This window comes from Alosa alosa, chromosome 10, assembly GCF_017589495.1.
Source record: "Alosa alosa isolate M-15738 ecotype Scorff River chromosome 10, AALO_Geno_1.1, whole genome shotgun sequence".
Lineage (NCBI taxonomy): Eukaryota > Metazoa > Chordata > Actinopteri > Clupeiformes > Clupeidae > Alosa > Alosa alosa.
In genome coordinates, this window is record NC_063198.1 from 6,883,318 (window position 1) to 7,027,496 (window position 144,179).

The window sequence follows — 144,179 nt, forward strand, 5'->3', positions numbered from 1 at the left end:
GCACGTCATTAACATCCATTGCCACCACGATCTCAAAACCTGTACAAACTAGCCAGCGGTCTGTTTACTACTGAAAGCGGAAGTAGTAGCCTGAACTCCGGCGCACAGCATACGTCATTACCAAACGTTGCTGATTGGTTAAGGGAACTCCAATGATTTCAAACCTCAAAATAAGCATCCGCCCATTACGGAGACAGATTCCTATTACTTTGTTCCAGACTGTATGACGAAGAGAAACATAGTCACAGGCGGTAAGGGCCAGGCTAGCCTGCGGTAACACTGTTACAAAAATATTTCGATAAAATTCGGGTGAAATGCAAACATATTAGGCACATATCTCTGGATGGCTCCAATAAAAGTAGGCTAATAGGGCCTAGCCTAGGCTACTTTATAGTAGCTTTGCCTGAGTTCTTGTTACATTGCTCCAGAACTGTTCATCGCAGCGAGATGAAACCTTAATTGCGTGACTGAGCAGAAGTGGGGCTTTGAACGAGACTAAACACTTGTCTGTGCGATCAAGTATGAAAATACAAAATCATGAAATTAAATCAAATCGTTTACTTTCTACTCTCGTTTGAATTACTCGCGAACCCTGCGTCTCCTCTTTCTTCTGATATGGCAAGCATATCAGAAGAAAGAGGAGACACAGGGCTATTTATTGGTACCAAGTATATCGATGCTTCTGGGCTATAAAAACAGACGTGACTGCAAAATAACATCATGTACAAAAACCAACACCCATTACTCTCGTTTGAATTAGGCCCTACTCACGAACCCGTGATCGGATAGATGTGCCACGCATGTCAGATGAAAGAGGAGACACAGAGCTATCATTTGATACCACGTACATCCTCCGGACCTAGGTTATAAAACAGACGAAATGACATCAAAATAATAACTTCATATAGCTCAACTTACCCCACGTTTTTGTGTGTTGTGGTGGCAAAGCCTGTTCATAATCCAACGCTATGTGTTTCTCTATGGCAAAGCATGTTCATAATCAGGTTTTGAGATCCTAGCAAATTCCTGCATGGCATCCAATTCGAAACTCACATTGCATCCCAATTTATCTGAATAGAAACACCTTTTTGCCTTCACTTTGTTCATGACAATGCAGTAAAAAGTTGTTCTAGAATCTTCATAAGTGTACACACAGAACACGCAAACTCAGGTTCAGTCAGGTCAGATCAGTTTGTGTCACAGAGCGCAGAAAGGTCATTTTTCATTACTAAATTCAAAAAATGGCATTTATTTCTGTAAGGCGCACACCACGTGTCTGTAAATTGCTCAGCCCCAAAGCCCCCCTCCACCATGGTTCTTATATTGCCAGATTCAGGACAGTCTGCCATACATACATGAAAGTCATGTCCAGCTGACAGAGATACATTTCAAAATAAGAATGGTATAATACGCTTTTCAAAGTCAAAGTCAAAGTCAGCTTTATTGTCAATTTCTTCACATGTTCCAGACATACAAAGAGATCGAAATTACGTTTCTCACTATCCCACGGTGAAGACAAGACATATTTTGCCAATTTAGGTCCACAGACAAACATAACATTCAAGTAAACAAAAAAGTAAGTAAATAAGTAAATAAGAGGGCACATATAATAATGAAAAAATAAGAGCAGCAAAATTTGGTTGAAATTGTGCATAGACAGTCAATAAAATACTAGTGCAAAGTCAGGCCAATAAAAGGCTTGGGTAGTTCTGTTTGACCTAAGTAAGAAAGAAAGTGGCATAGTGGTGCAAGTTATGTAAGAGCAGCAGAAGTGTTGTGTTTTCAGGACAACAACACCAAGTTGTAAAGTGTACAAGTGTGCAAGTGTGCAAGTGGAGTAGTGCAGGCTGGCCATTTTGGGTCCAATGTCCAGGATGTTATGTAGCTGAGGGTGGAGGGGGAGAGGAGGGGAGAGAGTTCAGCATCCTTACAGCTTGGTGTATGAAGCTGTTGGTGAGTCTGGTAGTGCGGGGAGCGCAGGCTTCTGTACCTCTTCCCAGAGGGCAGTAGATCAAACAGATTGTGAGCAGGGGTGACTTGCATCACTCGCAGTTTTGGTAAAAGCCTTTTGGTGAGGTGGGTGGTGTAAATGTCCTTCAGGGAGGGGAGTGAAGCACCAATAATCCTTCCAGCTTTCCTGTTGTATTCAGTGCAGCTTCCGCCCCCACACAGCCCCATACAGCTGGAGAGGATGCTCTCAATGGTGCCTCGGTAGAATGTGGTCATGATGGCTGGTGGAGCACTTGCTCGCCTGAGTTTCACGCAGGAAGTACAGGCTGAGCTCTTAAGCCAGTGATGCAGTGTTGGTGGTCCAGGAGAGGTCTTCACTGATGTGCACCCCCAGGAATTTGGTGCTGCTCGCTCTCTCCACCACAGCACCGTCGATGGTCAGTGGCAGGTGTTGGGTGTGACCTCTCCGGAAGTCAACAACAATCTCTTTGGTCTTGCTGATGTTCAGCAGGAGGTTGTTGTCCCTGCACCACGTGGTCAGATGGTCGACCTCCAACCTGTATTGAGTCTCGTCGCCCTTAGTGATGAGACCCACCAGAGTTGTGTCGTCAGCAAATTTCACTATGTGATTGTTGCTGTAGGTTGCAGTGTAGTCATGCGTCAGCAGGGTGAAGAGCAGCGGACTGAGCACGCAGCCTTGGGGGGGCCCTGTGCTCAGTGTGATGCTGCTTGAGGTATTGTTGCCAACACGTACTACTTGGGGCCTCTGACAGAGGAAGTCCAGTAGCCAGTTGCAGAGGTAGGTACTGAGTCCCAGTTTGTCAAGTTTGCAGATGAGTTGTTGTGGTATTATGGTGTTGAATGCAGAACTGAAGTCTATAAACAGCAATCTCACATATGAGTCTCTTTTTTCCAGGTGGGTGAGGGCTTTGTATTATTTAAAAATCAAAATCAAATCAATGCAAGTATTAATATGAATTGGTGGCAGATCTGGGTAGCCTAGACTGTTCTGAAAAATATAGCATGTGTAAATGGCACTTACAATGACCAGGATAAATGCTTATAACTAAAGTTAGTGAGAATGGCCAAAAATAGAGTAGGGCTCATAGGGCTAAATAAAAAAAATGGCATTTATTTCCGTAATGCGCCACATATTTTTCACATTTGCTCAGCCCCAGAGAATCCCTCCACCATGGCAATGATATTGCCAGATTCAGGACAGTCTGCCCTACACACACACGTGCCAGCTGAGATACACGTCAAAATATAAGAATTTTTATAACACACTTTTTGTATTTTTATTATTTAAAAATCAATGCAAGTATTAATACATGGAATCTGGGTAGCCTAGACTCTGCTGAAGTCTAGGGTTCTAAGGGTTAATGTCTTAATTCAGAGCCATGTTACTTACAGCCGAGTACTTGGAGTGGATATCAGAAAGAAATATAGTTTGGCTATCAGTATAAGATTAAATATCTGCATACAATATTTGTAGTATTTATTATTGTTCTTTAAGTTAACATAATTTGAATAAGAATGATTAAGTAAGGTGCATTATCATAATGTACTTTTTTATAGCATTGGCCTATTTATGGAAAATGTGTTGGAGTGGACAACAAACTGACCTGTGTATCAGTGTTGGCTTTCAAAATTGATTGCCATTATTAAAATAGGCTATCCTAATCTTCAAAACTTTTTGAGTAGTTTTCAAATTGTGCCACCCCAATAAAAAGTCTGGACCCAGCTGGCCCCCCCTATAAAATAATCCTGGCTACGCCCCTGCAGTAACACCTTGCACATCTCCTAGAACATTATTACAGGACTGACTGCAAAGACAATCGATACAAGTCAGTGCATCTAAGCTTGAATGGCTATCCTGTTAAGATACTGCTTCAGTTAACCAGTTTTCCAATTCTTGGGATTTAGCCTATATTTCCAAATAAATGATCAAAACTGTGAGATATCTGCACAAGGCTAATCTTCATTTGATAACATTTATCGGAGAATAAACATGGGCCACTAGGGTTTTGCTTAATTAACAGTTTGTGTAACAATCCAGCCGCATGGACTTTGTTTAGAAAGTTGTAAAGTGTTTAATTAAACATTTTATGAGGGCAGTCATAAAAAAGAGGGTCTGCAGACAGTCTGGTCTTTACACATTTTACTATAATAGCATGATGTATGCTTGATTGCCAAAATCACCAGAGGAGATATCCTTCATACAGTCTTTACATAAAAAAAAAAACAGATCATATCTACATGGTTACAGCTAAATAAAAAGAATACAGTTATGTTGTCATCCTTCCAGAGCATTGGAAGGTTTTGAAACATATTAAATCAATAAGAGCAATATACCGTATGTAATCAAATCAGTAGTTAATTGCACAAAGCATTACCCGCAAGTTGTAAAATGCACTCGTATTTCAATACAACTACACTGTAAACATGTAGCAAGCATGTATTGGCACATATCCTTTCCTGAACGTTTACGCACAAATCATTTCTATATTGGTAACATACAATATAAACTCTATGAAAAACTAACAACTTCATGGTCCCAATGAAATATACTTTTTCAATGCAACCTTTGACATATCATTTACCAAAATAACAAAAATATAAAAATCTATTTTAAGAATGAGAGCCTTCCAGTGCATGTCTTATCATCAGTAAACTGGTATTGTCGAATGGCGCCTCTCTCTGCTGAGATATGAGTGCTGACCTTAGGGGTGAGTTGAAATTCTTTGAACAGAGACAAGCGTTTGTGGTGAATATACAGTATGTTTTCTTGGAACAGTTAAATTTTAGTTTCTGTGTAAACATTCTAAATTTCAACTCTAACCTTTCACGCAATGTCCATGTATGTTCTTAAAGGACTACCTCCTTAGGCCATTTGCGAGTGTTTACAAACGAATGTTTGCAGCAAACTCAAAACATGAAAAACTGTTTGCAAATGTCCATGTTGCAAAAATTTGCTTTTGTTTGCGATTTTTAAACACACCTCAGCTCGGAGATTAGCATCATCACCTCAAGAGAGAGGGGGGTTCACCCCCGCTAACACACGTGCCCGTTCTCATTTTCCTCCATACTGGTGCTGCTACGGCGACTGCCACTGCTGTTGGACGCCCCGGGGGAGATGGAGGAGAGCAGGGGATCGCTAGAGGTCACTGACGACAGGCCGTTGTCCATGAAAATGTCCTCCAGCTTGCCCGAGACCCTGGGTGGACTGCCATAGGCCTCAGAGTCGTCGTCCACGTCGCAGTGGCTGTCGCTGTAGCTGATGGTGCCGTTGTTCAGGTCCAGGGTGGTGGGTCGGGACAGGTCAGGGGAGGAGTGCGGCTGAGTGGCATAGAGGTTGGCCGCGGCGCAGTCGTCCAGGCCGGGCTCCTGTTTGATGGCCCGCGCCACCAGCTCAGAGGAGCAGAGGGTGGAGGAGGCCACCACGGCCAGACCGTGGGCCCGAGCCTGCATCTCCAGCTCCTTTATGGGGGCGCACACACACACACACACACACACACACACACACAATGTACAGTTAATCTTAATCTCACTCTCAGACGCTTAGAGTTTGTAGCTTTCTGAATGTGGAGAGCACACACGCACACACACATAATACACAGTTAAGGTTTCGTTAATTTTCGAATGGGAAGAGCAGAACCCACACAAACAGCCACATTGACAAACTCCAAAGCAGAAGTGTGTGCACCTGGATGCGCAGCATCAGGTGTCGATTGGCATGCTCCAGCCTCTTTTGCCTGGTCTCCAGCTCCTTGGCACGCTGCTGCTCACGCTGAAGCTTCCGGATGTAGTCCACAGAAGCCTTCAAAATGGTGCCTTTGTTCCATCTCATGTCACTGTCAGCAGCAGTTAAAAAACAATGATCTCTGTGTCAGGACCAACACGGAGGAAAGCAAACTAGGAAGTTATCATTAAGATAGAGAAAATCGTTTATAGAACCATTTTATTAATTTTGTTTGTTAGGGACCATGTACATTTTTAAACATAAATGTTGCCATTTGATGCACTGTACTAGAGTTAACCTAATTTACAGCTACAGTCTGGATCTGTAGGAAATGGGTTTTTTTTCCCTTTTTTGTAGATTGTACACAGAATTGTCATGCAATTTCATTCCATATGAATACAGATCTATGGATTTTTCTCTTTGATAATTGTTTATTACCGGTACTTACGGATCATTTGACTTGGGGATTAAAGTTCCCAGTTCTTTGATGCGATCATTGATGTTGAACCTTCTCCTTCGTTCAACTAAAGAGAAAAAATTTAAACATTTAAAAAAAGAGAAAAAACAATGAATGTTTTCCATAACTGTTTATAAGCATTGCATGCTTATTATTGACTGGTGTGGCTGTCAGACATACTTAAATTGTGGTTATCCTTCTTTTGTCTCTCCTTGGCAAGAGCCCTGACCTCAGCTTCTGAAATAAGTAAGACAACATTGAGTCACTGACTAAGCAAAATTAGAAGCATTAATGCAAAATCCCAAGTTAGTGATTGTGATAGTTGTGATTTAGAGGTTGTTATGTGTTCTCAACACATGGAGACAGTCACACAAATCTTGAAGAATAGTCAATTGTTTAGCCATTTTGTGAGGCACAAGGCCAATAAAAAAAATCATGTGAAACCTTCATCTCATGAAGTTGAATGCCAAGCCACACAATTTAACTTCTGTTTGAATTTTTCATTTTGGGACACATTATGGTTTGTACATTAAAAGGTTCATATGATGTGCAATTGAAATATGCCAGATCCTGATCCCTATCCTTTTAAAGACCATATGATTTAAGTATTCCTTGTATACTAGACTAAACAAGAGTACTCTTGTTTATGAGTTTGTGTGTGAGAGAGAATTTCTAACTTTGTTATGAGTGTGTGTGTGTGTGTGTGTGTGTGTGTGTGTGTGTGTGTGTGTGTGTGTGTGTACGGTAGCCACGGGGTGCAGGAGCTGTGCCGTGAACAAACCTCCACTTTAAGGGTCCTACTGGCTAGCAACGCGCTTCCCAATCTGAGGTGCTGTATTATAAATCTGCTGGGTTAAAGCCCAGTTCGGTGTGAGGCGTAATGCTAGTTATGTGTCTGTACGTTTGAGTATGTGTACATAGCTTAGAATTCATAATTTATGGAGATGGTGACATACCTACTGGAAAACCTTCTTGCCTTTGAAAGCTTTCAAACTTGCCACAGGATCCAGGTTTGTCCAGAATGTGCATCATTCCCGCAGCAGGCGCCACTATTTGGTACAATATTATATTTCATTATAATTCATATGTGACCTATATTGTGCATATTAAATTGTACACAATATGGATATGGACATAAATGCATAGAAGACTAAATGATGATGATACATTTATCCTATACATTACATTTGCAATGGGTAATGGGATCTGACTGTGTGCGAGACTGTTCAGGCATCTACAGTACAACAGACTTACCCTATAGGGTCACTGTACATCAGAGCCCAAAGCACTGCTTGTCTTAATCTCTTTATTTGGATTGTGCAGGCTGCGAATGTATCCTTAAATGTGTCAAGTTTGCTCTTTAATGGCTTTCCGAGAAAATCTACTTTCAGCAGTGAGGAGAAAAGTAGCCCATTCATTCAACAACCCCATAGGCTGGTCTGTTCTCAGATGCTAAAGCAGCGGTCTTGAGAGGCTTAAAGAGGTGGGGAGATGGACTTACCAGAGAATTCCCTTTTGACGTTAGGTAGACTGGCCGGGCAGGAGTTACTGATGGCCACACCGGGTGGAGAAATGGCATGGTTGTTATACATGTCCAGGAGATTAGCAGACACCGGAATCTGGCGAAAGACAAGCCATCTCACGTCAGGCCTCAAATGAATTAAAAAAATAAATAATACTTAATAAATGAAAATGTGTGTTCTCTGGTAAAGGAAAGGTCAAGCGAGGATACCGTGTTGGTCATCTGAAGACCGGCATCCATAAGGCCAAGGATGTCATCATTATAGCTTGACTCCAGGCTAATAATGTCTTCAATTACATCGTCCATCTGCCAAGGCAATTAATGCAGCACAATGTTGAAATTCGTCATACATACTCAATCTTTTGGGCGCCGACCACTAAAATAAGGTCACATTATATAGTATGTGGTTGAAGCCATTTATGCACCCCTAAGGCAATGCCCAAGACTACTCAGTGTGGGCGGGGGAAGTGGTGGAGCACTGCTCTCCCATGCCCACATCCACGGCTGAAGTGCCCTTGAGCAAGGCACCTTATCCCTCACTGCTCCCCGAGCGCCGCTGTAGCAGGCAGCTCACTGCTCCGTGTTAGTGTGCTTCACCTCGCTGTGTGTACACTGTGTGCTGTGTGTGTTTCACTAATTCACAGATTAGGATAAATGCAGAGACCAAATTTCCTTCACGGGATCAAAAGAGTATATATACTTATACTTGTACTTGTACTTATACTTATACCTATACTTATACTTATACTAGGCTTCAGCTGTTAGTGTCTACACAACTTTTGCACTGTTGGGGAGTTAGTAAATATACAGGTTTGGGAATTTTATTTGCAATTTATTTTAGGGTAAGGCTATTTGCTCCCTTGGTACAATTAGCAGTGTATGCTATTCGTACCCTGGTGCAATTGGAAGTGAATTCTATTCGTACCCCGGTGCACACAGCAATGTGTCCTATTAGTACCCAGTCTGGTACAAATATCAATGTATGCTATTCGTACCCCGGTGCACACAGCAATGTGTTCTATAAATACCCCGTCTGGTACAAATATCAATGTATGCTATTTGTACCCCGGTGCACACAGCAATGTGTTCTATTAATACCCTGTCTGGTACAAATATCAGAGTATGCTATTTGCACTCTTGTGCATTTATTCTGGCATATTGATCACACAATGTAATAATAATAAAAAAAGCAACATGTTTTTTGTTGTTGTTACGTAACAGGGTGTGAATAGCTCAGTTGTGTAATAGACACTCTGAATAAGGTATGCTGTTTGCATCAATTTATAGTTAGAAGTGGATGCTATTCGTACCCTGGTGTATATAGTACTGTATGCTATTTACACCCTGGTGCATGAACTAGCTTAGCCTGGTGTTACCATCCTACGTACTTCCGGCCAAAATTTGATTTCAGCCTCGCATGTAGTCTGGCCCAACCCACAGTATGCGGTTCGCGTACGACCGCGCCAATCAGCGAACAGTTGAGTGATGACGCGGAACTTGCCTGCCGAGTTGCTTGTAGTCCAGCGAAGCTTGTAGTTCAACAGCACAGCAACAAGGCGACGGAGGAAGAGACGCTAGAAGCTATCCGCGAAGTTGTCGCAACTCTCGAGGGCAGGAGCAGGCTTGTCTTGTCAATTTTACAAATGGCATCGACGTATAACTCTCCTTCCAACTGGCTTTGGGAAGAGTTTGATTTATCAGATGGTGATAGCTAACCTAAACGCACAAGTGTACTACATGCATCACTACTTATCATGTTTTCAAATAAACGTTTGCTGCTCGTTATTCTCCCCTCTACTCTCAAATTACCTTAACAAAACCAATGCGGCGATAGGCCTACTTAAAGCAACACCAAAGAACTTTTCCTCTGTCAAACGCACTATTTGTTTATCCAGCACTGGCTTTGCAAATAACAATGTCCACAGAAAAGGTAGGATATGTTGAATGATTTTATTAAAGTACAATGTATTGCGACTTCAGATGCAAGTCAAATTTGTAGTTTCTTATGTCTCATTCCATCAAACTACAGATCCGCTACCCGATCTGGCAAACTTACATAGTGCGGTTATAGCCGATAGAGGGGCCTTGGTTTAATGCAGAAGTGTCGTTCACCCTGTTACAAGTTGATGAACCACTGAAACGATTTTGGAAATATTATTTTAAGGTGCAAAAAACTCTTTGGTGTTGCTTTAAGGAATGGAATGTTAGCTACTAGCTACCCTACCAAGCGGGGCTCAAGGCGAAGCGATGTGTCTTGACGTGAGCTAGCCGGTTACCGAGCGGAGCTCAAGGTAAACCGCTCCGTGTTTGTGTTTGACAGAGGCTAGCCTGTGGCCGAGCTGGGCTCCAGGCGAGGCTACCGTGCTTGTGGACTGTAAAGTTTGCCAGTCACCGAGCGTTGCTCAAGGTGCGTTGTTTTATGCCGAACAACTGTTAGTTTAACTGAGCAAGGTCCAGGTTAAATAACAAGTAGGTCGTCAGTACAATCCAACTTATCCGAGAGTGTAGTCTGAACAGCCCGTGGAGAACGAAGTAAGCTCCGACGAAGTCACCGGGCTGCGTAGAACAACAATCGTCTGATAAGCGGCGAGAAGAGATAAGAGGGAAAACTGCTGTGTGACAAGAGCTGATATAATCTCGGCGACGTGACGCTTTTAGTATACAACTCTTGGTCTGTGGCTAGCGCCACAGTTAGAGGCTAAGTTAGAGATAGATCCACTACGAAGAGACTGCCCTGGCGGTCAGGTAGCCTGCATTGGTTAAGGGAACTCCAATGATTTTAAACCTCAAAATAAGCATCCGCCCATTACGGAGACAGATTATTATTACTTTGTTCCAGACTGTATGACGAAGAGAAACATAGTCACAGGTGGTAAGGACCAGGCTAGAACTAGCTAATTGTTGCAATCAAAACCGTTAGAGAACCGATTTCTTGTTCAAATTGCGCGCCTTCAGAGACGATGATACACATGCACACTCACTCTGCCAAAATGCATCACATAGGATTGGAACCCTGGTTTCCCACATACCAACCCATGTCTGTAACCACTGCACTATCTTCTTCCACAAGCAGTTGGTGTTTGCCGGTAAACTTAAAGTTTATAGGCCTGAACGTTATATTCATGACATTTCTGTTAACTAACAAACTGACGGTTATATGTGTTCACTGAACCAAGATTATGAAAATAAAACACAACTTTTCAATCTAAAACTTAACAGATATTAGTGCCGAAACCTTTCAGAATTCTTCACTTTCTGCTGACGAAAAAACGAATGTCCACCATGTTTTTTGTGCACGTGAGCAACGTCTTTTTGTTGTTGTCACAGGGTGTGTATAGCTCAGCTGTGTGGCCAAGGCTATTCGTACCAGGGGAGTAAATAGACACTCCGTTTATTTTCTATATTCAGACAAATGTAAATAAATGCCCTAATTAACCCTATAGAAGAGTTAAGAGATCTGGTAAAGTTATATCAGAGGATTTCTGATAAAGTTAGATCAGAGGGTTTCTATAAACATCACATTGATCAGTGTTTTGTGTTCAAGGATGTGTTCAGTGTCACTCTGCCTGTTAAATTTGTGCTCAATATCACTCTGCCCTGTAGCAAACATCAGCTTAAATGTCAGTCTGATCTGACCGTATTCAGATATGGGGAGTGAATAAAAAAGTGAAGAAATAACTTTGCCATAATGTTGCCCAATCATGGAGAAAACATTTGCTTTCTGTCTGAAAAGCATGTCTGAACATCTTTGATGTTCATTTGAGTGGGTGTGCTGAGCCATCTGGGTTAATGAACTACCCAGCAATTGCTAGCAAAGAACCCTGTTTGTTCAGTTATTTAGGCTATAGTGAGTATCAGGAAGTATGTATTATAACTTCTTATTCTAACATTACAGTAGTATATATCCATGTATAGCCTACTGAGGCATCTAATTGTGGAGTTGCATTATTGTTTGTCTATGAATGTTTTCACATTTGTCAACAAAAACTAATACTGATACATTGACTTGAAAATTGCATGCAGTATGGTCAACCAATTGACACACACTGTATTTTTGTAAGGTAGTATTGACATTTAATGACATGATCTACCAAATCATTTGCTCAATAATTTACCAATTATAGAGGCTGTAAGTTACTTATGTTTACCAAACTTGTAATCAATTCGTTGGTAAGACAATAGCATAGCATGAGATCAACATGAATCACACAACATTGACATTTTGCAATGACAGTAGAATACTGCAATTATGGGGGTTGTGGAAGAATTGTGATTTGATCTTAATTGGCACCACTTAGCAAAACCAAAAATGCAGTAATTCATAATTATTTTAACAAAGTAACTGTTTCCATCATCTTGCTTTTCATCAGGGAAGGCTGCTAACCAGACCAAAACAAATGTGATAACACAGGAAACACCGCAAACACATAAACTCAAATGTGGACCTATAGTCAGTCTCGACAACTCTCTACATGATACCAGAATCATTTCATGACGTTAGTGGTATGGGATCTGTATGTCTACCCTACCTCCTCAGTTTAAGTTTAATGTCATTAAATCATCAAAAATATGTCATGGCAGTAGCCTAGCACTATTCTATCTCTGTGTCTAACCTACCTCCTTCTCACAATTAAACCATCAGATAGATTTCATGAAATCAAAGGTATAGCATCTGTGTGTCTGTCCTTACTTCCTTCTCACAGTTAAGTCATCAGATAGATTTCATGAAATCAGAGGTATAGCATCTCTGTGTCTGTCCTTACCTCCTTCTCGCAGTTGGAGTTTAAGGTCAGGAGGGCCATGGGGCTGTTGGGAGCGCTGGTGCCTGGGCCCGGGGGCATCCCGTGCTCCGGGGTCTGGCTGGCGCAAGCTGGGCCGCTGCCGTTCGGCCCTCCAAGCTTGGCACCCAGAGTGGAGCTGAGGTACTGCTTCACCTGCTGCCGCTGAGACTGCTGGAGGTGGTACTTGGACGGGCTCTCAAGATGACTTTGAACCTGGACAGAAAACACAACCACCATGTTACATCTCAGTGAAGTTCCAAATGAGACAAATGTAAGAATTTTGCTGTTTTCTCAAAGATCATATCCACATGTAGGGTTATGTTCAAATGGAAACCTGGTCCATTTTTCTGCACTTCTCTGTAACGTTAAGCATCCAAAAATATCTTTTATCAAGGGTGAAACATTTTCATTGCCTTCTGTGTACTCTAAAATCCACTGGTCTATAAAACGTCACACTCCTTCATCAAACAAATCAGGGAGCCTGATTTTCAATTCATAACTCCAGAACTCAAACATATGCACTGCCCAAACTGCAATAAATAACTGTGCCAAACACACAGCCATGAAGGCTCACCTGGTAATGACTGTACTCAAGCATTTCCAGCATTCTGTCAGAGAGATGTGTCTATTTTCTCAGAGCAGCAGATATTCCCTTTATGAGGTCTTCTATGAGCTGGACTCCTTATGGACTGCAGAGCTTACATGTACAATCAAGAGAAAAGCCGTGGCCAGTTGAACTTATAAGGCACTGGCGTGGAGAACAGGCTAATTAGTTATGCATATTAGGGTCCAGAAGGAGAGATCATTCTCCTCATGTTGTGTTGTTCTACCCAAACGATGAATTTATGTCTTTATGGAGTCCATTTGACGTCAGCTCTTTTGCTACACAAAGGAAGCTTTCACTGATGGGTGAGTTGTCTGCATACAGCAACTGGCTCAAGGCTACCTAACGTTTCATCTTTAGTTCCACTCATCCAGCATAAAACATTATTTGTTCTGAGTGTCCAGGGCATAATAACTGCAACTGTTAGTCTAAAAACAAGAGTGTGTATGACAGAGTAAACTTAGAAATGGGGGAGTTGACAAAAAGAATCCAATGAATGTCAACGCTAGTAAAAACTTAACTGAGGCAAAGCACCAAGATGATTTGACAGGATTCTTTTGAGTGTGCTATTATGCTTTTTGTTTGTTTGAGTTTACAGTCAGTTTTTACTGTCGCTGCTAGAAACATTGGACATACATCCCACACCATTAAAGCTTATCATTCAGATATTCATTCTGCAATAAAAGAGGATTGTGTCTCTTGAATAAGATATGAAGAAGACCAAAGCACAAGGTCCAACTGGACCATGGCGTCAAAACTTCAACAAGATCAATCAGTGCAGTCAGCATCATGTTTGCAATCTGCCATGTGAGATGAAGTGATGCTCCTGAACATGCTCACCCACGGCAAGATGCCAAATTTATCTGACCGCTAACCGAGCTTACAGACAGAGAGGAGACACTAGGTTGCTGAACTCTTTCAACTTAGCAGAAAGAGGAATGCCTCAGGGAAGCCATAGCATTAAGTAGTGTGCACTCTCTCCGATGATGGTCTCAGTAGGTCAAATATTTCCTGTTCACACTGTGAAATCAAAATGATTTTAAAGTGTTTGTTAGGTATGGCGTGTTAATAAGCATACAGACAGAAGTACTGCATACAACTCAATAAATTCATGTTTAATATTCAGTCCAACAAACAAAACTCTCCATTTCGCTGCAATGTGTTTATCAACTGACTGAACTGAATAACTAAAGAGCAATTTGTGCAGTTATAGCTGATAACACCACATTTTTCCAGATGGTAGTCTATTAGCCTGGTTGTACAATCAGACTGTTTAGTGGATTTCGATTGAAATGACTGTTGTGATAATTGCTCACCAACCAAAATTATTCTGAAAACTACTGGTTCATAGGCAACACTGAAAGTGCAATGGATGACACATGTAGTGAGCAAACACAAGATCAGCTCATTGGCCATATGAGAGCCATATGCACCCTGAATGCGCACATGAACTAAACCCCCCTATCTTGCCCCTGGCATGCCCTACAAAAAACTTCCTCTTTTACATATGGCTATCAACATTCCATATCATATTTATATCCTATCATAATGTATGTGTTATTTTTTTTTTTAATGTAGACACTTATTTATTATAAGGGCAATTTGCAATACTTTAAACCCTGCAGTATATCCATCAAATTATGGAACCTCAGGACTATGCTGTATGAAGTGGGCAGGGCTGGACTGCATCTGGCATACCGGGCATTTTCCCGATGGGCCAACGCACTTTTGGACCGAATCGCCGATGTAATTATAAATTAGCCCATATTTATTTTTTACGCTCGGCTTCTGTCTGTTAATTTGCGGCACAATTGAATGATACTGCAGATACTGCACCATTAAAGCTTATCATTCAGATATTCATTCTGCAATAAAAGAGGATTGTGTCTCTTGAATAAGATATGAAGAAGACCAAAGCACAAGGTCCAACTGGACCATGGCGTCAAAACTTCAACAAGATCAATCAGTGCAGTCAGCATCATGTTTGCAATCTGCCATGTGAGATGAAGTGATGCTCCTGAACATGCTCACCCACGGCAAGATGACAAATTTATCTGACCGCTAACCGAGCTTACAGACAGAGAGGAGACACTAGGTTGCTGAACTCTTTCAACTTAGCAGAAAGAGGAATGCCTCAGGGAAGCCATAGCATTAAGTAGTGTGCACTCTCTCCGATGATGGTCTCAGTAGGTCAAATATTTCCTTTTCACACTGTGAAATCAAAATGATTTTAAAGTGTTTGTTAGGTATGGCGTGTTAATAAGCATACAGACAGAAGTACTGCATACAACTCAATAAATTCATGTTTAATATTCAGTCCAACAAACAAAACTCTCCATTTTGCTGCAATGTGTTTATCAACTGACTGAACTGAATAACTAAAGAGCAATTTGTGCAGTTATAGCTGATAACACCACATTTTTCCAGATGGTAGTCTATTAGCCTGGTTGTACAATCAGACTGTTTAGTGGATTTCGATTGAAATGACTGTTGTGATAATTGCTCACCAACCAAAATTATTCTGAAAACTACTGGTTCATAGGCAACACTGAAAGTGCAATGGATGACACATGTAGTAAGCAAACACAAGATCAGCTCATTGGCCATATGAGACCCATATGCACCCTGAATGCGCACATGAACTAAACCCCCCTATCTTGCCCCTGGCATGCCCTACAAAAAACTTCCTCTTTTACATATGGCTATCAACATTCCATATCATATTTATATCCTATCATAATGTATGTGTTATTTTTTTTTTAATGTAGACACTTATTTATTATAAGGGCAATTTGCAATACTTTAAACCCTGCAGTATATCCATCAAATTATGGAACCTCAGGACAATGCTGTATGAAGTGGGCAGGGCTGGACTGCATCTGGCATACCGGGCATTTTCCCGATGGGCCAACGCACTTTTGGACCGAATGGCCGATGTAATTATAAATTAGCCCATATTTATTTTTTTTTTTCGGCTTCTGTCTGTTAATTTGCGGCACAATTGAATGATACTGCAGATACTGCACCATTAAAGCTTATCATTCAGATATTCATTCTGCAATAAAAGAGGATTGTGTCTCTTGAATAAGATATGAAGAAGACCAAAGCACAAGGTCCAACTGGACCATGGCGTCAAAACTTCAACAAGATCAATCAGTGCAGTCAGCATCATGTTTGCAATCTGCCATGTGAGATGAAGTGATGCTCCTGAACATGCTCACCCACGGCAAGATGCCAAATTTATCTGACCGCTAACCGAGCTTACAGACAGAGAGGAGACACTAGGTTGCTGAACTCTTTCAACTTAGCAGAAAGAGGAATGCCTCAGGGAAGCCATAGCATTAAGTAGTGTGCACTCTCTCCGATGATGGTCTCAGTAGGTCAAATATTTCCTTTTCACACTGTGAAATCAAAATGATTTTTAAAGTGTTTGTTAGGTATGGGTGTTAATAAGCATACAGACAGAAGTACTGCATACAACTCAATAAATTCATGTTTAATATTCAGTCCAACAAACAAAACTCTCCATTTTGCTGCAATGTGTTTATCAACTGACTGAACTGAATAACTAAAGAGCAATTTGTGCAGTTATAGCTGATAACACCACATTTTTCCAGATGGTAGTCTATTAGCCTGGTTGTACAATCAGACTGTTTAGTGGATTTCGATTGAAATGACTGTTGTGATAATTGCTCACCAACCAAAATTATTCTGAAAACTACTGGTTCATAGGCAACACTGAAAGTGCAATGGATGACACATGTAGTAAGCAAACACAAGATCAGCTCATTGGCCATATGAGACCCATATGCACCCTGAATGCATATGAACTAAACCTATCTTGCCCTGGCATGCCCTACAAAAAAAACTTCCTCTTTTACATATGGCTATCAACATTCCATATCATATTTATATCCTATCATAATGTATGTGTTATTTTTTTTTTAATGTAGACACTTATTTATTATAAGGGCAATTTGCAATACTTTAAACCCTGCAGTATATCCATCAAATTATGGAACCTCAGGACAATGCTGTATGAAGTGGGCAGGGCTGGACTGCATCTGGCATACCGGGCATTTTCCCGATGGGCCAACGCACTTTTGGACCGAATCGCCGATGTAATTATAAATTAGCCCATATTTATTTTTTACGCTCGGCTTCTGTCTGTTAATTTGCGGCACAATTGAATGATACTGCAGACCGAAAGAAAAATAAATAAAAAGTTTCCCCAAGTTTCTTGTAGGCCTAACAGAGGTAAATATCGTAGCAAATAGCATATGGCGACAGAAACATTCATTTCACTCGTCTCACTAGCCTGGGTGCCAGCCGAACTTAGTCCCGCCCACAACATTTGAGGTCAGGAAGTTCGGTCTGGCATCCGTTGTGGAGCAACTATGCTCGCCCCAGAGCTGGCGGACCATGGACGGATGATGGACAGGTGAGCAACAGCCCCTTGTCTATCACGTCATCTGAGCACATTGATTATGTTTGCAACAAAAACGCTGTGGCTAGAAGGAGGCAGATGGCTTCTAAGACTTCATATGGAAAATGCATATTATTTCAATGAGGTTTTATCACTGAAAACGATTATTTCTGAAAACTTTGGCCACAGTTGAGATGTGAGAAAACTCATGGTTTCACTTTTATCAAGGGAAAACAGCGTGTTGCATTGTGACATGTTATTCCCTTGGTAGTTTGCAATCTCTGATTGACCACCTGTCCGTGGAATTTGCAACAGCCTTTCCCAGCTGTTTATAACTATATATATGTTTGTAGCATATCAGTGTTCAACGTAATTATTTTTAAAAACGGAGGGGATATAGGCTATCAGTTTTTTCCTAATAGCCTACCCTACTACGTATCTCTTAGATTTCGCTAATGAGTGTTGTAGGAGATATTGACGGCACAATAACTTTTACAAAAGACCAGAAAACAATGTTAAGGCATTTGTGGAGAAGAAGGATGGTTTGTGTGTTCTTCCTACATCTACACTACACCCCCCCGTATTGGTTGAAACGCCCCATAATTATGTCCCAATGGAGCAGGATCAGACTCATATTCTGACTAGAATTGAGTATGCTACGTCAGGCTATCGTCTCACTGGAGTGAACGCAGAATGTGGGCTTTTGCGCAAATAAATGAATGAGGGAGGGATATTATATGCATCATCTCTCTAAAGTTTTGCTAACATCTCCATTATTATCCTGAAATGTCTCCATGCACGGCAGGACCGGTTCAAGCCTACTAAGTGGGCTTGTATAAACTTTGGGTAGCTTAGGCTATAGGATAGCAAAGCGGGCAAATTGGATCCAAATTGGACATAAACACAAAACAATCAGTAGCCTACTACCTACCTAGCTTGAGTTGCTGCAGCCAACAGCCAGGGATAGGCAGTATTTCATACATGTATTTAAAATAAGTATTTCAAATACAAAATAGGCTAGTATGTTGTCATTTGTTTTTTATTTTGTTGGAAGAAAATGGCTTCATATTTTGTATCAAAATAGATAAGTGTGTATTTTTGTAGTTTTAAAATACTGCCAAATAGTCCTATCTTTGGTAAAACCAATAACCTACTTTTGGTGATGTAATGACATCATAAAAGTGCAAAACTATGAATGCAGCCTCTGTCTGCCTCATACCAACCAACCTCATGCCTCATACCAACCAAGTTTCTTGAGAACTTTAATTATCAGTTTCTTAAGAACTTTAATCATCCAATCGTAAGACATGTAACCGTTTACAGTATGTGGTTGCTCTGCAACATTGCTCAATCTGACTTGTCTCCACTTTGTAGCACTTGACAAGTTCAGTTGTGACTTTTTGAGTGCATCTCTGATACAGTATTTAGGCTATGAGATGTAACAGGCAGGTCCGCATATTGATCTGTTGACTGTTTGCAGTTTATGGCATGTCTCGTAGGCAGAGAAAAGCTGTTGCTCTCAAACACTGTCCACTTAATCAACAGATTCAGTCTACTGATGAAGGAATAGATTAAATAGACAGATATGGAAGGTTTGCAAAGTGATATCATGCTCCTTTTAAAGAGCATTTTTGGTACTAAAATATAGTATTTGATTTTGATACATGGTGTGGCTATATAGCCTGGCGGGCCATCCTATATCATTGAAATGTATAGTCTGGAATCGACCCATTCACCTCGCTTAATCCAAGGGGCGGGCAGAGAATTTTCTTTCAAACTGCCTAGGCCATGCAATAGGCCAGCGCCACGACCATATCCATTATCCGGTTGGCAAAAGCGGCAAATACATCCTTCTTCAAAGGAATGACTTAAGTGCATTGTGTTGCTCAACTTTCAAAGAAAAGCACAAGTCCAACTCCTCCAAAGTTGGCGCCAGCGCCCCGATTCAAACAACGCTCTTAGATTCGCCATAGCCACCGAATTCCTTGTTGTTCACCGTCCATAGGACTGTTGTCATCCTGTTAAGCCCGCGCTTTTAAGACTCTCTAACAAAATAGAGCGCTGTGATTGGATGACGTCCACGGTGTCAGCCAATAGAAATTCCTATGGTTTGCTACTAGACGTACAGGCTGAGCAAATTAATTTGCCGCCGCTAGGGTGCGTCTAGATTTCTAGGCTAGTGGCTATAGCAAAGTCCTTTTAGGCAAGTCCCTCCACTCGGCGGCCATATACCAACGTTTTATGGGCACTCATCGGGCACAGTCTTTGGGTCGAACTGCGCGTGCGCAAGGCTTCACGACACCAATCTTGCTCCAGCGGCGAGATCACAACACATGTGTAGTCGGGTGAACTTTTCACAGCTGCCAGGCGGATTGTGTGCATCTGGGGGTGGGACTGACAATGAGCAACAAATGTCTTCCTGTTTAAAACACGGTCTTCCGGCGTCATTTGTTTGTAGCGTGTTGCGGCGTCGGAAGGCTGGAATTGCTAGCGGTACACATCGATTGGTTGGCGGTATGTAAAGGCTTTGTTATGCTGCATGTGGTTATCAACTTCACGAAGGTACCATGTTGCCCTCGGCTAGTGTTCTTAAGTCATGCGTGCTTGTTGTTTTAGTGATAAGCTTCAGACAAACTCTGGGTGGCAGCCAGTAGCGTTAGCATTCATAAGCCAGCTGTGCAAGGTAATGGTGTCTCCCTTGTTTATAATAACTTAATGCTGCAGCGAGCTCCGACATAGTAAAGATCCTGACTGTTTGTTAACATTAGTTTGTTTCACTAGAGTATGCGAAAAGCCTGTCCCCTCCTACCTCGGCTCACCTCTTGTGATGACCGGTCATTGACTTTTTAAGGTAGGCCTATGTATACATGTTGTCCGTGATGTGCAAGTGTCACGGTGACTTATTATAGCGTGATGGTTTATTGAAGCCTTTTAAACTAAACGTTTTCCCCTACAGGCCTTGAATTGTGGGCAAGGGGTTCTGACCACTGTTTTCTCGTGTTTTGTTTGAGTTCTAGTATCGTAGCCAGTCATGTTTTTTCTTTTAGTTTGGGGTTGTTGATATCGTGTCTGTGTGTGGGTGTGTGTCTTGGCACGTCTTAAATGCGGGCAGGCTTTGTCTGTTTTTTTGGGTTTTCTTAATTTCTTATATATTTTGCCCCGTTCTTCTCTCTTTGTCCATCTACCAAGCACTTTGCTACATTTGGCGCTGCGAGCAGGGTCAAATGTAGCAAAGTGCTTGGTTGCCATATATAAACTACCAGAGCAGGCTATTCAAGTAAATGAACATAGAGGCTGTCTCAGTCAATAAATAGTTTATTTGTTTGTAGTCCTTGTCTTATCATTTTCTTAGAAAGTTTCTTGGTTTTTTTCTTTAAAAAGAGAGAGAGTACAGAATACACATAACAATAACAAAGGAAAATACACACAGCCAACATAAAGACAAAATACCATAAACACACCCACTACATCTCAGTCAGACCGCAACCTCTATAGAATCAAGCTGGGAAGTGATGGACTAAGCTATAAGTCACACAAGGTTACTTCGAACTACACACCATTCTATCTAAGGAAGTAATTTCATCACACGAGGATACACAGCAATTGTCAACCCACACTAACAGGTGCTCACACAAAGCAGGCTACTACACAGGTTTGGCTGATTAGATGAAGTTCAGTAGGCCGCAGGCCGTAGATGGACAAAGAGAGAAGAACGGGGCAAAATATATAAGAAATTAAGAAAACCCAAAAAAACAGACAAAGCGCCTGCCCGTACGAAGACGTACGCGCACACACCCACACACAGACACGATATCAACAACCCCAAACTAAAAGAAAAACATGACTGGCTACGATACTAGAACTCAAACAAAACACGGAGAAAACAGTGGTCAGAACCCCTTGCCCACAATTCGAAGGCCTGTAGGGGGAAAACGTTTAGTTTAAAAGGCTTCAATAAACCATCACGCTATAATAAGTCACCGTGACACTTGCACATCACGGACAACATGTATACATAGGCCTACCTTAAAAAGTCAATGACCGGTCATCACAAGAGGTGAGCCGAGGTAGGAGGGGACAGGCTTTGGCATACTCTAGTGAAACAAACTAATGTTAACAAACAGTCAGGATCTTTACTATGTCGGAGCTCGCTGCAGCATTAAGTTATTATAAACAAGGGAGACACCATTACCTTGCACAGCTGGCGATGAATGCTAACGCTACTGGCTGCCACCCAGAGTTTGTCTGAAGCGATTCACTAAAAAAACAACAAGCACGCATGACTTAAGAACACTAGCCGAGGGCAACATGGTACCTTCGTAGTTGATAACCACATGCAGCATAACAAAAGCCTTTACATACCGCTCAACGACCGATGTACCGCTAGCAATTCCAGCCTTCCGACGCCCGGCAACACGTTACAAACAAATGGGCCGAAGAGGCGGTTTTAAACAGGAAGACATTTGTTGCTCATTGTCAGTCCCACCCCCAGATGCACACAATCCGCCTGGCAGCTGTGAAAAGTTCACCCGACTACACATGATTGGCACGATGTCTTCACAACACACCATATGATTGGCTCAATGTATTCACATGTTGACGGTTTGCCGAGGAAGGGGTGGGATATGTGTAGACAACGGCCATATTGGCGTGACAAACTAGCCCCATGCATTTCTATGGAGTATTTTTTGAGTACTGTGTCTCTGGCTATAGGCATTTCAGGCTGACAGCACTCAGTGACACTGGGAAATAGAGATCTATGTGAAATTTCCTTTAAGGCATCAGGAGGGGGGTTTACCTAACACACATACATAAACATACCAGCTAGCTACCACTGCACTCAACACCAACTCATTTACATTCAAGCTGGGTTTGAGACTGCACACTGCGCTGATGCACAACTAACTTCTTGACTTTGTTTGGGTGGTCAAGACACAATGCTTGGGTAGGCTTAGCCCATCCTGGGCCCTGCCTAGAGCCGGCCATGATGCAGGGTACTGTCAAGCAGTGAAGTGATATGCAGGTCAATGTTCATGTCACCTAGCTGAGTTAGACAGAAGATGAGCCCTGCTTGCTCTGTTATGGTATTTCTGTCCCTCCCAAACTGTGTTAAAATGGTGTGTTTAACAGCAACCCTGGACCCTCATAGGCCAATATGATCCACAATATTAATCAAAATAGTAATAATAACAATAATATCAATACAATATCAAATATCAATAGTAATACCGAAAAAGAGTAATAAAAAAAAGAGAAAAACTGTCTGCAGATTGGTCAATGTCTGACCAATCATGGTGCGTGTGGGCCGCATGGACCAAAAATGCCAGGGCCGATTTTTTGTCCAAGTTCAGCCCTGGAAGTGAGTATGTATGTCGTGTGTATGCTAGTTCTTCAATTAAAATTATGTCATTGAATGTGGTGCACCTGAAAGGTCCTCAAATTTCGTTGTATTATGTGTAGGCCTACAATGACAGTAGCCTAAAGGTAAGCTAAACTAAACTAAACTAATATCCATCCAGGACAACTATTATGCCAAGATGTTTTCACATTTAATCAGTAGGGTTGACTGGCAGTTATTTGAATGATGGACAAAGTTCAAAGTCTGATGTCTAACTAATGCTATAATTTGATAACTGGGCAAAATCAGTTTGCTCATTTAAAGGCGCTCCAAGCGATGCATTTTTTAGGCTAAAACACTCTGCAAACATCACCTAACCAACTGCTAGCTGTCTGTGTCCTAAATACACTGTAAAAAAACACGATCTCTGTGGACAGCAAAAACGGCAACAAAAACAACCTGGGCAAACCTAGACCATAAAAACAAACCGTTCCAGCAAATCACCGATGAGATGTGCGTTTAGGAGAGTTTCAATTGCACGGGAGCAGCACGGGAGGGAGGTGGAGGAAGTAGCTAGCTAGCTCTCTGTTTTGTTGAAAGTCAACAGAAGTGACGTTACCCAGCATCGCTTAGGGACTGTTCGTTATTTATTTAAGGGGCTGCCGGAGGAGTTTTGGGAGCGTTAGTCAAAAAAGATGTGGCCCTCCCTCACCAGCAAGAAATTTTTCTATGACCCTCCAAAGTAATTGAGAAAGAATGCATGACCCCCCCCCCCCCCCAACAATTTATTGATGCCTTCAGTTTGGGAGCTTGCATGCTACCACTCCTTCCTTGAAATACCTTGTCGTTTGCACAATTTCACAAATAATCACCAGGACCGAAACATACCTGTCAACTTTTTCCGGGTTTATCACATAGGCTATTTTAACCTTTTTTTTAACATATTTTTTCCCGCTGTCTTAGGAGGAGCTGCAGGGCCGTCGCAAGGGGGTGCGAGGCCCTGTGCCAACTTGACAGGTGCGAGGCCCTTTTCACTTACAGCATGAAATCATACGATAGCCTACTTCACACGTAGCCTAGCCTCTTGATGCCTTATGAGATGTGCTAGTGAGAAAGCTAGCAGCATGGGCTTTTAGTTCAATTGCTCGACTTTTGATGTAAGGTGCTGCAGTTTGTGGGTTTGAGTCTATGTCACATGTCCACATTGACAGATTATGGATGAACTTTGTTTAACTCTCTCAGGGCCTCTTGCTAGTGGGCTTACAAAACTCATACATAACTGGAAATCCAAAAAAATCAGTGGACTGAATCCATGGACAGCCCTTAGTTTTCAAGGGACATATTCAGCCTGGTACAATAGTGTAAGTGCCATTCATTGCTGAAATCTTAACTCATGTATCTTGGTGTGCGATTATTGGCATATCAGCTTTCAAATGTATGGATCTACTGTGTAACATTTTGTATGCTCTTCTAATATGTCCCTGGAGCATGGTGGGCCAGGGTCCAGACATAACCACCCATTGTGTGATACAGCTTGAACTAGCTAGTTTGGAAAAGGTGAAAAGGCGGACAGTGAAGAATGCTATCTGTGATTTCTGGCTTTCCTGTTGTACAATAGCAGCTTTGTGACCACATCAAGATAACTATAGTTTGTGGGTGTGTCCAGAGAGATACTGAGTATGTTTGTGCATCATGTTATGAGAGACCCCTAAGGCCATTAATCCGTCTTGTCCTCTCTTGTAAACTGTTGGACTCTCTCTCACATACAGTCACACTCTCATTTAGATCTGACCTTTGCTCTGTCAAGAGGACATCTGTCATGTTTGCACAAGTGCTAACTGGGGAAAAAGAGGTGAAAATGTGCCATGCTCTTTCACATGTTGATATATATTGAGAAAGAAATTAGGCAAATTTTGCACAACTAAGAGCTTATGGACACACCACTTGCTCTGGGGGAACCCATAAATATATTAGGAACTAGAAAACATCAGAAGACATCTTCATACAAAAAAATATGCTGGAGAGAATAATGGCATTGGTACCAAGATAGTCTGTGATCTTTTTCAACTTCATATCAAATGAGCGCTTCTTTCTGACTGTCTGTGTGGTCCTTCCTTTCATAATGTTACATTTTACTGGGATCTGATCGAATACTCATTCGTTTTTTTCCCCCTGTGGATTGCAGTGGCTGCTTGGAAAACAGAATCTCCATTGTCAGTCTGAGGTGTATTCAGACAGCTGCAGCAACTAGGTTAAGTCCCTCTTTTCTGTCTGAGCAAGAGGGGACAGGCCATGTTGGAAATGGTAAAGGTTATATTTTTTTCCTGCAGTTGTAAAGTGGCATGATTTATTCCCAACTACAATATCAGAAGCCTTTGTGGCACAAAAGATACAAAACATGTAGGCCATTAATCAGGCCATGACGACATTATCGAACATAACAACATCTCACAATAGAGATTGAAAACTTTATGGAAGTGTCCTCTGTCGTCTTTGGACTAATATTCATATTACCTTTGTTTTCATTACTTGATTGTTTGGTCTATCACCCTTTACGAGACATCGATCATTGTCTTCGTTGTGTTAACATTTTATTTGTCTGTTTTGTGTGTATAGATATGCCCTTCTCTGGGACTGTTTCTTGATGTATGTGCATGTGCAGATGTGCAAATATCAAACTGTGTGTGTGTGTGTGTGTGTGTGTGTTTTAGTGCGAGAGAGAGAGAAAGAGGAAGAGAGGTGAATACACATTAGATTCGATTCAATTCAACTTTGTCATTGTGCAGAGTAAAGCTGAATCTAATCTAATCTAATGTGTATTCACCTCTCTTCCTCTTCTCTCTTTCTTTCTTTCTTTCTTTCTATCTTCTGCACACACAAAAATCCACACACACATGACACTTGTATAGCCATACAATACATGTACATACGTATGTGTGTGTGTGTGTGTGTGCATGTGTGTGTGTGTGTGTGTGTGTGTGTGTATGTGTGTGTGTGTGTTAAACCAAGTATTGCCTGTGCTCGGGGTCCCAGGCTAACTCCTTGCTCTCTCTCACTTGCTCTGGGCCCGTGGTAGACACAGTGACATTACAGAAAGAAAGGAAGCTCACAGAAAGAGGCAACACTGGCTGCTCAGACACAGGCCACAGCCACACAAAGAGCCGCCCTCTTCTCCTTGAGCCCGCATCCGTGCAATGTGCTGTTGAGCCCAGGGCAAAAGACGTTAACAAAAATGTGCCGTCCCACTCTTGAAAATGGGCAACATTGTCCAATTAATCGTCGGGGATTCATAAAATACACTTGCCCTAGCCATGAAGCAGAATGCTTATATATGACATCCTTTAAAATGACTGTGGCTTTAGGATGTGCGATAAGGGCCCATATTTGCATAGTCTAATCATGTCAGGCTATATGCGGTCTGCAGTGCCTCATTTAGGGTTAAGAATATGGGCAGCTATTTTAGTTCAAGAGGGCAATGTACATGTACATTTTGAGAAAATATGGTGAATATGGCTTTGGTTACCACTTTTACCCAAAGCAGCATATATCTATGGTAACATTTGTCCCAAAATTAACAATTAACAATTAGTCATTCACCATTATGCAGACTCTTACCATACTAACTAATTAGACTAAATAAACTAATTAAACTAATTAGACTAAGTAAGTGATATCAAGTGTTTATGTTCAGGCTACAAAGAGTATTGTTTAAGTTGTTTAAGTATTGTTTGTTGTTTAAGTTTTACATTTCTTGAGGGAGCAAGGGAGAACTATATAGCTGAAACTAACTGTACCTCCAATGACACTCAATAAACACTAATAAATATTGATATAAGAGCAGATATTCTGTGGTGTTTGATGCGGAAAGATTGTTGGGACATTTCTTTTCCAGAAGAATGCCATAACTGGGGCATGTTATTTGCTTGATGGTTGCAATAGGCGCCACTTGGATCATTTAGCGAAATATCGGGAAAATCCCTAATAAAAATGAATATATTTTCAAACACAAATATCTAAAAAACTCTCCTCTTCTGATAATGCTGTAATCAATTAGTTTTGGCCAACTTCAAATTTGTCTGAAAACCGATATATGGCGGTTTTCGCAGAAGGCCAGGGGAAAGTTGTCTTTTTTTTTCTTTTTTTTTAATTCATTGGGAAAACAAAGGGCTTTTTCTCATTGCTCGTTTTGCACGACATATGAAATCTCTGTGCCTCCTTCACCCAGAGGGCAAGCACAATGCTCCAGCTTTATGCAGTCAGACAGAGATGCCTGGAGCTCCGTGATATGAAAGGTCAGCCCCACCAGCAGCCCTCTAAACATGGCATGGCATGTCCTCTGCACGTGGAGCTTGAATCTGATGGTATTTAAAAGTCATCTGTTTGCAAACGGCCTTGCTGGATGGATGGCCGGCTACTTGTTGGAAAGCTGCGTTTAACATTGTTCTGCATGTCTGGTGACTTCAGAAGCAGTTATTTTACAGGTCATGGGAAGTGTAAAATTGTCAAATCTAGCTTCTTACATTTAATATAGAATTAATTAAGAATGTAATTATAATCTAGTAAATAGCAAGTTGCTAGTTAACTGTTGGCACAACCTGCAGACAAATTTACTTATTGATGTCCCAATACTTAATCTGTAAATCGCAAATGACTTGTCTTTGAGAACATACAAATTACTGATGACATTTTGAAAGGAGTTTTAACATTTGCACACTCACATGCACACAAACACACACACACACACACACACACACACATACATAAAGAGAGAGAGAGAGAGAGACAATAAGAGATGTGGGGGATGGGTCTACAAAAGGGGGCTTGTTGTCTCTCGACTTTCCCATCGAAGAACATTTTAGATGAAAATAGCATCAATTAATGATACTGTGGGAGGTGGGAGAACACATATGTCAAGACTTTGCAAAGAAGTGTCAGTGTCTACTCATGTGTGGCACTGTGGCTGTGGTCTGTCACAAAGAGGGCCTAATAGTTTGTTGACAAGCCAGAATGGCTGTGGTACGTAAGCACAGTTCAAAGAGTTGTTGGAAAGCCAGAAAGGATCTCAGATCTCTCCTGGGTTAATCCTAAAAGACTTCAAGCATGACATGACAAACCCTAACCTGGGTGAACCCAGATGAATCTGTTAGCAAATTTGAATTTGCCATGCAGGTCTGTCTGGAGACCGTCCCATTGAAGCTGATTTCCAAATCACCAAAACCCAGGAACCAATCACAACCGCTTATCCAGCATGGGGCAGGCTTTATGTGATGACTGACAGAGGAGTACAGTTAGTGGTGCCTTTCAACACAACCAATGATTGTATCATGTTATGGACATATGCTTTTTTTGTATTTTCTTTTTTGTAAAAGAGTACATGGGTAGGAATTCCTGTACCAGTTCAAATTGAATTTCATTGCTGGTACACCCCTTGGAAATCGGAAGTGAATAAAGGCTCACCAGATCCACTCTCAATCTCAATTGAGATTCGAGAAATGGTCTGGTGTAAGCCAGGCTAGATAATTCCTAAAATATACCCACTCTTTCAGGTCACAGTGTCAGAGTGACAAAATGGTGGACCGACTTTGAACTCGGTGCAAACTCAGGTCTGATTATTATCAAAAACAATTTACGACACAAAAAGCATCATATTACACACAGCAATGCTGAACATATGATAAGAAGTATGTGTAAAACATATTTCTACAAGAGCAAAAAAACTGCTGTTCAGAAAAAAATATGATGGATGTAAGTTGCTGATGGATGGATATAAACGATATAGTGTTGAAAAGTGAAATATTAAAATGATAGAACGCCAGGGTGAGTGCATTCCATGAGCCAAATGTGAGGTGGCCTGAATCATTCTCTTAATGGTCATAACAGGCTGGAGGAGCATAATGCTGCTGGTCTAATCCTGCTGTCTTTATTTCAAAGTACTGAAGGATTTCTTTTCCATGGGAGTGTTGGAGAACAAGAGTAGTAGGTCTCATTATGGGCATTCCTGAATGAATTAGTGCTCTGTGTGCTAAGGCCGAGTTAGCCCCCTTTTCCACTCAACCCTGAACTGATTCCTTGCTCATTTCACCCAGGGTCAGAGGTAACTCGACTAATTAAGAGTTTACCCCATCCTTAGGCTAACCCATCTCAGCTTAATGTTTTAACCCCTCTTTTCCTACAGCTCTGCCTGGTACCGGAACACTAAGCTAATTCTGTCTCTGTAGTTTTCACAGAATTCTATAATGTAGATAGTTAACATCAAAGATCCAAACGAAATGTTCAAAGTAGGGAAATGTTCTTAATGGTCAACCACACAATGGCATGAATGACATTAATGCCTTTGGAAAACAAAGGCTTGTCCGTGATATGTCAGTGTTCTTTCATGTTGAAAGAATGGTAAAAACACAGTTTGTATTAGTGATTTCAAAAGAGACTTTGAACGACTGGCACCAAGAACAGTTCCCACTTCTTCTAAGCCCTATCCCTGCATCGTGTATAAAGATCAGTAAACCAAAGAGCACAGACCGCAGCATTTCAGAATGAATGATTGAACATTTCATCTTTGTAAAACAGCCTCAAACCTGGATGTTCCCCCTTGTTTGGAAGTGGAGATCACCATCACAACTCACTTCTATCACTAATAAAAATCAAAATACAAAAATATCTGAATCTGATGAAAATAATATATTAATAGAATATAAAATAATTGTGTGTAATCCTTTAATTCACCCAGAATGGAAATCAGATCATTGAACATGTGCATCTATAAAACTGGTTTGGGCTGGCAGACAAAATGCATTCTATTTGGATCCCAGCATCTCACATGATAATTTCTTAATATGTTCTTAAACCTAAAAACAAACACTTGTTATAATTCCATGATTGTGAATTAATATTTCAACACATTAAACTAAACTTTTTTTTCCAGCGACATCAATTAAAAGGCAGGGTGCTAATCTGAAGTACAAACACAAGCTCTTACCAGATGTTTATGTGTCCTAGAGGTGTAGTCATTTTCAGATAAAAAAAAGAAACAACCTTCTCCGTCCTAGTGCAGTAAGTTTTTAAACATCGGGCTTGGTTGTCCACTCAAACCAACCCAAAAATCAAAGCGATGAAAAACACGTCAGTGTACTGGAGAAAATAGGATTAAACATGTTGAATTCCAAATGTCTGGAAACATGGCATGCCGTGGATGAGGAATTTACTAAAGACATAATCCTCCCTATGGATTTAACACAGCGCACCTCTAAGGCCAGCCACAGAGACAAAGGTCTGGAATAACTAGTATTACTATCCCACATTCCACCAGATGAAAAGGGTAAACAAACAAGGTATTTAATACTGACGGCTACTGAAATAAATACTATTTGACTGGATATTACAATGTCACTACTTTGGATGCTAATCTACTACTACTACTACAACTACTACTTACTGATCTGTTAATATTGATATCGGCACTGATATATAGAACAGTTCAATATTTACAATGTTACAAGTCTATACAGTTATAGGACCCATCGGAGCACCACAACAATGAAGACACAACCGCATAGACTTCCATCCACAGCACTCACCTTGAGCACCTCTGGGTGCACGTGGGATGTAGCAGGTAGGGTGGGCAGCAGGCTGATGTTGATGGCAGGGGTCTGCAGGTGGTGGTGGTGGTGGGGGTGTTGGGGTCCCCTGGCGATCCCTCTTGCTCTACCGGTGCTCCTGGTCCCCCAGCTGCTCCCTCAATGTCAGCTGGCTGGGGCAGGTCGCTGGAGGGTTTGGACGGGCCACGCTGATCTGGTGGGTGGTTACCACATGGGCCTAGACGCACAGGAAAGAAAGACAGCAGAACAGGAGAGTACAGGAGAGAGAGAGAGAGAGAGAGAGAGAGAGAGAGGGGATGATAGATTGAATTAAGACATTAACATTGCACACAAACAGACTAATTTAATTCATCTGAGTCAGACAGCTTTAACAGAGAAAGTGATGCCTTGGATTAAGAACAAGGCTGTACAGAATTATGACAGGTGAAAAAAGTCTTTAAAAATGTTGATAATATTAAATTACAGTCATGCTACAAAAAATACAGTCATGCTACAAAAAATACAGTCATAAGCACATCTCCACACACTCATTCTCTGTCTCTCTATTTGTCTATGTCTCTCAGTCATACATGCAAACACAGACATATACACATACACACACACACAAAGAAAGAGAGAGAGAGAGAGAGAAAGAAAGGTTTCATACAGTCTGAATGTGTTAATTATCAGTGTGGGGTGTTAAGCACTGCTCACAGTAAGCCCGTAGAGAGTTTGAGAGAGCAAGGTCGTCCTGATCGCTCTTTCTGGCAATGCTAGCTCAACTACTAGCCAAGAGCAGGATAAGCTCCCAGACCTGCCCTGCATTTCTACAATCTGGATGTCTAACACATAACCATTATAAATAAATGAGTCAAATCTCTAATCCTGCCTCTGTTGCAAGATATTAGGGGTGCTCTGGTGCAAACCAGACAACCGGTAAAAGTTCCCAAAAGTGTGTAAAGATCCAAGTGTAAAATATGTCAGGACCATAAGGAGTCTTGATCACTGAACCTTTTGAAAAATCCACAGCAGCAGTGGACATTTTTCCCAGCCAAGTGCAGCTGTGCCATAATCGTACTAATTAGACTGGCTGGCTCGCCGGGTCAGATTCGGCCGGGGCCAGCAGCAATCCCTTGGCCCATGCTTTCCCCTCATTTCTCAAGATGTAGACCATCATTCTCTACTGCGTAAGTTAAGTTCTTATAGCGATTTGGTTCCTGTAGAAAGTCATGACACAAGAGGTGATTTCAGATGTACACAGGAGTGGTGTTAAATTCCTAGTGCTATAGGTAGGGGCTTTCCCACAACGGCCAATCGACAGTTGAAAGTAACCTCATTAGTTACGTGTGTTGGGCAACGTCTTTCACAAGACTACAAAAGGACCTGTTCTGACAAGCAAGAAATGCACACTATACATTAATCCCTGAGTGAAAGAACTGGATATTATATAAGTTTCACATAAACCTCTTATTGAGCATATTGATTGTTTGATATAATTGTTAGCTTACTGTACAGGGAATAAATCAAACAATGAAAAATCATCAGAGCAACAGCTGAGATGGTTGTTAAAACAATTGGAGATACTCAAAGACGTTGAACACATGCCATGAAGTTTACACGGGTACACATTCTATGCACCTTGTGGCACTTTTACCAGTTGACTAACGTTGTGTCTGTTTTTTCACCAAGAAAGTAGCTGACAACTTCCAACCGGACGATGGGAAGGAGTATGTAGCTCTTTGGACGTTTCACGGTGTCTTTTGGAATACTGCTTGAAACTATCTAAATACCAGGAGTCAAAGGAGGTCATAAGAACACACACACACACACACACACACACACACACACACACGCACACGCATACTTTCAAGGCTTTGGGGTGCCTGAACAAATGTTAATTGTACAGTTCCAAATTCTGAGAACTGTAATGGCCAAAGTCATTACTAAATTAGATAGCAGGTTTAAGCACATGGAATCTGGATAGATCCTGGTGGCATTTGAGCTACATTATCACCATTATGCCAGAATAGGCTCATTAGTAGAGACTGTACTTTGTTCAGTTATACAGCAGGCCTACTACTGTGTAAGGAGCTACACAAGACAACAGGCTTTGCTGAGTGTGGAGTAGGTCTTATGCCATGTGTGAGGGCGTGACCTGCTCCAACATCTTAAAGCAGAGGGTCTCAACCTGTTTTGGGGGCTAAGGCACACCAAAGGTCAAATCAAATTGTCAAGACACACTGACATAATGTGTGTGACATAATTATGGTTGCTAATTATGATTAAAGTCACACACATTATTGCAGGCTATAACAGCTGGGTGTTCATTCTCATATATTTCTCCATACTTATGAGTGTTCATGAGCTGAGTACAAAAGAAAGGTATGATCAGATTGGGAAAGTTATGACATTATTCAGATTGGGAAAGGTGATTTTATTCAGTTGTTGTTCAACAAGGAATAGGGTGCTGCCAAAGTTTTGAGAGTTCTCAGATTGGTTGCTACACATGATTTTGTTTTGTTGTTGTTGTTGCTAGCATGCAGGAGAAAAAGTTGCTAAATCTAGCAATTGTAGCATATCGTAACTGTAGTGCGTAACTGAAGCGCGTAAAAACTATCCACTCTTTCCCCGATATTATCAATTTACATGAATGCACTGCCCCCTTTGTTTTTTTAAAGTTGAACGTGAGATTAAACTAAAGGTGTTGATGCATGGGAAAACATGCAAACAATGTTGCTGGGTAACCACAACCACAACCGCAACCGGTTACTGATAATTTTCTAACTGATTAAAGTTTTTTTTTTTTTTTTTTTTTTTTTTTTTTTTTTTTTTAAGTATAGCCCAATATCAGTGGGAACATGCCCGAACAACAGTAGTCAGGAATACTGCTCAGGAATATTGCTCACAGAGGCGGACAGAGTACATCTTTTTACCATGTTGCCAGGGATGGGGCAGTATTTCTAATACATGTATTTAAAATATGTATTTCAAATACAAAATACTAAACTTGTCTGATTTGATTGATCTAGACTATTCTACATTGAATTCACACAATGAGTAATTGAAACACTTTAGAGATGTGATAACTACATTGGAGCACCAAGGAATCAATGCTTTTCCTTCATCCAAAATGCAATCAACCTCTTTTACAAACTGGCAATTCCATACTTTTCCAGGCTTTTCAGACCTATACAGGCACCTTGCTTCAATTATTCTGAAGTCTTCTGGCCAATAGATTTGCTTTCAATTGCAAGGGAATAAATGTACATGACATGACAGTTACGAAACTGCACTGATGAGTTAGATAAGTGCATGAGGTCTGTTCCTTGACATTTAGTTATCTAAAATCTGATTGGCTCATTCGTGACTCACTGGAAATCAAACTTGTCTGATTTGATTGATCTAGACTATTCTACATTGAATTCACACAATGAGTCTGCTTTCTACTATGTTTTTTTAGAAAATGGTCTGCTTTCTAACATGTTTTTCACATCTATGCATCACAAACATGTGTTATATACATTTACTCTACTCTGTACTGTTCAGTTAGCCTTGTCCTCTCCACGACACAACTCAGCTCATTTTTCTTTCCTAAGGGGGGTTTAGGGCAAGCAAGTCAGATCTTACAAAGAGCTTATTTATTGCTTATGAGACAGAAAAGACGTTTTCAATACAAGACATTTTAACTCATCATTCTTCATAATCTGTCTCAAGCTGAATGAACAGTTATACTTCGGAAAGAGATGACGATGATGAACGTTTCAAGTTCTGAATTATGCAATGATTACAATGAGTACAAATAATTTTAAAACATCAATATCTCAATACCCTCAGCCACTGATCTTTCGCCTCCAGAATGCGGCAGCAAGACTGCTGACTGGATCCTCTCCACTGGTTGCCCATCCAACACAGAATCCATTTCAAGATTTTACTGGTTATTAAAGCCCTAAATGGCCTGGCCCCATCCTACATTGCAGATCTCATTCACCACCACTCAGCTCCCATGCAGATCCCTTAGATCCATAGCATGGGTCTCCTGCATTCCACACACCAGACTCAGGCAGAGCAGACTCAGGGTGTGGCCTGTGCCACGCCTATGGAATCAGCTGGCACCTTCCATCAGAGACGCTCCCTCCATCAGTAGTTTTAAATCTAGGCTCAAAACACACCTGTTCTCCCTGGCCTTTCTCTTTTATGATTGTTATATCTGTTCATGTATGGTCATTTTCTGTAACTTAGATACAATTTGCTTATTGCACTATGTACGGCACTTTGGTCTATATTCTGTATTTTAGGTGTGCTTTATAAATACACTTTGCCTACTTACTTACAATATGTTGATTGCTCATTATTGGATGACTGACAGAAGCAAGAGTGTGTGTGTGTGTGTGTGGGGGGTGATGAAATGTGTGTGTGTGTGTGTGTGTGTGTGTGTGTGTGTGTGTGTGTTGTACCTGGGAGACTTCCTGCAGTCTCCTAGTCCACTATCAGCTCCTTGGTTTTGCTGACGTTAAGCAGCGGCTTGTTGTCCTGGCACCAAGATGTCAGGGTTGCCACCTCTGCTCTGTAAGGACACTCATCATCACTCGTGATACAGCCGATTATCGTGGTGTCATCAGCAAACTTAATGATGGCCCACTCCACGTGTCCCTGGTGTGAAAGCAGCTGTAATGTGACTCTAACTTTTAACCATACTGTCTCTTAGCTCTTTTAATTGATTTTCTCGGCTCATAATGTGCTTTACTGTACTCACTTGGGCAGCGGTCCGAATCTATATAATGTCATGACATGATATAACTTAATACTGAGTTGGATATGAAATCAATACTGTAAGGACGCACAAGAGTGACCAACATACCTTTAACAAGGAAACTGAGGAAAACGGACTGTCCTTAAACTGACTGTTTTTCCTAGACGTTCACAAAAGAAAAACTTTTTCAGGCTATGTATGGTGAATTGGCAGGAGGATCTTTACAGACTACTCCGACATCTTTTCCCAAGTAATCTACAGAGGACCACATTCAAATGCATGTGGAGTGGCAAAAATTGATAATATGTGTGTAAGTGGTGTGTCACAGTATTATATAATATTTCCTCATTTTTCTAGACCTCCTTATATTTAGAATTTCTGTCTGAATTTCTGACTCAAAATCTCCAGTTCCTAACCATGCACACAATACAACATGGGTCCAGCCCCTCTGTCTCCCAGATGGTTTCTTTTCTTGAGCATATGGTTAACAAACAGGAAGTACAAGTACAACAAAAGTCTAAGGCTCATGCAGCTTTATTATGACCGCCGCTAGCGAAGCTAGCGAAGCGGTCATATAGGGATTGTCAAAGTTTTTTTTTTTTTTCCCCCGTCATCTACTTCCTGAATTTTTGGTCAACGATACCCGGGACACCGAACCACCGGGGCACATGAAATTTGGTGGGTATGTAGCCCCACTAGACTTTTACGGAAAAATATCTAAAAAAATTAGGTTATGTGTACATTTAGTGACTGTACACTCATTGGCCTGTAGATGGCGGTGCACACATATACACATGCACACACACACAGGCACATACTATCGGTATTAGAACGGCCGATACATAATTACAATTCAGTAGGATTAAAAGAAAGCCAAAATAAATATTCATCATCATCATCATGGCTGCATTTCCAGTATTGGCGATAAGTAGTCGTTTGTCCACTAGATGGCGCATCGTTGCAGTGAGACGTTTTGTTGGAAGTTAAAAGTGGGTTGGAAAAACAATGGACGCTTCCTACAAGGACTGTAGTTTACCGCAGAGAACGTCTAATAAGGATAGGACAATGTTCACATGAAATGTAATTCCCATTTCTTCTTGAAGCCGAAATAAATCTGAGGATGTTTATCGGACATGCTTGGTTTTTACTGCAGGTACGTTAATCTTAATATCAATAAGGACCTAGGTAATGTTACCGTTAGCGTTGGTTGATTGCAGGTTGGTTGGTTTTTACTGCAGGTACGTTAATCTTATAATATCAATAAGGACCTAGGTAATGTTACCGTTAGCGTTGGTTGAGTGATGGAGGCCAATTTGATTGATTGCATTTGTAGAAAACTATAAATGTGGTTATACCAAGCAAATTGATAGCAGCACTGTAATTGTATCTTTCGACTGTCATTTGTTGCACGTGATACAAAAATCATTCTGTGCAATGGAAGATTTACCAACGTTACACCGGTCTGATACAGTTTTGCCTATACATACGTGAGACTGAGACGGCTGTTTATTTTGTTTTAAGTGCGTGCAGGGTGTGAGAGGGGAATCGATGTGCTTTGATTCCAGCTTGGTAGTTGCAGTCTGTGAAATTAAAAAGCACATGTGTGTGAAGTATCCAAACAATGACACCTTCAAGTCAAGTCAAGTCAAGTCAAGTCAAGTTTATTTATATAGCACATTTCATACACAGAGGTCATTCAATGTGCTTTACATAAACAAAACCAAACAATAATAACAAATAAAAGCATAGAAGGGCACTATAGTCAAAGAATAGTTAAAAGGTAAAGATCATAATAAAAAGAAAACATAAAACACAAGGTTAAATCATTTAAAAATAAAGAATAATTAGTAAGCAAAAACAAAGGCAAAAGTAGTAAAAAAAAGTAATAAAAGACAAAGTAGAATAATTATCAAGGCAGATTCAGAATTTGTAACTCGGCACAGTTAGCAGAAAGCATCTGAGAACAGTTTGGTCTTAAGTCTAGATTTAAAACTGGCTACAATTAGGGCCTTTTTAATGTCATCTGAAAGTTGCTTCCACAGCTGAGCCGCATAGCAGCTAAAAGCTGCTTCACCATGTTTAGTTCTAACTGTAGGTTTTACTAGCAGGTTTTCCACCTGGGACCTGAGAGGACGAGAAGGTGTGTACTGCTGAAGCATGTCTGACAAGTATTTAGGTCCTGCTCCATTTACTGATTTATAAACAAGCAATAGTGCTTTAAAGTTAATTCTGTGACTTACTGGAAGCCAGTGCAAGGACTTCATTTCATTTTGGCTGCTTTAGCAACACACCTTAAGCTACTGTGTAGTGGGTCCCATTCATGGGCGGATTATGAACTTTCGGGCCCCTGGGCCCAGATGTATTAAGGACCCCCCATTTATTGTCGTATATGTGGGAGGGGGGGGTTTGGGGGTTCTCCCCCAGGAAATTTTTAATTTGTTTGATGTGATTTCCTGTATTCTGGTGCATTTTGGGGATGGTCAATACTAAATTCAATCAGATTCATAGACTACATCCTGATTTGTTGATATTGAGGCAATGATTCCATGCAAAGGCTTGGGCTTCAGGGCCCCCTGACCCCTTGGGCCCCTGGGCCTGGGCCCGGTAGGCCCGTGCAGTAATCCATCCCTGGTCCCATTTAGAAGTGACTACATTCGCGCTTTCCTTGACTCATGGAGCTGCGTGAATTTTATTACAACTTTTCGCCACGATATGGCAGTTTAAGTCTGCTTGATACTGTAAGGCGTAAGCCATTGGTTTCCAAAGGAGATTTTATTTGTGTCGCCAGCATAGCCTATTGACAATTTATGTTGTAAATAGGCCTACCTTATAAGCCTACCTGTAGCTTAGGGAAGCTAACAGCTTTCTATTAGGATCTAGTTTGTTAGTTACAGTTTTGTCATAACTCCCTGATGCATTTTTGCATTTAGAATAGCCAGAGCGTGGATATCTCAATCGGAAAATTAAACAATATCGGGTGCCTATGGACTAGGCTGGGTGAACCCAGCCTCTGATCTGCCCGCTATTTATTTTTTGATTTCTTAAAAGATTGAGCTTGGTCTGGTGAAAGCCAGACTAGCCATGGACCTCAGTTACACAATGCAAGGGAACATGAATCAGCCTATATTTGCACGAACAATAACGGACAACAGCTCTTCAACTTTGGCCCGTTAAAATGTGTATGAACAGTCTAGCGACGCATTTCATCAAGGCCCATTTGGACATGTCAGTTATTTGCACCACTGGTTAGATGTAAAACAGCATTTCGTTTCAGACTACTGTTACTTAATTTGTGCATTAACAATAACGTTTCAGACTACTGTTACTTAATTTGTGCATTGACAATAAAGTATTACATGAACTAAAGATGACTAAAATCTTATGTAGAAGAAGAAACATTCACAAAAAAATCCATCCATCCAAAAATGACCTTTGTTTTTGATAGCTGTTGAAAACGGCATGGAACTGACAGAGATGTTTTTGTTTATAAATACATAAAAAATAAATAAATAAATAACATTATGCTGATACCTTTTGCTTTTCCCAAATACAATGTAGCCTACAGGTGTAAGTGACCTTTCATCAATCCAGTTGCAATGGAGGAACTGTGATGAACTGCCCTACTTGTGATTGTTTAGAGATTTTAAAGGTTTTATAACAATTCTACATCTTCTTTGGCTATTCTACAATCTATTCACCTTTTCAGCACCAGTAGGGTACTTTCTGTGCAGCCGCACACACACACTCAGGCATGCCAAACAAGCATACACAAAAGTTTCAAGAGTGGGGGATGGAGTAAAATATGGAGACAAATTGAAGTGTGATTTATTTTCGCGGAACGGATGTACAGGACTGAGCGGCGGTCATATTTTGTACCGCTATGCGGTACATTTAGTTTGACTTTATTTTCTAGTATTTCTCGTGTACTACTACTCATTGATACAAACAAAACTAAGTTTTTAAATTGACCACATGATTTTGATGCTCTAAAGCTGAGCGGTGAATGCATTTATGCAGATGAACAGTTTCCTGCTTTACCACTGACAATGAACAATGTGATTAGCACCATGGTCTTGTATAGAAATAGAGATAGTGAGGAAATACCACCCCCGGTCATTTCATTGGCCAATGCCAGGCTAGCTACTTCAGCGAAACAGTATACTTATATAACACAGACAATATACTGTACTTTTATGTCCACTGGAGCGAAAGTAGCCCCACCACTGGACGATGAGTAGGCCCGGGTTCCATTCATGGCCTGTTGTTTGCGAGTCTGTGACCCTTTGGCTAAAAGTGTCTGCTAAATACCAGTCACTTTACTTTACCTGATGGCTTTCTTTAAAAATGTGGCCAGAATTAAGCATCCATGAGACGCCATTTTTAAAGATGTCGGCGGCCAGTTGGAATGGTAATTGCCTGAAGCTGACCCTCCAAACCCTTTCCCCCTGATTGGGACTCTCAGTAGCCTACTCCGTCTTATCAAGTTTCTCAAAGGCTCCATCTTGTGTTTGAGCATAACACATACATGTACAACCTGAAGCTCTTTTTCCTCTTTCTTAATGGTATGACAAATGATCCTGCTTTTCATATAGGCTATGTGCTTTATAAAAGTCTGTGCAATCAGATGACTCACATTATCAAACCTCTCAGCAAATTTCCTCATCACAGCAAGCCATATAAAAAACATATGGTATTGGCAGAACAAGAAGGGTTAGTCTTGGGTGCTAAGGTGGCACATACTGTAGGTAAACATTTTAATAATACATTTGTAATACAACTATAAGAACACTTAAACTTAAAATATGCTCCAGTATGTCAAGACATAGCATTGTACTGACTTTCTGTATACTGAAGCATTGTTTAATTTCACTGACATACACTTTTCTTCTTTTTTTTAAGTTTTTTTTTTGGCCTTTTATGCCTTTAATTTACAGGACAATAGAGAATGACAGGAAGTGAGTGGGAGAGAGAGTCGGGGTGGGATCCAGAAAGGACCACGGGGCGGGAATCGAACCCGGGTTGCCAGCGTGCGGTGCAGGTGCCCCAGCCAGCCGCACCACGGCTGGGGCCTGACATACACTTTTGAAGAAAAAAAGACATATCTTTCAATACATTTTTCTATTTTTATTTTAACACATGAATAATAAATAAAAAACGCTAAGGACAGAATCAACAAAATGTTTACCAATTGAAAAATGCTGAACATTAGATCTCTGTCCTCTTTTGCTTGTGAGAGATTATAAACTGCTCCAACACCTCTTGGTGAACAACGTGTGCGTAATACGTTAGAGAGGATGAAACACAGTGTGCTACTCACGATTTCCCTCACATCTCCCTCAAAACATACATTCATTTCACAAACTGATCCCTGTTCCCGGCAGGCAAATCCTATCTCCCTGATATTTCAGTAGGCCTACGGTAGACAACAATTAAATTCAGGAACTTTGCACATGGAGAAGGTCAGGCTAGCCTTGCAGCTTTGGATAAAGTGCCACCATTATAGCTCACAGACAAGACATGATGAGGTAAATGGTAACTCGTGACAAAGAAGTAAAAAGCTGTGTGTTGTCCTCTTGAAAATTTGCCTCGGAGCAAGTGGACACTTCTTAGTTTTTCCACGATTTTTCAAGAGCCAAGAATGACGGTGTGAGTAGAGGACTTGACCTGCGGTGGGACAATAAACACTAAAACTTCACAGATCTCACTTGTGCTCCTCATCACGCCTCCACAGAGTAACCTCTGTTCTTGCGCCTTTTTTTAAAGCATGACATTTCAGATTACAACCTGTAAACTCTATAAACTGTTTTTTCCACCAAGGGTCATTGGAAGTCTTTTAAAATGTTTAATGTTATAATCAAATTACCAGTATCTCAAATACAAATGTGTTTGGGTGCTCTGAAAATGAGAACCAAAATGATTTTTTAGACTTGTAAGGTCTGCTGTTCAGACCCTGAAGGAATTTATTTTCTGTTCATTGTTTTTTGTGAGAGTGTTTCTTCTTATCTCAGTAAGGAAAATAAATCAAGAGCCTATGTTGAGTACAAATATGTCTTCTTAAGGCTTAAACAGAGCCCAGCCAAAAACTCCAATAAAATTTGTATCAACTTTGAGGGACAGCTATGACCATGCAGGATTATCCAGACCAAATGCGACAATTTTGCTACATACTATTTCTATTTATGTACCAGCATGCAAAATTTGAGCCTCCTACATGGCTTAGTTCTTGCGCTGTGGGCTTGTGAACTTTGACAAAAAAAAAGAGGCCGAACAAAATCAACACCCCCCTCCCCCTGTGAAACTGGCTGTATCTTGGTGTGTCTCCTGGGTAACATAGGTACACCTGGTAATTCTTTCAGAATTATTTGAGACGTAAGTGCCTGGGCCCTGGTTGAATTGACGTGGAATGACCTGTAGTCTCTTCCTCCTAAGCAGAAGTGAATGTTGACTCTTTCACCATGTGCTCAGTCTTTTCAGGCCCCACCCAGCTACCCCTGTTACGTTGTGGCAACGTTGTGAGCATGTACCGTGACATAGTTGGATAACGTGGTGGCTACAGACATTTGTAAATCGCCTGGACGTGGTGGCTACGTTTCTTACTTTTTTTTTTCCAGTTCATACTTTGTATTGTGTGTCAATGCTGAAGTGACATTCATTAGACATGATGTCCGTATTTTTCTGGCAAGATCCATTATGTTGTCTGACTTCACAAATACCAGGGGCGGAGGCAGATCAGAGCCCTGTTAAGAACTCGGCAGGGCCTTGTTGAATATCCACTGTATTTATGCACATATCACCAGTCACCATAAGCACCAGACAAACTGGCACATCGGTACTTCAGAGTGATGAGAGACTTGTAAAAATGTCATGAGCCAGTTGTAGCCATGTAAACAACAGAGCTGAATTCCCAGACTTCTGACCAAAAAAGCTGTATAGCAGATTTATAATAGCAGCATCTGCCATTTGTAAGCAAATAATAAAATCTAAATGGTTTTAAATACATAATGCAATAGTATTTATTTAAAAACATTATCACATAAAGCAGGCCTATATTGGAATTTGTAAACCATACTGTTAAGTTACTGTAATCTTCCCAATGAGGCCCAATGCCATACTATTCTTCCTATTTGTAGGCTGTACCTCTTGTTGAATGAGGTTTTCCAGACTTTTAAGTGATGGGTAGGGGTAACTGCAGTTGGACACAGAAGAGCAGAGAAGCGTAGAGAAAAGATCTTCACACAGTCACATGCCTCTACATAGAGGAGCAATCTCCTTAGCATGGCCCATGATCAGTGCACTAAGCTTCTCACTTCTGCATGGTTAGAAAGTTTGGACATTTTGAATGAAGCTGTGTGGGTTATAGCAGAATTCAACCAGTGGGAGACCAGTCACCAGGACCATCCCTGGTGTGCTCTCTATAAAGAAAAATATGGTTTCAAAATGTTTTACAAAAATATTACACTTTTACATTTATATTTAGGTGGGTTAGGTGGTAAAAGTTTGGTTGTTGATCCCGGTACGGTAGCCTACCTGATGCAAACACAGCAAAAATTAATAGAAATCTGACTGACAATAGGCCTACACAACTTGTCCATCACAACGTCAGAACATAGTCTATCTCTTCGTGCACGTTTACAGGTCACCTGTTTTTTGATCTGATACCAATCTACCTGATTCCTGCATGTGAAAAGTTACACAAACCTGTTATCAGAGGCAGGCTTTTAGGCTCGTGGTATATTTAAGGCCCCTCCTGTCATTCCTCATCGGCCTTAATAGCTGGTACCGTTCCAGATTCTGTCTGCATTTTCTCCATTCACACGGACGCACACCTTTGCCTTTAGCGAAAATCTGTTGCAATCCCACAGTCAGTAGTAATATGCTGCCCCCAAGATGGCGCTAAAGTTCTGATAGAAATGGAAAGCGTTCTAGCGTTCCTCAGTCTTTCTGGTAACTTATTGGCAAATACTAACTGGTTAATCGATCGTATTTGAGGATTGACGCATTCAACTCTAGTCACAGAGATGGTATAATAAACTGCATGAACATTATGCATTCAACTCTAGTCACAGAGATGGTATAATGAACTGACCGTTACGCATTCAAATCTAGTCACATAGATGAGTAATACATGACATGGTGCCCTACTCTCTGTTAAGGCACATAATTCATAGTTTGGGTATATTAATACAGAATCAATATCAAAATATTTCTGTCAAGATATTTCATCAAGCAATCAGCTAGTTGGCACAGATGTTTTGTAGTCCATCAGAAATGCCCATATACACCACTTGATGTCACTATAAGCCTTTCCCCAAGTCTAAAGCGTTGCTGACATTAATAAAAGTATCCACCAGTGTTTTAAATCAGATTAGGCCTACATCACAAAATAGAATTGAAAATGAAATGGACTTATGTCTGAAGAGAGGAGTCCACTTTAGAGTAAAAAAATATTATAACAAGTCTGCCCATAGTAGGTATAATTGTATCACATATCATAACTTTAACTACATAATTAGACTGTCCTATCCAAATCAGTGCTATTGCATGACAGCAGACATACCTAAGAGTGCACTCTTAAAGGTGCACCGATCGCGCAGGAAGTTGTGTTTGTTTATGTTTATGTTTATATTAAACATTATTAGCAGACACTTTCTGTCCAAAACAATGTACATAATATTTTAAGCAGGGACCAATGAAACATACCATAGAGGTAGTTCACCCCTCCCTTCAGCATTCCCAGAGCACTCTGCGCAGGGTTTCGTTTTTGTTTGGGGGACAGGCTGCCCCCACCCTGTTTGTTTCCAGTTCTTGGAGCCAGGGCTGCCCACAGAGACCTTTTTTTTATTTACAGTGCACGGAGTGGACAGCTAGCGTCGTGAGGAGATGATTTCTGAATGTGACAAAAAAAAAGTATGGTCTTGAAATCACATACGATCGCAAACTATACCTTTACATGTATGTGTGGTCTACTCTTAACAATGCTTTACACAGAAAAAGGACACAAATGATTGGGGGTAATGTTGATACAAAGGCCTTTAGGGCCCTACTGTCTACCAGGGTGTATCACAATAAATAGGGGACCAGCATTAAATGCTATTTACGTGACTGATCGGAATGTTATGGCCTGGAAAGTACTTAAGGTGGCTTTACTCTTAGACACATCAATAGAATGACATGACTGAGTAAGACCACTACAACTGTTAAGTGGAATATATAAGTAAGGATACTCTTTTGATCCCGTGAGGGAAATTTGGTTTCTGCATTTATCCCAATCCGTGAATTACTGAAACACACTCAGCACACAGTGAGGTGAAGCACACACTAATTCAGGGAGCTGCCTGCAACAACAGCGGTGCTCGGGGAGCTGGGGGTTAGATGCCTTGCTCAAGGGCACTTCAGCCGTGCCTACTGGTCAGGGTTCGAACCGGCAACCCTCCAGTTACAAGTCCGAAGCGCTAACCAGTAGGCCACGGCTGCCCCAATAATGAATAATGGTTCAATGTGGTTCAAAACAGTACCACACTGCATTATGCACTGAGACATTATGCAGGCTACTGCTAAGAGGATTTCAAGAAAGCATAGGCTCACTGAAATATGGTACATGGACCTCTTTTATGTTTAGAATATGACAGTTAAGGGGGGCACTGTGGTGCAACTGGCTATAGCATCCATACCATGTTTGGGTCCAAGTGCCCACAGGATCCCATCTTCGAATCTGACCTGTTGTTTCCCGATCTCATCCCTTCTCTCTCTCCCACTTACATCCTATCAAACTTCACTGTCCTATCCAAATAAGGCCAAAAAAATAGACTTTAATTATAGTAAAAAATGATGAAAGGCAAATGAGGGGTTTGCGTTTGCTTATTGTATGTCCCCAGTGGGCCTTATTTAAATCACAGCAGACAGATGACTTCAGGCCCAATGACAGGGATGACAGGCCACCCCACAACAATAGCCCAAGCTGGTGGGCAGGCCCAGTGTATTGGCAGATGACGTTGCTTGAGACGTAACCTCTCCTTGTTTGACATCTGCTCCGTAGTAACGATCAAAGATTAAACTAATCCCCCATGTTCAATATCTATTGTATCAGCTTGTCCATTTCCATCCCATTTTTACGTTAACTCTATATGTGCTGAAAGCCTGTGGGCTACTAATAGATTGTGGAATCGTTTTTGAAAAATGAGAATCACAATATTCTCATTTTTATCCTAAGCTCTAGGATGTAGGTTTAGTTAGGGGATTATTGACATGATTCAATTATTGCATGCTGTAAAGCCTGGCTTTTCAGATATCAATGTTGTTTATCTTAAATCCACAACAAATGTGTTTTGCCTTTTTTTTAAAAAAAAAAGAAAAATAGAGAGACTGATGATAGGGGCATCTTACAATCACAGGCACGATCTGTGGACTAATTATTTCAATGTAAATGCTTTTTTTCAGGCCTGCATATGGTTTTGAGAGGGCAGACTAATGAGATGGATTCTCTGGAAAAGGGGGGATGGGCGCTTGGACCTGCGTACATCATTTAAGCTTTCAGAGGATGCTTTTCAAGTGAGCTGTGAGTTGTTGAAAGACAGGCTTTGTTATGCTCAAAATGTGTTGGCATATGGGGTTTTCTGAATTTCTGGCTTGATTCACTGAGTGAGTGCAGAAAATTGGTGTCATTAACCCACAATGCAACTTAGTCTCTCTCTCTCTCTCTCGCTCTCTCTCTCTCTCCCTGTTTCCTGCTTTAGGATGTAAGGGCTTTTCCATTGTTCTGGTCGGCTGTGTCTCAGTCACTCCCTTCCTTCCTTACAGTAAGCGTCAGACATTTCAGCCTTTTTCGGGGGCTTTTTCTGTCTAAATGAGAAATAATTTAATCATTTCACCCATAACCTTAGACAAAGGACTGAGGCACACCTTCAAAAATCTCAATTTTGGTAGAAACAAAGGGCATATGATCACCAAACCAATTCTACTAGGGCGACCTATTGTCCACATGCGGTTCCTTAGTCTAGAGGGTTATTTGGAAGGCTTTGCATGCTCACACTCCTGTGTGTGCTGTGCGCTGAGCAGAGGGACTTTCTGAGGAGCTCAGAGGCATGAAAACTCATTAGATTACCACGCTGCTCCAGATAATCACCTAGATCAAGATGAATGTGGAGGAGACAGGCGCCAGTATCCTTTCACACCGTCAGCCAAGCGTGAAATAAAAAGGTCCTGAACTGGACATGGTGCTCTAGAGCTCGCTCTGCTCACACAGTATTCCATTCCCTCCACAGAGTTCATGTACAGTACTGTGGGCTGCATGGAACACAACGTACAAGAGGCCTGGCAAGAGGTGGACATGTTAACGTATTGATATTTACAGAGCCCATTTCCAGGAGGATTAAATGTGTGGGGAAAAATGGTTTACAGGATGCGTTTGTTACTGATAAATAACACGTTCACTCAGCTTATTGCAAGTCAGCAAGATCTGGTCATACCTAGTGTTTGTGGGGGAAGGCTCTGAGAGATGGGTTTTCACTGACTTCCATTATAGTATGATAATATTTCGCCTGTAACTTATTGAACATAGGCCATGATGAAACAATACAATAAAAGACTATATCTGCACCTAACAGGGTAAGACAAAGCCTGAACGTTTATTATCATAGTGATAACACAGTCTGAAACACCTGCTTTTAAAACACATTAATATACTCTTCCGCGAAACCCCATAGGCCTACCTTTATACTGTTACTGTAATCACTATTAGCATTACTGCTACAGCTTTGTGATAAACAAATAAAATAATAAATACATTCATACATACACATTATTATTTGAACAATATTATTATTATTATTATTATTAGTAGTAGTAGTAGTAGTAGTAGTAGTAGTAGTATTCACATGTTTGTCTGAGCAGTGTTTTTCGTTTTGTTTCCAGACACAGACGTCTTTTGGTTTGTGGTGAGGTATGTTTTGCCTCATCAGTTATCCCCAGCAGTACCACATAGCCTTTGTATGCACTTTACACTAGGTCCAGATCGGATGCGTCAGCAGCGGCCGTGTCACGTTGTCGCTGTAGTGGGAAATTCGTTTGTTCGGTGAATTGGCAGTGAAGAGAGGGGCGGGCGGAGGAGATGTAAAAGAATAGACAGGACTGCGAGAGAAAAAAAAGATATGTGGACTGACTCACCTTTCTGGCAGACTAGTCTGAGACTGAATAGTCTATCCCGCGCTTGAGTTTCTTTCTCTACAAATGACTTTGAATGCTAGCGGAGACAAAAGCAAGGGGAAGCCCCGTTTACGTCGCTGATAAAGCATTGCCCAACTCGGCGTCCCTGGACTGAATAAGGCAGCGTCAATAGTCAGAGGTAAGGAGATTTATGTCATTGGAACACTGGATAAAATGTGTATTACGCTTATTTGAGAAGTTGTTTTGCAGCATACGAGACACCGGCGAGTCTTTTTGCGCACGGTTTATTCAGTCTTCTTTCTTTTTTTAAAGCCAGTCTTCGATTGTCCGTTATTGTCCTGTCAGTGATATCCTCCGGTAGCTTGGGCTACATTTGTTTTTTTTTTGTTTTGTTTGATGCCCTACTTAAAAAAAAAAAGTGATTCAGATGTAGGCGAATTAATCGTTGCAAGCTACTAAAGTTTAAACGTGTTCTTCACGTTGTTTGTGTTACCAGTAATAATAGGGTACGAGGTTTAATTTTGTCATGCAATGTCGATCAGTCATTTTTGACACATCTCTCAAAAGTTGCAGCCCATACAGGCACTATAATTGATCTATTTTGAAAGCTTTTCAGCTTTAAACCTATAAAGCTTTTAAAGATACAGTCACCGTCATCACAAAGTGGAGATATACTGCAATACAAATCTCATTTTCACCTGTCAGTAGCTGGGAACAGAGAGCCTCCCAGGTAGTAGCTGATGTGTAATTGTAAAGCAGGGACTTGTGTGCATGTTTCCATGTAAAGAACATGTGGTTAGGGTTGATTATAAGCTGAAGTCTCTCAGGGGGAGTTGAGAAACTAAAAAAAGAGGAAGGGAGAAAAAAACGTTTTAAAGACCCCTCTTTGCTACCAGGCATAACCTCTGCAGCAAAGCTTCCTGTTTCCTGGGAAAACAAACAATGGACAGAAAAGCCATGTGACATCCTGCATGGGTCAAACACACAAAGTATGGCCCAATTTTAGGGGCCAAATCCACATTAGCGTGAAATTATAAGTAATTATTTATTTTTACTTTTGGTTGAGTTATTTGTTGGGACTGAATACACTGAAGCAAGACCTTAATTAAAACTTGCTTTGTTTCTCTTGTCATTGTCATCTTGGTTGTAGAGCTGTTACTCAGTCAGTTTTAAAGGGCCCAACACTGATGTTTAGATTTTGTAAAACAAAACAAAAAAGAAAGAAAGTTTACCACAAACTCATTCTCTGTCAAAACAGTATATCCCTCTTTCTGCTCCTCTCCGTCTGCCTGTCTCTCTCTCTCTCACTCACACACACACACACACACACACACACACACACACACACACACACACACACACACACACACACACACACACAAACTCCTACACCAAACACACAGGAGCAAACATCATTTGGGAACAACAACAGAGCAGCATTGTGTGACTTCAGTCTAGGCTGTTCAGTTGCTTTTAATGGGGTCAGCGTTTCCAATTCAATAAACGCGCTATAAACGGTCAGAGAAGATTCTGCTGCTGGTGTCCAGCCAGACCAAGCAATAGGTATCTGCCAGTGACAATGTAAACAAATTCAACATTTTGGTCCATGGTCTCTACCATAAATATAGTCTTGTATAATAAATATAGTCTTGAAACTTGTAGTCCAGAGATCTCTGTAGGTTTCTGATTTGATATTTCACATTTTAAATGGCTACTACCCCATTTGCAGCTTACCACACCTCATTCTTTTGCCTGGTTTTGATTTTACTTTGGAGGATTTTGGAATTCTATTTCTTTCAAAGACCAGGGGACCAGGAAGAGGATGTTTAGTTACTTGATATAGTGGAAATTCCAGTTTGTATATTAGGAGCTTAGTTTGGAGCACTTTCTGTTATCTCACAAAAGACAAAGCTACGTACAAGGGGAAAAGATCAGACCATATGAATACTGACTGCTACGCTATCACGAAGATCTTGTTATTGACTATTCTGAGGGAAATGTTAAGCTATTCTTATGTCCTCAAACAAAAAGCAGGTGTAGTGGACAAACTACAAGTTCATCAGCTACCGTGTATTTAAGCTCTACTTTGCTGAGGTTCAGTGTCTGCTAGTGGGTCAACAGTAATCTTTAAGCTTAGCCCAATCAATTCAGTGCTACAGGCAGTGTAGAAAGCAGTTCATACCCTGAATGGAGAAATAGATTAATGTTAAACAGATGAGTTTACTTTGTGCCTCGATTGAACAGTGATTTCACCAGAACATAGTTGAATGTGCTTGCTGAAGAGGAAAGTTTTGCCTAGATTGGTGGATTGGTGTCCAAAATCTGGGGAAACAGGGAGCTTTGACTTCCTGCCTGCTCACACACACACACACACACACACACACACACACACACACATATGACAAGATAACTTTGTCCCTCTTTGAAAGAGTTTGATGTGTGATTGGTTAGGCTGTCCTGCAGTAAGCATCTGTCAGGCAGAAACCAGTTTTTACACAATAATCAATGGGGGGAAAAAAGGCCAAACCAATGAGGTATCCTCTAAAAATGTGTTGCGTGCTTCAGGCGCAATCAATCTTGCTAAGCTGGCACATAATATCTGATAAAAAGCCCTTCCGACCCAGTAATTATTTGGCATCAGGAATGTTTTTGGGTAAGCAATTACCACCTCTGTGTGCCCCTGGTCTCTCTGAGCTTGGCGGGGAGACATGAAGAGCGATGGCAGATTTGACTCACGCACAATCCCTCAGGGAGACAGCCTGCCTGCCACCTCCTCCTTCTCAGGAACAAATGGCCCCATAACAAAATCCCCTGAATAGAAAATCTCCACAGCACACCCAACTAGATGTGCATTATTTATACTGTGGACCTGCATACATGCGGAGATGGCATTTTGTCATCTATTAATATGTCAGAAACACTTAACTTGAGGGGCCTTTTGTCAACAAATGCGCAACAGGGGATGCCATTTATCAAACTGCCCACGTGATGGTGTCAGAGATGATATACTGTCTGCTATCTACTACCGGAGAGGTTTTTAGTGTCTATTTATTTCTCATTGGTGTACCTATGAGGAAATATTAATTTGCCAACCACAGAGAGAAACCTAAATGATACAACTCCCTCTTTTGTTTATGTTTGTACTAGGGATGCACGATATATCGGCGGCCGATATATTATTAGCCAATAAGTGAAAAAATTTAAATATTATTATCGGTCCCCGATAACAGAATTCTGGCCGATAATTTGCGCCGATATTTTTTACCGTCTGGCTACACTGAGCTAGCCTACTTAAGCTTGGTTGGCTATACTTTTTCCTCAATATAATGTCAGCGGTGTGAATGTATTTCACCACTCTAACAAAATCTGTGGATATGCGTTCATTTGGGAATCTGTGCATCTCAAAATCCTCTCGTGAATAATCCGCCATTTAACCTTAACAGAGCGGAGCTCAGCCCTATCAAGAGCTATCTTGTGCTGGTGTGTTTGCACTTTACTGCGCTGGTCGGGGAAACAAATAAACAAACTCGTTAGTGGGACGAGTACATAAGTAGGCCTAGTTCTAAGTTGTGTTTTAGTATTATATTTGCATTACTTTAGCTTGGGTTTTGTATTATTACCTAGAAATATGCTAACCATTCGTGCTTCAGTTCCAGACAGGTCATCATAATAAGTTATTAAACCTTTCGGGCTAACGCCTTTCATTTCTGCTGCAGCAGGTTGTGCGCAATAGAGTAGACGGACATAAGATACAGTCTGAGGAGTTGCAGCTTTATTCAGTTACCTGCAGTTGAAACTAAACCTAAGTTTCCCTCACAAACACTGATTTGGTCGCTATACTGTAGCTTATTCCAAGCTGAGCCGTTTATGAGCGTTTAGTCCTAAATGAAAACGATTCAAACTCTCTAGCCACTCACTCGCAATTCACTGACGTCAGGTTCACTTAAAGGAGCCACACATACTGTAGGGCTAGGTTACTGTTATGTTGTTGACTGCTGTACTATTGAGGACTATTATGAGTTCTGTCCATCATTTGGTGGTAGGTAAAATTACTGCAATAAAATTATGCTTATTAAATGCTTTCCCCAAATCACTTTTCACAATTTTTTTTCAAGAGTAATATTATCAGTTATCGTATCGGTATCGGCCACAACAAACCAATAAATATCGGTTATCGTTATCGGCCCTAAAATTCCATATCGGTGCATCTCTAGTTTGTACAGGTTACACTACATTAATGCAGAGACCAATGCTAATGTTAGACTGAATGTAAGGTCATGGCTGGGAACAAGTGGTTGACGTGTTGTTGAGAACTGAAGGGTTGGCTTAATAGACAGGTATTGCACAAACACAAAATGGTAATCTTTTTGTTTTTAAATGTGAGGAGGAGTAAATTCGAGCCTGTTAGAGGTTGTGTGACGCGGGAAGATGGGGTGATCAGTGGCTCTGTGAAACCACAGTGGCCACAGGACATGATAATAACAACAACAGCCAAGCGAGCCACACTTGTCTTCCCTGGTCTCAGCATGTGGTTTTCCAGGTATGTTATTCCTCTTGAACTGGCCGGAGGGGGCAAGCTGTTTATGGTCTTGCCTGTAATTGCTCAGTTGGTGTGGCCGCACACATGTGGGTTGCACACACACACACACACACACACACACACACACACACACACACACACACACACACACACACACACATACACCACACTCATACAGGTATCACTTCAACCACACACACAAACACCATTCAAATGAAGGTGTTCATTCAACCACAGACACACACACATTGACACACACTCACAGACACACACGCGCACACACACACACACACACACACACACACACACACACACACAGACACACGCAGAAACACACAGATACAGACAGATACAGACACAAATAAACTGACACACACACACACACACACACACACAGACACATGCAGAAACACACAGATACAGACACAAATAAACTGACGGACACACACACTCAGATGCACACACACACAGAGAGACCCGAGGCACTGAGGCATTAATTTGGAAACTGATGCAGGAACCGAATGATAATGACTATTAAGGTGATTTCATGTTGAGAGAGGGGGGAGGAAGGAAGGAGGAGTGCAGATAGATTAAGAGGCAGCCCTATTCAGCCCTGCAGTCACTTTTTACACCCTCCACAGCTGCATTACCAAGGTAATTGTGCATGCATTTGTACCTGTGTGTATGTATGCGTGCGGTTTGTGTATTTTTGTTTAGAGACACAGAGAGAGACAGAAAGAGACAAATAAGAGAGAGGGAGAGAAAGAGAGAATATGCATGTGCCTTTGTTTAGATTGTAGCGTTTAGAGAAGCAGACATGCCCTACAGTGTGTGCGGCAGGAGAGATCGATAGAGCGGTGTGGTTCAAACCCCATGTGAGGGCTTCCCTCTGCTGCCGTCTCTGCTCCTCCTGCTGCTCCTGCTGCAGGGCAACACAGCCTGGAAGTGTGTTAGCTCACTGATGCAGCGCCACAGTCTGCAATGTGTTCTCAAATCACATCCAACTGTGTTAAGTGGCCTATTAGGCCTACTCTCTCTTCACCTGTATGCATTATGAAGGTATGTGTGTGAATGTGTGGAAAAGCTGATTTAATTTCGGTCGTTTTTCTTTGTGCTCTCACAGAGCTGTAACAGAACTGGTCATTTGAGATGACTGTATCCTTTGTGTTCCTTGTAGTACTGTTTTGCATAGCTCACGAGATAATAACCTCATGCATTGTGAGTGGCCACGCCTGCTTGTTTATGAGACTTGAACCCTAACCCTAAATCTGACCCCTTGGCCACACCTCCTCTGGGACCAACTTGTCACTAAGAAGCTTTTTAAAAAGCCTTCTGCCCTGTAAAGAAAAAAATTCCTGTCACGCTTGTTTTTGTAGAAAGCACCAGACATCTAATCCCTACTGCCGTTGAAATGACTCAGATGACAAACCCTCAGAGTTGACAGTGGCTTTTTGCTCTTACATCTAACACCAGTGTTTACTATAATGCTGCTGACTGCGCGGCCCTAAGCTAATGCTATTGAATAAAGACCTTGAGTGTGATCTATAATCTTTTGTTATCCCTGAACTCCAATGATGAATCATAAATCAGCATTATGATCCCCAAGGGTGGACCATGCTGCCATAGTACTGGACAGACAGAGCAGAGAGTGGAGTGTTTATTGGATATGTGGCTCAGCACTCTAAGCAGTCAGACAATCCATCACTGGATGTATTAGCAAGAAGAAGCAGTGGTAAGAAATGTGATATTCTGCTGAAGTTGGTGATACATTATAACTTTATGAGCAATCTTGCTTGGAAACCACATAACTGGTTCTCTGTGTTCTGATTAGATGATCTTGGTTATTTGCAGACTGATAAAAAGTTCTCCAGAAAAACAATGTCTGTCTTGAGAATGTGTGAATGTGTCACAATACTGAGGAACATTGCCAAAAAGTTGCCTTGTACATCATTAACTTTAGTGTCTCTTTAATGGAATGTATAGACATTTCTAGAATTGTATAATGGGGATAACTTTAGTACAATGTTGTAACGAGAATTTGAGAAAACTGAAATGCAATAGATATTTGAGTTTACTCAGCTTTTGATTACAGTTGTTGGCTTTTAGATTTCAAGTTTACTGTAAACAAGTTCTGCCAACTTGGAATTTCTTGTTCAACATTATGTAGATATGCTTACAGTACCTGTGGTTTTCCCAGGCAGTTGGCCATTCAAGCAACAACCATCACTTGACATAGCAGCTTTAAGAAGGTTGCGATAAGAATGTTATTATCTCAGGTACCTCTTGGCAGACATTTCTATAATTCTGTGATGAGAATATCTCCATTAGAACGTTTCAACTGGTGTCAGTCAAGAGTGGTCTGAAGATAAAGCTGTTTGCCTCAGGGAACCTTGGGCAATGTTGACTTTGTTGTTGAAGGTTGATGAGCTTTTCCTGAGCAAGTTAAGCAGGTGTGTGATGCTTGGTGATATGAATGGGGAACAAGATATCACGGATGTCCTGTTTGGCCTGGAGGAAAGCAGAGAGGCAGTTAGTCAGTTAGGTAGATAGTTATAGACCAGATATTTCTTAACTTGGTGAAAGGCAAGGTGCCATGCGTGTGAAAAGGGTTAGTAGATGAATTTGAGATGTTTCACTTGTGAATATTTGAAACAGATTTTTCATTTGACTTTTAGGGCATCTTACATACATTTGCATCTAATCTGTCATTCGTTTTATTCAGTTGATTTCCAAGGAACTAACTAGCATAGGCTAACTCTTCATACAAATTGTTCTAACAATGGAAAGTGCTGGCTGTCTTCATGTACATCAAGGCAGAAGCAGCAATCACCTCTGTTGGAATCCTTTACAAATGTATCACTCCACATCACCCTACACTCCAATTTAACCCTCAACTTTTAGTAATAGGTCACAAATGCAAAATGCATGACAAACCACTATGAGCATTTGCAAAGTTAATGACAGAATCATAACCAAGCTGCTCAGTGTGCGTTCAGCTGTGGACATGCATACAACACAGCAAAAAACAAGTGTTGTTTTGAACTGAACTGAACAGAAGATGCAAGATGACAGAGGAGAGATGGGTATCCTTGACCTGTTTGTGGCAGTGGCCAGTCACCTGTGAAAAAGAATGACAGTTGACATGTATCTCCTGCTGCTGCTGTTGTGAATGGACGTTTTCAGACTGGAATAAGCCTTTTTCACTATAATCCATTTGAGACTCTCTTACAAGATTTATGACAGAATTGGACAGATGTTGTAACTCATCTGCAAAACTGGACAGATGTTGCTACTCAGCAGTAAAAATAGTAACAACATCAACAACAGCAAAGTGAAAGTTTATGATTTGTTAGAAAAGAAGGTTTTTTTAAGGCCTGCTAGAGGCCGAAACATGAGCAGCAAGCAGTGTGAGTTTGAAATCATTTTGACAAAGATAGACTGGTTATGTTTGACATAGCATGCTGCACGTGTTGTTTTAAAATACCTCATTAAAAATGTATGAGGCAAATACATTGCACTAAATGTGCATCATGCCTGAATGCCAACATCATTCTGCATTTATAATTGCAATGTAGCTATCTGACAATCAAGCCAGATTTATTCATACTTGGCTCTGTTCTTATTTCAAGCTACTTGGTGTGAGCATGTACATGAAAATAAATGTAGGCCTCCAACCTTATTTCATATCTGTGGTCTTATATGGGTCTGGTTTTAAAATCTTCCTTTAGTTTGACTTGTCTTTGTGTTGCTGTGAATCACATCAGGTGCGAGGAGAAGCTTGGCAATAGGGTGTTATTTGCATGATGATGGAGTGCTCTAGTGAAAACAAGATTACACGTGCGATTATGAAATTTCCTTTTTTCCACATCGCTCATCTACCATACTGTCAGGGAGCAGGGAGCATTGTGCAGCCCTAATTTATATGCTCTCATTTGAAAGCCCAGAGCCCCACACAGCAAAGTGCTCCTTAAAGGTTCTCTCTCTCTCTCTCTCTCTCTCTCTCTCTTTTTTTTTTTTATTCATCTTTCATCTCCATCTCTCATTTCTCCCTTGCCTCCCCTTCTCTCTCTCACTCTCACTCTCACTATCATTCTCTGTCTCTCCTCCTCTTCTCTCTCTCACTATTATTCTCCCTCTCTCTCACTATCATTCTCTCTGTCTCTCCTCCCCTTCTCTCTCTCTCTCACTATCATTCTCCCTCTCTGTCTCTCTATCATTCTCCGTCTCTCCTACCCTTCTTTCTCTCTCTCACTCTCTTCTCTCACTCTCTCTCACTATCATTCTCTCTGTCTTTCCTACCCTTCTCTCTCCTCTCTCTCTATCATTCTCCCCTCTCTCTCTCTATCATTCTCTCTGTCTCTCCTCCCCTTCTCCCCTTTTCTCTTTGTCTGTCTCTTTGGACCCCCGCGGTGATGCTAAGAGAGGCCATTCATGGAGCTCAGCTCATGCATATGATATTTAAACCCAGCAGCTCCAGATTTTTCCCTCCCATTTTTTTTTTTTTGTAGTGGGTGGGGTGGGCAGGGGTGGGATGGCGTTCTGTCCCCAGCAAATCCGAACACCCACAATGCCGCTGGGAGCTTATTCGGGGGAGGGGGGGGGGGAAATGTAGAAAAGGCGACAGACATTCGCTGGTCACCAAGTCCCTTCTGCTCGGTGGCATCTGTGTAACGCACACACACGCACACAGAGACATGCTGCTCGTCACGCTTTGCAGCCTTTTCCACGACACTCATCACCATTTCGGACCAGGGCCCTGCACAAATCTGTGGCAGGACGGACATCTTAATGGGGTGGTGTTTGGCAGCCGGGGCTGCCCGCAGGGCACTCTCCCTTCACCCCCTGCTATGCAGTGGAACAGCAGGCCGTGACTGTACACTAAACTGCCCCCCCTCTCTCCATGTTCTTTCCAAATAATGTCTTTTTATCTCATTTTTAATGGATGGGATTGTGATGTCGTATGGGAGTCACACAGATGTAGTGACAACATGGCAGAAGAAATAGTGTCAAGGGCATCATGTGAGATTAGTGATATACAACGTCAAGGATGTCATACGAGATTAATGGTATTCAGTTACAGACAAAGCCTTTACCGTTTTTTAAGCATCCCGTCTGTTTCAAGAGGAAAACAATGGTTTAAGTGTTCTGTATCAGTAGGTCATATAATTAAATAAAGAAGTATTCAAAATAATAAAGACAGAAAATATTTAGAGTGTCTGTCTTCAGGTGGTGTTGTTGTTGTTGTTGTTTTCAATAAGACTCCTAGACTTCAAGGTTGAGTTGGGGTCATGGCCTTAATCCTGTGACCCTTTGATCGGTGACGTGGCCAATGTTTTGAGGAAGGAATTATGGAACTCACACTTAAAGGTTTTGACAGCTTAATCACAAGCACATTTTGGCCAAACGCTCTTTATGTAAAACCCTGTGATCTAATAACAACTAAACAATTGTGTGTGTGTGTGTGTGTGTGTGTGTGTGTTTGAAAGTGTTTGTTTCTTGTGTGTTTTTTGTGTGTGTGTGTGTGTGTGTGTGAACAACCATCATATACAGTATCATACCATTCACTATGTTGAATGACCACCATGTTTTTCACTAGTGCACTATTCAATGAATGGGTGGATGTTCCGAACACAGGGTGGGTCCATACACCAAAGAGAACCGAAGGCCAAAGGAAACTGTCCACCTGCTCTGTTTCCAAACTCCAGCCTGACTTTCAGGAAGCTGGTTGGGCCGGGCTGTGGGCGGGGCTGGGCGGTGTGAATGGGGCGGGCATGACAGGGGTGTGTGAGCTGCCCTGCTGTGTGTTTGTCTAATGAAAGGGAATGCTAACACTGCACTCCTGCCCCCGTCCGCGTGGCATGTCATCTGTGGTCAAGCTCGTCAGCTGTTGGTGCGGTGGGGCTGCAGACAGCTGCTGCTCATCCCAATCTTGTCTGGATGTACCCTCTTTCTCGCCCACTCGCTTTCTCTCTCTCTCTGTCTCTTTCCCTCTCTCTATCTCTCTCTCTATCTCTCTCTCTGTGTCTCTCTCCCTCCCTCTCTCTCTTTCTCCCTTTGCCTCTCTCTCTCTATCTCTCTCTCTTTATCTCTCTCTCTGTGTCTCTCTCCCCTCTCTCTCTCTCTCTCTCTCTCTCTCTCTCTCTCTCTCTCTCTCTCTCTTGCTCCCCGATGGGACAACTCCCACTTTCAGGCAATTAATTTCCCAGCCTGTTTGTGTGGGGTAATTGCTGTCATATTAGGAAAACTCACCCGGGATGCAGAGACATGATGATCTTGGCAGTAGGGGCGTGCCACACGCCCCTTCCAAAGTATTCTCAGCAGACCAAATTCACATGAATATAGATCACTCTCTAGATTTGTGCAGTGAAGGCAGTCTCATGCTATTTAGATTTAGGCGATATTTGACAAGATGGATTTGACTTGTGCTGTGGTAGCCTGCGGTATCTTCTGCCAGTCTGTTAATGACGTGAGCGGGGCAGTTTTCATTGCTTTTTTCATCTGAGAGGCATCACCATTATACTCCCACAGAAAACACTCTCTAGGGATGAGACTCCACCTACTGGCCATGGGGGCATAAAACTACATTCACTGGAGGACCCGCCAGAGTTCTCTGATGAGCTAAGAACAACTTGCAATTGTTGCCTTTCCATGCAGGCAAAGCAATGGAAAAAAGTCAAACAAAAACAGAACCCAAACAGACTGAACACAATGGCCGCTTAAGGGTGACGGCTCAAGGGTCAGGCTCTCGGGGGAAAATAAACCATTGCCTCAGCGGAGCGCATGATACAGAGAAGCCTGACGGTGACGCCATCAGGGGGGTACCAGTGACAGCATGGCAGTGAGCTCATTGCGCTGACCATCGCCAGGTCCGAACGCCATGCATCTCGGTCCCCATCTCCAGCCACAGGCGCGTCGGACAGCAGGATGAGGTCTTTCAGCACAGCGAGGCTAGCCACAGGCTTCTATAGGTCTATCTTGATTGAAAAGCTGAGTTCAACGCAAAGAAGATCCAGCGTGAATTACGTGTTGTATATCCATAAGCAAGATCAGGGCTCAACCAAGCACAGAGAGAAACGCTCAAGGGTTTCAGTTTTAGTCTCTCTCTCTCTCTCTCTCTCTCTCTCTCTCTCACACACACACACACACACGCACACACACACACACACACACACACACACACACACACACACACACACACACACACTCTTACTATTTATAAATATATAAACTCTGCACACCGGGATCACGGCACAGACAGAATCTCTCCAGCTTCTCTGTCTGTAGCTTGTTATTGACATTCTGATTCCTTTTCTTTGTTTACTCTTTGTTGAGGGGGAATACTCTCTCCTGCTGTCCCGGGGGAAATGTTCCCTCACAGGCCCGTGCTTGCTTCCTGCGCTCAGTGTTTCAGTTGGAGGCCCTGAAGGGCTGGGATATCAGCTGTGCACATCTCCTCCTCTGCAGGCCATGCATGTTACCTGCGTTTGACTCCTACACACACACACACACACACACACACACACACACACACACAGAAACACAAACACACACACACAGAAACACACACACACACACACACACACACTCCCTCGCTCCAGCTCCCACTGCTGCTGACTCGGAGCAAACCGCCCGACTGCAGGGTGGCATCGGGGCACAGTGCGGCCTATTTGTTTTGGCCTGCGGCGCGCACACTCGCTCCTGCTCTGGTGTGTCTCCTCGTGGGAGCCAGTGCCAAGAGGAGCCGCCATGTATGGCTTCATCTATTATTAAAGACAACAGACCCCTTCCTCCTCACCTGACCTCACACTCATGAGATTAGGGTCAGGATGCTCCGTTTCCCATTCATGAGAGAGGGAGAGAGGGAGAGAGAGAGAGAAAGAGAGTGTGTTGTAGAGAGATTGGGGGGAGGAAATGGGGTCTCCTCTAGTGAACAACTGGAAGAAGATCTTATAGATCTTGTGTCATAAAGATGTTGCGCTTGGACTATAAAACAAATAAACCAGGAGAAAGCCATCTAATAGTTTAGACATCTACACACACAAACTACTTGTGTCACTCTGCTTAGGACATTTAGGGACGCTTTCACATAGGAGTCCTAGACTGAAAGAAAAATTTAGCTTATTTGAAAAATAAGCTTTTAGTCTAGGAATAGACTCAAACCATATATGGGGAAACTGTGTAATGTAGTGTAACTCATGATGCCTGATAATAATGATGTGGGAATAGGACTCAATAGGTCTTCATATTCAGTGCTATCTTATCGTCTCATATCTGCTTTCATGGCATATCTTTTATGTGCCTATTCAATAGCATTACCACTTCACTTCATCTCAACTGAGAGCATGTTTGAACACTGCAGAGAATACCTTCTACATCAAGCTACACAATTGTATTACACTAATTATGTTACTCCTCAGAGTATTTTGAACACATGGCCAGACAATGAGTCTCTCTCTCTCTCTCTCTCTCTCTCTCTCTCTCTCTTGATTGTATCTTCATCTGTGTCTGTGCCTATGTGTGTCTGTTTTGTGGTTTCCTTGGTTAGCCTTATTACAGCTGTGGCAGTGGAGGCATAATGTGGTTAGCAGCTCTCAGAATTCCCTCAGTGCATTTTGACCTCTGATCCTGTCACCATTAAATAAAGTGCATGAGTGCCAGGGCCAGATTTACCCCAGTGGATGGCTATTTTAGCCCAGGGTCGGCCCTTCGCCTGGAATGGCTGGAGGGTTGCAGTATAGACAAGTGCTCTTTATACATGGGAAATAACGGCACCCTCATACCCTTATCGCCGCAGTCTGTTGTGTTTCATAATAATGCACCCGTGGTGGCATCTGTGGGACAATGCTGGGCTTGTGTTCCCCACAGCTGTGGATGTCATGGTTGGTGTAACTTATGCTTCTGAATGACTGACCTGTATTTGAGTGTGTGTGTGTGTGTGTTTGTGTGGTGTGTGTATGTGTGTGTGATGAGAGAGTGTTTTTGAGTGTGTGTGTGTGTGTGTGTGACTGTGCGCGCATGTGTGTACAAAAGTGAGTGTGCTTGTTCCTGAGTATGCGCTAGTGCTCGGTCGGCTCGATCGTGCGTGCGTGCGTGCGTGCTGAGGGATCTGTGCCATGGTGTGACTCCGCTGTCACCCGGTAGCCTCCTCACCCCCTAGAGCTGTTCATCCTCTCCCTAGCCCCATCGATTGGCCCATTTTCATAGAGAGCAAAGCACCATTGATTAATTCCTCTGCCATGGCCTATTGAAATTGAATTCTGTTCCATTTCATCCAGTCGGGCTCTCTCGCTAGGCTAACTCTTCGCTAGAAGTCGATGGCACGCACTTGCTCTATGTCATTTCATCATATAATGATCTGACTCGTCCTTTCTGTCTGGGTGGGATGAGAGAATGAGAGAATGCCTTTGCTCTACATACTTTGTGGTCACATTCTGTTTCTTCTGTGTGACTTGTTTTGTTGTTGTGCAGAAGGAGTTAAGCTCACCAAACTTGGAGAATCTAAATAGGCACAACTCGGTAGCGGGATATTGTTTCCAGATGAGACAATTCTGAAAGGGAGAGTCGGGAAAACAGATGTGGCTCAATTGTTCTCATTGTTTTTCTCTCTTTGCTGTGTATTTGGACTGTGAGCTTTCGCAGTCAATTTCAGTGCACATGTGGTTTCAAGTCACTGTTAAATATGACGGAGACATTGTTCCACTCCACACACACTGCGAGTTTTCCAGAGTGTTGCTCTTTAGTCGTGGACGTCATGTGTCACCCTGAATTCATGGCAGGTCAGAATAAAAAAGGGCCTATTTTAAGTGTTCCTGTGAAATAGTATGGGTGTGGAGATGTCTGCTGTCTGTAGGAAACTACACCCCTTTCACACACACTGAGAAAGTGACCTTCAGATCCTCACTCACATGGGGCTGAAAAGCAACAATATCACACACTTCAATTTTAACAACCAATGGCAAAATATACAGTCAGTGCTATGGAGAAACCATGCATACACACTCACAACTTTTGTAATGAATTACTTCATAGACTCTCAGAGGTCTGGAAAAGGCAGTGTTTCTAAGTGGAAGTCTGTTTACGAGTGGAGAGCTTCTTGTGAAAAAAATTAAACAAAACCACTAGTCTGGGAGCCAGAAAGAAACCACAGTGTTTGTTTATGGAGAGGCAGGGAAGGGACGGGCTGTTGCTGCATGCGTGTGTGTGTGTGGACGCAATTGTTTTCATACATGTCCTTTGTGTTGGTGTGTGTGTGTATGTGTGTACCTTTGTGTGTTTGTGTGTGTGTGTGTGTGTGTGTGATGGCAGACTGGGTCTGTCTGGGGTTGACTGGGTGTGTGTGTGTGTGTGTGCATGTGTGTGTGTGTGTGTGCATGTGTGTGCGTGTGTGTGTGTGTGTGTGTGTGTGTGTGTGTGTCTACTGCTCTGGGCCCAGCCCTCTTCTATTCTCCCTGGCTCCGACTGTGGGGACGTCTTGGACGGAGGCCCGCCAAGAAAAGTGTGAGCGCAGCCTCTGGCGTCTGAAGCAGGGCTCCAGTGGCGCACTACTGCTCTCCGAGCTTACATCAGCCTGCCTCTGAGACAGACAAGAAAGAGAGAGAGAGAGAGAGAGAGGAGAAGAAGAAGAGAGGAGAGTGCACGGGCTTTGCTCTGCTCTGCTGTGCTGGTCTGTGATAAGCTAAGCTCCTGAGGGGATACAGTAGTAGCAGCAACCATGGCTCTGGGGATGATGTGCGGCGTGGACCTGCTGGCCGGCACCGGCCAGTGTGTGTGGACGGTGGCCGAGCAGGTGCTGAGGAGGTGCTACGCCCGGGGCCTGGAGCCGTGCAGGAGGTTCCTGCAGACGTGGTGCCGCCTCGGGGACGCCTACCAGGTACGGCTTTTTACCCCTCGCCAGCCAGGGGCCAGGGATCTACTCATTGAAACATTACTGTAACTGCAGGGACTGAGCGATGGAAGAATCCATCCTTCGGTTTTGGATGGAAGGTTTAGAGGAGGGGAATGGGAGTATTGATTTCCTTTCCTGCACTCTGATGGAGCTGGAGGAGGTGGCTGGTGGTAGGAGCACATGCAGCTGGGGCTCCTCACTGTGTGCTTCCAGGCTGTTTTTCTGTTTTGTCTGCATACAGCACCACCTGCTGTTGTGTCTCCATTATCCGTTCATTCTCAGCACAATAGCTGTTAAAGCAGTAGTACTTATAGGCTTATCATGTTGTTAAATGTGGAGACAATAAGGGGATGACGGGGGAGAGTAGGCTTTTGAACATCTGCTTCAATGCTCTCTCTCTTTCTTTCTCTTTCTCTCTCTCTCTACATTTTTGGCTATAGGGTACTGGCCTCAGATCCCTAAATATGATAGTGTTTGAGCCTTGATGTGCCTCATTAACCTGTTCTTCTTGGTGATGCTGTAACTACCTCCCAGTCAGCGTTTGGCAAATGGATTTGAATTGAGCCATCAGATTAACTAGATCACATTAACTGTGCACTACATGGAGGCCTAGAAAGCTACTATGTGGAACTAGGCCACAAATGTCAGAAGTGTGACGTTAATTGATTGATGGCATGTTCAATGACTGATTGCTCCTCTCTGGGGGCACCTCAGGTTGGAGACTGAGGTAGACCGGGTCAGCGCCGGCTTTTATTCCTGTACCTGCTGTGCATCACTCCCACGTGTTTGGGACAGGGTGCGTGATAGGAGCCATATGGAATTCGTCGGGAGACAGTGCAGACAGCCGTTTGATCTTTTGCACACGCATACCAGTAAGCAGTACACTTCAGATAACAGGTCTGTTTTCAGTCACCTCAGGGCTCAGGGTATGAAAATGTATCTTATTGCTCGGATTCTTATTTAATAGGTCAGCTCAGTACTAACCCAAGAGACACTTCAGAGATACTTGTATTCCAGGTTGTAGAGAGGCTCTTATAATGGCTATAATGCTTTCGTTCACTGTATATTTTGTTTAAAGACACAAACCTTTCAGTTATCTTTCACATGTATTTGTATGTATGGGAGGCCTAAGCATGAACTGGCCCCACATTTAATGCGGCTACCAGGTCACTCCACCAGGCCGCCTGGAGCATTTGGGTGGGGAGCCGCTGTGAGCAGGCAGGCAGGTCACTGGCCCAGAGGTCACGTGAAGGGGGCTTTTGTTTGAAGTTCCTGCCCCTGAGGTAGGGCTACAGGGAGGTGGGGTGGGGGGGGTGACCCTTCTGCCATGCCCATTACGCATCACACCCCCCCCCACACACACACACACACACACACACACACACACACACACACACCACACACACACACACTACCACACACCACCCCTCCCTATTCAGCATGGGCAGCTAGTTTCTCTCAAAAGCAAGGGACTCATGCGTACAGGAATGGCTCCCCCTAATCTTTCTCTTTACGTTACTAGCTTTTGAAAAAAAAAAGGCTTGCACAGCTGGGGTGCTGCTGAATTTGTGGTTTGGTGTGTAGGGCTGCTGATAGTCTTTAAGTATGAATTTGCATGCCAGTAGAAAACATGTTAATGGTTGTATCACATTGAACCTTATCTTTACCCTTTCTCCACGTGACCATCCTGGCTTAACGAAAATAATGCCCATGGCCTGCTACAGTAAAACAAAATATGATAGTGTGTGGGTTGGGGGCGGTCACAACTTTACTAACATTTATGCAATCAGATATAAAAACAAAGCAAACAAAAAAAAAATTGTGACATTGTATTTATTGATTTTATTTCTACCCGGTCATTCAAAACAGATTGAAATTGTATAGAAACAACATTTTACTTGGTGAGTAATTAAGTAATCCTGCAGTGATGTATTTAATAATATACTTGTAATAAATGCCGAAGTTGTATGTAAGAAGTGGATAACCTGGTACTCCATGTAGTAGTGTTGGTGTGAATGTGCATATTTTGATGTCATCAGGCCAGAACAATGCAGCATTGATAATTGTCCCTCTCTCAGAACTGTGCGCACCACCCCACAATCCTTTAAAAGGTTACTATAGTGACTAATCCCTTCTTAGACAATGGAGCTAGTATAATTAACAGCTACAATAATTCTCTCTATTTAGACGGATTACGCACAATCCTGTGTTGTTTTATGAGGTAGACACTTATATTTTCAACCACCTCTTCAAAGCAGTCAAGTACAACTTCTCTTTTGTGCTAGTTTGAATCCACTCTTCTAATTTAGATTTTTTTCCCCCTCTCAGTTTCTGAGTATGGAACAGCGCATTACTTGCTTTTGATGTCAAATAATACGGTTTGATGGATTAAGGGGTGTTTGGGCTACTGGTGACAAGCATTTCCATGTGTGTTGATTAACCAAGAGTTCAATAACAATCTCTATTGATCAATTGGGTTATTCAACTCATTTGTTCTCCATCCTCAAGTAAATGAGGTTCAAAATGGATTGCAGATGGTAAAGGATCCATCACTAAATCACCTCTTAACAACAAAGTTATTTAGTTATATGTTAGTTAACAAATTGATTGATTGAATACATTTTTAGTAAAAGCATAAAGTTGTTACATGGTCTTTCTACAAGAGCCTGAATTGTCATCATTGCGTGACAATTTGTCTTCCCCATGAAAACAATATGCCACAATTTAGCAATAACTTTGTACAAGTAATAGAGTGTGGCCATTGTGTCATACTTGAATTCCAAACAGGAAGTGTAAAATGCTTTGTAGTGGTGCGTGGTTTCGGCAAGAGGACTATGGCGTCCGACCTAAGGACCTCTGATGTGCATCAGCTCCATGGCTCTCTGAGGTTCCTCTCCTCCTAATAGACTGCTTCACTTTCCACCAGTCTGGCCAGAGCAGAGCAGTAATAAACCACATGCTTTATTGTGTTGAGTCACACAGATGGAAATCCCATGTATCCTGCCATCACAATTCTTAGTCAAGTCCAAACAAAGCAATTAGCAATGACATTTATTTAGAGCTGGTATTCTTTAGGATTTACATTATTCGCATTACTCATTATTTGATTATATGATCAACTCCATCTAAGCATTTAGTTTTAACTTTTTTTTTTCAGATTTATTCATATATTTGTTTTTGCCGAAGAAAACAAAGCCGGATGATACAAATCCCTCTATGTTGCTAGAGATAGCAGGAATAAACCCAACTCATCAGCTTGTTGTGTCACTGAAGGGCATCTTATTTAAAGGAAGGACATTAGGGGGCATCTGTAATGCAAGATTACTGTTGTCAACTGCTGACATCTTTGTTTCATACCTTCATCCACTCTCCCATTAAATGGGAATCCTGTTTGTCAGTTGCATAGTCTTCACTCAGTCATGGTGGTTGCTGAAAGGCCATACAATGGTAGCTTCAGTAGATTAGGTCTTTCTCCTGTAGGAGTCATAAAGCACTTAAGGTTCGATTGATGCATGGGGTCTTAGCTCTTCTTTGACAGATAGCTGGACCACCGTTCGCTGTGATGAGCGAGGATGCTGCTTTGTCGCTAAGCCATCTCCTCTCTTCTCTCTGTAGATGACTGAGGGGCGACTCGGTCAGGTGCGTCTCTTGGACGACAGACAGTTGGAACTCTTGGTCCAGGTAGAGTCTTGTTTTCATCTTCTGTGCAAACTTTCTTTTGATTCACAAGTGATTCATTAGATTAACGTTCTGATCAGAGATAAGCTAATTTGTATGACACCCTGTTATGTTTTTAACAAGAGGCAATGGGTAACTAAATTAATTGCTTAGTTTTTTTACTGATACAAGATTGACATTTTACGCATTGGATGTTTTTTTTTTTTCATATTTTCCCTCTCTTTCATGGAATGCTGATACGTTGTCTTTCTAATTGTCTTAGCCTAAGCTGTTGTCCCGTGACCTCCTGGATTTGGTTGCCTCACATTTCAACCTCAAAGAGAAGGAATACTTTGGGATATCCTTCACTGATGAGACGTAAGTGACGATTTTTGACAAGTGTATGGTTCATATTATTCACATTTTTTTGAAACTTCAAGGCTCAAGGATCTTTTGCAAGAAGTATGTTTTTGTTATTATGAATGAGTGCACTGCGTTATAAAAACTTTTCACAGGAAAATAATCCTTTTACTTAATGAAGTCTTTTAAACTCATTAAATACAAGACACAATGAGCAAAAACCATCATTAAACAGTCATTAAATCCAAATGTAATTCTTTGCCATTACTACATAGGCCAAAATTGTTAACTCTGTGAAGCATAGGTGATTTAATAAAATGGCCGTTTAATTTAGGTTGTGTGCTGCTGTGGTTGTACTACTCTGTTGTATAACCTTTTAATTTTATTTAATAGGGGTCAAAGTAATTGGCTTCAGTTGGACAGGAGAGTACTGGAGCATAATTTCTCCAAAAAGACTGGCCCTTTGGAGCTAAAGTTCCTTGTGAGGTGAGTGATATAGCCTCATTCTGTCTCTCTGCATTGCATATTATTTATCAGTCAAACTGCCTTATCCAACAATGCTTATTCAAGTGGTGAGCTCATTCTCGTAAATGTTTGTGCATGTAACGAGTAACCATTAGAGGGCACTATTGAGCCAGATTTCACCTCTATTAAAGTTGTCTATGTACAGTTGGCATATAACAGGACATTGTGTTAGTGTTTAAGCATTATTAGTTAGTTAGTGTTGCTTTGATCTTGATATGACATTCTTCACTTTTTTAGGTTTTACATTGAGAATATAACATTTCTGAAGGACACTACAACTGTGGAACTGTTTTTCCTGAATGCCAAGTCCTGTGTCTTCAATGTAAGTGGACAAAACATTTCAGACCATGTGCCTTGTTTCATGTGCTGTCTCAGCATTGCATTGCAACGCAGTATGAGAGAGTGGAGAAATGACTAATGGTCTATAAATCATGGCCACTAACTGTACTGAGCTGTTTGTGAGGAGGCAGGGGATCTCCCCAAGAACCCCCCCTGGCTAAAGTTTAGGAGAGGCTTCTGGAACTTTAAAGGCAAAGCAGTGTGCCTCCAGATGTCAGCATCTTAAACAAGCATGTCGGGCCAAAAACACAGTTGGCGGCCATGAAGCTGCTTTTGTGCACGAGGCATTTGCCGAGCCGTTCCGCTAAGCAACGGCACAAGTTCGGCTGGCCCCTCTCCAGCCTCCTCCTTTGAAACACTTAAGCCAGAATTATTCCAGCACAGAGAGGGCCTGTTTCTCACTTTTTGACTTCAGTCAGCACTTCACCCCTGCTGCATTCGTTGGCTGTTTGTAGACAAAGAACTTGTTGCTGTAAGTGAAGTGAACAGGGCCTGTTTTAGTCATGAAATCTTAAAAAATGATGGATATACTCCTTTGTTTCTTTGCCTCTGTGTAATGTTGTGAGGAAGAACAATGTGGCGATTCACCTCCTCTCCCCCGTGCTCTGAGACCTGTGAGACATCTCAACTCACGGCTCAGTGTGTCCAGTGGGAGCCCATCTGCAAAGCCTCATTGTTTTGGGTCAAATATTGAGGCGAGTTTGTGTTAATTAAAGGATGGACAGGGAGTGCTGTACCAGAAAAGAAAGGGCTGTGGGTGGGCTGGCTAAGAGGAACAAGACAACAAATGCTGAATATGGAAAACCCATTTAGCTCAGACTTGACTGAAATAACTAATAACTTTAGTTAGTTTAGCTTAGTTTATCGTCCTATTAATTATGCCATGAAACTATAATGAGGATCATTACTAAAAAAAATCCATAGGTTCATGTGTTATGTTTAATCAAAACATTCTACTTTAGTCTCTAATGGCAGGTTAGTAGGCTAGTCTATCTGGTGTCCTTGATCTAAGGTAAGGAAGACAAGGAGGAACTGCGTTGAGCCCCGCTGAAAAAATGCAGATGGTGAGGTCGCGCGGGGTCTGTTCGTCATCCGACATTAGTCCAGATTAACCTGTTAATTAGTGTGACAAATTCATTTTGCTATTATTAAACCTGCCCAAATTAATATTTCATTCGAATTTGAATAGTATTGTTTCCTGATCAGCCAGACCTGGAGCAGGCGCCAGTTTTCGCTTGTTTGTCAGAACATCAAAATCAACCTGCTCTCGACCGTACCATGTTCACAACAGACCTACTCGTGGACACTTTCAAAACTAAAACTGGCAGTGTTTAACTTGTCTCGTTTCACAGTATCTCAGTCAACAAAATAGCATACTTAAGCTTGATTCGTAGGTAACTTACTTGAAATTAAATTGTTTTTAAAAGCTTGTTCGTGATAATAACTTGAGGTTTCAGTTAGGCCGTTTGTCACAACCCGTGTACCAGCAGAGATGGTCTTGCCCACCGTAGTGGAACCTGAGGGTAGCGATCGGCAATTTCCAAAGAGGGGAAGAGTGAACAACTCTGATAGGACACTGGACGGATTAAGGAATATCGACGTTTATGTTGTCTCTCTCTCTCTCTACTTTTGTTTCGTTGCCTTAGGGACTTTTTGAAGTGGAGAGTGACCATGTATTCAAATTAGCGGCATATGCTCTGCAGGTAAGTGTGTCTTTTTTTACACTAGTTTGACAGAGTCGCTCGCTGTGCAGACATGCTCTCTGTAAAGACGTGCTACATTTGAAAAAAAACGCCGAGGCACTAGTCTCCATTGGACAGTCAGTCTTGTTTGTTACAATCAAATGATACTTGTTGTAGGCCTGTTGCTATTTTACGAAATTGTTGTGTAGCTAACAATACATTTCCATTCCCATCGTTCATTTTGTCATCATTTCGACGAAGCCTATCAGCAACAGGTTTTGAAGCAGTGGACGAATTGAATTAGCTACAATGTAACGGAACAGGGTGCATGGAGTCGGGATGTAACTGTTGTGATATTGTATGTGCTCTCGTGATTGGAAGTTAAGCGCCTTATGTGGGCTGCTGCATTGAGTAGTAGGCTACTTTACAGCACAATAGGGGACCGTGTCAAATGTTCACTTGTAGTTTATGTTAACACACAAAGGAAATTCAATATAGATGAAACAGCGTCTAATGTTCAGGTATGTAATAGGCTAACACCGTTTTATTGCTTCAGTAGGCTAACTTACTTTTTTATTGCAATTATTTTAGGAAGCAAATGGGGACTACGTAAGGTAAGACTGATACCTCCATCTTAATGGTCTTTTTTGGGTTAATTGAGTGCGTTCTTATTATGTAGATTGTTGTGACCGCATGCCATTTAAGCCTTTTGGGACCTGCAAATTGTGTTACTACTTAGTGGTAGGCAAGTAGTCGACGTCAACATTTGCATGGCTGTCCTGTCACTGTTGTCAACACAGCAGCTGATTGAAATGAGTTGTTCATCAGCTATAGTGTGACCTCAAGGGTATCCTATGTGTTCGTCCCTGGCATGATTATACCTTTGCTCTACCCTTAAATCACTTTGGTTGATTGCTGATTTTTATTTGACCTTTTTTACTTCCTGTCGTTTTGAATGAAAATGATCTTTACCACAAATTGAATTCTGTGAATTCTCTGATTGTGGATAGCTTACTACAATGATGGTTTTCCTGGTGATGTTGAGCTTTACCCATTACCTGTGTGCCGTTCCTGCTTTGTGCAAGGAACTGTAAAGTGTAAAGTTAGTTTGAAAAAGTGCTTATGTGCTTTAAAGAGAGACCCCGTAGAAGGCTGCGAAGTGCTGTGAGACCTGTTATGTTGGCCCTGACTGATAGGGAGACCCGTGGGGACCTACAAATATACTGCCCCTACACCATCAAAGCAGACCTTTATGGTTTTCTCCCCTGTCTGGTGCCCCCAGAGGTCCCCCCCTGTGCATTATTTGAACACAAAGATTTGTGCACTGTTAGGAGTTGCATGGTGTGTGACCATGTAGAGTTGGCAAGCCCAGTTGGCATGTCACATGTTTTAGGAAGAAGTGCAAAAACCTATGAATAAAAAAGCCTGTGTTGCAGAGGTGGATCAAGTACTCAGTTCCTTTACTTGAGTCAAAATATAGTGTTTTCTTTTTAATGTATTGTAATGTAATGTTTATTTTGTCAGTAATGTGGTGTCAATGACACTCTGAAACGAAAGTAAAAACTTCGGTAGGTCGCTAGAACTTGGCCTGACCTTTAGTTTCTTACATTCAACATCAAAAATAATAAATTAAAAACTTTAAATTGTTATTTATTCTCTATTAACAGATCAATTTATATTTTTTTTAGTGTCAGGTGATGGTCTCATTTTATTCCAAATTGGATTTATTTTATTTTTTTAATTATCCGCCGTCATTACCACTGCCAAGTTCAAATTGATTATTAAAGAGTGAAGAAAAGTACTTGAAATTCATGCTTGTATTTCTAATGTAGCTGAGTTAATAGTACAGTATTTGTCTTTCAAATATAGTGAAGTAAAAGTCACAAGTTTCAAGAAATGCTGACTCAAGTAAAGTACAGATATTCAAAAAATGTATTTAAGTACCGGTACTCTATTCAAGTAAATGTACTTAGTTATTGTCTACATGACATGTAAACCCAGTTATGTCAGCTTTGTCTTTTTATTTTCCTAGTGCCTGGATAGTTCTGTTTGAAATATTAACCACAAGTTAATGTTTAACCTGTGTGTACTACAGTGTCACCACAATTATTGCCACCCCTGGCAATGATAAGTGGAACGAGTTATCTTAAGATCTCACCTAAACAGGTGAAAAATCTCAGACAGTGTTATTAAACCCTCACTGGTTGGGAAGGCGGCCTAGTGTGAGAATGTCCTCGTTAGAGCTGATTGAGGATGTAGTCCTTCCTTTTCTCTCTCTTCTTCCTTGTGATATGCCTTGCTTGCCTTTTTTCTGGGTTGGGGTAGTGGATGGGAGGCAGACACTCCAAAAATGGGATAGAGGATGGGCATGCATGAATGTTTGCAAATCCCTTCCATAAACCATCCTCTGCTGTAGACATGGAGGCACTGGGTCCCAGCCCTAAACATGTGAGATTAGGTGTGCAGGAACTGGAATACCCCCCTCCCTCCAGACTATCCTGACAGTTCCTCCAAACAGAGACATCTCCACGTTTGCTAACCAACAGGCGTCAAGCAGGGCAGCGGTGATGTCAACACCCTCTGGTCCAACTCAGACTCCTTGTGCTGCTTGATGCTTACTCCCATTTTTGGAGTGTCTGCCTCCCTTTGTTGAGGAGTAGGGGAATTGTGGAAATGAGTTGAGATACTGTTCCTTGTCTTCTTTAAGGAGGCATTTTAATGACCTGGTGTACAAATGACCTTTGAAGAATAAGCTAGGCTGTCTTACTAGTGTGATATTTACTCTTTATGAATAAAATAGTTGTCCCGTTGTACATTCACCTTACTTCACACACAGTATCCGTATATCCGTATCAGGGTTGGTCGTTAACCCCTGGAAGTTGGCAGAGATTGAAAACACAACTAGCCCTTTGCATCCAGGTAGGGGGAGGGAGGCTGCCGGCTGTGGCACTAAAATAGCTAAACCATTACTGTTCTCCCCTGCACACTTAACAGGGGCGTGTGGTGTGTGGGGAGACAGGAGCTGCCCCCCCCCCACCCCGTCTGCCATAAGATAACACAGACGGCATAATGAGTTCCAGGTTTCTGCCAGGGGTGTCGGGATCTAGGCGTCCCCACCACCACCTACCTACCGTTCTCATAGTCATCCTCAGCCATTTCGCCCGTAATGAACTTTCTTGTGTAATCACAAGTCTGGCGCAAGATGGGAAGAGGGGAAAGTAAATCATTGTCAAGAGGGGAAAGTAAATCATGCAGGAAGAGCGGGGTGAGCAGAGCACTCCCAAACTTGTTCCCTACTTTCCCAGTTTGATAAGCCTGCTGCTTATGAACGAGCATTTTCCAAGGGTGTGTGTTTTTTGCCGTGCGTGGGAGTGTTTGTAGACAGTAGTCATGGCGTCATTGTTTGTTTGCAAGCCCACAGAATCATACATTCACTCAAGTTATATAACGCTTTTTATTATCAATATTATTTAATCTGTGTGCCTGTTCTGTAGTATGTATTTCTTCTACAAAAGTACAAAACATGCTGATCGCTGCCACCACTGCGGGCCGGTGGTCATTGACCATGGCTCATTGGAGATCAGCGTGTTTTGCAAACAACAGACAACAGGCATGCTGTAATTCACATTTGTCATGTGAGGGTCCTCTCTCTGAATGCACCCTCCCTCTCCAGGCTGAGCTGCGTCGCACCTCTCTCTCCTCCCTGCAGGGCCGGCCCCTACACCAGCCCCTGAATAGCTTTTGTCAGCCTCTGCGTTGCGCCGCCCTGCCAAGCAAGCTGCGCTCTCTTTGTTGACCTGTAATTGAAAGGCACTTTACTCTCCCTGCCTGTGTATTGAGTGACTCACGGTTAATATTATCGCAAGACTTTGACAGTGACATACAACACATTATGTCTGGTGAGATAAAGACAACAGGGGCCTCTGTAAAAGTGGATCACTGCAAAAAAAAAAAAAAAAAAACAGTCCTTATCTCCTTCCTGTATCCATGATTTATGGGGTTCTGCTTATGATATTTTTCACATATCTTAATGCTCATAGTGGATAAGGGGATATGGAGAACATACATTCCCTCCTGGTACTGGTTTGAGCTTGTCCTTAGTGCGGAGAGAACAGAGAGTTCGAGACTAGCAGGAAGAAATGGCCTGTATGAACAGGCAAATGTTAATTCCATTAAAGCAGGCACACCTTGTATACTTAGAGGAAGGTATGTGTCTTAAGAAGGAAGAACTGCGATAAGAGGTTAGATAAAAAGCAGAATGTTTCTTTTAGCCAGCATCAACAAACACACAGATAGCAAGGTTTTGTACTGCAGCTTTGACCTTGAAAACCCAACGTTTCTACTTATGCTGTTATGTCATGAAAACAGAAAATATTTTACATAACTTTACGTTTGTGACTAGTGGGCTATATTTCTCTCACCATGATCTATTATTAATCTAGGGCTTGTAGGTCCCCAAGATTAATGGCTGGAAGTATTTTTGGCTGTTAGGTTATGATTATTAAAATCTTCCTGTGCTGGCTTTCATATCCTGTTCGACACGCTCAGTTTTTGATGGATGATCTTGTCTCTTTTTCAGTGATGAACGCACACAAGAGGACCTGAAGAAACTTCCCACCCTACCGACCAAAGTGTTGACAGAACACCCTTCCCTGGCATACTGGTAAGCTGTCCACCATGCATACCACCAGGACTATACTACCAGCATACATTTAGAGCTCCTTTGCAGATGCTGAAGGGCACCTGGCTCCTTGAGCGCATTTGCAGACTCCTCCGACCCCCCCGTCCCCCTTATATAATCCCTCCATTGTAACACCTGGTGTATTACAATGGACACAAGTGCTGAACTGATTCAGGCGCTCGGATGCATCTCCATTTGCCAAGGCCCCGCCTGCAGGTTCTCCTCTAATGTGCCTAATTAATTAAGGGTGTACCCGCATGCTAATGAAGTCTGCCCAGCGGTGCTGGTGGTGCGTGTGCCGGGTGGTGGTGGTGGTGCTGCTGCTGCTGCTGCTGCTGCTGCCTTTGCCACCACCAGCTGGCAGCTGTGTAGAGAGCAGCCCCTTGACAGGAGGGCTTGTCTCCTGTCAGTGCCAGCTTGAATCAGTGCTGTATCAGAGGTGCCTCTTGATGAAAACAAGCAGCTGGGTTGGGATCAATGGGTTCAGCTTTGAGTTACAGAGAGGTCTGTGTGTGTTTGTGAGAGTGTGTGCGTGTGTGCATGTGCGGGCCCATGTCTTAGTATGCGGGCTTGTGTGGTTCGTGTGTCAGACTCAGCACAAGTTTACACATGTGTTTGTGTGTGTGTGTGTCTGTTTGTGTGCCCCTGTGTGCGTGTGCTTGCATATGGCACATATTTGATGGCGCATGTCTACTAACAGCTGAAGAGATGCCATTGCAACAATTCACTCTGTGTGTGTGTTTGTGTGTGTTTGCTGTGTGTATGGGTGTGTGTGTGTGTGTGTGTGTGTGTGTGTGTGTGTGTGTGTGTGTGTGTGTGTTGAGCAGAGAGGGGGTAATGTTGGGTAAGGCCAGCCCGGGTGATTGTGGCAACATATGTGAGATTGACAGCCCAGTTGTCCAGATGGCATTTTGTGCACGGATGCCCCCGGATGTTTCTGAGACTGGCTGTTAAAACAGCCCGTATTTTTTATTTTTTTTACCCCCAAAAAAGCATCAAATTAACACGATAAGCCTCTTACAACTAACTCTGCTTTGGATATGATCTCACCATGTTCTGTCCCCTCTGTTTCACAGCGAGGACAGAGTTATCGAGCACTACAAGAAGCTGAAAGGACTCACCCGTGGACAAGCCATCGTAAAGTAAGTAAGGTCATTCATTTTCTCTGTTCTTTCCCTAGCGGGGAGTGTCGCTCACACACACACACACACACACACACACACACACACACAGTGATAGCTATGTGAGTCCACTCAAGGATGCTGGGTCAATGAGGCTTCGCCATTTAGAACAACGCTCATAAAACTAATTCGGCCCTGTTGTTGGCCTGTCGCTACCAGCAAAGCCTCCATTTGTTTGCTGGGGAGGGGGGGGACCAGTCGCCCCGTCTGCCAAATTGTATCATTAATTAGTGGCTCCGTCAGGCTTGCAGATGGAACCGTCTCCTGCTCCACCGCTTAGCGCGACAGTGCTCCACTTTGTCTGCCTTGCCCATGGGGTTGAGACAAGGTCGTTGGTGGTCTGTGCTGTGTGTCCCTGAGCTGATCAATGGGCTCGCACCCCATCAAGGCCCTTGGAGGAAATCAATGGTGTTACTGATGTAACTGACACAGGCTTGTGAACTACTATAGTTGAAAGCCCATTGGCCCCATAACACTGTCTCTAAGACCAACATTTCACAGTGTCTTACGCCCTTCTCTCTATTCTCTTGAAGGTACTTGGCTTTGGTGCAGTCCTTCCCAAACTATGGAGTGCATTATTATGAAGTGAAGGTAAGAACACAACACAGTCAGCTCTTGATCCTCTTCCCCACCCCAGTAATTTGAAGGGTTAAAAAATCCTTTAAAAAACGTTTTGTTGTCCCTGTATTTGACTAGCAAAACTTTTCCGTTAACACGTAGTGCAGGCAGCCACCCAGAACTCTCTGGGGGACATTTGCTTACCTTGCTTTTTATTTATTTATGTATGTATTTATTTATTTATTTATAAACAACATACAGTCTGAGGAGATCAAACGTTGCCTTTTAAAAGGACTCCCAGTCATAGTTTGTGGATTGGAGGGAGTGGGGTGGAGTCTGCTGAGATCTTTAGATCTTTGTCACACTGCTCGTTAGAGTTGCTAATGCTGCAAGTCTAATGGGATTTAATTGCCCTAGTAATCGCACAGACTGTACCACTTAAAAGAAAAAGTGCCAATGTAGTGAGAAGCTGTGGTGCTACTCTCTCATTTCACTCACTTTCTTTCTCTCTCTCTCTCTCTTTCTTTCTTTCTTTCTTTCTCACTCGCTCTCTCTCTCTCTTTCTCTCTTTCTTTCTCTCTCTCTTTCAGGACAAGCAAGGCCTTCCCTGGTGGCTGGGAGTGAGCTATAAAGGCATCGGCCAGTACGACCAGCAGGACAAGTTGAAACCACGAAAGGTAGGTGGCCCAGCACTCATTAATCAGCCCCCAAGGCTGCGTTGTTTTCTTCTTTTTGGGGGTGTTTTCCCTATTCAGATTCTCTGTGCTGACCCCAAATCCCAAGCCCAGTGGGTTAATGTTTGACCAAACTGTAAATAATGTGTACAAAGCCTTTCTGTGTCCCCATGACTGTAGCTGGGGAAGGTCAGAGAAAGTGGCGTGGGGGGTAAACAAATATGAGGGGGTGAGAATGACTTGTTGGGATCGGTTTTGAAAGTGGGATGAAAAATGGCCCCTTGTGCCAACATGTGCCTGTTGTTATGTATGCAGCTATGCAGCTTATGAGTAATGACCACTAATCAACTGCACACAACGGTGTTTTATCATGTCGAAGGAGACTTGATGGAACGAGATCCATCAAGTCAGACAGGATGGATGTTATGTGCCTCATCTAGGCTATTGCTTCACCACCAGCGTGACTTCACACCTGTATGAAAACCTAATCTGCGGATGTGTATTCAGTCCCCCCAATTGTACATTCCTTCAGTGACTAGTTCCATCCTTTTGTCTGAGCTGCGAGTTAAGAGATGACCCAGTAGGCACACCTCAGCCTGGTCTGGCTAGTGCCATAACACAGCACAACAGAGTAGCACAGGGGTTTCAGAGCTGAGCTCGGACTGGTGCCAGTCTGCCAGCGCAGGACGCAGGGGGAAGCAGAGTTTGCCTGGTGGCACCCCAACTTTGCTTCTCTCTGATAGGGCACACCACATGGAGGGGGGCAGGGGGGTAGTTATTCTCCTCAGTGCCCTTTCTCTCTCTCTCTCTTTCTCTTTCTCTCTATTGCCTGCTTTGTCTCCCTCTCTTCTGCCTACTCTGTCTCCTTCTTTCTCTTTCCCTCTGACCTGTATTCTGTTGCGCTCTCTCTCTCTTTTTCATGTTTTGAAAGAATACAACCCCGTCAGAGAGTGGCCTGTCAGCTGGCCTGTAGTGATTGTGTTTCCTGTCAAGGCTCACGGCCCTTTGTGTTCGGCTGTCCCCCAAACCCAGCCCCCAACCCACTACACACACACACACACACACACACACACACCCCTATCTCCCAGCATGCTCAACTCATTATGTAAAGCCGCCCGTCATTGTGTGTTCCTCTCGGGACCAAACAATTGATCAAGCAATAAAACACAATCACTTGAGTTTGGTGGGGACTGAGAGGGGTTGAGGAAGGTTCTGGCATCCGGGCTCTTCTCCTCTTCCCCACAGAAACCTCGCCGCCTCCACATTAAAGAGCTCTTCAAATAGAGGCCTGTTTCCCAGACACATAGATAGATGCTACTGTAATGAATTGCTGCCATGTTGTCTTTTTCCTCTATTTATATCAGTGGCATGAGCAGGAACTGGAATAAAACTTCTTTAAGTTTTTCTTCTTAGGTAAATATCTGACTGTGTGCTGCGCTGAATTCATTCGGAAAAGTAAAGCTGTCTGATTTCGCTGTGAGTCAGTGCAACTGAACATGCCATTGGCACTCAAGGGCCCTGTGACAATATTTGAGGTGTGCCCTCGTGGTTGCGTATGTTTTTTGTGCTTCCACCTGACTGAGAGCATGACCTCAATTCCCTGATGCCAATACAAACAGTCATACGTTTTACAGAGTGGCTGAACTCGTATGTGTAGTACGTGTGGTGCCAGAAATTATCCTGTCAGTCCAGAAGTCGTTCACCCCTTCAGCATCTCTCTGTGGGTTTGATGTAGAGGCACAGGCTCATGCCCCCAGAGCTATCACTCTCCTCTGGGGCAGCACAACACCCCATCTCCTCCACCACCTCCACCTAGCAGCCCTAAGGCAGCGTCAGTGTGGAGAAGGGTGGGGCTGCGGTGAGTAGAGAGCTCAGCTCACTATGAGTAGAGTTGTGAGTCATGACCTCTGACACACATGCTGTGGTGTGGAGATTTACTGCAATCAGAGAGAGGGATCCCCCCCCCCCCCACCACACATACACATATACACACACACACACATACACACACGCCTGAATTTGCCTTTCATTTTGTGGTTTTGGGACATGCCGGGATCAGAATGTTCTGAGAAGGTGCATGTCCAGGAGCTGTTTGGCAATAAATCATACTCCGATTTTAATGGCAAATATAAAAGTCTATACCTGGAGACTGTTCCAAGAAGAGCGGGGTTTACCTCACCCACTGTTGTGGTGATAAGGTTACACAGCTTTTCATCTGTACAGGAATCACTTTATTCAAATGTTTTGGTAGACCAACCTATTTTTCTCTGCAGTTTAGATCTTGGCAGTTAAAACCCTTTTTAAAAAATGAGTGTCCCTGACCTATGACAATTTTAATCTTAGTTCTTCTTTCTTTCTTTTCTTGTAATCATTAGAAACATCCTCCCGCACTTCCTTGGCCCTGATGCACAGTCTGTGGGTGGGACAAATCCTTGGCATACTTTAATTGTGTGTCACTGCCAGTTATGCACATGGATACACGAAACCTAGGATACCTACAGTACAACAAGCTTTAGATGAGAGGAAGACCAGTTTGTGTGTGAGCGTGTGTGTGAAAACGTGTGAAGAACCTCATGTCCCCTGGATGTTGCTGTTAATGTAAGGCTGAGTGAATACACTTCCCTGGATGTTGCTGTTAATGTAAGGCTGAGTGAATACACTTCCCTGGATGTTGGTGTTAATGTAAGGCTGAGTGAATGCTCTCCCCTGGGCCTGTGGGAATCCAGGGGTAGGGTTGAGAGGCTCTGCGACGCCCACCGCAGGGGAGAGCTTTGGGGGAGTGAAGAGGCCACTGGGGCCCTTTGTGTGGGAATAACTATGCTTTGAATTCAGCGTGAGCACTAATATCTCATTTATTATGCAGTGAAAACAGGCCACTGCCCCCCACTGATGTGGAAATGTGTTCCCTTCTTCTCACCCACCAGAAGACAGCAAACTGACAGAGAAAAGTGTTGCTGAATTTATTAAATTAGATTAAATTAAATTAGCTACTGTGTTGAATTTCATTGAGTTTGAAAAGACCATAAACATCCTATATCTGATGAGCTATTTATTCTTTTTAATAGTTGATAGTTTTTATCGAAGTTTATAATTGTTTTATATTGAAGTTTATAGTTGTTTTTATATCAGGCATGTACTAGTGATAATTAGGTGAGAGCTTGAGAGCAGACAGGTCCATGAGAGGCCTTGGCTTGCCGAGCGCTCTGGCTTTCTCATGGGGAGGTGAGTGGACCTACACTGCAGCGCTCTGGGCTATTAATGATTAGACGGAAGTAGTAGATTCCTGACATAGTTGCCTTGGGAGGCAAGTCAAGGAGGGTAGATAAAAAAACAAGGAGGGCTCTCATGAACAAGAGGTGGTCTGGCATGTTGCGTCGTAAAAAAAAAAAGCAATGAAAAGGACATTGACAGTATGAGAGCTTAAAACAAGCATGGCTAACTGAGGCCCTCGACGTGATCTGGGAATCTGGTCGTGTTGCTGAGGGAAATGGCTTGAAAAGTAGAGAGACAAAATGGTTTCTTCCCAGGAGAGCGAGAGATGGGGTGGGCGGGCGGCTTGCAGGCGGAGGAGCTAGAATTCCTTTTGTGTGAGTGCAACCTGTTCGGCTGGTTTCTGACTCGGAGGAAGCCAAGGGGAGAGGTGAGTGCACTAGAGAACGAAGCACTGTCTGTGATGGGGAGGAGGAGAAAAAAAGTGAGTGAAGTGTGTGCGTGTGTGTGATGGGGTGGTGGCATTGCCTAAGGTGGATGAGCAGCATGTTGTTAGGTGCCTGTGATGTCACACAGGGGAGGGAGGGGCTAGAGGAGGGGTGTGGTCAGCTCAGCTGAAACTCTTGCAACACCTTTTGGGCTGTCCGGGACCAGACAAGAGCGTATTGTTCGTGGAAGCACAAGCCCTGTGGGAAACTCTGTCGGACGATTCAGGACTACCTTAGTGCACTCTCAAGGGATTTAAGAGCCACTCATCGGTAAAGACAGCTTTTCCTTTTTTTTCCCCTCAAAGCTCTCTCAAAAACACCGTAAGTAGCAATTGAACTGATGTTCTTTGGTAGTTTTTCATCTTTTCTGTTCATTGGACTACAGATTGAGGTGACGTGTTTGATTGCAACATAGTAGACGGCTCTGCTGGTAGGTAAGCACAAGAATGCTTATGTGCTCTTGCTTGGCTACATGCGAGTCTTGGTTTTTGGTTTTGCTCTCGGTGAAGTGTCCTTGATGGAAAATATGTTGGAGAGAGGTTTTTTGTGCAGGTTTTGTCGGTTGTCAGTTGCGTGTAAATATTTTGATGCCATTCTCACAGACACATGCTTGTTCAGTGTCAGGGCTCTTTCAGTAGGCAGCCAGGGAACACTGTAGGGAGCTGAGGCTCTGCGTCTCACCCCAGCTGAGGAGAGAGGAGGAGTGGGGGGTGTGCTGGCTCTCTCTCTCTCACTCTCTCATCCACGCCGGCTCTTACTCAGCCCCTGTACCTGGTGGAGAATGTTTATTAGCGCCCCCCCATTAATCTCCAGCCCCAGACTGGTGGTGCCTCTGGGTACGCTGCTCTGCCCTGCCCCGCTGTGTCCACAGCACAGCGCCTGCGTGCTCCACACACAGGGGCTCCAAATCAAACAAGAATGGCCAGGCTTCTCCGCAGCATGTTTTGCTCTGTGTGTTTGTGTGTGTGTGTGTGTGCGTTTTGTGTCGGCCTCTGTGTGTGTTGTGTGTGTCTGTGTGCATGTTGTTGTGTGCATGTTGGTGTGTGTGTGTGTGTTCTCCTGCTGCTGCTGTGTTTAGAGCTTTCCCTCCCTCTGAGCAGAAAAAAGAGAGAGAGAGAGAGGGATAGGGAGAGAGAGAGGGATAGGGAGAGAGGGAAATAAATGAGTGCTTCACTCAACAAGACTCTCGCTCTTTTCATTAAACCTCCCTGTGCCAAATTGGCCTCATACCTGCGCTATTACTGCTTGTTTTCAAGACCTGCTTGGTTTCGGAGATGGAGAGTTCTTTCATTTTTGCCATATGATTGTTGTTTTTTGTATTGTGTTATTTCAGGCCAGTGTTGTAATATAAAAATCAGAGGATGTGAGTGTTTGTTTTCAGACAGCTGTGTATCAAGCCACGCATCTCAATGTTTTGTTCCTACAATTCCCAGAGCTCTTTTCCTGTGTGTGTGTTTGTGTGTCTAGGTCTCTTTGTAAGCAATTTTTTTTGTGTCTCTCACGTCTTCCGCAGTTGTTCCAGTGGAAGCAGCTGGAGAACCTGTACTTCCGTGAGAAGAAGTTTGCCGTAGAGGTCAACGACCCCCACAGGTGAGCTTGCGACCCCCAAAGAATGCCGCTGCCCCGACAGTCACTGGAAGTCTTCCTGTAGCCCCGTTGCTCCTTAAGAGTCCGTCTGTTGAACTATTCTGTAGAGCCTTTGCTGGTGGATGTAGTCAGCCCCCACCCCCCACCCCCACCTAGAAAGACGCTATAGAAATGTAACATGTTGTAATGTCAGCAGAGTCGCTACGCTAGTGCAGCTCTGTGATTCACAGCCAGTCCTCCTTGTAGCCTAGGAGCAAGCACCTGCTGCCCTTGACTCATTCCGTGGCAGCTCGGTCATGCCAATAACCAGACTGGAGTGGACATGGTTGGCCTTTTCTGCTGTGTCAGGACTGGCGCGGTATCTGTCCATTACGACCTGCACGCCACGCTGCACACAATTTAGAGAGTGCCTCTTTCTCGCCGCTTGGAAATTAATTAGAAGTTACTGATGCAAGACCTGTTTTAATGCAATGCATCGACCACCATCAGTGGACGCCACTCTGCTGCGCACAGCCTCAGACTGCAATGTCAGAGACATTTTCCGCACCTCATCGTTTCTGCTGTAACTTATTATGCAGTTGTCTCTCTGATGCAGCAGTTTTGTTGTTTTCTGTATGCAAAGGGGAGCCACTAGTGCTTCTCCCTATAAATCAGCCCTATCACCCTTTCCTAAACTCTCACTCTCTCTGTCTCTTTGTGTGTGTGTGTGTGTGTGTGTGTGTGGTGTGGTGTGTGTGTGTCTGTCTGTGTCTGTCTGTCTGTCTGTCTGTCTCAATCCACAGGAGGGTTGTGTCCAAACGCACATTCGGACAGAGCGGACTTGTCATACATTCGTGGTATGCCAGTCACACTCTGATTAAGACCATCTGGGTGATGGCCATCAGTCAACACCAGTTCTATCTGGACAGGAAACAGAGCAAAGTGAGTGTGTGCTCCACATCAGCCCTGTCACCTGGAACTGCCTGCGTGCTAGTCTGCGTGTGTTAGCATGTTAGCATGTTTTTCTGTGTGGACACAGCCGGCTTTACTATGTATACCTGTGTGTATGTGTGAGAGAGCGAGCGAGTGAGAGAGAAAGCGAGCGAGTGAGAGAGAGCGAGTGCGAGCGAGTGAGAGAGAGAGAGAGTGAGAGTGAGCGAGAGAGCATGAGAACCAGCTCCATTGCAGTGTTTGCAATGCCGTCTCTGCAGAGCCATGTGTAGGTGTTGTTTCCGTTGCGTCTCCATCATTTGTCACAGACTTTATCAGATCTTGGCCTGGCCTATCTCCATCAGCACTCCCTCCCCTGACTCGTTTTCTCACAACCCTCTCGTCAGACAGCAGAATTGCAACACAGTAGTCAGACCCAAATTTCCACATTAGAGTTTTTGTTAATGCATAGCTTGTTTTGTCTTTTTGTTTGCTTTTTTGTGTTACCCTTTTGTTGTGTCTCCAATTATGTATGTACTGAGTGACCAATTATTGAATCCGTAGATCAGAATGAGTCAAAAATGAGCTGATCTGTTATCCTAGCGCGAGGCGAGTTGTTGTTTTTTGCCGTTGAGTCCCGTTTGTTGTGCCTCGTGGCCGGTGTTTGCTTCATTAGCGCTCTTGGCGCTGGCGCAGGCCCTGAAAGGGAAGCCGTGTGAGTGCGGGGCTGAGCGTCTCCGAGAGCAGCTCTAATCTGGCCGCTGTGAGCCGTGGCTTTCTCTGCTTAGAGGCAGATGGCCTGGCAGCGCTGATCCAGGAATAGTCTCGTGGCTGATTGATGAGATCCCTGCCGCTTTAAGGCTGAGGCGGACAAATTGAAGCTTTATAGCTCTGCAGAGTCGTTAGGATGATGTAATGACCGCGCTTTCTGTCTTTTATTTTTTTGCCCTCCTCTGTTTCCCCCATATCTCATTGTCTGCCCTTTTCTTTCTTCTCTCGCATGAAAGGCCAAATTAACTACAGGCAGAAGCCTTGGGGATATTGCCATGGATCTGACGGAGATCGGAGCACCCAGGGTCAGTAAGCTGGTCAGCATGGAGACCAAAGACCAGCTCATCATGGCCAGTAATGGAAGCCTGGTCTCAACAGGTAAGTCCCTGAAGCTCTTGTTGAAGGAAATGAAAATGTGTGTACACACTGCACTCTGCATTATTCATGCTTGAAAAGTGTTGTTAAGTAAATTTGCATTAAATGCATTCATATTTCATGTCATTCATTCATGTATGTATATGAAAAACATATATATATATATATTTCCTTTGTGATTTTTTACTCAGGTTCTGGAGACTCAAACGAAGAGAAGAAACAAGAAAAGATTGCTGATCTGAAGAAGAAAGAGAAGGACCTTCAGGACACCCTCTCTCAAAAACTGGACGAGCTCAAGACGATCTGCCTCCGAGAAGCCGTAAGCACCCCTGTCCTTGAGTTCCCTTCACGTCAGCCTGCCATTAAAATGCCTTCAGCCAAAGATAAGGGTTTTGTTTGTTTATTCTTTCCCCGCATCAGGAGCTGACAGGCCGGCTGCCGAAAGAATATCCGCTGCAGTCAGGAGAAAAAGCCCCCACCATCAGAAAACGAGTCGGGACCACTTTCAAACTGGATGATCTCTTTCCTTATGACAAGGTAGGCAAAGACACTACAGCCTCTCCTGTAGATGGGACCAAATATGGTGCAACCCAAGAAGCAGTTGTTTCTTTTCTGGTTAAAGCTTTGCTCTTTTGCCATGGCTGGATGACCATGAAAGTGTATTGTTACCAGATTTTATCTGACCATTGTGTTTTGCCATTGCTTATTTCTTCTGAAGGACCCTCACCTTAGAAACCTGGAGAGCCGGTTCGCATTGCAGCAGAAGATCGTGGAGGCGGCAAAGAAGCTGGCCAGCGAAGGGGACCTCTGCAAAACTGTCAAGAAGAAGAGGAGGAGAAACTGTCTGGACTCCATGAGGAAGCTGCAGGAGATCGAGGACGAGATCAACGCCTACAGAATTAAGACGGGCAAGACGCCCACTCAGAGGGCCTCCATCATCATCGGTAAGTGAGCAGGGCGTGAGTCCAGAGAGATGTGTTAAGCAGTTCTCTTATCAGAGTTGTGTCGGCTTTGTTTGTGTCTTGTCAGTAATTCGATCTTAAGCTCAGCAACACGTGACATTGTGTGTTTGCCTGTGTGTGTGTGAGATAGTAACCTGAAATGATAGGAACAATGTGACCGTCTGTATATGAGACTCACCCCCAGTCTCTGGGTGTCTTCTCAGATGAGGCCAACCCCTCTGACCTGAGTTCGCTCTCAGACAGCTTAACCCTGGAAGATGGTGAGTCTCCACTTGTGTGTCAGTGTGTCTGTTCAGTGTGATCTATAGCAGCAGGCCCCTCTCCAACCACCCTCCATTAAAGATCATGTTATCCCATCTATTCTAAACCTGTCCTCCCTTTTCCTGGTTTCAGATGATTCGCTGATAGGCCAAAGGCAGCGCTCTCGCTCGGTGCAGTACACAGACCAGCCCTCGGAAAGTCTGGGTGTCCAGTACTACACCGACAGACGGGCCTCCACCAATGACCAGCTGCAGGATGTGAACTTAACCCGGTAAGGCCCTACTGAAGAATACTGTTGAGTATTTCATCGAGAGTAACAAATCTTACTACATCATAATGGCATTCATTAATTCATTCATGCATTGCTAATGTTGATTAAACAGTATTAATGTTAATTAAATGTGCTCCTTGGATTCCCACCCCTATGACTAACAGCACAATCAGGTCCTGTTAGTCACAGAAGTGTATTTACATTGATACATTTCCAAAACCACTTAAAAGTGAGGGACTCATTCAAGCTCCAGTGCAGTAGGAGACCGTAGCATGAAAACAATATTCTGCTTTTTAACAGAGAAGGAAAATATCTGATATAGTAGGGCATGGTAGGACTGTGAGCTGGTAGCCAAGGTGTAACATGCGTAACATAACACACAAGACCCTCCAGACAGTCTGCAGTGCGTGCGTGGAAGACGCCAGTGAGCGTGCCCAGCATGTGTTGTCTGCGCCGGGCGATGTTTTGCGGAGCGACCTGGCACCGCTGTAGCTGTGCTAGTGCAGACCTGCCAGGCCAGAGCCAGGGCCACATTCCTGCTCCTGCTTCTTCCAGACGCCTCCACACAATCAGCTCTTATCAGCCCAAACGCGCTGGCGCGGTTAAAAATAGTGAGGAGAAGACGCGCATGCCTCGGCCTGACTGCCAAGGTGGCGGCACTTGCATCGATTGGGGGAGTTGGAGAAAAAGGTGGCTAAGGAGCAGAAAAATAAGTGTGTGTGTGTACCGGTGTGAGTGCTTCTCTGTGTGTGTGAGAGAGAATGGAGCTCCAGGTTGCTTTATTTAATGAGGAGTAATCATAGTAACAGGAAAATTGGGATTGTTTTGTGAGCCATAATGAGACCGGTCACTGACCCATAAAATTACCCCGGTAGACGCGCAAGCCAAAAGCTGGCGGTGTATCACGCACATGCTTAGCTCTGGTTTTATTATTATTATTATTATTATTATTATTATCATTATTATTATGTGGCCTTTGTTCCCCTTTTCCTCCCTCACTTCCTCCAGCGATAAAACTCCCGACTTACAGGAAACAGGCCTTATAAGCAAGCGCTGCTCTTATCTGCCTTTCAGATTAGGGTACGGCGAGGACGAGTTCCACCACGCTCACAGGGATGTTGTGTCTGGCCACAGCAGCCCGTACAGGCCGGTAGCGTGGCCCGGCGACACCCGCGGCATGCATACGCCAGTCTGCCATAGCGCCTTTAGCAGCACCCAGCTTAGGTTCGTTTGACCCACCCTCGCACCCACCCTCGCCTGCATATGCTTGAACACCTGCACATCCAACCCACCACAGAGCAGCCCAGAATATTACATGTCATCCCCCATAGCTCACTCCCCAGTGGCCCCAATATTTTTCCACCAGGCTGCATGCTTGACCGCTAACCCCAGTCCAACACTATCCAGTATTAACGCCTGGCATCTGACCTCTTGTTTCACCCCACCCAAACCCAGCAGATGGGATTTGTAGCCCTCAGCCCCTCCCAGATAACCTTCCTAGTCATGCATGCATGCATGCCTGCCTGTTCTCTCAGCTCCCCACAGCAAGCCCCATTCCCCTACACCTCACCTCCAACGCCTACAGACTGCCTCCCTCCACTATTCGCCACAGATAAATAAATCTTATCGCTAAATAAATCAAAAAGCATGTTAGCCGCTTGTCGGCAATACATAGTCACAACACTGAATCCCAACACACATCTTGTGTGTTCTTCTGAGCTAAAGATTTACTGATGTTGCATAAAATAAGACTGGCAATCACAGTGCACCACATATTTCCATGTCAGCCAGCATGTGGAAATGTGATGCTAATGGCGTCTCTTTCTCTCTCTCTCCCCCGTGCTCAGCTACGAGGATGGCCCTCGGCACTTCCGCCAGCGCAGCGGCAGTCTTGAGTCCCAGCAGGCCTTCCTGACAGAGGGCGAGGCGCACGAGGCGCCTTACATGCTGGCCGTGCCGCGACGCAGCACCAGCACCGAGATCCTGGACGACGGCTCGTCCTACACCAGCCAGTCCAGCGTGGAGTATGGCTCCGCTGCCCCGGGGTACCACCACGGCGGTGGCGCCAACCACATGCCTCGCGCCCGCCGCCTCCACCAGCGCCGTGGCGGTGCCAACATCTACGCCAACACGGGCAGCATGCCCAACCTGGCCCAGCACGACGCCTACCGGCCACCCTCGCGGGCCACCAGCACCACCACCGCCTACTACGTCACGGGCTACCCCTGCCACAATGACCCGGAGCCCTACTCCAACGGGGCCTACGCCTACGAGAACGAGTCGGAGGGCCACTACAGCGTCAACAGCTCGGCGTCGTACTACTACCCGCCGCAGCAGCAGCAGCACCACCAGGCGCCGACCGCCTACTACGGCCACGAGGGCTACCGCAGCGGCTACGGCCACGACGAGCTGGACAGCCTGTCGCAGCACAACGTCTACGCCACGCTGCGCCCGCCGCGGAACAACCGGCCGCCCTCGCGCAACGAGCACCCGCCTAAGAACCTCCAGAAGGCCCTGGTGGCCGAACACTTGCGCGGCTGGTACAACCGCAACACCACAAGCCACAAGCCGCCGCCGGCCGGCGCCTACGACTACGACCGGGGCTCCCAGCACAGCCTGGGATACCAGACCATGTCGTCCACCTACGGCCACGTCCCCCGCAACGCGTCCTACTCCTCAGGTAGGTCCTCTCAGCAGCAGCCAGTGTCTGAAGTGTGTGTTTATATTCACCACAGTGCAGCTGCCCATGACACCCTGATGGTCAGTAAGCTGAGCCTTTCACAAATAATGGACCTTTTCTTCTTCTTCTTCTCTCTCTCTCTCTCTCTCTCTCTCTCTCTCTCTCTCTCTCTCTCTCTCTCTCTCTCTCTCTCTCTCTCTCTCTCTCTCTCCCACTTCTTTCCCTCTTTCCCTTTTTCTATTCTTCCTCCAGTCTCCTCCGCTAGCAGCGCTGGACACTGGCGCAGCAATCACGTGTCGACGGCACTGGACAACTACGAGCAGCCCGCTCACCTGGCCCCGCCGCAGTCCTACGGCAGTGGCTACAGCGCGGCCCACTACGTCCAGCCGGCCCACAGCAGGTGAGCGGACAGCACGGCACGGGCGCACGGGCCCGCCTCAGTCATTATCCAATTAGACATTTCCCTGATCCTGCTTAAGCAGAGGAGTGGAGCAGCCACAGCCACAGCCGTATAATGGGAAGCGGCGGAAACAAGGGCAGGGAAAATAGGCAGCCCTGTTCTCTCCGCTCTGCTCATAAGCTCCCTCCCTTCCTATCTTCCTCTCTGTCTCTGTCTCTGTGGTCTCCTGGCTGTTGCTGCTCTTGTTTGGTAGTGATATGCCCCCTGAGGCTTTGCTAATGGCGTTTGATTGCAGCACGGTAGCAGGTGAAGCGGCTGGTTTTGGTGGCTACCTGCCAAGACTCGCGATGGCTGGACACTGATCACTCTCTCTGCAGGTTTTAAAGGAAGCCCTCTGCTTAGGAGCTTTCTTGAGCTTCCTGTGTGTGTAAACCACCACCCCCCCCTCCCCCCAAATCCTCACCTACCCCTCCCTCACAGCCCCCACCTCTCCCACAGATACAGTTCCTGTCGGCCGCACGTGCCCTGTTCCCGGCCCGACCACCAACACCACCACCAGCAGCAGCACCGCCTGCCCCAGCACCTTCCTCCTGCCTCTTCCTCCTCCTCCTCTCCCGCTTGCTCTTCCTCTCGCCTGTCCTCTCGCCCACCCTCTTCCTCCTCCTTCTCCTCTTCCATCCGGTACCGGGTGGAGCCGTCCGGTTCTCCGGCCCGGCAGCTGTCCGGTTCCAGGCCCGAGAGATATCCTAAGTCCCCTCTTTGCTAAAGGTAGCCACGCTCGTAAGTAGTGTTGGAGTGTGGGTTTGGCTGGTGGTGTGCCCTCAGTGTGCTGTGGCAAGCCTGTATGTTCTGGACTGGGCTACAGTTTGGGTGTATTTCAAGGACGTGCTTTAGTGACAAACCTGTAGAATTTCAGTTATTGGAAATGGTAAAGCTCCTAAAAGAAGAGACTTTGGTTTTGTTTTTCTAGGTGAATGAAACTATAGTGCTCTTCTATTATGAATTTTACCATTTTCTCTGGGTTAACTTATCCAGGTTTGTCTCTAAACCACATACTTGAAATAGGCCTACACCCATATTGTTGTTTTTTTTCCCTGGACTTTTTAATTTATTGTGTATTCATTTTTGTGTATTCAAGTAAGCTGATACTGATACTGTCTTATCAAGGCTGAAATCTTTGTGTGCTCCTGCTGTTACTGCTGCTGCTGCTGCTACATTCACCATATGCTCCTGATACCAAGTCATCTGCCATTGAAAATGCAAATGCATGCTGTTGATGGTGTTTGCTGTGTGCTTGTCTGTGATAAAGTGCTTGCTTTTGTGAGGTGCAATCTGGATTTCATTGACAGTGGTCACATTTTTCTAATGGTGTATGAGTATAGATGTGATGGCGTGCATGTACACACACACACACACACACACACACCATCATTATCTTTACACAAGTTACTGTTTTTAACACTGCATTATTTGACTATATATGCCATAATTACCTAGTACCATATAGCTACCAAGCTACCTCCTAGCAGGTTGTTCCCCTCAGGTTGTGACCCTTCACCCCTTTCTCATGTGCAGACATCCCCCAGAGAGTGTGTGGCGGGGCTCGGATAGTCTGTGGCGAGCTCCAGGCCCCTTAGACATGCATGGGGCAGTTGGCTATGACCCTGAGCTGGAGCGTTACAATGCCAGCCGAAGGCGTAGCACTGCGAAGGGTGAGACGCATACTAACCCTTCAGAAAGCGCTTCAGAGTGTGTCACGCGGGTGATGGATCAGGCAGCGACACGGACTAAAAACTGGTTTAGCTTTCTCTGGTTTGACATACCTGGTGTCTCTCACATATCCTGATTCCAAACATGTTTCACAACAAGGGTGGCGGTGTGGTATGGTGTGTCTGAGTGGTGGTGTTGGTGTTGAGGGAAAAAATGTGACCCCTGTGTTTGCAGTGTGTTGTGTGTCTTGGCTGGAAAATATTATGTTTTGTGTGTGAACTGAACTGAACAGATGTGCAAATAATTTAAACCTGTGTTGCATCAGTTATAGCGAAAAATGTGGTGACTAAAACATTTTTCTTTTTCTGTTGGCCTAATTTAAACCGTCTCAAAATGACAAGAAGTTCTATTACTTGTGTATATGAGAAAGTGACTGAGCACTGTTGCTAACCCAGGTTTAAGTTGTTGTTGTTACTCCACGCTTTGTTCTCCCATCTTGGCTGAAGTGTTTTTGCTTGGCTGAGGTCCCCCAGTTTACTTTGGACAGGCATGCCTCTGCACACTCACTCAAGCACATTTTCTCTTTTTGTTTCAGGTCCTACACTGATCTGAACCAAATGGACAAACACACAAGCAGCCAAATGAACAGCAGTTTGGACCCTGAGGATCACACGCTGTACTGGCATGAGAACTCTAAACCTGGAACAATTGTATAGAGGAGCTCACCAGGCACTACAACTGCAAGACCTACTCACTGAATTCTTCCACGTGCCTACAGAATGAACTGTCTTTCTACGGGCAAAGGGCTCCCAAAGATTCAAAAAGCAACAACCTCAAAGGAATGTAATCAGACAAAAACCTATGAAGCCCATGAAGCTATGTGTGATCAACTAGTTTTTTTTTTTTTTTTTCTTTTCGCGAGATTTTTTCGCAGGCCCTGCAAGGAAAAATTAGTCAAGCTGAACTTGCCATGGTGCGATGTGTGTGAGTGTGTTCCAAGCTGAACTGTCCATTTTTTTAAAGGTGGTGTTTGCGTGATGAATGATGGCACTTGCATACTGTGTGTGTGTGTGTGTGTGTGTGTGTGTGTGTGTGTGTGTGTGTGTGTGGACTTTTTGCACTTGCACAAGACTGCTGTGACCTCTTGGCTCTCTGTCTGTGGGGCGTTATTACCAGGATAATGACTGCGGCCTTCCCACACAGAAAGCCCCAGAGCAGTCCACATTAAGTTAGGGAAGGATTTCTAAAGTCATCGCACCAGTTAATGTCATACATGAAGGATTGAACGCAACTGGACTTTGGATTCTAAAGTGGAGCTGTTGTCCTGTCTTGCAGTCTTCTCCGTCTAAAGAACAGAACGGATCAGATGGTACAAGACGGTGCCCTTATACTCTGGATGTCCTGAGCTACTGAACACATAGATCATCTAAATTCCTTTCTGTTTTGGAGGAAATAACTTAGTTGGCGTTTGAGCACACTGCCTCATGCAACTACATGAGCACAACATTCACGATGGCGCTCAGCCTTGCCCAATCAGCTGCCAGCCAGAGACCACTCACTATACTGGAATTACGGAGGACCCTTTGATAGAATCTGCAGTCAACTATTGCATTAGTATTCATACTCCTATTTTCAGTGTTTGTAAAAACTAAGAGTTGCCAAATGCCACAAAGTCCAACCTTTAAGTATGAACCATGGGGGGTTTGCATGGGTGACTTAACCAGCCCCTTATTTAGTACCATCTGGACGGTCACATTTCTTGTGATGGTGATATGACATATAGTACTGCAGAATCTCAAACGCTCTGAGAACGCCTACTGCATCCCATGCTGGAATCCATGGTGTTGTGCTCTTCTCCCACCTGCCTACTAGGAGAACTATGTATGTATATGTTGATAGTGTAAAAAGAATTTACTACTTTTTTGTCTATCTTTTTAGAGGGTTTTTTATGTTTTAAGAAGCATGTAATATATAGTTATCAAATTTGTTAAGCTGGTTCTTAGTAATTTGTATCATTTGAGACGTATTTGAATAAAAAAAAAAATACTTACTAAGAAAATCTATCAGTGTTGCCTCTATTTAAAAGTAGCTAACCATACGTTTGTTTGCACTTAGAATATTAGCAGAAGGTTTTTACTCTAATACGGGCTTAATCTTGACAGTGAATTACTGTAAAACCTCCATACTAATGGTGCATAATGAAGACGGGGCCAGTGGGCACGCTCCAAAGGGGGATTGTTTTATACTCCGTCTGATGTGGTGATCATGGCTTTAATCCCAAACTTTAGGGATGTATGCTCAGAGAATCCTGGTGGTGACTTATGCTCAACTCCAGATTTCCATTAAAGCCATTTAATTAAGCAGCTGAATGAATATCCACTGAGCCATTGTAATTACTTAATGGGCTTTTTGCCTCAAAGGAAGCCCATTGCAAGTAACTGCCTTTTCTTTCCCCTTTTCAAAAAATTATATCCTGACAAGGTGATTTGTTTTCAGCAATAACACTGGAAGGATCTCTTCGGTGATCACAAACATGTGGTGGTGTTTAGGAAAAGCTAGAGAGGTCTCAGTTTGGATAAAATCTTAGGCTTGTGAGAAACCTGCGAGTCTGGTTTCCCATAGGCCCAGCGCCACCGTCAGTAAGGGCTCCTTGGAAAGCTGCACATAGTCATGCCTGGAGAAGCTAATAATGACTTTGTTTGAGTTATAAGTGCCAGTGTGGGCAAAACTCTTGACTGGGATGTGTGCCTAATAACAGTCTCGACTGGTGAGTGAGTGTGCTTACCCGAAGGCAGAGCAGTAAACACTTCACACTGGCTGGAAGAATGAGGCTGCTCCCCACACACACCCACACAACACACACACACACACGGTGCTGTGCGGTTGAACAAGTTTTTTTTTTTTTTTTGTTATCTTTGAGTGTGCACTAAAACAAACTAGAATAACCAGTAAGCATCTGATTGAGAGGGACCCACCTTCTCTGGCGAGTGCCTGTTTCGTCTCTTCTCCAAATAAGCAAGAGGACGTCAGGGATTAAGCCATGTCTTCTGTGTGTTTGAACAAGGGGTGTGTTTGCGTGTGTGTCTGTGTGCATGCACGCACGAGCGAATGCATTACTGTCTACGCTGGTCAAATGGTCTCTGTCAGTCAGTCATGTGTGCTGCTTTCATTTTGTTTATCCCAAACGTCACAGAAGCTCCTGAGGCCACAGGTCCTTGTCTTAGCCAAACACTCAGACCCCTGATCTGCTCCTTTTCATTTGCCCTCGTCTCCTGTCGTCAGTCACCAGCCTCCCCTTGAGGCAGAGGGGCAGGGCTGAGGGCTCCTCAGTGCACTGCAGCTCAAATGACCTCTGACCCTGAGGAGGGTGGGGGGTTGTTACTCTGGGTCTTCCAGGTCTCCTTGAGTATGGGGGAGATGTTTGGCGGCCTGACTGACTAGCTGGACGGCTGCAGCTGTCTCTCTCTCTCTCTCTCTCTCTCTCTCTCTCTCTCTCTCTCTCTCTCTCTCTCTCTCTCTCTCTCTCTCTCTCTCTCTCTCTCTCTCTCTCTCTCTCTCTCTCTCTCTCTCTCTCTCTCTCTCTCTCTCTCTGGCCCCCATTACACCACACGCTGCTGCTGCTGCAAACACCAGCTGTGCAAAGCCCCATTACCCACACACTGCCCCACTCACATAAAAGACAATGAGCTTTGTCTCCCTTCCTCCGGCCCGCTCCTCACCTCCTCCTTCCACTCCTCCCCTCTCACTGCAGTCCTCCACCTTTAACGTTGGGTGCAGCGCCGTGTGTGGATGGTGTGAAGCAAAGCTAGCCCATCAAGCTCAGGTCAAAGCGGTAATGCATCCCTGGGTAATATGGGGGTTTCAACACTGGCGCAGTCACCACACTCCACTGCACTGGGCACTGTTAACACCAGGAGGTGGGAAACGTCTTATCAGGGACTGCCTCACCTGCACTTGAAGGGCAGGAAAAGATGAGGTCATGTTTAACCTTTATGGGACAAGAGGGAGGAGGGGGAGGTTAGCTTCAGGGAAAAGTAGTTCAGCTTGATGAAAAGAGGTCTCATGACAGGCAGGTTCCTCCGAAGCTGGATAATGACAATGTGGGCCTCGATAATAACTCTGAGTCTATCCAGGGATACTGATAATGACATTGAGGCCAACCCCGAAGCCTCTGAGGGAAACCAGCCTGCGCTGTAACTGGTCATGATGGTTACATGCACATTGTTTAAGTATGGATGGATGCACCAATACTGACTATTTTGTTTGCAAACTACTCTTTAGGGCTAATTGGCTATTGCAAAACGGCACACCAGAAACAGATGTTTCCCTTAAATATCTCAAATAAGAGGCAATGTACGTATAGACAGAGCAAACAGCCTGAACTTGTGCCTGGACTGCCTAAGCACATGCCTGAACTTGTGCTGTAGCTGTCAACACTGCATTTAGTTTTCTAATTAATAATGCAACTTCAAAACAGAGTAAAAGACCTGTTAGCGCCTGCAAACACTGGTGCTGTCAACATTTTTGTAGCCACTCAAACAGCTACACACCATTAACTTTTCTATTATCCCTTTGCCAAGGAGATAAAGTCTAAACCCAAAGACCTCTTGCAGCCATATGTTCAGCAAAAGTCTATGTAGGCTACAAGAAGAGCTTCAAAATACTTTGTTGAAATAGATCACAAAGTCTTTCTAGTGTTACTACACCCACACGTGTTCTAAAGCCAAAGCTCTGAAGAAAATGTCTGTTGTGGAGAGACCTGGAGGTTTGAGACAGTGGCCTGTTTAAGATGTCCATCTAACAGCTGCATGGGGAGTGGGCACCAGAGCCTCTCCGGGTGTGACCAGAGACTTGACCCTTGGCCAAGCTGATAGAGCCAGCGAGACAGCAGCGATGGTGATGGCAGGAGGGAGGGAGCTTGTGTGTGTGTGTGTGTGTGTGTGTGTGTGTGTGTGTGTGTGTGTGTGTGTGTGTGTGTGTGTGTGTGTGTGTGTGTGTGTGTGTGTGTGTGTGTGTGTGTGTACGTGCTTCCTCACTATTGCACAACACCAGAGAGTCTGGTGGAGACCCTGGGGGGAAAAGTACCATGGCAGGCTGAGCATAAATCAGGTTTTAACACGACTGTGTTAAAAGACAAACGCGAGACCCAGAGTGGAGAGGGTGTTGTGCTGCACCTGAGTTAGCTCAGCGCGGCCCCTCCACCCCCCACTCGCTCTCCTTCTCATGTCACCCCAGGCAACAGCACAAACAGAGCGAGTGAGGGTAACCTTTCAGATCAAGGGCTTCCAAAGAGAACCCAGCTTCTGGCCTCAATACGCTTACACAAACTAAACAGAACAGAAGTCCTGATTTTCATTACACACCTCAGTTGACACCACACATACCCAAACACAACACACACACACAAAAACCACATAGATTCCAATGACTTTTGGTAGCCATTTTAAATGAGAGCATGCAAGTGTTGAAAGTGCTGACTCAGTGATCCTATGAGGAGATTCGCTGTGAGAAACAGCAGATAAATCTCCCTCTGGCTCAGCTTCGCAGCTCAACTCCACTCTGTAATCTACTCCAGCCCATTGATTAGGCCCGGGCTAGGAGCTAGGGCAAAGGAGCTATCAATCACCGCAGAGGTACCGTCAAGATAAAAAGCACATTTGAGAGGCCGAATACTGATGGGAGTGTGACAAGCAGTGTGAATACAAGGCAAACTCTTATTCGCCATTCACCATTTGTTAAGTATTACAAATAAATCCCACTTTCATTCAGTTCACAGAGGGCTTTGGCTCTTTATTTCAAAATATTGCATAGAAGTTTGTTGAGTTGTTTGTTGATAATTATTTAACACACCAGTCACTCACACATGCTTTGGCATCATTGATTGAACAAAAGCTTTCTTTTCAATGCCCAGTTGCCTCTGCAACTTAATTTATCCATTTGGTAAGGATTTATATTGTTATTCTTGATATAACACATTAAAACACAAAAAACACCAGTACATACAGTTCAGAAAAAATATTAATAAACTGTATGAAACAGAAAAATCAACTAGAAGCAACTGACAACTCATTCTCCATACATGGCTTTTTAAAGCCAAGTGACCTGAATAGAATATTGAGGATCACTATTTTCAACACTGCAGTAAATTTCATTTTTATGTCCTGATTGCACATGAAACCCGTGGAAGTGGTAAGTTCAACATTTTGGAAGGAAATAATATACTTTATATGTTATGACACTGTAGCACAACCACAAAGGGAGTGTGTGCGTTTAGCTCTGAGAACATCTTTCTGACAGGGGCAGGGAGTGAAGCAGGACCTGAGGACTGCTTGACCGCTAGGTGTGTCCTGCATGTAAACTTGGATGGATTTACAAACAATGCAATCCCTTACATTCAGTGAACTGTGCTCAGAAAAGTCACATTATATCCTCTACCTGGAGTAGAGTTCAGTTCCCTAGGACCATGTGGTTCTACTAACCTACAAAATGGAATCAATTTATATGTATGACTGTGTGCGACTGTGTGCAACTGTGTGTGTGTGTGTGTGTGTGTTGGTTTTCACTCTTTCAGTTTCTTCATCATCTCATTCTCCAGGAAGTCCTGAATCTTGTTTATGCTCTCTTCCTGTTGTCCCAGTGCTTCCAGTATGATCCCCATTGGTGACTTCTTTAACCCCGCCCCTTCAATCTTATTCTCCAGCTTATTCTTCATGTTACGCAGGCGCAGAGAAGCATGGGCGAAGATCACTGTGGTTCAAAAAAGACAAAACATCACAATGTGCATAGCCCGAATCCAGTGTTTGATCTTGACACGTCTCCTACTTCTGAACTTAAGAGTACACAGCCTACCACACACATCAGAACATAACCCTGCGATCCACTTCAATGCACATTAAATAAGCAAGCATACAGGAAAATCATCTCATGACACATGGTGTGACACTGAGGAGACCTGGTGTGACACTGAGGAGGTTAGATTCAAATGAGTTTTGTTAAAAACTTCTCATGCATAGCAGACTTACACAGAAGGGGGAAGGAGATTCCAAAGATGAATACCATGACTCCTCCGAAGAGAGACATGAGGAAATAGCTTGCGAGCATCACCACAAAGACAAACAGGGTGGGGTTCTGCCTTTTGAGGCTCTTGATCATGGCCTTGTTCTCCGCAGCCCACACAGAGCCCATGAAGACCAGGGTGACCACGATGCCGCCCAGCATCATGCCAAAGGGATTTGTTAACCTATAAATATCACACAATAAATAACACACTGAGATTAGAGGAGCCATTTGGATGGAAGATGTACTTGCACAACACAATACTGGAAACCCCTGCCAGTTTGTTCCTGTTTTGGATGCACGATCCTAAATCCTTTATCAATAGCGCCCCCTTGTGCCTAACTTTTTGACTTCTTTCCCAAGATATGAGCAGAACATTCATTCAATCACATTATTAGCCAGTTGTGTACTTGCTCAGTAGTTAGCTGTTAAAGGAAGTCACAAAATTAACAAATAAGAATATATAAGCCATACAAATGCAAACCAATATAAAATGACAAAGAAATAATCAGCATTAACTATTATTTTACACTTGCTTTTCGTTGTCTTTTTTCTAACCCATTTCACCTACAACTTGCATTATTCAAGGGTAGCGACAACTCACTGAATTTTATAATAATGAGGGGGGTCTACCCTATTTGATCACTGGACTGTGAGACACAGTGAGGAGACTTTCCTGACTCACTCAGTGTTTCTGAACCGAGCAGGCTGATGAAGCAGCACAGTAATGAGCAGCTGGTTCATCTGGGAACTTCCCAACCTCTTCATCCCCCATCAGCTGCTGATGTTTGGGATTATGGAGCCCTGCAGCCCCCAGCAACCATGTGTCATCAGGGTGAAATAGTCATACGCTGACTGACTATATTTAGAAAAATGGCCTCTGCATATCCACTGCGTGGGCTTCTTCAGTACAACTAATCCTCAAATGTGCTTCAATGTTGGTTTTCCATATGGATAAAAGGATAGACCAATGTCATTTTGTTTAGGCTACATCTGGATGTAATGCTAAAAAAAGTGTAAGCCTTCAGGATAGAAGTGCATATAGATTTCCCAGTGAGAACTAGGCTATAAATATCCAGTCCAACATTTCTTAACTTTTTATCTGACATGGGCTATCGCCTGGTCAGACTGGTCTAGAAAACAGATGATTCTTATATGGATACATGTTGCAATCTAAGGCAAACAGCTCACCACCAACATGTAACAATATTACACAATGGACATTTTGATTAGTCTCAGCTAGTTCAGGACTGTCGCAACATGAATACAAATCTATACAGATCCTTTCAATGCACAGAATCACTGCTTACAAATCATAACTCGAAGTAGGCTACTCCAAAAAATTTTAACAATCATCATATATGACACTTTTGAGATGGAGTGCGTGACCATCTAAGGTTAGAATCACTTGGTCATCTGCACAGTATTTACGTCACTTTTCCCTTCTGAAAGCAGGTCAATCCTCCTGGACTTTTTAACAAAAAAAAATGTAGGCGAAAACGCAGTTGTAGATTTGGCTTTGCTAACTTATGCGAGAAAGACATGACTTTTGTTTTGAAAATTCATCACTGCAAAGCAGCTAGCTTACCCCACAAGCAGGAAGACAACGATTGCCATCGCCAAATAATTTGTTTGATAGTAGAGAAGATTGCTAACAACTCTGTTGTTCCATTTCGCCAGGTCGCGCACATCGGGCTTGCCGAACCTTTCAGACCCAGGGAAAAAGTCATCCCAGGGTCTGAGTGGTGCTATCTCAAGTTTAGCCATTTGGCCACTGTTACGTCCGCTTGTTGTGACCAACTACAGTTCTCGGCCGATATTCTCGCGATGATTTATGAATAGGTCGTGAAAACCTAGCAGCTAGACCGCAGCTTCCTTTCGCTGTTTTGCTTTAGAGAGCATCTGACAGTTTGGCTGTCAGTCACTGACAGGGTAGGCCATTTGGTCAGAGTAGCCTGGGTTAATAAGTGACAAGCACCAGATGATGTTGTTAGGAGAACACGCGTGACTTTTATTTTGTTAAATGGGTTGACCTATAGGTAAACATTAGTTCAGCAATAGATAACAGTCATATCAGTAGACACAAAGACATCATGGAGATTTCACGGCATGTTTATTGCATTTCATTGTACCCTAATATACAGCAGTTTAATAGTCTAGTTTTTTCCCCATTAATTCCAAATTATTTTCAAGATGCTGCAACACTAAATAAAGGGGAACAAGTATGAAACTCCTTAATCAAAAAGTTGCAACACTTCCACGATTGTAATAATTTCATTTGAACTTGAAGTTGAGACTTTTTTTCATCTTTATGTTTTAGCCAAACAGGATCAAGCGCTCCAGTGACGTCATCATAATGAGACTCGTCGTTCTGCTCTCATGAGTCTGCTACATGCAAGCAGAGAATGTCTATGCAAGTGTGACATGCTACCTGTATTGAATAAGTTAAATCGCTGCATGACAGTATGAGGTCAGTAAGGTGAATTCATACCATTAGGCCTACCACCGATTGTATAACTCTGAACTCTCATAACTTCGCATTGGCACTTTGGCAGGCACGGCACGGACGGGCAGGCAGGTCGATGGTCAGACTAGCTCGTTGGTAACATATAGTAAGCCTTAGCTGCTACTTGCTCTTACTGTTTACATTAGTTAACAGATGTGGGGACGAATATTTCTGAATCCCACTGTTGGCAGAGCACTTGTTTGGACTCGAAGACATTTCTTCACCATGCAGTTGAAAACGAAGGATTTCCAGTCATTATTTACAGATGGACTAAATGGCATTGCAGGTGAAAACTCTCTCTCTCTCTCTTGAAGGCTGTCGATTGGCGTTTGATGTGGTAGGCTGTTTTTTGTGTTGCTGTTTAAGTAACGTTACTGTGTAGGCTGTGTGTGTATAGGATATTTTAATAGATGGTACTAGTTCCATATGCACATGCTTTTAACGTTTTGTTTATTGACGAGGTCATGCATAGACATAGACACATAGATTAATAGGTTAAATTGCTGATTCATATCATCTTTGGTGCACATAGTAATTATAACAATACAACTTAAAACATTAGCAGCATAATAAATTATATACTTTTGCTCTTCCAGGCCTGTTTGAAAAGAACAAGTTTGAGTTGAGGATTGCTGGAGGAGCAGTACGAGACCTTCTGTCTGGGAAGCGACCAGAGGATGTGGACTTTGCCACCACCGCTACCCCTGAGGAGATGAAGAGAATGTTCCAAGCTGCAGGAGTACGCCTGATCAATAACAAAGGCGAACAACATGGAACCATCACAGCCCGGGTATGTCGCAACAATCTAGGCTACTGAAGAGAGTGGAAAGTTACCACCATACTGTGAATTAGACGAACAACGTCTAGCTCTGCCACCGGTGCGCTCAGGCCAATCCTAACTTTTCTCATCTGTTGTTCCTCGTTGGTGGAACGCACTGCCAGTTCCTACAAGGGCAGGGACATCCCTCTCCATCTTTAAAAAAACTCCTGAACACCCAGCTCTTCAGAGAACATCTCCTCTCATAGCACGACTTACAACTAGTCTTGCTGATCCTAGCACTTACTACCTGTCTAGAACTGACACTCATCTGTTTAAAAAACAGCACTCACTGATGCACTTATTCTTCACTGATGCACTTATTCTCTACCTTTTTTAAATTGTCCTAGAATTGTTGAGAGAATTGTGTTAAAAACTTAAACTGTTTGCCATGTTGTTAGTCGCTTTGGTTACAAATGTGTCAGCCAAATGTAATGTAATGTAATGTAATGAATTGCACTTCAGCGTGTGTATGTGTTTATTAAATGTTTGAATTGTGCTTTTGTTCAGCTGCACGATGAAAACTTTGAGGTGACCACCCTGCGTGTGGATGTCCAGACTGATGGGCGGCACGCAGAAGTGGAGTTCACCACCGACTGGGAGAAGGACGCAGAGCGCAGAGACCTCACCATCAACTCCATGTTTTTAGGTGTCTACCAGTCTCCTCATATTTCATTCTATTAAAGTGTGAGCACTAGGGATGCACCAATATTTGTTGATACCGATGTTTAAAATAACAATATGGCCGTTACAGATATTTTTTATTTGTTTGTTTTGCTTATTTTTTGTTGTAAATTATACCCTTTAGTAGAGTGGAAACAAAAATATTAATTAAAAAGAATAACTGAATAATTTCTTTCAGGCCTTCATAGCACCATCTCTGAATGTTCCAGTCTCCACATAACACAGCATTTACCTTGTGCAGAATTGATGCAATATAACAAATAAACATCAGCCACTACCATTGGTAAACATCATACAAATTAGCCGATATCAGTCAAGGCCGATATATGGGTGCATCCCTAGAGAGTACATTACAGTGCATCATTTATCATAAATCAACCTGCATTTACACATGGTTTTGCCAGAGGCATAATAACAATTTTCTGATTGTCACTTTGGTTAGGACTGGACGGAACTCTGTATGACTACTTCAATGGGTATGAAGACCTCCAGAACAGAAAAGTACGGTTTGTTGGCAGTGCCTCCCTCAGAATACAGGAGGACTACTTGCGCATTTTACGATATTTCAGGTATGTCAGTTTTTAACATCTGTTGTGTTGCACTTATGATATCATGATGTGCTGCATTTAAGAGCAAACATTTATGTATCACAAAGATATGTTCAGTGTGTTCAGTTCAGTTTGAGGCGTTCATCAGCCTAATACACTGCCTGGCCAAAAGAAAAAGGTCACACACTCGTTGGACCGCCTTTAGCTTTGATTACAGCACGCATTTGCAGTGGCATCGTTTCCACAAGCTTCTGCTACAACATTTATTTCCTCCAGCGATGCATTCATTTTTTGCCAAGATCTTGATGAAGTATTGATGACGGGAGATTCAGACCACTGTGCAAAGTCTTCTCCAGCACATCCCAAAGATTCTCATTGGGGTTAAGGTCTGGACTCTAGTGGCCAATCCATGTGTGAAAATGATGTCTAACGCTCCCTGAACCACTCTTTCACAATTTGAGCTCGATGAATCCTGTCATTGTCATCTTGGAATATGCCCGTGCCATCAGGGAAGAAAAAAATCCTCTGATAAAATAACCTGGCCATTCAGTATATTCAGGTAGTCAGCTGACCTCATTCTTTGGGCACATAACGTTGCTGAACCTAGACCTGATCAACTGCAGCTCTTACCTATTTGCTTAGTTAAATCCTGGTGGTGACATTTTTCAACAAAAAAAATGTTGTCTGTATCTCTCTCTCTCTCTCTCTCTCTCTCTCTCTCTCTCTCTCTCTCTCTCTCTCTTCCATTCCCTCTCCATTTGACTGTGACGATTAGGTTCTATGGCAGGGTGGCCAATGAACCAGGAGCGCATGATCCCAAAACCCTGGAGGCCATCAGAGAGAACGCCCGTGGCCTGGCGTCCATATCTGGGGAGCGCATCTGGGTGGAGCTGAAGAAGATGGTGACAGGAAACCACGCTGCACATTTATTAGCGCTCCTCTATGAGCTGGAGCTGGCACAGTACATGGGTAAGGTTGAGGCTAAGGCATTAGACTAAGGCCAGAATTGTTCTTGAAGCATTTAGCATCGCCCTGGGACTTGTATATTGTTATATAGACCTTTTCAAACTGTTCCTTGAAGGTTTCCGGTTGAAACGTTCAAAACCAACGCCGATACTTTTTTTCGTCCCCATGTTACCATTAGCTCAATGGTGTTTTCTGTGCCACTGGAAATGCCTTTGGAACACACCTGTTTGTTTATGCAGTTTAAAGGGCCTATAGAATATAATCCATATAACATTTTATTGGAATCCATGTAGCAATTTAGATCGATGGTGCTCACGTGCTTATCACTAATCACGTCCGTTAAAACGAGAGGGGAGCACATATTTATGTTTCATTAGCCTAGTTAGCCTAGCCTAGCTCTAACATGTCGGTAATTCACTGGAAATGAGTAGCCACACCAGTTAAAGCTAAAAGGGAGCTATAGGCTAACTCCTGTAACCCACTTTCAGTGAATTATGCCCAGGCTCCCAGGCTGGGTTATTGCTTGGCACAAACAGAGGAGAAAAGAGCTTGTATCCTCTTATCCAACTCTGGGGTAGACGGCAAATAAGCTAACCTTTGGCTAACCAATTCTTTTGCAAACTACAATTTTTAGAAAAGGAGAGGTTTTAAAGGTAAACTAAAAGTTAAGTCGTGGGAGCCAGCTGCCTATGTGTCTACTCCGCACGCCTCATACCGGAAGTCTTCATGCCTCTGGCTAACCAATTCTATGCTGTTAAAAGCCTTACGTAGATGAATCATACAATCAGCATTACATCTGACAAATGAAAGATTTATTTCTTAAATAAAGATTATGACTATTGCAGCATTATTGTCATGATATTAGGTGCTGCTTGAGAAGATTATATTTTCAAATGATTAGGTTACAAAACATTTAATCACTGTGATCCTACTCACTTTGGGATTCCAGACATTCCAAATATTCCTTTATTTGCCTTCCCTAGGTTTGCCACCAGAGGGCAATGTTGAGGAGATGAAACAGGTGTGGAGCTGTGCCCAGAGCCTGTCTCCAAAGCCCATGACCATTCTGTCAGCCCTGTTCCGCAGAACGGATGAAGTGGACAAGCTGGACCTGCGGCTCCGCATCTCCAAAGAGGAGAAAACCCTGGGCCTCTTCCTGGTCAAACACAGACGGGACCTTGTGAAGGGTCAAGATGAGGATGACCGTCTCAGGCCATACACAGATTTCATCATTGACGTAAGCAGAACCAGTGTTGACAAGTGTTTCCTCATTCAAGTAAGCAGAAACCGTGTCTGGCAAAGTTTAGCTTGAAGTTGTTGAACATTTTGATTCAGCTCTGACTTCCTGTCAAAGTAAATAGGAAGCATTGTTTGGTTGTATGGGGACCATGGCAAGCACTGATACCTTACCTCAGGGTAAATAATATTAATACCATGGCAAGCACTGATACCTAGGCTAAGGGTAAATAATATTTTGGTCTGTTTTGCCTCCTCTGGCCATTTATGTAAAGTAAACCACATTGTCATAGAATTTGTTTATAGTTCATAGTTCATAGGTGAACTATTTTGGATACATGTACTGTTTTGCAGAATATATCAGTGCAGTTTCCTCATTGAGAACCAAACAAATGCATTTCCTCCAAAAGGTTATTGTTCCTGTAAAATTCCCCACGGTAGTAGAAGTGAGCGCCCCACTGCCCTTTGTGTGAAGTTGAACCTGTTACATGTATTGATTTATGACTGTTGGTGTGATAAAGTTGTGCTTAGATGTATACTCTGTGTGGAGAGACATATGATGTGTGTGGAGTTAGTTTTTTAAAAAATAGTTACATTTTTATCAACTGTCTATTTCTATTCTATTGATATCTATGTGTGTCTGCAGAGCCGGGAGGTGGATATTCAGAGTAAAGTGTGTGAGCTGCTCAAATACCAAGGCGAGGAGAAGCTTCTAGCGGAGATGACCAGCTGGTCCATCCCTCGTTTTCCCGTCAGCGGGCACGACCTGAGGAAGATGGGCATCACATCGGGCAAGGAGATCGGCACCATTCTGCAGGGCCTACGCGACACGTGGAAGAAGAGCCGCTACCAGATGGACAAAGAGGAGCTCCTCAGTACAGTCCATCAATCCTGACGACCAACTTGTGAAGTCAAGTGGTGTTTGTTGATAATGACAGTCCTGATGAATGCCCACAACTGTGAAGCCACAATTTCAAATGGAGACTCTGGAGTTGTTGTGATTTTGTAGGCGTCTTCTCATCAACTACAGTGTGGACGATGACTACGAGTAATAACAAGCTGCAGCTGTGGTATTTGCAATTTGCATGAATAATTTGAGTTCTATTATATTTTGAAAGGCCATGGGCACTGGCAAGATGGTGGCTATTGTAGCAGAAACGCTTCCCTCATGGATCACATAAAGACTGCATCGTTTTGTGTTTTGGAGTGATAATTGCATTATTGATGAAGTACAGAGCATTGAGAGGCATTTGGCATTGTGCCGATGTTTTTTCAATGCATCACAGAGGTGCTGAGGTACCTTAACTTCCTGTTCTTTCCCAATAAATAATTCTTAGAGCTCATTTTTTTGTACAAAAGAAATTCATGAAATTGTACTTGAATGCGTTAAAGAATGTCAAGTCTATTTTCGGTAGAAGAACGTTGAGTCCGCACACCAGAATCTGCTCCTTAGCGTTTTTTTATTTGTAGGCTATAGATGAAGGACGTGAAGACTCAATCAGCAGCACTACACAGAGAGGTGGCCAGTCAGAATTGGAGGATGACTGAGTGCAGAATGGTCACTGGAGAATAGATTGTAGGAGACATCACGCTGGGACAAACGTTCTCCTTTTATCCCCTAAATGAAACCAATGCATTTAGCTTATAAAGCCTGAGGGACAAGGGCATCTTTAAGGAGCCAGTCCAGATGTGAATCTCATTGAACATCTTTGGTATGATGTGAACCTGAGGGTTCCCAAACATTCCCCTTCAGATTGGACAGCTTATTAAAGTAGTTAGAGCCTTCTGCAGGGAGATTTAAAGTGAGGAGGGACAACAACTGAAAATGTGCAGATAACATTTTTAGAGGGTTGATAAATAAGCAAAAGAATGAACATGATTTGATATTATGGGGTAAATATAGGACTAATTTTTGCCCTAATTTTTTTTGCATTTCGGATTTCTGTTGAAGGCTAGGTTAGCCTATGATATTAACAATACATTGTTTTGCACCTGTCAGTTTATAGTCATGTGATGGAAACATATGCACCCAATTGTAATGTGATTTTTTACAGTGGGTACTATTAATTAAATTCCCTAATCCCTAACTTCACAACAGTTCATGACATGTGATGACAGCCCCCCACCCCCTGCCACTGGCAAGATAGGCCTACAATATCAGTCCCCGCAGACTGTTGTTATAATTAGCAATATAATCAGCAATATTGCCAGAGTGAAAACTACTGGCATGGTGTCCCTGTTAATATAAATTCATTGAAGCCCTTTGAAGGTGTAATGATTTTTTTTCGGTGGCCTCTATGCACACAAATTATCTACAACCCAGGGGGCTAAGCCCCCCCTGTCTTTCAATACAAGTGACATCCCTGCTTCCCAATAATCATATACAGTTCATTAAATGTATTTTTTCTATCTCTTTTCTCATCTCACAGGGTCTGCATTTTTATTGTTGTGATAGCTGTAAGCTTAGCTTGCACTTCCAACCCTCCAGTGAGGCTTCCAAGCTCGTCTAGGAGGGAAGGTGATGTGTGCTGATTCTGAATGCCTGTGTGCTGAAGGAAAGCTCCTCCTACGATGTGCCAAGGATAAAAACATAACCCGCAACTTTATACTCTCACTTCACCGCACGGCGGCTTCGCGCGCAATCTAGTAAACTTTTCCCCTCCAGAATTTTTTAAATAGGTCTATTTTACAATGTAGACAGTTTTTTTTCTTCGCTTGACACGTTGTGTGCAACTGTAAGCTACTGAGGATGTAGAGTAAATGATTTCAAACTTCCAAGTTATCTTAAATGATAAAAAGGAAAATGTCTTTATTCACGTCAAATGAGACAAATTCCAGTTTCAAAAAGGAAACTAGCCTTGATACGCCGCGAGATGAAAGTCTTGCGCGAGTTGAAATAGCTATTTTGAGCATAATCTTCCTCTGCGCAGCAGTGCTGAATTTCGGACTCCTCTTGGTTCTGTGGAAGAGAAGAAAGCAAATGTCTCGAATGCGTGTATTCGTCTTTCATTTGTGCTTGGCGGATCTTGTCGTCACTTTTTTCCAGGTGTGCCCTCAACTAATGTGGGATATCACCGACAGATTCAGCGGCCCTGACATGTTATGCCGGTTGGTGAAGTACCTTCAGGTGGTCGGCATGTTCGCCTCTACTTACATGATCGTTGTGATGACTATTGACCGCTACCAAGCCATCTGCAATCCCATGGTAACTTTCCAGAGACGCCGTGCGCGATGGAACGTCCCAGTCTGCATCGCATGGGGAATCGCTCTAATCGGAAGCCTCCCTCAGATCTTTATCTTCTCCCAAGTTGAGATTGCTCCTGGGGTTTTTGAGTGCTGGGCTGACTTCATACGACCATGGGGACTGAAGACATACATAACATGGACAACTTTAGTAATTTTCGTGTTGCCCATAATGACTGTTGTTGTGTGCCAGGTGCGCATTTGTAGAGCAATTCAGATAAACCTCTACATGAAGACGCACCAGAACGAAGAGGATGTAATCAAGCAGCCACTGCCGTCCAGAGCCAGCAGTGTCGCTGGAGTGTCTAAAGCAAGGATTAAAACAGTGAAAATGACTGTTGTGATAGTGCTTGCCTACATTCTCTGTTGGTCCCCATTCTTTACAGTTCAGCTGTGGTCAGTTTGGGACGATGACGCACCGACTGAAAGTAAGAAAAATATTTAAAGCCACTTAAAGACAGTACTCATAGGCTACTGTGGTTCTGGTACATTTTTGTCGAATCTGTAATGGCTCTGGTTGGATGTTAAGACTGATTGAAGTGTTCAGATGTTAAGACCGACTGAAGTGTATGTGAAAGCAATGCGCATTTTAATGAATCACGTGTTATTTTTTCCAGGTGCGGTCTTTACCATCCTCATGCTATTATCCAGTCTGAACAGCTGTGCCAACCCTTGCATCTATCTCCTCTTCAGTGGGAAGTTTCCTAGACGGATCATGGCACTTCTGTGTACGGGTCAAAGGAGCGGTAAGGAGTCTAACCCAGATGAAGCAACCGTAGTCAGCACACTTTACATGAGCCTGAAGAGCGTATCGGACACTAGGTGAGCCAGTGCTCTACAATTGATTCAAACAATCATAAACAGACATTGCAGACTCCCTCGGAAAAGTGTTGCAAATGTAATATGCACTATGATGTGTTTGAATGAGTATGAAAGTGCTGTAAATAGCGCCTGGTTAGTTCAAATCATGTTGAGAATGAAACGTTTTCAACAGTGTGCATCGACTTTGTGTAAAATATCCCAATGCTTCTATTAAGCAGGCTAGACTTTCCACTACTTATGCTAATGCATGGCAACCGGCTGAGCAGTGGTGGAAAAAATGCTTAAGTTACTTGTGCTTCTATCATTTTAATTGGCAGTGACATTTTGAGATGTATTTCTCCACCACAGTTCAATTATGTAATATGATATGAATATGATGATACCTTCAGATGTTCAGATGTTTAATATTCAAACTGTATATTGTGCCACATGTTTTTGCTCTTACTTCTAATGTTCATTAAAGACTTTGCCTGATTGTCTTCAGTCAACTCAATTATGAAATCCATGTGGTACATTTCAAGTGATATGACATGGCAGACACACAATGAATACTTTAAACATCAATCACATCAATGCATCCATAACATTCACATAAAACACCTGGGCATGATTTTGAAAATGTAGCACTTCTAAAGAGGACATTTTACTTTCAGTATTGTATCCTGAAGTAATTATGTGAGTAGCATAAATTCACCTTTATTCAATGTCTGGTTTAATTCTGTCACGTTAGATTCTTTGAAAATAAGTCAAGAATGGTGATTCCTTTTCACTGTATCATATTCCTAAGATAAAATGTGATCCCTTCAGACATTCCTCATAAAAGGTTTTACATCAGACATCTTCACTGCTTTCAGCATGATGTTTTGTCTTTTCAGTCAATAATAGCCTATTTTAAATAAAATAAAATGAAAGGTTTAAAGAGGGAAACAGAAATTGCTAAAATTTCCAAAAAACTGAACAATGACTGTTAAGATTGTCTCGGGTCACAATACCATAAGTTAAGCCAGCATGCCAGAATTCATTCAGAGGTAAATGTGGTACGTGATGACAATACAAGACAATCAATGAATTTGTACTGACATTCCTCAGTAGGTCATTCAACAGCCTGGGCTCAAATGACTGTTGGACTGTTGAGACTGTCACTTATATGAATGCTTTATAAAAAAGGCTACAGATGCTCATGCTTTTATACACAACAATGAAAAGGTGTAGAGAGCAAAGGTGTGTAATGACAGTGGAAGGAGGGAGAGTGAACTTTATAGTTCTGCCTCTCATATAATCATCCCTTGTGTGTCAGACATCTTACTCTCCCGGCTGTGACCTTTCTCAAATGGAGGGAGAGTAATCATTATTCCTGGCTCCAAACAATCACCTGACAGACCTGCCACTCTCTGTCCCTTTCTTCCTCTGCCGGAAGGCTCTCACGGACAGGCTCTCACGGACAGGAAGGAGGCATATTATCTATCTCACATCCAACACATGGATAAACATGGGTTGTCCACAGTCACTATCATTTTGCTGTTGCAAGATTTTGCTGTTGTGTGTAGTCTTTTACAGTTCATCATTTCATGCCTTGATTCTGTAAGACCATAACATGAATGAATACAATTTTGACTTTGTAAATATTACTATTATATTGGAGGTATTAAATCCATGAGATCAGTATTCATTGCTTCAGGCAATAGGTTGCAATAAACAAATGGTATATAAGAACATAAAGCAATATGACAGAACTGACTTGAATTGAACTTAATCACTGGCTGTACTTTGAACTAGGATAGCTAAAACCAGACATGTGGACTCGAGTCACATGACTTGGACTCGAGTCAGACTCGAGTCATGATTTTAATGACTTCAGACTTGACTTGATAAAATTCGGCATGACTTGCGACTCGACTTGGACTTGAATACTATTCACTCAAGACTTGACTTGGACTTTGCCTCTTTGACTTGTGATGACTTGACATGTCTCGAATCAAAAACTAAATTTCCTGATCGTGTACCAGTCAACCCAGAGTCCAAGTCGAGTCCTCTTCATTAAGATCCAACTTAAACTTATGCTAAGCTACTGCATTTAATTGTGAACATATCTAAGCACGCACGAGAGGGAGAGAAAACGAGTAGGTTCCAGCTGGCTTGTCATTGTTGATGATGATTGATATCTTCTTTTAAATATAAGAAACATATAAAAAGAAATCGTGGAGGCAAAAAAATACGAGATTAGAGGAGATTGTGAATTTATCCGTTTCTCACTAGCCTACTATACTGTTATAAACTATGAGATCCAGGTCACTATGACATAGCTGCACTCACTGTGATTTGGAAAGTGGACAAGAATATTATGAAGAGTTGTCCTTGCCTTGTGTAATGTAACTGGTGAGTCTTGAAGTATTCAATAATTTATTTACATGAAGCACATGATATGCCGATTGAAACGCATTCCACTCAGCTACTGTAGCTAGGTGGCTACTGGCTACCAGGCTCATAATTCACTTTTAATTGCAAACAGAAAATGTCAAGCAAGCATCATGTCATACATGCTTCTCTTTCCAAAGGAATGAAAGCTGTTTGTTCCAACTTAATATCATGCTTATCATTGTTAAAATTGTGCTATACATGTGGCACAAACAAGTTTGTGGACTAGCCATAGGCTATATTTGAACGGAGCTGGTAAAAAAAGATTATTATGAGAATGTGTGGACAGTGGCACACAATGGGCTTAAAGTGACCGTGCACCATTTACAAATTAGATAAACAGCATCAAATGTCTAGTATTTCTTAAGAAATTAATACTTTAAAACAAAATTATTGTCATTATTATCTTTTAAATAATATAAAAGTGTTGACCTTGGCTTCCCTTATGAGTCACCACTGGCAGACAGCCTAATAAATTGTTTGCAGGCAAATCTGTGGCCTAGCGCAGTGAAATACCATCAGTCAAATTATTACTCATCCTTACAGTGGGCTCCGCAATTTGGAAAAACATTATATATATTTGCAGCTGTGCTGAGTGTCATGTAGCTATCCATTTTGTAGAGATTACTCAGGTATGCACATGTGTATATTACACAGGTATGCACATGCATATGTCGTAAAAGATTACAAGACAGAAACATTGAACATATTTTAATCTGTATTTATAAAAAAAAATACTGTGGATTAGATGGAAGTGCTAAAATTATGATCGATAGTCTAATAATGGCATTATTAAGTGAAGAGTACCTGATGACTTGTTCAGGACTTGAAAAAGATTGGGACTTGGACTTGGACTCGACTTGGCTTTGATGTGACTTGGACTTGGACTCGACTTGCCCTTCTCTGTATTTACTTGGGACTTGACTTGGACTTGACTGCTAAGACTTGGGACTTACTTGTGACTTGCCAAACAGTGACTTGGTCCCACCTCTGGCTAAAACTGACTCATTTATTGTGTGGCCTAAGCAGGCATCCAATCCCTTCCAAACCCTTGCGTCCTTTAAGACAGTGTACAGTAGGAGATGTCAGGCTGGAGTGAACACAGCATTTCCTTACTGCGTACGTGTCCCTGGTCATCTGGTTTATCTAGCCAACGCCAGGACAGGAGCTGCAGCGACAATAGACTCAACTGTTCTAACAGACCTGCACGCCAGACAGTCAAGGTAATGAGTCAGTGCCAAAACACAGCTGTGGTTGTTGTTTGACACAAATGTTGTTGTTTTTTATGAAAAACGTAATATTGTTTTTTTTACTATTATTATTGTAGTGCGGTTATAGGATTTTGGCAGGATTTATAGACCTTAATGCTTAATATGTTTGTCTTGTCACCAGGGCTTATGATGATGTCCTCAATGATTGCTTTGTCAACAACAAGAGGTTTCCTTAAAAGCTTCCGTCATGTCTCTTTAGTGTTTGTTTCCTCATTTGCTTCAGAGATTCATTAAGTGTTTGCATCAGCTGCTCTGGCAGGTCAGAGACTGCACTTGTCAACACAGTAAGCTATTGTCTTGCATGATCTTCATATATACAGTACATATTCTCGGCAATACAATGCAACTGTATTTTACAAAAGCTGCAGTAATTGTCATCCAAACCAAATGAAACCTAATTGTGTTTTGGCCACTGTGCCATGCCGTACCCAGGTTTGTTGTCCCGGCCCTTAAATCAGTTTGTTCTAAGCTTTTGAAAGGCTCCTACTGTATGCTTTTGTGAGGGTCCTTGTCTGTACATCAGGAATATTTTGTTTTGGCTTATTCCCAAGAAATGTTACACAGCCTTTTGTGTTGAGTGTCAAGAATGGACGCCATGACATGCACACTACAACCCGCTGCTATTCTCAGTGGCTACAGGGTAAATATTTGGACATGATCTATCTCTTATTTAACTATGGCTGTGCTAGCAAATGCAGTGTCTTAGCGCTGTACAGGGACATTCAACATTAACCATATACCGTTTCAAACTGTGAGAAATTACGTTTTCAGCAAGTCTTTCTTTTCCTACCATGCATGTAAACTTCAGTGGTATTCTATACATACAATGGCATGGAATGTAATCATACAGTAAATAATTGTACAATTAGATTGCACTGTTGATATGTGGAGTACAATACTGTAAAATTTATGATGAATATTATTAATAATTATCACACAGTGATATTTATTTGATTTATTCTCTGTAGGGCAATAAGAGGTATTACATCTGAAAATGGAGACAGGGGTATTTTCATACAATCTCTCTGAATGTACATGTGAAATGAGCTTTTGTTTTTATGTCAATTCTTTACTTACTCTAGAGCTATAGAATGGCTCGGAACCACAAAGAGTTCAACTAAAATGTAGACTACACAGACTTGCTTTAAAAGCCTACAGTATATTTGACAAATATGTATTGACTTTTTCTGTATCTTAATCCCACTGTTGTCAAGCTTTTCTCTCTGTGCCCCTTGAACATGAACGCTCAAGCAGTGAAGTGTAATATAAGCCATGCCTGTGTGAATACGTTTCAAATGAAAATGCCTCAAGTTGTACATTTCCCCAGTTACTTTTCCCCTCTAAATCCTACCATTGGTGTTATTTACATGGGCTCCATGCAGTTGTGCCCAGGACAGTGCCGTTGGAGAGTAAAACATGATATCATGTTTCATGATATCATGATATCATGATATCAACACTGCCACCCCGGCTGCACTCTCCACTAACCTTACACTATCCCACACCCCTCGCCTATCTGGACGAGGAGGCGGGACGGGCCTGCTGATCTCCAACAAATGGAAATTCACCCCGCTACTGCCTTCAAACAAATATGTCTCATTCGAATTCCATGCCATCATAGTGACGCCCCAGCAAAAACTCTACGTGCTGGTCATCTACCGCCCTCCAGGCCAACTAGGCGACTTTATTGACGAACTTGACACTCTGCTATCCTCCATCCCTGAGCATGACTGTCCGCTTCTTGTTCTCGGGGATATGAACATCCACTTAGATGCCCCAGGCTCAACGGACTTCTTGGCCCTGGTCCACTCCTTTGACCTCGAACTGGTTCAAAGCCCACCGACTCACAAAGCTGGCAAAGAGCTTGACTTGATCTTCACTCGGAACTGCAGCACAGACACCCTCATGGTGACGCCTCTCCATCTTTCTGACCACTTCTTCATCCAGTTCAACGTCAGCCTGTCAGAACAGCCTCCGGCTCCTCAGCCGATGGTCACGTTCCGCCGCAACATCCGGAACCTGTCTCCAACGCACTTCTCCTCTGTGGTTGCCTCCGGTCTACCTCCACTCAACACCTTCTCCTCTCTGGAGGTTAATGAAGCCACTGACTCGCTCTGCTCCACACTGACCTCGTGTCTAGACGAAGCTGTGCCCTCTTACCACAAGGCCAGCTCGATCCAAACATTCTCATCCATGGCTAAATGATACCCTCCGATCGCTGGCGCACCAAACTCAGAGCCGCGGAGAGGAAATGGCACAAATCCAAACTAGCTGACGACCTCAAAAACTACCAGACACTCCTGACCTCCTTCTCAGCCAGCATCACTGCTGCTAAGACTGCTTTCTACCATGACAAAATCAACAGCTTACAGACACTCGAAAACTTTTCTCAACCTTCAAATCGCTACTCAACCCTCAGCTGCCTCCTCCTCCATCCAGCCTTACTGCAGATACCCTCGCCTCATTTTTTACAAACAAAGTGGCGGCAATCAGCAGTCAATTCTCTACATGCCCACTCAACGATCTGACTCAGATACCGCGACTCCTACAACCTCTAGGGACTGCTGGAACATTTTTTCAGCATTCACGCCTTCTCCGAGAGTGAAGTGTCCAGACTCCTGACATGCAGCCGTCCTACCACATGCTCGCTGGACCCTATACCTACGAGCCTACTTCAGTCCATCAGCCCGACCATCGCTCCAGCTATCACACATGTGATCAATGCCTCGCTAACCTCCCGCACATATCCAACAGCGTTCAAAGTGGCCCGGTAACACCATTACTTAAGAAAGCTTCTCTCAACCCTGCTCAAGTCGAGAACTACCGCCCTGTCTCACTACTGCCTTTCCTATCCAAAGGCATTGAACGGGCAGTCTCCAAACAGGTCTCTGACTTCCTTTCACAGAACAACCTTCTGGATCCAAATCAGTCTGGGTTCAAAAGCGGCCACTCTACCGAAACGGCTCTGCTGTCTGTAACAGAAGCCTTAAAGAAGCCAGGGCGACCGCCGGTCATCAGTACTCATTCTGCTTGACTTATCGGTTGCCTTTGACACGGTTAATCACCGTAGATCCTTCTCTCTATACTCGCTGACATGGGAATCTCCGGTTCTGCTCTCTCCTGGTTTGAATCCTACCTCACAGGACGCTCGTTTAACGTATCATGGCTTGGTCAGCTATCCGCACCTCACCATCTCACCACAGGGGTCCCCCAGGGCTCAGTGCTGGGCCCCCTCCTCTTTGCTATCTACACCACCTCCTTGGGACAGATTATCTGTTCGCACGGCTTCTCATACCACTGCTATACAGACGACACACAGCTCTATCTGTCCTTTCCACCTGACGACCCCCTGGTTTCAGCACGGATCTCAGATTGCCTTTCAGACATAGCTACATGGATGAAGGCACACCACCTCCAGCTGAACCTCTCAAAGACTGAACTGCTGGTCATCCCAGCTAAACCTACCATACACCACGACATCAACATCAAATTTGACTCCCTGTCTGTTTCACCGACCAGGACTGCAAGAAATCTAGGAGTTGTTCTCGACAACCAACTAAACTTCTCAGATCATGTTGCCTCAGTCGCCGGTCGGTCATGCCGTTTCGCACTCTACAACATAACGGAAAATCAGGACTTACTTGACTCAAGATGCTACCCAACTTCTGGTTCAGGCAATAGTCATCTCAATGACTCGACTACTGCAATGCCCTCCTGACAGGTCTCCCATTCTGCGCAGTGAAACCACTTCAGATGATCCAGAACGCTGGGCGGCGCCTGGTCTACAACCAACCCAAAAGGGCACATGTTACCCCGCTGCTCATCCAGCTACACTGGCTACCTATGGCCCAAGATCAAATTCAAGTCTCTAACGCTTGCCTACAAAGTAGTCTCCGGTTCTGCTCCCACCTACTTGAATGCCCTCATACAGACTTACACTACCTCCAGACCGCTCAAGGCGCCTCCTCTGACTAACGACGCCTAGCTCTACCACCGGGTACGCTCAAGCCAATCCAAACTTTTCTCATCTGTTGTTCCTCGTTGGTGGAACACACTGCCAGTTCCTACAAGGGCAGGGACATCCTTTTCCACTTTCAAAAAAACTCCTGAAGACCCAGCTCTTTAGAGAACATCTACTCTCATAGCAACACTTACAACAAGTCTTACTGATCCTAGCACTCACCAGCCGTTTTAAACTGACAAGTAACTGCTAAAAAACAGCACTCACCGACGACTTATTCTTACTGTACTCTAATGTTTTTTTGAAACTGTCCTAAAATTGTGAGAATTGTTCTAAAACTTACTGTTTACCATGTTGTTAGTCGCTTTGGTTAAAAAGTGTCAGCCAAATGCAATGTAATGTAATGTAATATCATCTGTTTGGGTAAACTTCCATTTCTATTTTACATTAGCATTCCCAAAGCATCCCTCTGCTGTTCCCACCATAGTGAACATGATTGCCACAGTCATTAGCCCCTTTATGAATGCTGTTAATAGATAAGCTCTAGTGCCAATTCTGACCTAATGATGCCTCTTCTTTTGATCTCCCCTACCAAACACCCCCCCGCCCAACACACACACACACACACACACACACACACACACACACACACCTACACACTCACTCGCTCTCTCCCAGCAGGATGCATGGTAGAACATCTTCAAAAGGGCTTTGTGGTGGAAGGAGATTACGCTTACACTGTGACTGTCAGAGGAGCCGCGCTGAAGTGAAATACGTCTGATTGGAGTTATGTAAGCTGCTGATCTTTCTCTCTCTCTCTCTCTCTCTCTCTCTCTCTCTTTTTATCTCTCTTTTTATCTCTCTCTCTCACACACTCCATAGGTTCTGATTGACAAGGGAAAGGATCATTAGTGAATGTAAGCATGCCACTTTTAGTGAGAATAACACAGAGTGCTGGCATCTCAAAGAAGACCTTATACACACAGTCATTTTAGTGACTGTGCCAGTGGAAACAGCAGTCTGTCTTTCATAAGAATGCTCATCTTAGAGCTGTTTAACATATGAACAATATTGTGTGCATTATTCTATATGAAAAAGAAAACTTTAATTCTATGTCTCTTTTTGCATTTTGTGACGACCCTCCCCTCCCCCTGCTGTCTGTGTAGAGGCCTATGCATCGACTGTGGTTGTTAATTGACTGATTGCACCTGGAGTGGGCGTGTCTATATAAGCCTGAGGATCAGCCTCATTTGGCTGGGGGGACTCTTTCTGACATTCTAACTCTTGTACGCAGACACACATTGAGACTTTCATTCACCACATCCAGACACTCAACATCCACTCATTTGCACACACTCTTTTCTCTTTCCCATGTGCTCACACATCCATTCTTTCAAACTCTACTCCATCATTGCAGGCATTTCCATCTTTACAACTGCAACCAGTAGCCCCATCATATCCCACAGACACAGTTTTCCTGTTAGTAAATAAACTTAAGTATTGAAATTGCATTTGGTCTTGGCCTCCATTTCATGTTTGCTGCCCACACGAGCCTGGGCCGTAACAATATCTTAAAAAAAATATAAAACTGTATACTTAAAAGAGTGCATAACTGCATAACCTCATAAAACCTTAGTGCTGCTGTCTGAACAACAACAACAAACTCTGTTCATGTTATGTGGGCAGAAAACACATTCCCCCAGAAATGTTTTAATTAGTTTGATGTGATTTCCTGTATTCTGGTGCATTTTGGGGATGGCCAATACTTTAATTCAATCAGATTCATAGCCTACACCCTGATTTGTTGATATTAAGGCAATGATTCCATGCAAAGGCTTGGGCTTCAGGGCCCCCTGACCTCTTGGGCCCCTGGGCCTGGGCCCGGTAGGCCCATGCAGTAATCCATCCCTGGGCATGGCTCACGGTCCGCTGGCATTTGCTCATCGGTTCTCTGGCGGGTTGCATACAAATGGCCCAATATGTTGCCACTATTGGTCTAAAATTGTTTTCATTTGTTCAGTTATATCATTTTTATTAACTTTTCTTAATATTCATGACAAGTTAAATTTAAAGAGATGGTGGTCCAACGGTGGACCACAAATGGCACGCCACCGGCGGCATTCCACCAGTGGTCCGTTATCTGACAATCTGATTTTGCTATCTGGGCTAGAGAGGACAATAGAGTAAACCATATGAATTAATATGAAATGTTATTTAATGTAAGAAAGAACCATTATTTACTGTAATAAAGAACAGTATATGACAGCTATATGCCTTGTTTGCTCAGAAGTGGGTGTAGTAAAGGAGTAAATCACCAAACAATATGATAGCTGCCCATGCAGAAAAAACATGTAAACAATTCAGTATGCCTCTTTGTGGAATTGTGGGATACATTTCAAATGCTTTATTTCTTTCTTCCTGTTTTTGGTAACTTATCAACCTATCCTTGTGGAATAGTGGAATATTACTAAAAACTACAGGATAGTAAGAGCTGAACTGTTGATTTATCCAATTTCCACCACCACTAAAAAAGTGGGCCGGTCTTGGGCATGAAACTCCCGGGCTGAAAAGTGGCCCCACTCCGGCCCTGATTACCATGCATGTTCATGATTCAGACCCAAGGAGAGACTAATGACAGGCACTTGGTCAGCATCTATCTGGGCTCAACACTGGCCATTGTTCAAATACACAGATCACAATAACATTATGATGACCTGTGTAATATTGTGTGGGTCCCCCTTTTGACGATCTGGCATTAGCAGCAGATCCTTTAAGTCCTGTAATTGGTGCCTCCACATTCCACACAGATTCTTGATTGGATTGAGATCTGGGGAATTTGGAGGCCAAGTCATCACCCTGAACCTGTTATGTTCCTCAAACCATTCCTGAACCACTTTTGCTTCTTGGCAGGGTGCATTATCCAACTGAAAGAGGCCACTGCCATACTGTTTCCATTAAAGGATGCACATAGTCTGCAATAATGCTTGGTGGTACATGTCAAAGGAGCATCCACATGAATGGCAATAGGTTTCCCAGCAGAAAGCAGACGATTGGCCAAAGCATCACACTGTGTCCGCCAGCTTGCCCTCTTCCCATAGTACATCCTGGTGCCATGTGCTCACCAGGTAAGCGACGCACATGTACCTGGCCATCCAAGTGATGAAAGAAAACGTGCTTTATCACACCAGGCCACTTTCTTCCATTGCTCCGTGGTCCAGTTCTGATGCTCGTGTGCCCATTGTCAGGGGTCAGCGTGGGCACTCAGACTGGCCGGTGGTAATGCAATTTGTCCCCACGTGCACTTATGAGCCTCGGCCGCCCATAACTCTGCCGCCGATTCAACGCTTTTTTCTTTTTTTTTGCTTACTAATTATTCCTTATTTTTAAATTTTACCTTGTGTGTTTTATGTTTTTTTTTTTTATTATGATCTTTACCTTTTGAACTATTCTTTGACTATATTGCCCTTCTATGCTTTTATTTGTTATTATTGTTTGGTTTTGTATATGTAAAGCACATTGAATGACTCTGTGTATGAAATGCGTTATAGGCTATAAATAAACTTGACTTGACTTACCTTCTTTGAAACTCTTTTGACAGGTACTGAATGCTGCAGACCGGGAACACCCCACAAGAGCTGCTGTTTTGGAGACGCTCTGAACCAGTCATCCAGCCCATTTTTCCTAACACATCAACTTTGAGGACAAACTGTTCAATTGTCCCAGCCGTGGCGCAACTGGTTGGGGCACCTGCACTGTACGCTGGCGATCCAGGTTCGATTCCCGCCCCGTTGTCCTTTCCGGATCTCACCCAGACTCTCTCTCCCACTCACTTCCTGTCACTCTCCACTATCCTGTCACGTTAAAGGCATAAAAAAAGCCCCAAAAAAATACTTAAAAAAAAAAAAAAATGTTCAATTGCTGCCGGATATATCCCATCCACTGACATGTTCCATAAGAATGAGATAATAAGTGTTATCATCCATCCGTGGTCACATTATGGCTGATCGGTATCAATGCATAGGGTTTTTTGAAGCAGTTAAAATACATCTTACTGTCTACGAAACTTAAGAGAAAGGCAAATCAAAACGTATAAAACTCTCAGAAAGAGAACGAGTGAAAATGGGAGGGGGGGGAGGGGTACCAGCTGAGACTGCCTGATTCCAGCTGACAAGATGAAACTAATCCGTGAAGACAACACAGTGTAACAATGTACTAGGCCTACCATCCACTCTTTTGTAAAATGCATAAAAATAGATACTGCGTCTCACTGGATTAGTTAGGTCTAAAAAAGACAATATTGAAGACAGATTATCATAAATTGATGATGATCAACAGGATGTCCACTTTCATGTAGTAATTCATCTTGGTAAAGCTCTGATGTCCAGGGTACCATTTCAAAGAAAACAATGTTCAAACACATCATCTTAATAATACATAACACTAAGGGCACCTCAAACTCTTTGAAGCAGGGAATAATGAAAAATTCTTTCTGACAATGCCGATGAACTAATAATTCTGGTCAGCAGTCGCAATGGACACAACTCCCTCAGAACCTCCACACCCTCCCCTTTCATGTCATCTACAGCCTGTTCAAATGGGACAGGTTCTATGGGATCTCCAGTGGCATGCAATATTCCCTGTTAGAAGAGAGCTCTGAAACGTCAATGTTTTAAACTTTTGTATGTTACTAATGTGTTACAACAGTGAATGCAAATTGCTGTGGTGACAGTTTATGACTGCAGTCACTATTACTATTCAAAATACGGAATTGGAATGGACATGTTTTTTGTTTTGCATGTTCGTGATTGAGACTTAAGGAGAATCTACTGTCAACATGCATGCCAACATCTATCTGGGCTCAAAGTCAGACTTTATAACTGTGCATAACTTTTTGGCACTCTTGTTTGACTTTTTGAATCATTGTGCAAGTCCTCTTTAGCCCTTTGCTATTGTTTTGACTAGGTGGGCTTACATGGACACTCCTATTCAGATTAGAATCATAATAACGGCTACATCGGAATAAATATGACACATATGATATGAACACCTTTATCGGAATAAAACTGTCGATCTGATTAGAATTTTAACGGAACGAAATGGGTGTAGGCCTATTCTGTTCTTATTCTTGTTCTTAAATGTGCTTCATTCGAGAATCAGTCCTTTCATTCACCCAAAAAAACATAGCTTATATGCTTCATCAGTGAGTGCAGTGAGTGTCAACCATAAATTGAATAGGCCTACCTTTTTTGTAAAAAGGAAGAAAAGTAGCTCAATCTCAGAATAAGATTGTAGATAATAGTCTCTTTCAGACCAAGTAGTTAGAGGAACTTAGTTATAGGAACAGTCCACTTCTAAATCAGTTTTACTAACTAGCCTACTCTCCCACCAGAGTTCCCGAATTATTTTAGCAAAAGTGGGACATGAGTAATGTTTATCCGTTCCTCCGTTGCGATGAATGTGGTTGTGTTCTGCATGCCGTCCATTCTCATCAATAAAGTCTCTGACAGTAGTATATTTTCGGATATTTTGCTTACACAGGCAGCATGGATTTTAAAGACTGCATGGCTGTGAATGCAGGTTTGACAGTGAAGGTAAAAGACCCTGCCCTGAAGGAGGAGCTGAGAGAGTTATAGGAACTGCGGTCAGAGGAACTTAATAATCCCTAAATCTGCTTTGTTCAAACACGAGAAAAAAAGAGTAGGAACTGCAAAAATCCCTCGGGGCGTAAGGGACTATGTTGAAAGTTACAAGAACTGCACAGTCTAGTTGTGCAGGTTTTCATTAGCTAGCTTGTCATCTCACTAGCAGTCCCTCACTGCCTTTCAACATGAACCTTCCATTATTTTTAATTCTCTTGAACCCGTAAACAACATTGAGGAAAGAATCAGCAGATGGCAACAGGCATAAGCACTGAGGGCTTCCAAACCAAGGCTGAAGGAACCTCATCAAAGGAATATGCTGAAAAAAAACCCAAAGAAAGAAACAAACAACATAAAAATAACCTGCATGGTCACACGTGCAGGCATCTCCTCAAGGGAATAAAGCTCTTTCCCCGAGGAGGTGCTAATGGACCCAGCGAGCGGCAGGTGCATGCATGAGGGCCAGCTCTGAACACGTGTGGGCTCGATCACCTCACTGCCTGATCGAAGCTCTTCTTGGAAAAATAAAGAATACGTTTCAATGAAGCATCACATCTCACAGAAGACATGTGGGGTGTCATACTTATAACTCATTGACATTCATGCTCTCGTCTTAGGAGGTATGGATGGGAGTGGAGGATTGACATTCATGTTTCTGTGCCCAAATGACCCCACCGCCTATTTCCTGTAAAATGAAAGACAAACCACTAGCTGAAGGATTGTCTTACCTCTGTATATGAAATCTGATTTCAACATCTATAATGAAAAGAGAGCTCTAATAAAATGTTGTGATTACATACAGTTACACAGAAAACCATGTGAAAAGATGTGTCTCCTTTTCAGTGACCTTAATGACTTTTTTCTTTTCAGTATGGCCAGAGGAGAAAAAAAAAGTATACAGGATTCACCATCTAGCACTCTGAGACTCTGTAAAACTCACTCTTCACCATGGCACCTCTCCTTGTCTTTAAAGTTGTGAGAAATAGCTTCTTTGAGATGATTAATTTTCTCTCTCGCCAGCATAGCAGCTGCTGCTGAATAGTCCAGACACGTATGTTCTCTTTGCCAAATGTGTTGCACTCACCAGGTGGTTTTAGTGTAGGGGTGCTTGCCTCGCACTCCCGATGAAGCTTCCTTCAAAACATCATGGTGTGTGTAGTCAGGTAAGGGTAATTTTGTCTGCCATTACTGTAATGGTTCAGGCTTTTTCTACACAGCCAATGGGCAAACACTTTCCCACTCTACCCTCATCTTCAACCCTTTCAAATGTCGGTTGGGAACATCTTTCATTTAGCTCGGCAAGGTTTCTCGGAATTAGAATGAAATTGAAGTTCAGTGTATCCAGTACTTCAGGCATTTCAAGATAGCTCAAACTACTGCTACTGACTACTTGTTTACTGACAAACAATGCTAAATATTTACTAATGCTACTAAAATGTTAGATGTTCATAGGGAGACAACTTTTACTTGCAGTGAAGCCCACACATAATGCAAGATGTGTGTGTGTCTGTCTGTCTGTCTACATATGTGTGTGTGTGTATGTGTGTGTGAGCGTAACGGCCTGGTGTAGGTAGTAAATATTTTTCACATTTTTTCACGTTTGTGAAATTAAATTAGTTGAATGCCGGTTTGCCCTCAAGCCAAAGGGGGCAGTAGTGAGTGGAATGGGGTCAATCAGTGTGGAGTGGAGAGAAGGTGGGCATTATTAAAAGATAGGGTGTCTCACCATTTCTGACTGTAGTGCCACTTACTATACTTTTGGCTAGTTAAAATATTTTTGGGGGTGTTGAAATATGTTTTGGTAGTTGATATCCGTCACCCAGCTCTACAAGTGGTACACATAGAAGCATGCCAGGCACTGGTGAGTTGTGACAGAAACAGAGGCGAAATGGTGATGTAGCAGTGATGGTGATGTACAACATCATATCTAATCACAACCACTTTCTACACAAACAATTTGAACTGCTACTATCAAACTGTAGATTCAGAGTATCCCAGTTTAATAAAATGAAGCTGAAACACTCTTTTGTCCATCAATCAATTCTTATGCTCAACACTGAATAAAAAAAATCTAGATCAAGGATAAGGTGTCCCTTCAGCAGCCAGCAGCCAGACCAACAGACACCCTGTCCCCTTTCTTGCTGAATTACTGAAGTTAAGCAGGAATGTGCTTGGTTAGTACTTGGATGGGAGACCCCCTTGGATAACTAGATTGCTGCTGGAGGTGATGTTGGTGGGTGGCCAGTAGGTGGCACTCTTCCCTCTGGCCAAAAAATCGATCCCAATGCCCCAGTGCAGTGACAGGGACTCTGTACTACAGGAGATGCCGTCCTTAGAATGAGACGTTAAACTGAGGTCCTGACTCACTGTGGTCTTTAAAGATCCCATGGCACTAATTGCAAAAAGCAAGAGGTTCTCCGGTGTCCAGCTAAATTTCCAACCTGGCTCATTCACTCTGGCCCCCTAATCATGCCCCAGCGTAATTGCCTAATTCACTCCCTCACTCTCAAGCTAGTGTGTGGTGAGCGTTCTGGCGCATAATGACTGCTATGCATCACCCAGGTGGATACTACACATGGGTGGTGGTTAGTGACCCCCACAGTGAAGCCCTTTGAGTGTCAAGAAAAGCGCTATATAAAATGTAAACTGTTGTCATATGTTTTTGTCCCGTTTGTGGTGTTTGATGTCACTGCCCTGCCTATTGTGTGTATGTACAATATGGAGAGATTATAAAGAGTTTATAAGAGATTATAAAGTATCTATCTATCTATACGTATTTTTGCACTTGAATTTTTACCCACTAGTGTTACATGTCTGTCCTTTTTCACAATGGAGCAACTATGAAATGGACGCAAGACAAATGTCAGACTTGTCTGATAAAGTTAAGTAAAGTATTATCTACTGTATCTATATCTATGTTAAAGGCTGCAATGTGTGCCTTCTTGTGTTCCTCTTCCCCTCAGCTCCCTCCATTGTCATGGCAGCTGCTCCTCCCCTCACTGCGCAGTGTCTGGTTTTGCTGCCTCCATGCAGCGCTGCCTTGAAGTCGATGGTGGGGCCCCAAAAGGCCATATACACCTGCACCTTGCAGCTCTGAGATGAATCCCTTACCTAGACTTTTCATTTATTGGTAGTGTCTGACTTCAAATAACTATTTTTTATTATTTGTGTGACATATTCAGAAGAAAGGCATGGTTGTAAAAAAAAAACCACTTGATTTTCTTGTTATCTTTCAGGAAACATGGTTTGGTATCTTGAGATGACAAAAGTTTCTTTTGTTTTGTTGAGATAGCATCATCATTATTTTGTTTATCTCAAGAAAACAAAGCAAACTTTTGTTATCTCAAGATAACAAACCTTATTTTCTTGAGATAACAAGAAAATCAAGGGATATATCCAAATAACCTGTCATTGTGAAATGATTGTTAACATTCAGAATGTTGTATGTTTCTCACACAATATCTTTTCACAATTCAGCCAACTATTAGAGATTGGGTAATATAGACTGGCTAAAGAGACACACGATTATAGCATGATATAAGATGATATTTTTTTGTGATTGTTGTGTCTTTACTCCAACATAGTATATTAAAATAAAGGATTCAACTCGGAGGTAAAATGAACGTGCCTTTACTTAGCTTCATCTGTAGACAATGACACCGTATCAATGCACCAGCGGATAACCTATAGGTAAACTCAGTAGCTAGGGGAGTGGTTCCGCTGAAGTAAATAGATCCACTTTATATACTACACTCCTTCCCTTTTAGATTAATGCTACATAACTAAGTAACATACAACATTGCCAATGCATTAAACACAATTTGTTATTCAGTTGACAAATATTGAAACCTTTTTTTTTTTTTTTTTCAGTCCATAAGTCTCATAAGTGAACTCATAAATCCAATCTTTTCGGTAGTGCCCTGAGTCGTTCAGGGTTACGCCTGGGAACTTGCGGAGTGCTCACTGCAGGGGGCACTTCCTCTGTAACTGTGGGTGTCACTGTACTGTGATCAGAGTTGGTTCCAGGATCAGTTGGACGTCCTGGTTGCTCCGGTGACTTTGGTTGAGCATTCAACAGCTGATCCAAATGACGTCTCCAGGTCTGCTCGCCAGTGTCCACCTCGTACATCAGAGGGCCGCTCCTAGTGACAATCTTTCCAGGCGTCCACTTGTCCCCTCGGTAGTCACGTGCCAGTACCTGCTGTCCCACATCGAAGCTCCTTGGCGGTTCACTTGAAAAGCCACTGAACTGTTTGTTCTGCACTTCTCTCCTCAGGTTTGGTTTCAAAAGCGAGATCTCAGCTGTCTGTTCATAAACAGCATTGCAGGTGTCTGATTAGTTGTTGCATGGACAGAATTGCGGTACACCAGGAGGAAAATGTCAATTTTGTGTTGAAGTGAGATGTCTTCTTTTGTCATTGCTTTTATGAACTTTTTGAATGTTTGTACGAACCGTTCTGCTAACCCATTTGTGGCTGGATGGTGAGGTGCTGACTTGAAATGCTTGATACCATTCTTTTTCATGAAATCTTGAAACTCTTCAGAAGTATACTGTGGGCCATTGTCACTCACAATTTGCTCAGGCAGGCCATTCCTGGCGAAGATGGTTCTCAGAACAGAAATAGTCTTTTCTGATGTTGTTGATTTCATTGGGACTACTTCTGGCCATTTTGAGTGAGCGTCCACAGCTATGAGAAACATAGAGTTCATGAAAGGGCCAGCAAAATCAATGTGCACTCTCTGCCAGGGTGCAGACGGCCATTCCCACGGATGTAGGGGAGCCTGTGACGGTGCGTTTTGAATGCTCTGGCATCCTGGGCAGGTTTTGGTGATGTCCTCGATTTGTTTATCTATCCCTGGCCACCATACGTAGCTACGGGCCAGACTTTTCATCTTCACCGTGCCTACGTGACCCTCATGTAGACTGTCCAACACTCTGGTGCGAAGCCTGGAGGGCACTACCACACGTGATCCACACATCAGGGTTCCCTGGCAGACTGACAGCTGATCACGTCTTGCTGAAAACTCAGGAAAACATGGATTCCCATGGGCAGGCCAACCTTGTACTGTGATGTCATACACCTTGGAAAGTGTTGGGTCATTCTGCGTTTCTTTTCGTATCATGGCATTTGTAACTGGCAACTGGTCTACCAGTGTTGTGTGGAACATTTCAGCCGGGTCACTCTTTGATGGAATTTCTTCCACAGATGTTGACAGTGGGAGGCGTGACAAACCATCAGCATTACAGTGTTGTTTAGTACCCTTGAACTCGATGTCATCTGAGTGTGCTCCTAAGAACAGGGCCCATCGCTGCAGTCGCGCGGCTGACATCACTGGGACTCCTTTTCGTGGATTGAACATTGATACTAGGGGCTGATGATCAGTTACTAAGGTAAACCTTCGGCCATAGAGGTAATGGTGGAACTTTTTTATACCCCATACTAGGCTAAGGGCCTCCCTGTCTATCTGTGCATAATTGCGTTCGGCACTTGAAAGGGACCTTGAAGCGAATGCAATTGGGCGTTCCAGTCCATTATCCATTGTGTGCGATAGGACTGCACCGATGCCGTACGGGGACACGTCACATGCTAGACGGATGGGTCTGGATGGATCATAGTGGGTAAGTAGCTCGTCAGATGTTATTAGTCTTTTTGTTTCTGTGAATGCCTTTTCACATTTTTCTGACCAATGCCATTCCACTCCTGTCTGTAGTAGTGCATTTAGTGGATATAGCACTGAGGCAAGGTTTGGTAGAAACTTGTGGTAATAGTTGACGAGACCCAGATACGATCTGAGTTGTGACACATTTTCAGGTTTAGGTGCTTTCAGCACTGCCTCAATTTTCTCTTGTGACTTATGCAAGCCGTGCTTGTCAATGACATGCCCGCAGTATGAGATTTCACTTTTGAAAAACTCACATTTCTCACTCTTTGCCCGTAGGCCATACTCATTCAGCCTGGTGAGGTTTGCTCAGGTTTTGGAAGTGATCATCATCATCTTTTCCTGTTATGATAATATCGTCCAGGTAGCATTGTGTTCCAGGGATGTCCTGGAGCACCTGATCCATGGGTCTTTGCCAAATGGCTGGGGCGGACGCAACACCAAACACAAGTCGGTTGTATTGGTAAAGTCCCTTATGCGTGTTGATGGTTAGGAACTTTTTGCTTGACTCCTCCACTTCCATCTGGAGATAGGCCTGTGACAAGTCGATCTTTGAAAACTTCTCCCCACCAGCCAATGCTGAGAAGATGTCTTCGATTCGTGGAAGGGGGTACTGCACCGTGCGCAGCACCGGGTTGATGCTCACTTTGAAGTCCCCACATATACGCACTTCACTTTTTCCTTTCTTCATCACGGGAACAATGGGCGTAGCCCAGTCACTCCAGTCAACTTTTGAGAGAATGCCGGATGCCTCCAAGTTCTGCAGTTCGGCGTCTATCTTGGGACGTAGTGCATACGGCACCGGGCGCGCCTTGTGGAATCTTGGGTTGGCATCTTTGTCAAGTTCAATTTTTGCTTTCAGGTGTTTAAGTTTACCAATGCCTTTCTCAAACACGTGTGCATTAGCCTCCAACAACTGTGGCAGTCTCTGGTCAAGCCTGCGGGTGGAGCTCTTGAGGCCTGTTGAGATATTCAAGGCTTTTATTGCATGCCAGTCAAGCTGAATTCTCCTCAGCCATTCACGCCCCAGTAGTGCTGGGCCTGTGGTTTTCAGGACATAGAGCTCTAACTTGTGTGTTTGGTCACCATAGACCACATCCACGTTAAGCTTCCCTTTTGGTGACACTTTTTCACCTGTATACGTTTTTAACATCAATGATGTCTTTTTCAGTGATAAGTGGGAGAACAGCCTGTCATAGTCGGTCTCAGAGATCACTGATAAAGCTGAACCTGTGTCCAGTTCCATTTTGAGTTTCACTCCAGACACTGTTGTTGTGACCCATATTATTTTTCTGTCTTCTTCAGTTATGCTATGCAGCTCTAAGCATGACAGGTCATCTTCCTCACTGCTGTTTGTGTTGTCTGAATGTTCTGTTACTTTGTGCATTTCATTTGCTTTGGCCTTTGATTTGGGTTTAAAACCTTTGTTCTTTCCAGATTTTTCCTTTTGGGCATCGGTTTGGTCTGATTTGCATGCTCTTTCTATGTGGCCTTGTTTGTGGCATATCCTACATGTCTTTTCTTTGAACCAGCAGTCGTTTGCACTGTGAGAGGATTTACCACACCTGTAGCATTTTTGCTTTTTGCCATTCAAGGACATTTGATGCACTTCGTTTTCTAAGCTTTTCTTCTGTAGCTCTGATGCACCCTTAGCTGCTGTTTCCATTGAGATAGCTAGTTCGAGTGCTTTCTTCAAATCTAGCTCTTTTTCGGACAGTAGCCTTTTCTGTGTGCTTGTACAGTGAATGCCACATACTAAACGATCTCTCAAGGCATCGCCAAGTCCTTCTTTAAAGTCACAATGCTGCGAGAGTCTGCGCAGTTCGGCCATATACTCGGATATGCTTTCATCCTTTGTTAGATTCCTCTTATGGAATCGGAATCTTTCCACTATCACTAGTGGTGCTAGCCTAGAAATCTAGACGCACCCTAGCGGCGGCAAATTAATTTGCTCAGCCTGTACGTCTAGTATCAAACCATAGAGATTTCTATTGGCTAACACCGTGGATGTTATTCTTAAAGAGTCTGAAGGCGGGCTTAACAGGATAACGACAGTCCTGCGACGGTGAAAACAAGGAAGGTGGCTATGGCGAACGAAGAGCGGTTGTTTGAATCGGCGTTGGTGTCAACTTTGGAGAAGCTGGACTTGTGCTTTTCTTTGAAAGTTGAGCAACACAATGCACTTAAGTCATTCCTTTCGAAGAAGGATGTATTTGCCGTTTTGCCGACCGGATACGGATATGGTCGTAGCGCTGGCCTATTGCATGCCTAGGCAGTTTGAAAGACAATTCTCTGCCCGCCCCTTGGATTAAGCGAGGTGAATGGTTCGATGCCAGACTATACATTTCAATGATATAGGATGGCCCGCCAGGCTATAGTGGTGCGGGATTTAAGTGCTTCTGTAACGTGTCAACAATGTCTTTATATGACTTGCTCGACGGTTAAGTAGGGCTCAGGAGATTACGCAGTAGACTGTAAGTTTTAGCTCCCATTAGACTGAGGAGGACGGAACTTTTTTTTGCATCCTCGATATCATTAGCGGCGCAGTATAACTCCACTCGCTCTATGTATGATTCCCAGTCTTCACTTGAACTATCAAACTCCTCTACTTTTCCAACGTAAGCCATTTCGGACATAAAATCCAGATCTTATCCGTTTATCTTTTCACTGTGTGCTATGCACTGTTACTCACGGATCCTTAGCTAGGTTTCGTTTCCTCTCTTGCTTTCGTTTCATCTCCTGCGTTTCGTCCTTTCTCCTTCCCTCCGGTTTAACTTTTTATTTCGTGCAGTTGTTTAGGGTCCGGTTTACTCGTCGCCAATTGTTGTGTCTTTACTCCAACATAGTATATTAAAATAAAGGATTCAACTCGGAGGTAAAATGAACGTGCCTTTACTTAGCTTCATCTGTAGACTTACTATGCACAGAGAATCACAGGCTCAGTCCCTGCCTCAGTCATTGCAAGCGCCTCTGATTTATTAATCACCACTATGTGGATACTGTTTTTAGAATTGATTTAGATTAAGTGTTAGTATAATTTGTAATTTTGTAATTTGTATTTTAGTATATTTTTATATATTGTATTAAGTGTTAGTATAATTTGTATTTTAGTATATTTAGCATATTCTTTATCTTCTACTGTCCTTACTGCTTAGTTGTGTTTTTATATTATATACTTTAATTACTCTTTCTGCTGTTAAAGAATGTGTTTGTGTTGTATGTATGCTGCTGAGACCTTGAATTTCCCCTGGGGATCAATAAAGTATCTATCTATCTATCTATCTATCTATCTATCTATAGACAATGACACCGTATCAATGCACCAGCGGATAACCTATAGGTAAACTCAGTAGCTAGGGGAGTGGTTCCGCTGAAGTAAATAGATCCACTTTATATACTACAGTGATAGTCTAAATGATGGTATGAAAATAGCACCACTCACCATTATGTTCTTGGCCATGAGTCACACACATGAAAGCCATGCAAACACAACAGTTAAATCTTACTCTTAGTCCTAACCATCATCAGCAATGAACTCTTCTTCCTCGCTTACAGTTGGGGCATACAGTACTTTATGTCAACATGTCATCTACTATATAATTGCCATATTATTGTGATATGACAAATTCATGGGCAGGAGTTCTAACAGTCTATCATGGACGATATGACATGGCACATACCACCTACGTATACCTTTCAATTGAGTTAGGACACAGTTGACATAATGTACTTTTAGTTTAAACCTTAACACCATTCAACTGAGTACTTTATGAGCAGCGTTACAGTCAGTGCACACTGACTGCGCCCTGTGGGGAACAAGAAAGAAGTGCTATAGTCTCTGATTCACCACCTCCTCTCAAAAACACATAATCTGAAGGAAGTTCTCCACTCAGATTCTGAGGATGAAATGGGTTTCAAAGCATATTTCACACATTATTTAATTTCTTTCCATTTCTGTAACAGTTTCCTGTACATGTATTTTATAGTTTGTTGTTTAAAGTATTCCCTCCTTGGGTGCTAACTTAAGGTAGACCATCACTAATATGATATTAGTGAGTATTAGTTGCATTTGGATGCAAAAAAAACCTTAATAATATGAAATATATGATATACGGTTGTATCTCAACATTAGATTTGAAAATGTTTCCTGGTAACATACATATATGTGGTGAATAAGGGTTGAAAGAGATAGTATGAAACCACACATGCAGCTCTTCTCTTGCGACTTATTAATGCCAAGGCAGGCTACAGGACACCAGGAAACGATCAATAAAATGCCTGTATTGGTATTTAGAGTGAATCGCTGTTGGCCATTAAACCAACATTTCAATGTGTAACCATTGTACAAAATACAATAATTACTAAACCATTCTATACAAAAGGCCTCAACACTATTATGGTTATGGATTTGGCAGATGCCTTTGTCCAAAGCGAATTGCTATTCGAATTGCTAATTGCTAATCACTATTGCTAATGATAGTAAATGCATCATTGGTCATTGTAGTAAATGCATCATCCACTTGTTCCTATGCGACAAACTAATCAAAATAAGAGAGGTGGACTTTAGCAGGACAGGTCACATATGTTGATAGGCCTACTTTCAAATTATGTTACCCCACTATAACTCTGCAGAAATGGACTGATATTGTACATTGTCATTGACATCAGCAAACACTTTATTTACATTATTGACAAACTCCTTGTCATTGTCTGTTAATATATTTTTTGGCACCTCAAACTGATATACAAACTTAAGGAGGCAGTTAGTGACCTCCACAGCATTTTTTTCTGCAGTTACAGTGACATAATTTGACAGTAGCCTATCAAAATATGTGACCTGTCCTGCTGAAGTCCATCTGTTCACAGGAGTGGTGAGGGGTAGGCTTTAGCTCTACTCTAGAATAATACACCCACACCCAGTCAATGTTCCATGTTTAAAAAATGTACAAAGTTTATTAGAAGAATTATACACATAACACAATTGCCTCATCAGTGTGTCAGTACAGCTCAGAACAGCTCATAGACTCCAATGAAACAGCGCCCTCTAGAGTCACAAAATTCGACAGGTCACAGAATTTGGTGCAACACCGGATCTGTGTTTGTATATTTAATACGTTTCATACACGTGTTTCAACACTGCATTTCGGTCGTTGCTTTTACCTTACCATTACTTTACGCATGCCAGTTATGTTAACACTCAATAACAGTTTATGTGATCTGTTAATCAATTAAATTCCCAACAATTTCACAACAGCTAGTTCTGGAGTAGGCCATTCAACTAGCCCGCTTGCTTATGACGAGACTCAGGCTGCGCAGTTGGCACCCGCTTCCTTATTTGGGTTTTGGGTTGCCAGGTTTTAGCCTATTACAAAATGGTTGAAATTGATCGTGTATGTGTAGGGTGTATTTCATACACAATCTGGCAACCTGAATGGATCAATGATTTTAAAATTAAGTTTGATGGCCATGCAAATTACGGGAGTTTTCCGGGAGAAATAACAAAACGGGAGGGTGCTGGGAGATGACCTTGAAATACGGGAGAAACTCGGGAAAAACGGGAGTGTTGACAGGTATGCTGGGACGTGAGCAACCTGTCTGAAATTTGTAACTCTTCTGGTAGCTGCGCCGAGAGAAATCAGAATCAAGTGTAACGGAAGCCAGCTAGCTTAGCTATGGGTGTGGAGCATTGGCACCAGTCGTGGCCTACTGGTTAAGGCTTTGGGCTTGGAACCGAAGGGTGGCCAGTTCGATCCCCGACCAGTGGAAATGGCTGAAGTGCCCTTGAGCAAGGCACCTAACTCCTCACTGCTCCCTGAATGCCGCTGTAGCAAGGCAGCTCACTGCTCCGGGTTAGTGTGTGCTTCACCTTACTGTGTGTTCACTGTGTGCTCTGTGTGTTCACTAATTCACGGATGGGATAAATGCAGAGACCAAATTCCTTGTATATGCAAGTATACTTGGCCTACAAACCTGATTAACTTTTACATTTAAATCTCACTCCCTGACGCCTCAAGAGTGCTGCTGGCATGCAAGCTAGTAGCCTGGGCTTTTAGCTTCTCTCTTTATTGTTTGCCTCCATGCGTCCTCCCACAATTCCCCCGACTGCCTGTGAGCTTCTCCTGACTATATGGTAATTTCTCTACTGCGTCACAGAGAGTTGTGTGGTTGTGACATCATCGTTAGCCTATATTTTACAAAAACGGGTGCTACGAGCCATAACGTGAGATACAAGTTAATGGAGCCATTCATACATTGTTCTGTTTTTTTAGAAATAAATAATGGACAAATAGAGCCTTTAAACACTTCAGATGAAAAGTTATTCGCTGTCAAAGGGACGCCAAAATTAGGCCTTTTGTATAGAACAGTTGAGGCCTTTTGTATAGAATGTTATCATATTTTGTACAATGGTTACACATTGAAATGTTGGCTTAATAGCCAACAGTGATTCACTCTAAATACCAATACAGGCATTTTATATACAGTAGTATACCTATAGGTTAGCTTGTTAGCCTATGGAATCTCCCATAGGGGGTATGCTTTCTGGATGTTCGCTTACCCTTTTGGGTCTGACACTCCTACTGCTAGCCTATCTTAACACAGGTGCCTCGAAGTGGGCGGCTTCAAATAGCCTACACCTCCCAATAGTGACCAAAGAACTCCAACATTTTCCTATTTACATGCTGTGATTTGTATAGTTAACATGTTCCCTGTGAACTTGAATGATAATGGTTGGAAGAACGCAGACATATTTGCTCCTACATTCCATGCACAGAGTTTAAGAGGATAAGCATTATAGGCCAAATTGACAGTGGGAAATACGTCTGATAATAATCTCGGAATAGTCAAATGTACACAAAAGCCTCTTGATGGGGATATATATATATATATAGGTTGGTCAGGGGAAGAATGGGACAGAGCACTACTGGAGAGTCTTTTTCTATGGATGTGTCATCAGCAAACGGAAGACCAGCCCAGCAACGATGATTCACGCTGTGAGTAAAATCAATGATATAGCCAGTGTCTCTGCTGTGATTGCATTCAAGTCCCCAGTCTCCAGCTCTGCGGGAGTCAATAGAAGTCACAATGGCAATTGCAGTCTGGCTCTTTTGATGGAGAGATTCATATGCAGAGGTGAAGCCCCGGTGTTTGCAGTGGTCAGAGGAAAAGAGAAATGTGCTTGCTCTCAGAGACACACTTTGCAGTCGAAAGAAACAGGAGAAACAGTCCATTAAGAAGCTCAATAGCAGTTTTGTTTTGATTATGTTTCCTTCACATTTTTGAATACTTTCTCTCTTTAATGTGGGATTTTCAACGTGAGTCATCCATTTCCACAAACTACCATGTGTTATCATAAAAATGCATACCCATCCTGTTTGTGAGCCGAATACAACTGCAGACATTACACCATATTACACTCTAATGTGGAAAGTGTGGGTTTTTTCGTGTTTGTCAAGATAATTCAATTGTACCTGTCCTCTACTGGTGGGATATCTGAACATTTTGTCTTAATGAGCAAAAATCATCAGAAAGCCATACCACCAGCACCACCACCCAACCTCCCCTCTACCCCCACACACATACTCACCACCACCACCCTTATCTCCCCCATTCCCACACACACACACTACCTTGCGCCATTACTTATATCATGCTGGCTTACACAAGTGACTCTCTGATGATTACATAATCTGTGAGGACAGCACTCTGCTTATTGTGCAATGTGTCACTCAGGCATTCAGGGTCATATGCAAACTGTTCATTTCCATTGGGAACGGACAGACTCATGTATTTCATTATTTTCATATCAAACTGATTTCTTGTCTTTCTGATACAGTTTCTAGAATTGTGATGTTGTGTACTGTTAGAGGTCATTAAATCTTGGAGACTCTTATATCTCATGACGTTTAGGGCTTTGTGAACTCTTGCATACAGATTGCATCTCCTCTGCAATAGGAAAAGACTTCCCATGGATCGCTAGACTGTTCATACACATTTTAACCAGAGCGTGGATATCTCAATCGGAAAATTAAACAATATCGGGCGCCTATGGACTAGGCTGGGTGAACCCAGCCTGATCTGCCCGCTATTTATTTTTTGATTTCTTAAAAGATTGAGCTTGGTCTGGTGAAAGCCAGACAAGTCATGGACTTTAGTTACACAATGCAAGGGAACATGAATCAGCCTATATTTGCACGAACAACAACGGACAACAGCTCTTCAACTTTGGCCCGTTAAAATGTGTATGAACAGTCTAGCGACGCATTTCATCAAGGCCCATTTGGACATGTTAGTTATTTGCACCACTGGTTAGATGTAAAACAGCATTTCGTTTCAGACTACTGTCATGGGCGGATTATGAACTTTGGGGCCCCTGGGCCCAGATGTATTAAGGGCCCCCCACTAATTGTCGTATATGTGGGAGGGGGGGTTTGGGGGTCCTGTATTCTGGTGCATTTTGGGGATGGCCAATACTAAATTCAATCAGATTCATAGCCTACATCTTGAATTGTTGATATTGAGGCAATGATTCCATGCAAAGGCTTGGGCTTCAGGGCCCCCTGACCCCTTGGGCCCCTGGGCCTGGGCCCGGTAGGCCCTTGCAGTAATCCATCCCTGACTACTGTTGCTTAATTTGTGCATTGACAAGTATCACATGAACTAAAGATGACTAAAATCTTATGCAGAAGAAGAAACATTCACAAAAAATCCATCTATCCAAAAATGACCTTTGTTTTTGATAGCTGTTGAAAACGGCATGGAACTGACATAGATGTTTTTGTTTATTAATAAATAAATAAATAAATAAATAAATAAATAAATAAATAAATATATAACATTATGCTGATACCTTTTGCTTTTCCCAAATACAATGTAGCCTACAGGTGTAAGTGACCTTTCATCAATCCAGTTGCAATGGATGAACTGTGATGAACTGCCCTACTTGTGATTGTTTAGAGATTTTAAAGGTTTTATAACAATGCTACAACTTCTTTGGCTATTCTACAATCTATTCACCATTTAGCTCGACTTACCTCACGTTTTTGTCTGTTTTTGTAGCAAAGCATGTTTATAATCCAACGCTATTGTGTGTTTCTCTATGGCAAAGAATGATCATAATCCGGTTTTAAGATCCTACCAAATTCCTGCATGGCATCCAATTCAAAGCTCATCTGACATCCCAATTTGATCGGCAAAGAAACACCTTTTTTGCCTTTACTTTGTTCATGGCAATGCAGTAAAAAGTTGTAGAGAATCATGAGTGCACCATAGGCACACACAGGCTATAAAACGTAAACTTGGGTCAGGTCAGATCAGTTCGTGTCAGAGATATGGAGCGCAGAAAGGTCATTAAATCACTAAATAAAAAAATGGCATTTATTTCTGTAAGGCACACACCACATATGTCTGTAAATTGCTCAGCCCCAGAGAATTCCTCCACCATGGCAATGATATTGCCAGATTCAGGACAGTCTGCCCTACACACACATGAAATGCATAGAGCTATGAGCTTGCTGTGGTGAGATACATGTCAAAATATAAGAATTTTTATAATACGCTTTTTTATATTTTAATTCTTTAAAAATCAAAATATCAATCAATGCTAGTACTAATACATTAAATGATGGCAGATCTGGATAGCCTAGACTCTGCTGAAAAAAACAATATATAATATGTGTGTGTGGTACTTACAATGACCAGAATAAATCCTTATGAATAAAGGTAGTGGAAATGCCCTAAACAGCTTAGGGTTAAAATATACATAGATTTAAAAAGTAGAATCCATGCAAAAATACTTTAAAACAATTATTTAATAAATATTTCAGGAAAATATAAATTCATAAAATTAATTTTATATTTCAGTAGGCTATTCAATTTCATTATTCTAAAAACCCAGAGTACCCCCCCCCCCATACCAGGATGGTTCGATCCAACCTGTCACATGCCAGCCGCCATGTCAATCACTGTCAAAACTCAAACGATGGAGTCGTGGTTGAAGTTTATGGTGAGTCGTGGTTCCAAAGTTTAATAAATTAGACACTGATATCACAGTGCTCTGTTTTAAGTCTTTTTTTCTCAACTAAAAATGCTTTGCGCTGGTTAGGGGGTACTTGGCTGAAAACATATTTCACAGGGGGTAGCCTACATCACTGAAAAAAGGTTGAGAACCACTGTTCTAGGCAGGTGCTATGGCACAACTGGCTAAAGTGCCCACCCATGCCACACTTCGAGTCCGACCCGGCTCATTTCCTGATCCCATCCCATCTCTCTCTTTCACTCACTGACTCACTTCGCTGCGCGGCGGTCATAATAATTGCCTTTTTATAAGCAGCCTACATATACCTACATGAACCTACACATATCCAACATGTGGCCAGAATTGGTGCAACATGTACTTATTCATGATGGATACATGTAGGCTTGTGTTGGAACATGAATACATGTAGGAAAACTGTACAATGTTGAAACTTCATTAAATGAACATTCATTAGTCTATTTGTGTCGTTATTAGTGACAAGCTATTTTTATTGTTGCTTAAACTATTATGCGTAATAACCATGATATCTGCAAAACAGGACTACCAATTATCTGTGAGATATGAGAAATGCCAGAGGCTGGCCTTACCACATTTTCTCTTTCTAAGGCCTACATCAATACGTTATGGAAGCATATGAGCCCACTTCAAATCATCTCCAAATATGTGATTATGTATCCTAGCCTATAGGCTAAGTTTAACATAGTTTTATGGACAATATCCCTCAGACTGCAATTTGAATAGATTTTGCTGTGCTGTACTGTAAAAGTAGGCCTACGGCCATTTCTTAGAGTGGCTTGAGATTAACATAGCCTAAATACTATAATGTTGACACTAATAAAGATACGTTTATTAAGTAGGCTAACAAATGAAAAGTGTTTTCAGCTGAAATGGCATGAAGGCTATATGTGGACCGCCTGGACCTTTGAGCAAAACATCAGCAGACAGAGAAGCCCTCAGCAATGCAGACTGCTCGGGGGAACCTGCTTATCCAACTGTGGGTCGCCAGTTGAACTGACAGGCAAAGTTCCTATGGTTCAAAACTACTCGCAATATGCTATTGACACTAGTTAACCACAATTTGTAGCCCTATAGACCTACCATGGCAAAATGGAATGCAATTCAATCCATGTTTATTCTAGCCTGGCGAGCCAGACCCACATTAAAATGTAGGGTCTGGGCACTCACCGTTCGCAGTGCTCAGTCCGAGGGGCGGGATAATCAGTTGTCTTTCAAATTCCCTCTGCACGCAATAGGACGCAATAGGATATTTGTTTTCAATGTCCTGATTAAGTTTCGATTTCTGGAGCTCACAAGCCAACGGAGAGTTGCTAGACTAGCCCTGGCAGCAAATGTAATTTGCTGCCGCTAGGGGCGCGTCTAGATTTCTAGGCTATGTTTATTCTATTTTTCAACCAAAATTATTCAAATTGATTTTAGGATTGCATTGTCACTTGTCAATTGCAGATTAAAATACAATTTGTTGGAAATTATTGCAAATTGCAATATTAAATTACATAATGAATTGGCAATTGCATAATGTAATGTCTTTTTGAATTGCATATTGCAGATTGCATTCTTATTTGAATTAAGCTACACATATGCTTCCATAGTTTATATAACTGAAATATTTATTGACTTTCCTACCTGAAAATGATGTTGGTCAAAGCATTCACTCTGAGTTTTATGAATATGACACTGAATTGTTATGGAATATCTGTTTGAAATTAAAATGTACTGGCAAATGTATTTTGTTTTGGCTACCTGGTACCTGTATAGAGAGGTCACGTGAGGTGTTCACCTGGCCTATGCCTGAGAGGAGGAAGTTTTAAAAGGGTAGCGGGGAGGGGAGGTCAGACAGGGAATGCTTTTTGAGAGAGTAAATGTTTACGAGTGGTTGCTGAAATAGACGCTGCATGCATGTTATTCTCAGCACAGGATTAACGCTTCTCCCACTGGAGTGGCTACTGTCTGGGGAGAACCGAAGAAGCAGCGGGACATTTTGAAGAGGAGCGACTCCTCGAAACAGACAAATCCAATAATAGTCTGAGCGAATTAGGGTTGAATGTGGAAGTAAATACAGCAAAAGGATATTTTGTATCAATCGAACCATTTCATGTAGATTAAGAATTTCAGGTGCCTATATACAGCGCAGATTTGTACCAGAAAAAAAATATTATTAATATACAGCTTTGAATGGACCATGGTATAATGATTATTGGGCAAAAATCGCATATTATCACATATAGATATTAGCTGATATCTCCCATACTGGTTAAAGGATCTTTACCAAACTTGGCGTACTTACTCACCATAAGTTCTTGATGAAATTAGTAGGTGTTTAATGTCTTGTGGTGAAAGGTCGTCACTTGAGGTCATATTTGACATGCAATGTTTGTTTTATACCTCTCAGGCAGATTGATTTTATACCTCTCAAGCAGATTGAAGGATCCTCATTAAACCCAACACAGTTAAGTAAGCCTCAATTAACTGATAAGGCATTAAAGATCATGGGGTCACAGGTAGAGGGTAAAGGTCATGAGGCCATAGGTGGCTGAGGCATAGAATCAACTATCTGAATTGACATTAAAAAAGATTAAGACATTTATTAAAGCAAAACAAACTTTATTTTCTGTATAAAAACAGTTGTTTCAACCTCCATATCTTAATTTAGTATTGTAGTAGTAGCCTCTCTGAAACCAGGGGAAATCAAAATAATTTGCCGTTTTAAAATGCAAACATCTGTGTGAATACCTGTTTTAAAATAACTGTTTCAGTTCATAAATGGCTTGTAACTCATACAATTAATCTCATTTTTTAAGAGATTGACAAATTCGTATTTAATTATATTATTGACATCTACCGTCAAAATCTTCCAAAATATTTAGATATTATTTTTTGCCCACCCGTAACTTGAACTGAACAGATAACAACGGACGTGCCACATTACTAACATCAAAACTGGAAGACAATGCTAGTCTTCAGGGTCACAGAAATTGCCAGGAGAAAGTGGACAACACCTTGTCCATGAAGGGAAAAATAGCAAGGGCCACAGTTAACAGTCATACTAACTTATGGAAAGTCACAACAGCACAGAAAGATATCATTTACAGCTGGAAGTAGCACTGCTTGTACTGTGGAAAGGACTACATGGGCAATATTGAAAGAGATATTGGTCAGGTCATGACTATGCTAGTGGTAGTATTTCACTGTTATTTACTGCTAAGCACATTTGCCTACAGTAATCGCAATCAGATTCTTGATTCTTATATACAAAGGAGGGATATTAAACTCATTGTGCTGTAGATAGGGACTCCCCATGTCAAAAACAACCAAGTCTATGTTAAATAAACATATGGCTATATTTACAGTAATTGAATTGAACATGGCATGTTGATTAGCATGTCTCCACCGTCTATAACCTTGTATGTCTGGGGATGAAAACTGACCTTAACCTTTGACCCCATGGCCCTGAGTCCCTAAGTTCATCTAACTTGTATATACAATAAATGTACTAGAGTTAATGAAGATCCATCAATCTGCTTTGGGGATATGAACCAAATACTGCATGTGAGTTATTTGTGTGACCCCTTGTAACCTTGACCTTTGACCTCAATACCTAAATTGTCTTGCAAGCTCTTTGACAACTTATAGTGGGTAAGTAGACCAGGTTTGATGAATATCTTTCAATTGGCTTAAGAGATATCAGCTAATATCAAAATGTACTAACATACGTTTTTGGCCCAAAATTCATTGTGCCATGCTCCATTCAAAGCCCTATATATTTTTTTCAGTACAAATCTGCGCTGTAGGCACCAGAAATTCTTCATCTACAGAAAATTACGATTCAAATGATACCAAATATGCTTTTGCTGTATTTACTTCTACCTTTGACCATTTTCTAGGCTAATTCACTCAGACCATAACCCAATAGTCCCGTAATCAAAAAATCAACAAAAGTAAACTGTAGGCCTATGTCACAACACCACTCCCCCTGCTGGTGGTACCTATCGCAATCAGACGTGGTGGACACTGAATGCACTTTTTCCTTAATGAGAGACAGTCTATGGAAGACATTAGGCATGGCTGCTCACAAACTTTCTCCATGTGAAGCGCAAACATTTGTGCTTGCAGATGGAAAGTCCCATGATGCACTTGGAAAAGTTCTGCTGGTGTATGACTAGTATGGATCCCATTGGTCCTTAGAGACTTATGTGATGCGAGAATCTGACCGAGCTTTCCTTCTTATCCTCGGTCTTGATTTCCTTGATAAAACATCTACCCAAATCAACATGGGTGACCAGACCGACGGGGTGAACTCAGAAGGTGGTGTGACTTTGTATCCTTTCCTCCGACGCACACCTGACTGTTTGACCTGGTCGGTCCCACATCAAACTTTACATGGCGCAATTTAAGCCTCTGACGGATGCTCTTCCACCTGTGGTGCTCCCCCTGGTGGAGAAGTGGCCAACAGTCTGTACGGATATAGTGGGAAGAACACAGGTGATTAAACACTCCATCCACCCCACTGATGAAGTACCAGTGAGATGTAGGGCCTACCGAGTGTCACCTATGAAAAAGGGCATTATTAAAGAGCACCTGGATAATACGTTGGAAGATGGTGTGATCAAGCCCTCTGACTCTACCTGGTCTGCTCCTGTAGTTCTTGTCAGTAAACCTTTTTTCTGTTGAACATTGCGTGCACCTGGAGCTACGGGAGGTGGGAGCACTTTATTTGACTTTTGGGTTGGGGATTTGTAGAACAAATGATCAAGTTTAAATGTACGTGCTTGGGCTGAGCTATATATTTCTGTTGTTTGGGGTAGGGGTTATTTTGTTAATATCATGGGGTTTGTTGCATGTATGAAAGCATTTAGTTGAAAGAAGAAACAAAACGTGAATGTGAAATCTCACTAAACGGCAGTCCTACGTTAAAATCCAATGACTTGGTGTCCGGATTATTTCCTTCCAAATTTAGTAGCGTTCATCTCTTATATAAAAAATATAGGGTTGAATTTGTTACAATGGAGCTGTGAAGAGGACAAAAAGTATTGTTGCTCTCATAACCTGGCAATTTGCTATAGGCATCAATGTGTTGCATTATAGTAGTCAACACAGCCACGCTCACAACATCAGAAAGGCATTCTCTCATTAAGGTTGTCATCAGGGATGAGGATAAAGTCCTTGTTTAAACTCACTGAAGCTGGACAAATAACCCAAAGCACTTAAAGAGAGCAAGGTTAGCTTTGTTTGTCATTGAATTTCAAAAGCCCTTTAAGGCGTTTTTACTCCAGAGGGGGGGAAACACGATCGCCCCTTGAATTAATTTCTCAGAAGACTTAGTTGATTTATGGGAACATTTTAGCCTCTGATTCAATAAGGACTTCCATGCTGCAACAGGAAATGAAGACAAAAGGAGACCACGTGCCAAATCTATGCTAATAGAAGACCAAAGCTGTGATGCTTGGAGAGCAAGAGCTTTCACATGTTCCTATTTTTTATTTATTTTTACATTTAGCTCTTAATGGAGAAGCAGGTATTCACATTAACCTTTGATGTATCCTTGACTACCAGGCCATGGCAAAATACGATGTTTATTAAATCCCATGCACTGGGGGGAAACACTGAACAGAATCCTTTTCACAGCAGGACACATCAGGCCATCCTTTGTCAATTTTGTTTTGGAATTCATTTTGATAGTTAGCAGTTACAGAAGATTTGTGAAATCCCTGTCTGTTCTTTCCCAGTGAAAAATAACGGATTCTAAAACAGATAGTTCCGGTCCTTGATTATGATTGCCGTTAAGATAGGGAGTCCAGACACATGCTCTCCTTTAAGATTAAAAAAAAAATGACCCCTTAAATTATGATTATTTCTGGTGAGTCATATGTCTATGGTGACTATAGCCCTGTTTAATATTGTGTGATGAGGTCTATGGTCTTCAGTTGCCTGACAGTTGCTCTTTTTACACTTTAAAAAGAAGACTAACAGTCTAGCTGTCATGGCGAGTCTCTCAGTGGCCATACAGGAAGCACCAAGCAGGAATTCTGAAAGAGGCCTTAGTGTCTTCGGTGTGTGATAGGCTATATTGGGAACTAATAAGACCCCTCCAGAGGTAAAGGAAATATTTATTTTTATGATGAATTTTCAGATGCAGTGGGATGTAGCTCATTTATCCAGCACTAACAGTGTGAGTACATAATTTTGAGATCATTGAGATAAATGAACCCCATTGTGCTCATCAAACATCAAGGAAATCAGTACAGGTGACAGTGGACAGTGTTACCAGAAGACACTGTGTTCGGACCCATTTGTTTACAGAGCTCCTTTGTAACCGTATGGGTTGCATTTATGCAGGAATATCCCAACTCATGGATACAGCCGGAATGTATCCTGCCTTTTGCTTTGACATACAGTATGTGAGTGAGGCAGGCTTTTCCAAACAGTTTAGCGCTCAAAACAAAATTGACTTGAGGCTTTGTTTATCCAATATGGAGCCAAGAACTCTTTGCAGAACAAAGCAGGCTCAGATTTAAAATTAAGCCGTGACTCAGCTGAGAAGTAGATTCTGTAGGAGTGATGACAATATACAATGTAATTTAATATGCCATATACTGCTGCTGCCACTACCACTAAAATGATTGATTATGACAATGACAATGATGATATCTGGAGTGGGGTTGGTGGTTCCAAGTACTTTGGATCAGTTTTAGAGAGGCCCGACCTGAAAACGCTTGAGAACTCCAGGTGTAAATCACTACTCAGGATAAGAATAGCAATGATGCCAAGGAATTCATTGCACTAATCGATACATTCTCCCTAACACAGCATGTACAGGGGCCAACACACTCTCTCGGCCATACCCTCGGCCTTGTTATTACAAAGGGTCTCGATGTCTCTACAGCTGTTAAAGACCTGGCCTTATCTGATCATTTCTGCGTGTTCTTTGATGTGTCTATGTCCCCACACACTCAAAACACAGCTATGATGGTAAAAAGGAGAATCATAAATGATCAGACAAGTGCTCTCTTTGAGCAAGCACTTTCACTACAAGTCAAGTCAACTGTCAGACTCTTAAGACTTATTTGATCACTTTAATGCAAAAATGGCAAACATTATGGATGACATTGCTCCATTACAATTCAAGAAAGTTAAGGACAAACAGAAAGCACCATGGAGGCAAAATCCAGCAGTTAAACTTCTAAAAAGAGAGTGTAGGAAGACTGAAAGAAAATGGCGTAAATACAAACTTCAGATCCACTATGAAATCCATAAAGAGATGCTCCGCACATATAACTCTGAAATATGC

At 42.7% G+C, this 144,179-nt stretch overlaps 5 protein-coding genes and 1 pseudogene across 10 annotated transcripts; 3 read left to right on the forward strand and 3 right to left on the reverse strand.

Annotated features, from left to right (window-relative positions):
- Positions 1-5,004: 5,004 nt before the first annotated feature.
- mitfa (melanocyte inducing transcription factor a) lies at positions 5,005-13,085 on the reverse strand. The gene is made up of 9 exons (XM_048254653.1): positions 13,027-13,085; positions 12,435-12,665; positions 7,882-7,977; positions 7,651-7,768; positions 7,106-7,198; positions 6,330-6,386; positions 6,141-6,216; positions 5,657-5,804; positions 5,005-5,430 (listed from the first exon to the last, which is right to left on the reverse strand). The coding sequence occupies exons 1-9, from the start codon at positions 13,057-13,059 to the stop codon at positions 5,005-5,007; spliced, it is 1,278 nt and encodes a 425-aa protein (XP_048110610.1). The 5' UTR covers positions 13,060-13,085.
- Positions 13,086-47,185: 34,100 nt separating this feature from the next.
- Positions 47,186-92,071, forward strand: frmd4ba (FERM domain containing 4Ba). Of its 5 annotated transcripts, none has more exons than XM_048254817.1 (24): positions 47,186-47,484; positions 66,347-66,412; positions 66,672-66,766; positions 67,142-67,234; positions 67,511-67,595; positions 69,259-69,315; positions 69,886-69,908; positions 73,874-73,957; positions 75,052-75,117; positions 75,690-75,747; positions 76,305-76,391; positions 81,600-81,676; positions 82,456-82,594; positions 83,590-83,731; positions 83,920-84,047; positions 84,149-84,265; positions 84,447-84,672; positions 84,894-84,950; positions 85,084-85,222; positions 86,297-86,446; positions 87,070-87,902; positions 88,155-88,302; positions 88,801-89,070; positions 90,608-90,734. In XM_048254817.1, the coding sequence occupies exons 2-23, from the start codon at positions 66,347-66,349 to the stop codon at positions 89,066-89,068; spliced, it is 3,138 nt and encodes a 1,045-aa protein (XP_048110774.1). In that variant the 5' UTR covers positions 47,186-47,484; the 3' UTR covers positions 89,069-89,070; positions 90,608-90,734. The 5 variants fall into 5 exon arrangements, with proteins under 5 accessions (XP_048110774.1, XP_048110775.1, XP_048110776.1 ...); XM_048254818.1 differs by having other exon boundaries at positions 88,801-89,082; positions 90,608-90,685; XM_048254819.1 differs by lacking the exon at positions 88,801-89,070 and adding an exon at positions 89,878-90,014 and having other exon boundaries at positions 47,188-47,484; positions 90,608-92,071.
- A 3,705-nt stretch (positions 92,072-95,776) lies between these two features.
- Positions 95,777-99,001, reverse strand: arl6ip5a (ADP-ribosylation factor-like 6 interacting protein 5a). Its single transcript, XM_048254909.1, has 3 exons — positions 98,657-99,001; positions 97,035-97,252; positions 95,777-96,759 (listed from the first exon to the last, which is right to left on the reverse strand). The coding sequence occupies exons 1-3, from the start codon at positions 98,833-98,835 to the stop codon at positions 96,572-96,574; spliced, it is 585 nt and encodes a 194-aa protein (XP_048110866.1). The 5' UTR covers positions 98,836-99,001; the 3' UTR covers positions 95,777-96,571.
- Positions 99,002-99,416: 415 nt separating this feature from the next.
- trnt1 (tRNA nucleotidyl transferase, CCA-adding, 1) lies at positions 99,417-105,168 on the forward strand. 2 transcript variants are annotated; one of them, XM_048253776.1, is made up of 7 exons: positions 99,417-99,860; positions 100,171-100,364; positions 100,902-101,040; positions 101,518-101,644; positions 102,399-102,592; positions 103,573-103,826; positions 104,472-105,168. In XM_048253776.1, the coding sequence occupies exons 1-7, from the start codon at positions 99,728-99,730 to the stop codon at positions 104,718-104,720; spliced, it is 1,290 nt and encodes a 429-aa protein (XP_048109733.1). In that variant the 5' UTR covers positions 99,417-99,727; the 3' UTR covers positions 104,721-105,168. The 2 variants fall into 2 exon arrangements, with proteins under 2 accessions (XP_048109733.1, XP_048109734.1); XM_048253777.1 differs by having other exon boundaries at positions 99,722-99,911.
- Positions 105,169-106,613: 1,445 nt separating this feature from the next.
- On the forward strand, positions 106,614-108,365 carry avpr2b.1 (arginine vasopressin receptor 2b, tandem duplicate, 1). The gene is made up of 2 exons (XM_048256052.1): positions 106,614-107,496; positions 107,686-108,365. The coding sequence occupies exons 1-2, from the start codon at positions 106,614-106,616 to the stop codon at positions 107,892-107,894; spliced, it is 1,092 nt and encodes a 363-aa protein (XP_048112009.1). The 3' UTR covers positions 107,895-108,365.
- Positions 108,366-125,068: 16,703 nt separating this feature from the next.
- Positions 125,069-128,083, reverse strand: LOC125301704 (annotated as a pseudogene).
- Between the last annotated feature and the right edge of the window lie 16,096 nt (positions 128,084-144,179).

Bases quoted from the DNA above. Each gene is read 5' to 3' on its own strand.
- avpr2b.1 (XM_048256052.1), top strand. From the start codon at position 106,614: ATGATAAAAAGGAAAATGTCTTTATTCACGTCAAATGAGACAAATTCC. The intron at 107,497-107,685 runs GTAAGAAAAATA...TATTTTTTCCAG, and splicing joins CGATGACGCACCGACTGAAA to GTGCGGTCTTTACCATCCTC.
- trnt1 (XM_048253776.1), top strand. From the start codon at position 99,728: ATGTGGGGACGAATATTTCTGAATCCCACTGTTGGCAGAGCACTTGTT. The intron at 101,645-102,398 runs GTATGTCAGTTT...TGTGACGATTAG, and splicing joins CGCATTTTACGATATTTCAG to GTTCTATGGCAGGGTGGCCA. The intron at 103,827-104,471 runs GTAAGCAGAACC...GTGTGTCTGCAG, and splicing joins ACACAGATTTCATCATTGAC to AGCCGGGAGGTGGATATTCA.
- arl6ip5a (XM_048254909.1), bottom strand. From the start codon at position 98,835: ATGGCTAAACTTGAGATAGCACCACTCAGACCCTGGGATGACTTTTTC. The intron at 97,253-98,656 runs GTAAGCTAGCTG...TGATATTTATAG, and splicing joins GTTGTCTTCCTGCTTGTGGG to GTTAACAAATCCCTTTGGCA. The intron at 96,760-97,034 runs GTAAGTCTGCTA...TTTGAACCACAG, and splicing joins AATCTCCTTCCCCCTTCTGT to TGATCTTCGCCCATGCTTCT.
- mitfa (XM_048254653.1), bottom strand. From the start codon at position 13,059: ATGCTGGAAATGCTTGAGTACAGTCATTACCAG. The intron at 6,217-6,329 runs GTATGTCTGACA...TTTTCTCTTTAG, and splicing joins GAAGGATAACCACAATTTAA to TTGAACGAAGGAGAAGGTTC. The intron at 5,805-6,140 runs GTAAGTACCGGT...TGCTGCTGACAG, and splicing joins ATCCCCAAGTCAAATGATCC to TGACATGAGATGGAACAAAG.
- frmd4ba (XM_048254817.1), top strand. From the start codon at position 66,347: ATGACTGAGGGGCGACTCGGTCAGGTGCGTCTCTTGGACGACAGACAG. The intron at 84,048-84,148 runs GTAAGCACCCCT...TCCCCGCATCAG, and splicing joins CGATCTGCCTCCGAGAAGCC to GAGCTGACAGGCCGGCTGCC. The intron at 84,951-85,083 runs GTGAGTCTCCAC...TCCTGGTTTCAG, and splicing joins CAGCTTAACCCTGGAAGATG to ATGATTCGCTGATAGGCCAA.